The 144,179-nt window shown below is 45.0% G+C and overlaps 1 protein-coding gene and 1 long non-coding RNA gene across 2 annotated transcripts; both read right to left on the bottom strand.

The window, feature by feature from the left end:
- Nucleotides 1-18,444: 18,444 nt before the first annotated feature.
- Nucleotides 18,445-24,377, bottom strand: LOC130361813 (uncharacterized). The gene is made up of 3 exons (XR_008891163.1): nt 23,946-24,377; nt 23,718-23,800; nt 18,445-18,484 (listed from the first exon to the last, which is right to left on the bottom strand). It is a non-coding gene; the product is annotated as an uncharacterized LOC130361813 (long non-coding RNA).
- A 39,774-nt stretch (nt 24,378-64,151) lies between these two features.
- Nucleotides 64,152-133,427, bottom strand: LOC130361812 (anosmin-1-like). Its single transcript, XM_056565321.1, has 14 exons — nt 133,378-133,427; nt 132,041-132,088; nt 117,632-117,694; nt 107,252-107,459; nt 100,764-100,948; nt 99,313-99,442; nt 96,202-96,407; nt 95,975-96,110; nt 95,732-95,878; nt 71,710-71,801; nt 69,660-69,828; nt 68,743-68,945; nt 67,830-67,951; nt 64,152-64,460 (listed from the first exon to the last, which is right to left on the bottom strand). Exons 3-14 carry the CDS (start codon nt 117,689-117,691, stop codon nt 64,397-64,399), a joined length of 1,722 nt encoding a protein of 573 aa, XP_056421296.1. The 5' UTR covers nt 117,692-117,694; nt 132,041-132,088; nt 133,378-133,427; the 3' UTR covers nt 64,152-64,396.
- Between the last annotated feature and the right edge of the window lie 10,752 nt (nt 133,428-144,179).

Genomic DNA, 144,179 nt, shown 5'->3' with positions numbered 1-144,179 from the left:
TAATGTGGGGAACTATACTGCACCTAATGTGGGGAGCTATACTGCACCTAATGTGGGGGACTATACTGCACCTAATGTGGGGAGCTATACTGCACCTAATGTGGGGAGCTATACTGCACCTAATGTGGGGGACTATACTTCACCTAATGTGGGGAGCTATACTGCGCCTAATGTGGGGGAACAATACTGCACCTAATGTGGGGGAACTATACTGCACCTAATATGGGGGACTATACTGCACCTAATGTGCGGGAACTAAACTGCACCTAATGTGGGGAAACTAAACTGCACCTAATGTGGGGAACTATACTGCACCTAATGTGGGGAACTATACTGCACCTAATGTGGGGAACTATACTGCACCTAATGTGGAGAATTATACTGCACCTAATGTGGGGAACTATACTGCACCTAATGTGGAGAACTGTACTGCACCTAATGTGGGGGACTATACTGCACCTAATGTGGGAAACTATACTGCACCTAATGTGGGGAGCTATACTGCACCTAATGTGGGGGAACTATACTGCACCTGATGTGGAGAACTGTACTGCACCTAATGTGGGGGACTATACTGCACCTAATGTGGGGAGCTATACTGCACCTAATGTGGGGAGCTATACTGCACCTAATGTGGGGGGAACTATACTGCACCTAATGTGGGGAGCTACTATATAAGGATAGGTGTTATAACGTACCACCATCAGTGTCTGGATCACTATATAAGCATAGGAATGATACATTTCATAAAAAGGCCCAGAAAAATTCTCAGCACCAGGCCCATGATGCTCTTAATCCGGCCCTGCCAAGGACGGGTCCACAGAGGACCCCACGCGTTCTGTCGCTACCCGGTCAACTGCAAGTATTCATTTGTGCCGTTGAGTGACATGGAATTGTGGTTTTGTATGGGGAATAATATTTTGCATATGTCAGAATCATTTTAGGGATATGTGCAATTATTTATTTAGCACCTTTTGATTGTTTCCCAACTTCTACCTTATTTTTACACCTTACCCCCCAGTAAGACGTTATTGTATCATTGGCTGGAGTGCATTTTTTGTTTACATTCTAAAGTCTTTGGATAGGGGATAAGATGTCTAGGGGCAAAGTACCCCTTTAACAAGACACATAAGTTGAAACTTTAAGACTGGGACAAGAAATATCTAAAAACTGAAGAATTTATAAACTGATGAAATGAGAGGGAATCTTAACAGTCCAGATGGATTGGCCCATGGCTGGATCAGTACGAGGCACGGAGCTCCACGTTGACTCAAATGCAAGCAAGGTGGAGGTCGGGTTGCAATATGGGCTGGTATATTTACTATGGTGCTGCAAAATGAAACAAAATAAACTTTAAAGGGGTATTCCAGGATAAAAAAAAATTGCTTTTTTTCTTTCAAACACAGCGCCCTCCTTGTCTCCACTTTGGGTGTGGTAATACAACTTGGCTCCATTCACTTAAATGGAACTGAGCTGCAGAACCACACCCAAACTGGAGGCAATTAGGGGAGGTCTTTGAAAGAAAAAAGGCCTGTTTTTGATTCCTGAAATACCCCTTTAACTCACCTGCCTATGTTCCCCGTTGCTCCGATATCTGTGTCCCATTCTCTGGTCCCTGTCTTCTTCCACTTCCTGCAGGTTAATGAGTCATGCTGCTCTCAGCGTATCACCGGCGACAGCAATGTCGCGCTGAGGCCGGTGATACGCTGAGAGCAGCGTGACTCACCGACCCGCAGGAAGCGGAAGAAGAGAGACACCGATATCGGAGCAACTGGGGAACGTAGGCAGGTGAGTTAAAGTTTGTTTTGTTTCATTTTGCAGCCTGGGCACGGAGAATTAATAATAAAAAGCGCCATAGCTAGTTTGACCTTTTTGGGTTGAAAATAGACTCAAAATCAACTTCCAAACCTATTGCCAGTTTTTAGAAGACATTTTCTTCAAGCAGTGGTACAGGAAAACTCTGGAAGAAGGCCATGATTTTTATGCAGGACAATGCTCCATTGCATGCATTGAAGTACTCCACTGCTTAGTAAAGGCCTTCAAAATTAGAAAATAATGACACAGCTCCATTTCTCACCTTACTTACATCCTTTTGAGAACTTGTGGGCCCTTCTTAAGGCTAGGTTTCTGACATTTTTTTTGGAAAACTGTCACTCCAGTTTTTGAGACAAAGTTATCAGTGGATCCATATGGAAGGGGAAGTATAAGTTAAATTTCCTATTCCTTTTGACTACACTTCTGGCTTTGGCTCATAAACTGCAGTAACAGTTTTCCAAAAAATGCTGGAAAAAAACCTGTGTGGAAACCTAGCCTTAACAGGAGATTTACAATGAGGGAAAACGGTACACCACTCTGAACAGTGTCGGGGAGGCTGTCGTTGCTTCTCCACAAAAAGTTGATCATCAGCAGATATAGAAACTGACTCTGTGAAAGCAAGTACTATGTCTTTGTAATAAAAAAAAGGTGGCTCTATTCCTCACTGATTTTTTTATGTATTATTATTATTTTTTTTTATGTCACATTTGTTATTTGTCACTGTTACCTTGCAGTGCTGAGGTCCTAGGTCCTAATCCCACCAAGGACAACATCTGCAAAGAGTTTGTATGTTCTCTCCACGTTTGGGTGGGTTTTCTCTTGTTACTTTGGTTCCTCCCACAGTCCAAAAACATTAGATTGTGAGCCCAAATGTGGATAGGAACCAATTTGAGTATACAGTGCTGCAGAATCTGTGTGCACTATATAAATGAAAGAATTTGTATTATTTGTAAATTTAAAGTAGCTTGTTTATTGTTCTTACTTTAACAGATTTCAATAAGAGAGATGGGAAAAATGTTGTTTTATTTTGTGGCATGATAATTATGCACACTAATAGTTGCCTAAACAAAACTTCAATGTGGTATATTAAACACAAAAACAGCTCTCTATGAGATGCAGTATGATGAGTTGCCAGTGACAGTTGTTTATCTACGCCCCCCAGAACAGGTAACAGATTCAGGCATAGGTGGACTGACAACTCTGCGCTCACCCATGTTTAAACCCCACCTGTATAGATGCCCCGCCCACATACAATATAATTTGTGGTCAAGTTAACATGTGGGAATACCAACATGACACAGATAACCACCTAACCTGAAACCGACCTGAGGTGTGCATGGCTGGCCGACCGGGGTAGCCTATGAAAGAAGGGGGCTACCCTTGAGTAATAAATATAAGGGGAGTTAGAGATAAGAGGGCTGGAGTGGTGGGAACAAGCGCAGCCGTCACGATCGCAGAGACCCATTAGCCCCAGGTCTCTGCCTGATATAGTGCGGCCAGACTCCTCCCACAAATTCAATTAGCTGATAATACAGCTAACTTACACTTGTGGTCAAGTTAACATGTGGGAATGCCAACATGACACAGATAACCACCTAACCTGAAACCGGCCTGAGGTGTGCCTGGCTGGCCGACCGGGGTAGCTTATGAAAGAAGGGGGCAAGACACCAACATCTAGGGAAATTATTTATTTTATATACACACACAAATTAAACATTGGCCAGCTGATTAAAAGCACTGGCCATTTCCGACTGAAGATCAGGTATATATCTCTGGAAGCAGGGTGAGTTCCAACGGCCTAATCGTTTGATGATGTGGGAAGGTACAGCATGTCTGGATGCGGAGGAGGCTCCCCCCATCCGGAAGGAGTGACCTGATATTGTACTGGGGTCCATACCTGTTTTGTGTGCAAGTATACAAACATGTGGAATAAAATCTTTGGATGACACTGGTTGTACAGGAAATGGAAGTAATGGTGAATCCCCCGTTTTACCGTGCACTTAATCGAGTAATTACTGGAGGACTACCACTGGACACTAAGGGTTATTAGTCGGATAGTAGTTGATGATAGCTTGCCTAAGCTGTTGTGTTTTGGAGTGTTCTAGCACTAGCTTGAAACCTGAACCGGCCGGCAACAGGTGTTTAAGAAGAAGTGACTGTGAGTTATAAGAGGTCTTTGTAAACTCACCCGGCCTGAGGAACCCATAGTAACCTAAGTATATGGCAGCTTTTATCACCAGACTGGCCGAGACCCCGAAAGGTTCTCCGTCCAACAGACGGCTGAACTGCTGGAACTGAGCTGCAGACAAAGGTATCCTGGAAGGAGGCTTGGACCTTTCAGCCTTCTGGATTCCTTTCAGGGCAGCCTTGACCGGGTGAGCGCACAGTACGGAGGGGAGACTAGGACAACTTAAAGAGCGGGAATGTTGAACTCCAGCCAGATATAAACGTATGGTATTGTGATATAGTTTTAAAGATGTGGCAAAATACTACAAAAGTCATAATGTACTGTATATCAAAAGGAGACTGAGTAGGGTGACTGTCTTGAAATTTTTGAAAAGTGTTCCAGGCTAAATTGTAAGACCTAGCGGTATTAGCTGCCAATGAGTGATAAATCATATCTATGGCCCCAGAGTAAAGCTTATTTAATCCATCATTAGAGAACTGACAGGTGGTACTGGCGTAGCCACTGCATCTCCTTCTGGCATTGCTTCGTAAAATACCTGAAATTTGAAACGGGATAAGGCGTCAGCCGCAAGATTCCTAGCACCTTCAATGTGAACACATGCAACATGAAATTCCCTCAGCAACGCAGTATGTGTCAATCTACAGAGAAAGGACATGATGCTAAGAGATTTAGACCTCCCCTTGCAGATTATGTCCCAAGTAGCTGTATTGTCTGTGTAGAAGACCACTGTCTGCCCCTTCCAGAAATGTCCCCACGTAATGGCAGCGGCCACAATGGGAATGATTTCGAACAGGGCAGACGTGGTAGTGAACACGGGTAACTCTGAGATTTCTGAAGGCCAGGGAGAAGAAAACCAGTGGGGAGCAAAGATCGCAGTTGAGGCTGCTGCGTCGGTGACCACCACCGGAGAGTCCTGATTTACTCTGGGGATAAACATAGAAATCCCATTCCATGCTGCCAAGAAATGATCCCACATGGCTAGGTCTGCTCTGGCTGCCTGATCCATGGTCACTGAGGAATCGGCATCAGGCGCTGAAGGTAGAAGAGTTTATAGCCTGGAGACGAACGCCCGGCCCTGTGGGATGATCCTTATGGCATAGTTGAGCATACCCAGCAGGCTCTGCAATTGCTGTGTCATGATTCGGCTTACAGGTTGTGGATCCACTGTGTCAGCGAGGGATTGGCGTGGACCGTGCCGGTGGACCGGTTCTAAGTGGCTACTGGTGTTCACCAGAGCCCGCCGCAAAGCGGGATGGTCTTGCTGCGGCGGTAGCAACCAGGTCGTATCCACTAGCAACGGCTCAACCTCGCTGACTGCTGAGAAGGCGTGGGACAGAAGGACTAGGCAGAGGCAAGGTCAGACGTAGCAGAAGGTCAGGGCAGGCGGCAAGGTTCGTAGTCAATATGGATAGCAGGAGATCAGGTAACACAGGCTTGGACAACACTAAACGCTTTCACTGGCACAAGGCAACAAGATCCGGCAAGGGAGTGCAGGGGAAGTGAGGTGATATAGCCAGGGAGCAGGTGGAAGCTAATCAGGCTAATTTGGCCAGCCACCAATCATTGGTGCACTGGCCCTTTAAGTCTGAGAGAGCTGGCGCCAGCACATGACAGCCGGGGACCGGGACGGGTAAGTCACTTGGGATGCGATTCGCGAGCGGGCACGTCCCACTATGCGAATCGCATCCCCGCGGGCAATGTCAGTGCAGTGCTCCCGGTCAGCGGGTCTGACCGGGGCGGTGCAGGGAGAGAGACGCCGTGAGCGCTCCGGGGAGGAGCAGGGACCCGGAGCGCTCGGCGTAACAGTACCCCCCCCCCTTAGGTCTCCCCCTTTTTTTGTCCGGCAACTGCTTTACCTGGGACGAGGACACCGGGAGTGAATGTAGGGTTCCCTCAAAGGCAGGCAGTACAGCAGGAGTGGGAATGGGGAGGGAGGGCAGAGGGTGAAGCTTGGCACGGGGCAGGGTGTCACCAGGACGGGGGCCATGAGGAGGCAAGGCACAGTCCAGATAAGCCTTGGGGGGACCAGGTGTAGGAGGAGGCACTGAGGCTTGCCTGATGGGACTGGGAGGGGGGGGAGAGGCATTTCTTGTGGCAAGCAGAGTCCCAGTTCTTGATCTCCCCGGTGGTCCAGTCAAGGGTGGGAGAATGAAGCTGGAGCCATGGCAGACCGAGGAGGACCTCAGAGGTGCAGTTGGGAAGGACGAAAAATTCAATCATTTCGTAATGGGGTCCAATGCACATTAAGAGGGGTTTTGTGCGGTAAGGCACGGTGCAATCCAATCTAACTCCATTGACCGCGGAAATGTAGAGCGGCTTGACGAGACGGGTCACCGGGATGCAGAATTTATTCACCAAAGAATCCAGAATAAAATTCCCAGAGGCACCAGAGTCCAAGCAGGCCACGGCTGAGAGGGAGGAGTTGGCAAAAGGAGAAATCCGCACGGGCACCGTGAGACGTGGAGAAGCAGACTTCGAACCAAGAGACGCCACACCCACGTGAGCTGGGTGCGTGCGTTTCCTAGACGTGGAGGACGAATAGGGCAATCCATCAAGAAATGTTCGGTACTGGCACAGTACAGACAAAGATTTTCTTCCCTACGGCGATTCCTCTCTTCCTGGGTCAGACGAGACCGATCCACTTGCATGGCCTCCTCGGCGGGAGGCCCAGGCGTAGATTGCAAAGGATACTGTGGGAGAGGTGCCCAGAGATCTAAGTCTTTTTCCTGGCGGAGCTCCTGATGTCTCTCAGAAAAACGCATGTCAATGCGGGTGGCCAAATGGATAAGTTCTTGCAGGTTGGCAGGAATCTCTCGTGCGGCCAGCACATCCTTGATGTTACTGGATAGGCCTTTTTTAAAGGTCGCGCAGAGAGCCTCGTTATTCCAAGATAATTCGGAAGCGAGAGTACGAAATTGGATGGCGTACTCGCCTACTGAAGAATTACCCTGGACCAGGTTCAGCAGGGCAGTCTCGGCAGAAGAAGCTCGGGCTGGTTCCTCGAAGACACTACGGACTTCAGCGAAGAAGGACTGGACTGTGGCTGTGGCAGGATCATTGCGGTCCCAGAGCGGTGTGGCCCAAGACAAGGCCTTTCCTGAAAGAAGGCTCACTACGAACGCCACCTTAGACCGTTCTGTAGGAAACAAGTCCGACAACATCTCCATATGCAGGGAACATTGAGACAAAAATCCACGGCAGAGTCTAGAGTCCCCATCAAATTTGTCCGGCAGGGACAAGCGGAGGTTAGGAGCGGCCACTCGCTGCGGAGGAGGTGCAGGAGCTGGCAGAGGAGATGGTTGCTGCTGTAGCAGAGGCAGAAGTTGCTGTAACGTGGCGGTCAACTGCGACAGCTGCTGTCCTTGTTGGGCAATCTGCTGCGATTGCTGAGCGACCACCGTGGTAAGGTCAGTGAGACTTGGCAGCGGCACCTCAGCGGGATCCATGGCCGGATCTACTGTCACGATTCGGCTTACAGGTTGTGGATCCACTGTGTCAGCGAGGGATTGGCGTGGACCGTGCCGGTGGACCGGTTCTAAGTGGCTACTGGTGTTCACCAGAGTCCGCCGCAAAGCGGGATGGTCTTGCTGCGGCGGTAGCAACCAGGTCGTATCCACTAGCAACGGCTCAACCTCGCTGACTGCTGAGAAGGCGTGGGACAGAAGGACTAGGCAGAGGCAAGGTCAGACGTAGCAGAAGGTCGGGGCAGGCGGCAAGGTTCGTAGTCAATATGGATAGCAGGAAATCAGGTAACACAGGCTTGGACAACACTAAACGCTTTCACTGGCACAAGGCAACAAGATCCGGCAAGGGAGTGCAGGGGAAGTGAGGTGATATAGCCAGGGAGCAGGTGGAAGCTAATCAGGCTAATTGGGCCAGCCACCAATCATTGGTGCACTGGCCCTTTAAGTCTGAGAGAGCTGGCGCGCGCACGCCCTAGAGAGCGGAGCCGCGCGCGCCAGCACATGACAGCCGGGGACCGGGACGGGTAAGTGACTTGGGATGCGATTCGCGAGCGGGCACGTCCCACTATGCGAATCGCATCCCCGCCGGCAATGTCAGTGCAGCGCTCCCGGTCAGCGGGTCTGACCGGGGCGCTGCAGGGAGAGAGACGCCGTGAGCGCTCCGGGGAGGAGCAGGGACCCGGAGCGCTCGGCGTAACAGTACCCCCCCCCCCTTAGGTCTCCCCCTTTTTTTGTCCGGCAACTGCTTTACCTGGGACGAGGACACCGGGAGTGAATGTAGGGTTCCCTCAAAGGCAGGCAGTACAGCAGGAGTGGGAATGGGGAGGGAGGGCAGAGGGTGAAGCTTGGCACGGGGCAGGGTGTCACCAGGACGGGGGCCATGAGGAGGCAAGGCACAGTCCAGATAAGCCTTGGGGGGACCAGGTGTAGGAGGAGGCACTGAGGCTTGCCTGACGGGACTGGGAGGGGGGGAGAGGCATTTCTTGTGGCAAGCAGAGTCCCAGTTCTTGATCTCCCCGGTGGTCCAGTCAAGGGTGGGAGAATGAAGCTGGAGCCATGGCAGACCGAGGAGGACCTCAGAGGTGCAGTTGGGAGCAGGTGGAAGCTAATCAGGCTAATTGGGCCAGGCACCAATCATTGGTGCACTGGCCCTTTAAGCGACAGAGAGCTGGCGCGCGCGCGCCCTAGAGAGCGGAGCCGCGCGCGCCAGCACATGACAGCCGGGGACCGGGACGGGTAAGTGACTTGGGATGCGATTCGCGAGCGGGCGCGTCCCGCTATGCGAATCGCATCCCCGCCGGCAATGTCAGTGCAGCGCTCCCGGTCAGCGGGTCTGACCGGGGCGCTGCAGGGAGAGAGACGCCGTGAGCGCTCCGGGGAGGAGCAGGGACCCAGAGCGCTCGGCGCAACATGCTGTCTATTAGAGACTGGGGAACAGGACATGCCATGGATCACGGACCTGATGCGATCCAACTTCTCTTGGGGTAAACAGGCTTCCATCCTGACTGAATCCAAGATGATGCCTAGGAAACATATGGACATGACCGGACCCTCGACTTTCCTATCTGCGACTAGGGCATTCAGATTACTAAAAACTGACAGGAGTGTCTCCAAATCCTTAGGTAGGCAGCCAGGATTTTCGAGAAGCAGGAAGTCGTCCAGATAGTGTAACACACTTCTGCAGGACCAATGATTGACTAAAGACCATTCAAGCACAGCGACAAAAGTGAACAAATGAACTAGATTATCAACCTAAACTGGATTACGAGGCGCGAGGATTGACGAGGGCAACCCACCTCTACCAGCGAGCCCCCCTAATAACATCCCCTGATTGGACAGATTGAGGAGTCGAGGATTATCCAATAATCCACCTTTAAGTCGTAAAACAGAATCAATGAAAAGACGAATACAAGTGCCCCCCCCCCGTGAAAGGAACCCACGGAAATGAACAGCTGTTTGTTTGTTTCTTTGTGAACTAAAGAACAGAATAAGATGTGACTCTTGTGTAATCAGATACGTGCTTAACCCCTTAAGGACCAATACAAATAAACCTGTACGCCCCTGAAAGACCAGGCCTGTTTTTTCAAATCGGGGATGTCTGTCTTTATTAGAGAATAACTCTGGTAATGTTTTGCCAATCACGATAATTCTGACATTGTTTTTTTGTCACAAGTTGTCCTTCATGTACATAGTAAAAGTAAGCCGATATCATTTGTAGTTTTTTTTTACAATGTAAAAAATCATGAAATTTTTACAAAAAATTAAGATTTTTTGCTATTTTAACACTAATAGGTTGCATATATTTATACATACTGACCAAATAGTTAATGAAACTTATACTTTCAGATGTCTACTTTATTTTGACGTCATTTTTTTGTTTTTCATTAACATTTTAAATTAGTTAGAAGCCTAACAATTTAACTTGAAAATTTGAAAAGTACATCTTTTTTTGTGTGCTATGCAAGGTTTGCAGAAATTAAAAGGTAGTAGAACATAGGAACACCCCCCCCCACATGACCCCATTTTAAAAACTAGAACCCTCAAGGTATTCACTAGGGGGTACAGTGAGTATTTCAACAGCATAGTTTTTTGGCAGGAATTATTGCAAAGTCAGTGTTAAAATTTTGAAATTTTCAATTTTTCACAAATGCATCATTTGGGGGGCATATTTTTTGTACATCACTTCTGATATTGAAAGAAATGCACCCTATATTTTATTTAGCTGCTTGTCCCATGTTCGGAAATACCCCCGCTTAGGCCATATATGGTTCCTTGGCCGCGTGGTAGGACTCAGAAGGAGAGGAGCGCCATTTGATTTTCAGGGCAGAACAGTACCCCCACCCCCACAAGTGACCCCATTTATATACCGCACCCCTACAAGTTATTGGCTGGACCAGGGACCTCTCTGATTGGTCCTTGGTCGTCTGGCAGTATAACGCGTCTGTCTGTGACAGTTAAGGCTCCTGATGGATATATCCGCCATGTTGTGGGAATAAGCACCCGCTCATGGCGAATATATCCATCACTGCTGCGGCTGGTTAGCTCAGTGTGTCCGCTCATGACTCCTGGCAGGAAATCCGCCGCTATGAGTGGACACACAAAGCTACCCAGCCGCAGCAGGGAGCTCATTACCGTGACTGCTGCATAATGTGTAGGATCACATGGTGGACATCCGCAGCATATTACATGCGGATTACTGCGGATGTCCGCCAATGCGATCCTACACATTATGCATTTTTTTTATTATATTCATTTAACCCCTTAAGGACACAGGACGTAAATGTACGTCCTGGTGCGGTGGTACTTAACGCACCAGGACCTACATTTACGTCCTGTGCATAACCGCGGGCATCGGAGCGATACCCGTGTCATGCGCGGCTGATCCCGGCTGCTGATCGCAGCCAGGGACCCGCCGGCAATGGCCGACGCCCGCAATCTCGCGGGCGTCCGCCATTAACCCCTCAGGTGCCGGGATCAATACAGATCCCGGCATCTGCGGCAGTGCACGATTTAAATGAACGATCGGATCGCCCGCAGCGCTGCTGCGGGGATCCGATCATTCAGAACGCCGCACGGAGGTCCCCTCACCTTCCTGCTTCCGGCTCCCGGCGTCTTCTGCTCTGGTCTGTGATCGAGCAGACCAGAACAGAAGATGACCGATAACACTGATCTGTTCTATGTCCTATACATAGAACAGATCAGTATTAGCAATCGTGGTATTGCTATGAATAGTCCCCTATGGGGACTATTCAAGTGTAAAAAAAAATGTTAAAAAACGTAAAAGTAATGAAAAATCCCCTCCCACAATAAAAAAGTCAAACGTTCGCTTTTTCCTATTTTACCCCCAAAAAGCGTAAAAAATAAATTTTATAGACATATGTGGTATTGCCGCGTGCGTAAATGTCCGAACTATTAAAATAAAATGTTCATGATCCCGTACGGTGAACGTCGTGAACGTAAAAAAAAAAAAAAATTATAAAAAATGTATTAAAAGTTTTTTATATGCAAATGTGGTATCAAAAAAAAATACAGATCATGGCGCAAAAAATGAGCCCTCACACCGCCGCTTATACGGAAAAATAAAAAAGTTATAGGTCATCAAAATAAAGGGATTATAAACGTACTAATTTGGTTAAAAAGTTTGTGATTTTTTTTAAGCACAACAATAATATAAAAGTATGTAATAATGGGTATCATTTTAATCGTATTGACCCTCAGAATAAAGAACACACATCATTTTTACCGTAAATTGTACGACGTGAAAACGAAACCTTCCAAAATTAGCAAAATTGCGTTTTTCTTTTTAATTTCCCCACAAAAATAGTGTTTTTTGGTTGCGCCATACATTTTATGATATAATGAGTTATGTCATTACAAAGGACAACTGGTCGCGCAAAAAACAAGCCCTCATACTAGTCTGTGGATGAAAATATAAAAGAGTTATGATTTTTAGAAGGCGAGGAGGAAAAAATGGAAACGTAAAAATTAAATTGTCTGAGTCCTTAAGGCCAAAATGGGCTGAGTCCTTAAAGGGTTAATAAATGTATTTTTAATATATATATATATATATTTTTTTTTTTATTTAATTTTTTTTAGTTTTTTTTTACACTTTTATTAAATTTTTATTTATTTTTACACTTTTATTTATTTATTTATTTATTTACACTTTTTAATGCTTTGGAATACTTAGTATTCCAAAGCATTGCAGTTATATGCTGCCTGCCAGTTTTCACTAGCAGGCAGCATATTAGGACATGCCTCTGGCAAGTCCTTTCAGGCAATACCCAAGGCAGACCTGGGGGTCTTTGTAGGACCTCCGGCTGCCCAGGTATGCAGCAGCACCCCGCGATGCTCCAGGGTGCTGCAGGAGAGACAGAGGGAGCCCCCTCCCTCTGTCAGAACTCCTTACAGCGCGGTCACTTCTGCCCGCAGCTGTAAGGGTTAAACTGTCGGGGGTGAAGAGAACTTCACTCCCAGCAGTGCGGCAGGTCCCGGCCAGCCGCGGCCACACACAGCACCCCGCGATCGCGAAGCGGGGTGCTGCAGAGGAGACAGAGGGAGCCCCCTCCCTCTGTCATAACACTTACAGCCCGCAGTCACTTCCGACCGCGGCTGTAAGGGTTAAAACTGCCGGGACCGAAGTTTACTTCAGTCCTGGCAGTGCAGCAGGGTCCCGGCTGTGTGATACAGCCGAGTCCCTGCCGCGATCTCGTGGGTGCTGTTAGGATTCGGCAGGCTGGATGTGGATCCTCTGTGTCAGTGAGGGATTGGCGTGGACCGTGTCGGTGGACCGGTTCTAGGTTGCTACTGGTATTCACCAGAGCCCGCCACAAAGCGGGATGGTCTTGCTGCGGCGGTAGCAACCAAGTCGTATCCACCGGCAACGGCTCAACCTCGCTGACTGCTGAGAAAGCGTGGGACAGTAGGACTAGACAGAGGCAAGGTCAGACGTAGCAGAAGGTCGGGGCAGGCGGCAAGGTTCGTAGTCAATGGATATAGCAAGAGGTCAGGAACACAGTTATGGCAAACACAATAAACGCTTTCTCCAGGCACAATGGCAACAAGATCCGGCAAGGAAGTGAAGGGGAAGTGAGGTAAAATAGACAGGGAGCAGGTGGAGGCTAATTAGACTGATTGGGCCAGGCACCAATCATTGGTGCACTGGCCCTTTAAATCTTAAAAAGCTGGCGCGCGCGCGCCATAAGGAGCGGAGCCGCGCGCGCCAGGACGTGACAGCTGGGGGCCGGGACAGGTAAGTGACTTGGGATGCGATTCGCGAGCGGGTGCGTCCAATTTTACTCCGTTGACCGAGGAAATGTAGAGCGGCTTGACGAGACGGGTCACAGGGATGTTGAACTTATTAACAAAGGAGGCCAAAACAAAATTTCCCGCAGAACCAGAGTCCAAGAAGGCCACAGCTGAGAAGGAGGAGTTGGCAGAAGGAGAAATCCGTACGGGCACAGTGAGACGTGTGTTATGGCAAACACAATAAACGCTTTCTCCAGGCACAATGGCAACAAGATCCGGCAAGGAAGTGAAGGGGAAGTGAGGTAAAATGGACAGGGAGCAGGTGGAGGCTAATTAGACTGATTGAGCCAGGCACCAATCATTGGTGCACTGGCCCTTTAAATCTTAAAGAGCTGGCGCGCGCGCGCCCTAAGGAGTGGAACCGCGCGCACCAGGACGTGACAGCCAGGGACCGGGACAGGTAAGTGACTTGGGATGCGATTCGCGAGCGGGCGCGTCTCGCTATGCGAATCGCATCCCCGCCGGCAGTGTCAGTGCAGCGCTCCCGGTCAGCAGGTCTGACCGGGGCGCTGCAGAGAGAGGAACGCCGCGAGCGCTCCGGGGAGGAGCAGGGACCCGGAGCGCTCGGCGTAACAGGTGCACTGGACAGCACCCACGAGAATAATGGACGAGTATAGACGTCCAGGTGCGGGAACGGCCTCCAACCTGGACGTCTATACTCGTCCGTGGTCGTTATCAGGTTAACCCGGAATAATGACTTATGGAAGAAGAAGCTACCTTAGAATACACAAGAAATAGTTGGTGAAGAAAGGGAAACAGCTGAGGAATCACCTATGAAAAAGACACAAACTAAAATATGTAAGGTGCCTTGCCAGATACCAAAGCAATATTCCTGAATCTGCAGAATAATGAGTATATGCCAATAAATAAATTCCTACCACAACTTTACGCGGTAAAAAATGCGGAATGCAAGGAGAGGCGTGAGGATACGTCACATGAACCTATAACCAAATGAACGTATTAAAATAGGGCATGGCATGCTGAAGTATAACAAACCTGTATAACCACCGTACTAAGATGTGCCAATGACTGAGATAAGACATAAAACTAGTGTCGCCACCCAAATGACAAAAACGTGATATAAGAAAAATAACTAACCACAGCTCTGTCAATAAACAATGACAATCCCACTTTTTTTTTTCAGAGGACAGAGGCCAGCTTTACTCCAATCACAGTGTACCCCTACGATCATACATCTGATGCACTTGCAGCCACTTGAACCTGAAACAACAAGCAATCCTTATAAAGATGTGTGACTCTGTGTGACTCGAGTATGAGACAGTGCACCCTCCCCCCCCCCCCTTTTTTTTTACATGAAAATATGCTGCCAAGGCGGCGTGGCTGTATACGCACTTGAGATCCTGGAGACAGAGCCATCCCTGATCCCAACCGAGTGTACGACACCTGGTGGTTGCTAATGACGCCGGCCCCATGCACACGTGGCCCCGCCTATTCAGTGCGTCGGCTCCGTGGCAACGCCAACAACGAGAGCCACGTGCACACTCCATGCCGGAACCGCGATTCCCGCAGGAAAGAAGGCACCCGGAGGCCAGGCGCCGGAGCCGCCCCCCGCCCGCAGACATAACACTGAGGGGAGCGGGAACATGCGCGCACACCGCCCAGGACTGCGGCACAGGCCAGCACCTGGACCCGGGAGTGCGGAGATCGATGAGGCCCGTGAAAGATGGGAAATGCCCGGCAGACTAGCTGCCCCCTTACCTGACGGGAGTCAGCCGAAAACGAAACCGGAAGTGACAAAGAAGCGCAGCCGTCACGAACGCAGAGCAACAAGCGCAGCCGTCAAGATCGCAGAGACCCATTAGCCCCGTGTCTCTGCCTGATATAGTGCGGCCAGACTCCTCCCACAAATTCAATTAGCTGATAATACAGCTAACTTACACTTATTTAGCTATTTTTTTTATACTTTTTTTAAAATAAATTATGAATTTGCATTGTTATCTGACTCCACATATGACATTTTACTATATACTGACCCCACATAAGAATTTATACTATATACTGGCCCACACATATGAATTTATACTATATACTGGCCCACACATTAATTTATACTATGTACTGGCCCACACATATTAATATATACTGGCCCCACCATACTATATACTAACCCTATATATATATATATATATATATATATATATATATATTTATACTAGGTACTGGCCCACACATAGGAATTTTTACAATATATTGACCCTACATATGAATTTGTACCATCTACTGACCACACATATGAATTGCTACTATATCCTGGCCCCACATATTAATTTATGCTATATACTGAACCTCACATATAAATGTATACTATACTGCAGACAAGTAAGGGTGGAGCAGCCCCAAAGATTTTTAGTGGCGGGCCCCCTAGAGAGAGAGCCTGAACTGACAGTCTATTCCTGGTCAAGTGGTAAAAATCTAACACGTCTGACCCTTTTTCAACCAACAGTATCTGTTAGTGACGAGTTGGGAGGCCAACATACACCCAGTGTCCGAAGTCACCAGATTTGGCCTACTTTAGTGTAAAATGTATGACCACCTATGGATATCATATCAACAATCTTGGCCGTATCAGGCAGTATGGGTGCTATGTAGTGCCTTTTAAAAATGTATGTGAAAACTAAGCATTAAACTAGCATTTGATACGGTGCCACACAAAAGGTTGGCAGATAAAATTAGAGGGATTGGGCTGGGGGAGAATGTGTGCAAGTGGGTAAGTAAATGGCTCTGATAAGAAACAGTGGGGGGTTATTAATGGTACTTATTCTGATTGGGTGACTGTTACTAGTGGGGTACCACAGGGGTCTGTCTTTGGTCCTATAATATTTAATATATTTATTAATGACCTTGTAGAGGGGTTGAATAGTAAAGTAGCAATCTTTGCAGATGATACTAAACTCTGTAAAGCAGTAAACACTATAGAGGACAGGGCACTGTTACAAATGGATGGGGATAGGTTGGAGGTTTGAGCTGTGAAGTGGCAGATGAGGTTCAACACTGATAAATGTAAGGTAATGCACATGGGGAAGAAAAATCCGGGCTGGGATTATGTTATAAATGTGAGAACACTTGGGATTACTGATGTGGAAAAGGACTTAGGAGTCTTAGATAACAGTAAATTTAGCTGTAGTGACCAGTGTCGGGCAGCTGCTGCCAAGGCAAATAAAATCATGGGTCCATCAATAGGGGCATAGATGCCCATGATAAGGAAATAATTCTACCACTGTACAAATCACTAGTCAGACCACACATCCACACATAGAATATTGTGTACAGTACTGGGTACCAGTGTACAAGAAAGATATAGTGGAGCTGGAGAGGGTTAAAAGACGGGCAACCAGAGTAATTCGGGGAATGGGAGAACTACATTACCCAGAAAGATTATCAGAATTAGGATTCTTTAGTTTAGAAAAATCAGGGCTCTGTGCACTGAGGACAAGCAGTGCTCTGTGCACTGAGGACAAGCAACGCTCTGTACACAGGACAAGAAGGGCTCTGTACACTAAGGACAAGCAGAACTCTGTGCACTGAAGACAAGCAGGGCTCTGTACACTGAGGACAAGCAAGGCTCTGTACACTAAGGACAAGCAGGGCTCTGTACACTGGGGACAAGCAAGACTCTGTACACTGAGGACAAGCAGGGCTCTGTACACTAAGGACAAGCAGGGCTCTATACACTGAGGACAAGCAGGGCTCTGTGCACTGAGGACAAGCAAGGCTATGTACACTAAGGACAAGCAGGGCTCTGTACACTGAGGACAAGCAAGGCTCTGTGCACTGAGGACAAGCAGGGCTCTGTACACTGAGGACAAGCAAGGCTCTGTACACTGAGGACAAGCAAGGCTCTGTACACTTAGGACAAGCAGGTCTCTGTGCACTGAGGACAACAGGGCTCTGTACACTGAGGACAAGCAGGGCTCTGTGCACTTAGGACAATCAGGGCTATGTACACTGAGGACAAGCACTTCTCTGTGCACTGAGGACAACAGGGCTCTGTACACTGAGGACAAGCAGGGCTCTGTGCACTTAGGACAATCAGGGCTCTGTGCACTGAGGACAAGCAGGGCTCTGTGCACTGAGGACAAGCAGGGCTCTGTACACTGAGGCTCTGTGACATGTCTCGCGCTTACACAGAAGGATGATTGACAAGCCAGGAGCTTGCACAGAGAACATGCTTGTCCAGCTCTCACTTCCTATATTTTGTCTCCTCATAGAGACACACAGACAAAAGCTGCAGGGATAGCATTTTTTCCACCCAAAAATATACAACTTTATAAATCAATGTATAATACAAATAATTGAATTATCTATGTTATATCAAAAGTTTTTGTTAATGACAGGTACACCTTAATAGATATGCTTTCCATTTCTGAATAATTTATCAATTGAAACAAATTATCGTGTAAAAATGGTTCATTTTACCGTGCCGCAACTAATGTGTGAGTAATTGGCCATTCAGTTTTTGCAGGTGACACACATTAAAGAAGTATTCTGCCCCTAGACATCTTATCCTCTATCCAAGCATAGGGGATAAGATGTCTGATCGTGGGGGTCCCACTGCTGGGGACCCCCGCGATCTCTTGTCCAGCCCCTAGTCATCTGCAGCACGAAGCCGAAGTTTGCCACCACGCCCCCTTCCACATACTTGCATTAAGGGGGTGGAGCGTGAAATCTCTAGGGAACGGGGCCATGATGTCACAAACCGCCGACCCAGCATCGTGAGTCACCAGGCACGGAGCAAACCTCGGCTCCATGCTGCAGATGACTAGGTGCTGCACAAGAGATCGCAGGGATCCCCAGCAGCGGGACCCCTGCGATCAGACATCTTATCCTCTATCCTTGGATAGGGGATAAGATGTCTAGGGGCAGAGTACCTCTTTAATGTGTGTCACCAGCAAAAACTGTGCAATGACCGCATCACAAAACCAGGGAAAAGGTTTGTACATGCATGTAATTTTTCACTTAATTTACCAAAAATTACTCTTCACCCTCCGAAAAAACCTTAAGTTTTGGTCACTAGGTGTCTCACATCTCTGCAATCCACTATCCACTGTTTGGCAATTCCACCTCTAGCAACAGGAAGTGGAGCCTGGGCTTAGTTAATGCTGTATGCAAAAAAGGAAAAGAAAGATCTTGTATTGTGTACCTACAATCTATGAGTCTGTCTGCCTTCTCCAGAGGGTCCACACTGTCCCTGAAAGGATAAATTAAAGAATACCTGTCATATCGCAGAAAAAAAATAATGCTTATATATATATTTTTTTTCCAGGTCATGCAGATTCTTTACATGACTTTTTTATGTGTCTAGTTCCGTATTTGGCTCACAAATCCCTCCGTACTGCTGCTCACTCTTTCTGACATCTATTTCTCAGGAAGGGACGTGTTCAAGGCACGCACTGAGCCCACCTTCACTCAACATGCATTCACTTCCTCTATGAGTCTGCTGTGCTGGGTGTCTTCATCCAGTCACTGCAGGCTGCTCTGTAACCCCCTCCTCTTTGTTTTCATGCTGAATTCTGATAGGACAGGAGTGAGCAGAGAGTACATTTTAGTCCTGCCTTCACTTACTGAACTTTGTCCCACCAGCCTGTGATTCACTGGGACATAGATAATGTTTCAGCCGGACAACATTATGTTCTGGATGGAATGGGGACCCCTACTGTTCATTTTTTTTATAAGCCATGATTTCTATAAAAAAGTGATAAACATTTTTTATGAAGTATATCAGAATGTTTAATATTTTGCCAAGACATACAACATATAAAAAGTTTTTGAATCTGACCCATTTAAGGATTCCTTACCATCTCAGCAGTTCAGTTCTTAGTTTCCTACATTCCTTGCTGTCCTTTCTCCTCCTATACAGCACCTTACAAACCCAGGACAGCAGTAACCCCTTCTTTCTCCACATGCCATCTATAGTAGTGTAAAATCATACCCAGCCCAGTCTTATCCTGTTCAGTCTAGTGCCCTTCCACCAGCAATAAGGCATGGCATAGCAGTAGCTACTCTGCTTGGACTAAAATTATATTGCCATCACTCTGATGGGTTCATCTAAACCATCCTGATTTCTAAAAACAATTTTAAACAACAGGTACGCATCAAGGACATACATGAAATGGATATATCCAGGGCCGGCGTTAGGGCAGGGCAACCCAAGCAGTTGCCCAGGGCCCCCATGTCAAAAGGGGGTCCCTGAAAAGGCATTGCTAACAATACTGTACTATGCGCAAAATCACTGTAAAATCGCGATTTTACGCAAGATGCAGTATTGGTAGTGTTAGTGTAACCCTAAAGCTGTTCGGGCTGCAGACAGCCCATAGATAGCACTTATAGACTTGCTATGGACCTTCTAGGACCTGCAATAAATCCTATAGGCTAGGACTCCTGATGATGTCATCGCAAGTCTTTGAAGATCCATAGTAAGCCTGTGCTGTGAGTGTATGGGGTCTGTGCAATGAATGTAAAAGAAGGTAATAGGGGAAGGTATAGGGGGGAGGGGGTATTAAATATTCAGTTACAACACATATATTGCTGTAACCAGTGTGGGACCACTGACAGATATTGTGGGGGCTGAATTAATTTTAACCCCTATTTTCAGATTTTTGACATAACTCTTATATTTTTTCATCCACAGACCCATATGGTTCTCTTTATTCTGTAGATCCATACGCTGTAAATGATCCCCATATTATATGCTTTTCTATTATTGTACTGCGTTTAACCCCTTAAGGACGCAGAGCGTACCTGTGTGGCCTGGTCCCGTTTACCGGGTTTAAACCATTCTCACCAGCAGAGAATGGGTTAAACCCGGTGGGTCCTGGTTGCTACGGGCAGTCAGGACCCACGGCTAATGCCGGGAACCGCCGATCGGGCCAATGCCTGGCATTAACCATTTAGCCGCCATGATCAAAGTTGATTGCGGCGTCTAAAACGAAAGTAAATGAATCCCGGCAGTTCAGCAGAACTGATCGGCACAAAATCGCGATGTCCCAATCAGCTGAGAGGACGACGGGAGGGTCCTCAACTGCCTCTCTGTTGTCTGATCGGCAATCTACTGCTCCATGCCTGCTCAGCAGGATAGAGCAGCAGAGCACCAAGAACACTAATCAATGTGTTACATTTTTTTTTTTTTATAAAAGTTCATTATCCCTTCTATATTAAAAGTTTAAATCACCCACTTGTGTAATGTAATAAAGAATAAAAATAATGTGGTATCACCGCGTGCCTAAATGTCTGAACTATTAATATATAAGGTTAGCTAAACCGCGCAGTCGATGGCGTACATGTAAAAAAAATACCAAAGTCCAAAAGTGTGCATTTTTGGTCACTTCATATATCATAAAAATATTAATAAAAAGTTAACAAAAAGTCCCATCAAAACAAAAATGATACCGATAAAAACTACAGATGACGGCGCAAAAAAATTAGCCCTCATATAGCTCTGTATGTAAAAAAGTTATAGGGGTCAGAAGATGCCAATTTTAAATATACTAATTTTGGTGCAACTTATATGGGCCTGTAGGTGCAAAATTGAAAGCATTATGATTTTTAGAAGGAAAGGAGGAAAAAAGAAAATGCAAAAGCGAAAATTTGCTGAATCCTTTAGGTGAAAATGGTCCTTAAGGGGGTTCAAAAACTCAGACCGTTTAACAAACTAAGTTTGTTTAAAATCGCCCTATTCTGACCCCTATAACTTTATAATTTTTCCATATACAGGGCTGCATGAGGGTCATTAAGGAGCACGAAGGTGGGCATTATTACACAGTAAAGGGCACAAAAGGGGCATTTGTACAGTGTGGGGCATTAAGAGGGAAACTATTGCTGTGTAAAGAATAAAATGAGCGCTATTACTGACAGCTATTACTGGCAGCACAGAGAAGATCACTGTTATAGTATATCTGTGTGCTATTAATCACAGGCTGAATGAACTGAGAAGATCACTGTTAGGGTAGGCTCACATGTAACGGATCCGCAACGTATTTCATGCTGCGGATACGGTGGTGACCCGAACCATTTTGTGCCTCCAGCTGTTGCCATCCTCAGACATCGCGGCTGCTCTGCAACTCGCAGGCCCCCGTGTGGCTGCTCGTAGCTGCAGATTGCTGCTTCGAGCAGGCCAGGGGCGGGAGAAGGAGGGTGGCAAAAGCTGGAGGCACAAAATGGGTCGGGTCACAAAATGGCGGGGTCCAAAGGTGCCGGCACCTCTCCGGTCAACTCCAAGATAGCAGCTGTCGCGATGGGGCAGATGAGAAGGGCTGCCTGTCTTCTTTATCGCTCCGTGCTGGTACGCTTACCCACGCCTACCACTATGTCTTATTTTCAGGGTGAGGCTTATATTACGCCACTGCTTAGAAATTCTGCTATGGCTTATTTTATCTTTTATTTTTGGGGAAACAGGGTAGTAGCAGTATGGCTGATACATATAGCACTAGAATAGCTTTATGGAGATGATAATAATAGTGTATTATGCTATACTATACTAGTGCTATGTGTGTCAGTCATACTATTCCTACTATAAGCCACATAATACACTGCTCAAAAAAATAAAGGGAACACTAAGATATCCTAGATACATCCTAGATCTGAATGAATGAACTAATTGTATGAAATACTTTCGTCTTTACATAATTGAATGTGTTGACTACAAAATAACACAAAAATGTATCAAAGGAAATTAAATGTATCAACCCATGGAGGTCTGGATATAGAGTCACACTCAAAATCAAAGTGAAAAACCACACTACAGGCTGATCCAACTTTCATGTAATGTCCTTAAAACAAGTCAAAATGAGGCTCAGTAGTGTGTGTGGCCTCCACGAGCCAACTCCTGGACAGTCTGTGGTGCAACGTGGCGTTGGTGGATGGAGAGAGACATGATGTCACAGATGTGCTCCATTGGATTCAGGTCTGGGGAACGGGCAGGTTAGTCCATAGCATCAATGCCTTCCTCTTGCAGGAACTGCTGACACACTCCAGCCACATGAGGTCTAGCATTGTCTTGCATTAGGAGTAACCCAGGGCCAACTGCACCAGCATATGGTCTTACAAGGGGTCTGAGGATTTCATCTCGGTACCTAATGGCAGTCAGGCTACTTCTGGCAAGCACATGAAGGGCTGTGTGGCCCCCCAAAGAAATGCTAGCCCACACCATTACTTACCAACCGCGAAACCGGTCATGCTAGAGAATGTTGCAGGCAGCAGAACGTTCTCCACGACGTCTCCAGACTCTGCCACATGTACTCAGTGTGAACCTGCTTTCATCTGTGAAGAGCACAGGGCACCAGTTGCGAATTTGCCAATCTTGGAGTCTCTGGCAAATGCCAAAAGTCCTGCACAGTGTTGGGCTGTAAGCACAGCCCCCACCTGTGGACATCGGACTGTCATATCACCCTCATGGAGTCTGTTTCTGACCATTTGAGTGAACACACATTTGTGGCCTGCTGGAGGTCATTTTGCAGGGCTCTGGCAGTGCTCCTCCTGCTCCTCCTTGCACAAAGGCGGAGGTACCGGTCCTGCTGCTGGGTTGTTGCCCTCCTAAGGCCTCCTCCACGTCTCCTGGTAGCGTCTCCATGCTCTGGATACTACACTGACAGACGCAGCAAACCTTCTTGCTACAGCTCGCATTGATTTGCCATCCTGGATGAGCTGCACTACCTGAGCCACTTGTGTGGGTTGTAGACTCCGTCTCATGCTACCACTAGAGTGAAAGCACCGCCAGCATTCAAAAGTGACCAAAACATCAGCCAGGAAGCATAGGAACTGAGCAGTGGTCTGTGGTCACCACCTGCAGAACACTCCTTCATTGGGGGTGCCTTGCTAATTGCCTATAATTTCCACCTGTTGTCTGTTCCATTTGCATGTGAAGTTGATTGTCAGTCAGTGTTGCTTCCTGAGTGGACAGTGTGATTTCACAGAAATGTAATAAGTGTTCCCTTTTGGAGCAGTGTACTATACTAGTGAACTGCTTCTACTTAAAGCAACTTATTCTTGCAACTGGCGTTAAGCAGGTACGACAGCTGCTGGAGTAATATTCTTAATGACATTAATGTCCCAACAGCCACCATAACTGATGACCACCAGTTGCAAGAAGAAGCAAAATGATCTGATAAGATGTCATATAAAATTGCATAATGTTTCGCTATGGTGAGATGCGTCGATCAAAATTAATCCTGGCTCCTTATTATTTTTGCAGGCTCCTAGTTAAAAACACATTAGTCAATATATATATATATATATATATATATATATATATATATATGTATGTATTACACAGTATATGGTCTGTGGTAGTAATGATGCTGGTGTCATACACTGTGCTCCGGCCGCAAGTACCGGCCGTGAGCACATGGTCCCTGAATCCCCTGCCGGCGGGGCTGGGATTCGCATCATGGGACGCGCCCGCATGCAAGTCCCAGCCCGTCACTCACCATGCTCCGCTGCCGCTTCCTCCTCTGTGTCTCAGCTTCGGCACGCATGGCCCTGTTTCCTAGGGAGCGCGCGTGCCAGAGTTCTGAAATTTAAAGGTCCAGTACGCCCATAATTAGTTGTTGCACCTGACACCACATTATAGGTTCCTGCACCTCCCACACTCCCGTGCCGGATGTTCAGTACCCCTAGCCTGAGATTAAGCGACCCTTATAGCCTGTTAGCCTTACCCATGTATCCAGACCTTCCGCTACGTTATTTGACTTCGCACCTTTGCCGGCTGCCTTGACCATCTGCTATGTTTGACTACACTACTGCCTTATCCTTCTGTACCTCGCCTAGCCCAGCTACCTGTGTGGTCGAGCTGTGTTGGGGGTAGCGACCTTTGTGTCGCCTGCCGCAGCAAGGCCATCCTGCCTTGCAGTGGGCTCTGGTGAAGACCAGCGCAACCTTAGATTTCGCTCCCCGATACGGTCCCAGTCATCAGCCACACAGGTTAGAGGATCCACATCCTGCTTCGTTACTGCAAGATCCGGCCATGGATCCCGCTGGGGTTCCTCTGCCTAATAGTCCAGATCTCGCTTCCATCGTGGCGCTCCAGTCACAGCAGTTGGCCCAGCAGGCACATCAGTTGAGTCAGTTATCCGCCATAATGCAGCAGTTGCTAACTACTCAGCAACAACTGCCACAACCACAGCCTCCTCCTGCTCTGATGGCACCTCCCGCTCCTGCAGTCGTCTCTGGATGAAAACTCTGCCTGTCTCTTCCCGAGAAATATGAGGGGGATCCCAAGTCCTGTTGTGGTTTCGTGACTCAGTGCTCCATGCACAACAAACTCATGGCTGATCAGTTCCCTATGGAACGAGCAAAGGTGGCCTTCATCCTCAGTCTTTTAACTGGAAGGGCTTTGGCCTGGGCAACTCCGCTTTGGGATCGCAGTGATGCTCTCACTACCAATCTCCAGGCGTTTTTGACAGAATTTCTGTGTTTCTTCAAAGAACCTTCTCGAGCTTCCTCCGCTGAGACGGCATTGCTGAATCTTTCTCAGGGAAACTCCTCTGTGGGCGAGTATGCCATTCGGTTTTGTTCCCTGGCATCGGAGGTAGCATGGAATGATGAAGCTCTTTGTGCCACCTTCAAGAGAGGATTATCAAGTCAAATCAAGGATGTCATTGCTTCCCGGTAACTGCTATCTAATTTGAATGAGCTTATACAGTTGGCACCCGGATTGATATTCATTCCTCTGAGCGACGTGAGGAACTATGTCTAGAAAGGGAGTCTGCACGACCTCGGCACTTTCCTCATCTGGCACCTGTCTTCCAGCAACTGATCGGTCTTGCCTGACCCCACAGGAAAGGACTTGCTGAGGAACTGAGAACCTATGCCTATACTGCGCCAGTGCGGATCACTTCCTAAGAGATTGTCCTCTGCGTTCCCAGTCACAGGGAAATGCCCACGCCTAGGGTTTGTGGGAGAGGCCTCCCTAGGTGTGAATATTACCTCTCCACGCTTAAATATGACGGTCCAGCTCCTCCTACGCTCCAAAGAGATCATCTCTGTTCTTGTCTTTTTGGATTCTGGCTCCCCGGGAGATTTTATTGATGCTTCCCTAGTACATAGGCATCACCTGCCGGTGTCCCGTCTGTTAAAGCCTCTGTACATCTCTACGGTCAATGGTGAAAGACTGGACTGTACCATGCTATATCACACAGAACCGTTGACTATGCAGGTCGGAGTCTCGCATAAGGAGAACTTGTCCTTCTATGTTCTCCCTCATTGTACTTCTCCTCTCTTGCTTGGCCTACCTTGGTTGCAACTCCATGCTCCGTAACTGGATTGGAAAACTGGAGAAGTTCTTCGCTGGGGTCCGCATTGCAACAATCACTGTATTCACATACGGATCTCAAAATTGGAACCATCTTCTCGTCCACTGCCCGGTCTGCCTTCTTTTCTTCAGGACTATGCTGATGTCTTCAGTGAAAAGCAAGCCGAAGTGTTACCATACTGTCCATACGATTGTCCCATTGACTTGCTACCCGGCATTACACCTCCCAGGGGCAGAGTTTACCCTTTGTCTGTTCCAGAAACTCTGGCCATGTCTAATTACATCCAGTAAAATCAAAAACGAATGACCAGGGAGTCAGGAGTTTGTCTGGCGCAGAGAGGAACCATCAAGCAGCCAAGTAAAATCAATGGATTTATTAATAATCCATTGATTTTACTTGGCTGCTTGATGGTTCCTCTCTGCGCCAGACAAACTCCTGACTCCCTGGTCATTCGTTTTTGATTTTACTCTTACCCAGGAGGGCTGCAGTGGACCTTCTTCCATATCTCTTCTGCTCTTAACCTTGTTGTGTGTGGGCGCACAACCAACTTTGGTAAGCGGCTTGGGAATCACCGTCCCCTACCCCCACCTGCAAGACCTACTGATCCCGCAGATGAGGCGCCTTCCTTCCTTTCTCTTAATTACATCCAGTAGAACCTTCAGAAGGGATTTATCAGGAAGTCCTCTTCCCCTGCAGGAGCTGGTTTCTTCTTCGTGGAAAAAAAGACGGGCCTTTGCGACCTTGCATCGACTACCGAGGTCTGAATAAAATGACAGTAAAGAACCGCTACCCACTTCCTTTAATCTCTGAGTTGTTTAATTTTCTGCGATGTGCCAAAATCTTCTCTAAATTGGATCTTCATGGGACCTATAATTTGATTTGTATACGAGAAAGGGATGAATGGAAGACCGCTCCAGCAGTCTTCCAGGGGTTTGTCAATGACATTTTTCGTGACCTCCTGTACTCCTATGTTGTTGTTTATTTGGATGACATACTCATCTACTCGCCCAATATCCAGTCTCATCGCTCTGACCTCCGCCAAGTTTTACAGCGTCTCCGTGAAAATCATCTCTATGCTAAACTAAAGGAAATGTACTTTTGAAAAAAACAACCTTCCATTTCTGGGGTATATTTTTACCAGTCAAGGTCTTCAAATGGATCCCAACAAGCTGTCCGCAGTACTGGACTGGCCTCAACCTTCGGACTTGCAATTCAGCGCTTCCTCGGCTTTGCCAATTACTATCGGCAATTTATTCCTCACTACTCCGCTCTGGTAGCCCTCATCATCTCCCTTACCATGAAGACTGCTAATTCAAGAGTTTGGACTCCTGAGGCTTTTCCAACAGTTAAAGTCTGCCTTTGCTTCCACTCCTGTTCTATCTAGACCCGATCCTAACAAGCCATTCATCTTTTAAGTGGATGCTTCCTCAGTTGGAGCAGGTGCAGTGTTAACGCAAAAGTCTTCTAAGTGGAGAACTTTAACCTGCAGATTTTTCTCCAAAACCTTCTCCCCTGCGGAGAGAAATTATACCATCTGAGATCGCGAGCTCTTAGCCATTAAGTTGGCATTAGAAGAATGGCGTCACCTCTTGGAAGTCTCTGTACACCCCCTTATTATCTATTCCGACCACAAAAACTTGCTCTATCTCCAGTCTGCCCATTGTCTCAACCCCAGACATTGTCTCTGTTTTTCTCCAGATTTAATTTCTTAATCCACTTCCGTCCTGCAGAGAAGAATCTTCGTGCTGATGCTCTGTCCAGATCTTCCGATGTTCCAGGCCTGGAATCCCATTCTCAACATATTATTTCCCGATTTTCTAATCTCAGCAGTGCCAACGTGTCTTCAGTACTTGCCACCAGGGAAGACTTATGTACCTCCCCGTTTAAGACTCCGAGTCCTGAAATGGGGTCATTCCTCTCTATTGCCGGACATGCTGGAATTCATAAGTCCATACAGCTCATCGTCCTACAGTATGGGTGGCCCACTCTAAAACGGAATGTCGTTGATTTTGTCTGATCTTGTTCAGTTTGTGCCCGGGACAAGACCCCCCCATTCCAAGCCTGCTGGTCTACTACATCCTTTGCCAGTTCCAGAGCAACCCTGAACCGATATTGCTATGGACTTTATTACTGACATTCCCTCTTCTGGCAAAAATATGGTCATTTGGGTTGTTGTGGATTGATTCTCTAAAATGGCTCATTTTGTGCCACTACCGGGATTACCCTCTGCATCACAGCTTGCCAAGTTGTTCCTCTGCCATATTTTCCGCCTGCATGGATTGCCCTCCTATATTGTCTCCGACCGAGGAGTCCAGTTTGTCTCTAAGTTTTGGAGGGCCCTCTGTTCACGCCTTCAAGTTAAATTAGATTTTTCTTCGTGTCACCACCCTCAATCCAATGGACAGGTTGAAAGGGTGAACCAGGTCTTGGAAGACTATCTCCGCCTTTTTGTTTCCTCTCGCCAAGACGACTGAGCCGATCTGCTACCCTGGGCCAAATTTTCGTACAACCATAAGGATTCTGAATCCTCTGGGTCTTCTCCTTTCTTTGTGGTCTATGGACTTCATCCTCGTCCTCCTTTACCCTTGTCCACTTCCTTCGGAGTTCCCATGGAGGATGATCAAGTGCAGAACTTCGTCTCCATCTGGCAAAAGACTCGTGACTCTCTTCAGCATGCCGCCACTCGTATGAAATCGCAAACGGACAAAAAAAGACGTCCTCCTCCCATTTTAAGGTTAATGTTATAAACTGGGCCCTCGCTGTTTGGGTCCTTCCAAGATCAAAAATGTTTTAAACCCTGTGGCTTATTCTCTCCATCTGCCTTCTTCTCTCCGGATCCAGAATTATTTTCATGTATCTCTTAAAACCTGTTATCCATAACCGCGCCCTAAAAAAGTCATCACTCGTACTCCCATCTCTGGTATCTCCGATGTCTATATCGTGTAAAGAAATTCTGGATTCCAAGTTTGTCAGATTGAAATGTTTTTTCCTTGTGGATTGGGAAGTATTTGACCCAGAGGAAAGGTCTTGGGAGCCGCAGGACAACATTCTAGACCGTGACCTTATCCTCTCCATGCTCCGCTGCCGCCTCCTCCTCTGTGTCTCAGCTTCGGCGTGCGCGTCCCCGTCATCTAGGGCACACGCGTGCCAGAGCTCTGAAATTTAAAGGGCCAGTATGCCCATAATTAGTTGTTGCACCTGACACCACATTATAAGTCTTTGCATCTCCCACACTTCCCTGACGGATCTTCAGTGCCCCTAGCCTGAGATTAAGTGACCCTTATAGCCTGTTAGCCTTACACGTGTATCCAGACCTTCCGCTACGTTATTTGACTTCACACCTTTGCCGCCTGCCTTGACCATCTGTTACGTTTGACTACTCTACTGCCTTTTCCTTCTGTACCTCACCTAGCCAAGTTACCTGTGTGGTCGAGCTGTGTCAGGGGTAGCGACCTGGGTATCGCCTGCCACAGCAAGCCCATCCTACCTTGTGGCAGGATCTGGTGAAGACCAGCGGCACCTTAGACTCTGCTCCCCGATATGGTCCGAGTCATCAGCCACACAGGTTAGAGCAATGATGGCAAACTTTTTGGAGCCCGAGTGCCCAAACTGTAATGCACGCCAACTTTTTTTTCCCTCAAAGTGCCAGCACAGCAATTAAATCAGAATACTGAGGTTTAAGTTTAGAAAAAACAACTCATACAGTTGCCATAACTAATTAACATCTTTTGTTTTAAAAGAAGAAAACAACAACAGAGTTCAATGATCCAAACTTGTTTTCTTTTTTTTTTATTTATTTATTTATTTTTTGAAAAAACATCATTTCTAGTAAAGAAAACACACTGGTGGTTGGTGGTTTGCAAGCATCCTACATGCTGCTTTGGCACAGTTTACATCAGAATTACATCCGGTTTTGGTGCAGCTTTGCATGTATGTCAATAGACCTGCATTTTTCTTCAGGTTTCTGATCGTCCAGCTGCACCAAAGCTACATGTAAACTGTGCCAAAGATGCATACAAGGGGATACTCAAATTGTGATATGATTACATACCAAACTGAAATTGTATGAGGTGCTGTGTGTGGGGGTGCTGTGTGTGTGTTTGAGGGGTGCTGTTTGTGTGTGAGGTGCTGTGTGTTTGAGGGGTGCTCTGTGTGTGGGTGATAGAAATCATCCCAAGTCTGTGATGTCCTCCCCCCTTATCCCCAGCCTGTGCAGTATGTCCCCCTTCACACATAGAGATCATACCCAGTCTGTGATGCCCCCCCCCTTATCCCCAGCCTGTGCAGTATGTCCCCCTTCACACATAGAAATCATCCCCAGTCTGTGATGTTGACCCCCACCCCCCCTTATCCCCACCCCATGCAGTATGTCCCCCTTCACACATAGAAATCATCCCTAGTCTGTGATGTCGACCCCCCCCCCCTCATCCCCAGCCCGTGAAGAATGTCGCCTTCACACATGGAAATCATCCCCTTATATCAGCCCGTGCAGTATGTCCCTCTTCACATATAGAAATCATCTCCAGTCTGTGATGTCCCCCCTTATTCCCAGCCCGTGCAGTGTGTCCCCTTCACAAATAGAAATCATCCCCAGTCTGTGATGTCCCCCCCACCCCTTACCCCCAGCCCATGCAGTATGTCCCCCTTCACACATAAAAATCATCCCCAGTCTGTGATTTCCCCCCCACCCCTTATCCCCAGCTCGTGCAGTATGTCCCCTTCACACATAGAAATCATCCCCAGTCTATGATGTCCCCCTGCCCTTACCCCCAGCTCATGCAGTGTGTCCCCTTTCACACATAGAAATCATTGTCTGTGATGTTTCCCCCCACCCCTTATCTCCAGCTCGTGCAGTACGTCCCCCTTCACACATAGAAATCAGTAAGGAGGGGAGATGAGGATGAGAAAAAAAAAATTGTGGATAAATAAGATTGTTTATGATGCTCCTTTAAACTCACCTGGGGCAAGTAACAGGTGAGGGCAATATAAAAATTACACCTGAAAGTACATGAAAAGGAGAGAAGTTAACTTAGTCGTTGCATTGTGTGTCACAAGCATGGACAACAGAAAGAGGGGAAGAGAACTGTCCGAAGACTTGAGAACCAAAATTGTGGAAAAATATCAACAATCTCATGTTTACAAGTCCATCTCCAGAGATCCAGATTTGCCTTTGTCCACAGTGGGCAACATTATCAAGAAGTTTGCAACCCATGGCACTGTAGCTAATCTCCCTGGGTGTGGACAGAAGAGAAAATGTATGAAAGGTGTCAACGCAGGATAGTCCTGATGGTGGATAAGCAGCCCCAAAGGGTTCCAAGCTGTCCTGCAGGCTCAGGGAGCATCAGTGTCAACGCAAACTATCCATCGACATTTAAATTAAATAAAACGCTATGGCAGGAGACGCAGGAGGACAACACAGAGACATAAAAAAGCAATACTACATTTTGCCAAAATGAACTTGAGTAAGCCAAATTCTTTCTGGGAAAATGTCTTGTGGACAGATGAGACCAAGATAGAGCTTTTTGGTAAAGCACATCATTCTACTGTTTACTGAAAATGGAATGAGGCCTACAAAGAAAAGAACACAGTACCTACAGTGAAATGTGGTGGAGGTTCAATAATGTTTTGGGGTTCTTTTGCTGCCTCTGGCACTGGGTGCCTTGAATGTGTGCAAGACATCATTAAATCTGAGGATTACCAACGGATTTTGGGTCGCACTGTACAGCTCAGTGTCAGAAAGCTGGGTTTGCGTCTGAGATCTTGGGTCTTCCAGCAGGACAATGACCCCAAACATACATCAAAAAGCACCCAGAAATGGATGGCAACAAAGCGCTAGAGAGTTCTGAAATGGCCAGCAATGAGTCCATAGCTACATCCCATTGAAAACCTGTGGAGAGATCTTAAAATTGCTGTTGGGAAAAGGCACCCTTCCAATAAGAGAGACATGGAGCAGTTTGCAAAGGAATAGTGGTCTAACATTCCGGCTGAGAGGTGTAAGAAGCTTATTGATGGTTATAGGAAGCAACTGATTTCAGTAATTTTTTTCCAAAGGGTGTGCAACCAAATATTAAGTTAAGGGTGCCAATAATTTTGTCCAGACCATTTTAGGAGTTTGGTGTGACATTATGTCCAATTTGCTTTCCTCCCTTTTTTTTGTCTAGTTTCAATACACACAAAGGGAAAGCAAACAAGTGTATAGCAAAACATGTGTTACTGCAATCCTTTTCTGTGAGAGATACTTCATTTTCTTGAAAAATTTCAGGGATGGAAACATTTATGGCCATGACTGTATAGTAACCAGGGCAGTGTGTACAGCACAGTCGACATATATATATATATATATATATATATATATATATATATCGCCCCGCAGTATTATGTCCCTGTTCTCACTGGCCTATACATGGGGACTTAAAAAGTAAATAAATAAAAAAAAGTAATACATGTGATTTAACCCCTTCCCTAATAAAAGTTTGAATCACCCAACCCCACCCCCACTTTAAAGCATACTCATTTTTGTACAACAAGAATGTTACATTTTTTAAAAGTAGTTAAATAGAAATAACCTATATAAATAGGGTTTAATTTTAATCATATGGTTCTACAGAATAAAGATCGAGTCTTTTTACCGAACAGTGCACTACGTAGAAACAGACGCCCCCCAAAAGTTGCAAAATGGTGTTTTTTTTTTCAATTTTGCCTTGTACACTGGTATTATTGGTGATTGTGGTCTCGATGTACTAAACAGAATTTGCCATGGGATCCACAGGACATTAGTTACCCTCCTGATCTAATATCTGCCCTGCCGCCACTTAAGATTGGTGCTGCGACGACAGCGCAACTATCTCACAGCCGATCGGATTACTATGTGAAGTCTGCAGAAAATGATGCAGGGGCCTCATGTTCGAGTTTCGCCTAAGGCTTCACAAATTCTAGAGCCGCCTCTGCTTAGAGGTATTCCCAAAATTTACAGTGATCCCCTATAGACAGGATAGTGGATAACCAGGTGATTGGTGGGGTCTGACTGCTGGGACACCCACCGATCACCAGAATGGAAGAGTAATGTCCCCAGAAATGAAGAGAGTAGACCAGTGCTTCATGCATGCTGTACAAGAGGCACTGCTCTTTAAACCATGAATAGAGTTGTGGTTGCCCAGTACGGGAGTTGTTGCCCCGTACCCTTGCTGCCATGTCAGGCAGCCTCCCTGCAGTGTTCCCTGGGCCCCCCTGCATCTGTTCTACTGTAATTGTATATTATCCCCTATGCTATGTATATAAGAATGTTGTATCTTTAACCCCTTGGGGACTAAGCCCATTTTGACCTTAAGGACCAGGGCATTTTTTTGCACATCTGACCACTGTCACTTTAAGCGTTAATAACTCTGGGATGCTTGTACTTATGAATTTGATTCCGAGATTGTTTTTTAGTGACATATTTCTACTTTATGTTAGTGGTAAATGTTCGTCGATACTTGCATCATTTCTTGGTGAAAAATTCCAACATTTCTTAAAAAAATTTGAAAATGTTGCATTTTTCTAACTTAGAAACTCTCTGCTTGTAAGGAAAATAGACATTCCAAATAAATTATATATTGATTCACAAATGCAATATGTCTACTTTATGTTGACAACACTAACATGTTCTTGTAGACCCATATTTTTTATTTTCAAAAGCAGGATAAAAGGAGAAAAAGACCCCAAAATTTGTAACCCAATTTCTCTCATATGTGGATGTAAAGTGCTTTGTAGGTGCAGTAGAGGGCTCAGAAGGGAAGGAGAGACTCAAGGAAAGTAACAAGGGGTTAAGGGAGTCTTAACACCCCACAGGTGTTTGACGGATTTTCAATAAAGTTGGACTTGAAAATGAAAATTTTTATTTTTTTTCACTAAAATGCTTATGTTACCCCAAATTTTTCTTTTTCACAAGGGGTAATAGGTGAAAATGTCCCCCCAAATTTGAAACCCCATTTCTCTCGAGTAAGGAAATACCTCATATGAGGATGTAAAGTGCTCTGCAGGTGCACTTGAGGGCTCAGAAGGGAAGGAGCGACATTGGGCTTTTGGAAAGCGAATTTTGATGAAATGGTTTTTACGGGGCATGTCTCATTTAGGAAGCTCCCATGGTGCCAGAACAGCTGAAAAAATCCCACATGGCATACTATTTGGGAAACTACACCCCTCACAGAATGTAATAAGGGTGCAGTGAGTATTTACACCCCACTTGCGTTTGACAGATCTTCATAACAGTGGGCTATGCAAATGGGGGTCTTTTTTTCCTTTTACCTCTTATGAAAATGAAAAGTATGGGGCAAGACCAGCATGATAGTGTAAACAATAAAAAAATTTTACACTAACATGCTGGCGAAGGCCCCAACTTTACCTTTTAATAAGGGGTAAAAGGAGAAAAAGCCACCAAAAATTTGTAGCGCAATTTCTCCCGAGTTACACTTGCCTCTGCCATCACAAATACTGTACGTCTGTTTTGTCTGTTTTCCCCAAACAGGGTGCCTCCAGCTATTGCAAAACTCCTAACATGCCTGGACAGTCAACGGCTGTCTGGCAATGCTGGGAGTTGTTATTTTGTAACAGCTGTAGGCTCCGTTTTGGAAAAACTCGTACAAGACATTTTTATTTGGGGGGCGGTGGCGACAGTGTAAGGGTGTAGTGTATATGTAGTGTTTTACTCTTTATTTAGGGTTAGTGTAGTGTAGTGTTTTTAGGGTACATTCACACAGGCGGGGGTTTACAGTGAGTTTCCCGCTGCAGCGGAAAATTTGCCGCACCTCAAACTTGAAACAGTAAACTTGCTGTAAACCCCCGCCCATGTGAATGTACCCTGTACATTCACATATGTGGGGGGGGGGGGGGGCAAAACTACAACTCCCAGCATGCACTGACAGACCGTTCATGCTGGGAGTTGTAGTTATGCAACAGCTAGAGGCACACTGGTTAGGATTGGGAAACACTGAGTTAGGTAACAGACTACCACAGTGTTTCCGCACCACTGTCTGTTTCCTAACCCAGTGTTTCCCAACCCATATGCCTCCAGCTGTTTCAAAACTACAAATCCCAGCATGCATGGTCTGTCAGTACATGCTGGGAGTTATAGTTTTGCAACAGCAGGAGGCACACGGGTTGGGAAACACTGAGTTAGGAAACAATGTTTCCCAACCAGTGTGCCTCCACACTACAACTCCCAGCATGCCCAGACAGCCGAAGGGCATGTTGAGAGTTGTAGCTATGCAACAACTGGAGGAGAAAAGTTTGGAGACCACTGTGTAGTGGTCTCCAAACTGTAGACCTCCAGATGTTGCAAAACTTCAACTCCAAGCATGCCCAGACTGCCCAGGCATGCTGGGAGTGGTAGTTGGACAACATCTAAAGGGCCAGATGTTGCCGAACTACAACTCCCAGCATGCCTGGACAGTCTCGGAATGCTTTGAATTGACATCTGGAGCGCTACAGTTTGGAGACCACTGTGCAGTGGTCTCCAAACTGTGTCCTTCCAGATGTTGCAAAACTAAAACTCTCAGCATGCCCAGACAGTCCAGGCATGCTGGGAGTTGGAGTTCTGCAACATCTGAAGGGCCAGATGTTACAGAACTACAACTCCCAGCATGCCTGGACTGTCTGGGCATGCTGAGAGTTTTAGTTTAGCAACATCTGGAAGGACACAGTTTGGAGACCACTGCACAGTGGTCTCCAAACTGTGGCCCTCCATATTTAGCAAAACTACAACTCCCAGCATGTTCAGACAGCCAAAGGCTGTCTGGGCATGCTGGGAGTTGTAGTTTTGAAACTCTTAGAAGCAGCATTGAAGATCACTTTACAGCGTTCTTCACTGCTGCATCTGACACCGCTGCACTTGCTTGCCGCCGGTCCCTGGTCCCCAGGCCGTGATTGCAGGTAACTGCCGCCGGTCCCCGCCACATCCACGGCCCCCACACCATCACTGCATTCTTCCCCCACTCTGCCCCCAGGGGCGGGCAGAGGGGGGGAAATGAACTTTCAACCCCCAGCCCCTGCCCTGCGATTTGCCAGTCAGTCCTGACCCGCCAATCGCAGGGGATAGGAGGAGGTGGCTACCCTGCCACCTCACTCCTATCATTTAGAATGGTCGGAGCTGTGTCTGACAGCTCTGATCATCCCTATTTTCCGGGCTATCAGGTCATCAGAGACCTGATCAGCCCGGAATCGCTGCAAATCGCCGATCTGAATTGATCAGCGATTTGCAGTGATCGCAGACATGGGGGGTCTCAGGACCCCCCCAGGCATTTGCACGGGGTGCCTGCTGAATCATTTCAGCAGGAATCGCGGTCCGGTCCCCACCACGCGTACAGGTACGCCCTTGGTTCTTAAGCACTCGGGAGCAAGGGTGTACCTATACGCCCTTCATCCCCAAGAGGTTAAGAAAGGTTAACATGTGATATCCAGTTGTCATGTTAGTTTTCATGACGGACACTACTCTAAATGGAAACAGAATATACCCTATGGCCAATTCCGCCGAGTTCGGAAAAATTGTACCAACACCAGTACCTACATTGATCAATCCAAAATTCTGAAGAACAGATTTTCTGTGAAAGGATACCCTAAAACTCTGGTAGAGAATGCTTTTTTAAAAGCGCTTGCACTCACCCAGGAATCATGTCTACCCTCCTCACCGCTGCCATCAGCCACTATAGCTTCAGGGTCATCACCCTCAGTCCAAGAGGCCTCGTGTGATCAAGAGGAGACAAACCAAAAAGAAAAATTCAAAAGACACACGAAACAACAACACAACTGGGGTAAAAAGAACAGCAGTTTTGTGACAACGTACTCCACGGGCCATTACAACATAAGGAAAATCCTACAAAAACATTGGAGTCTCCTCAAGAATGATCCCTACCTAAAAGAAATTTTACCTACCCAACCCCTACTAACATTTAGAAGAGCTCCTTCCCTCAGGAATATGCTGGCTCCAAGCCGTTTGAAAAGACAGAGGCCAGCTAAACGCATCACCGCTGAGACCACTCTCAAAAAAGGTGTGTTCAAATGCGGCAAGAAGAGATGTCTCTGCTGCAACATCATAGCGGACCGGAACACTGATTTTAGAAGCCATCATACAGGGGAAACCTTTGAGCTACCATTCCATCTGACATGCCAATCCCAGTTCGTCATCTACCTTATCAACTGTTGCTGTGGGAAACAGTACGTGGGTCGAACCACTCAGAAATTACACCAAAGACTCAACCAGCACAGATGCAATATAAAAAAGGGATTTATGTTTCAAGGTTTGTCACGACACGTCACGACCAAACACAATGGGGCCACAGGAATTTCATCCATCCTGCCCATTGACTACATCCCAGCACATGTTACCAATCGCCTGGAAGCTCTGGGAAAGAAAGAGATGTATTGGATTTACAGACTGGAATCGCTCCAACCCCATGGGCTGAATGAGGCTACAGAGCTCATTCACTGAATGTGTCATCCTGCCCTCTTACCAATAAAGATGACCCCCACCAGCCCAGCAATCAACCAAAGAAGAATACATGGGAGGATGCATGTGTATATATATATATATATATATATATATATATAAATGTATGTATCAATGACATCAATATACACTACGGCACTACTGCATAGAATATGCTCTATTGCAATGCCGATGCCTGTGTTTGTTAAATCGGTCCAGCGCAGGATATGCGCTTCTACTATGAACTTTTTTGTAATTTGGGACATTTCCTCCCAAGCACCTGGATGAGGGGTCTCCCATACAGGGGAAGACCAGGGTCCAGTTGTGCCTCTATCTTTGAGATGACGCCACAACATGGAGAGCGGCACTTTGATTTTTCTACTTGCTCAGCTCCCCGAACGGAAGGCCAGGCTAATAGCAGTAATACCTTATTTGATCTGCCATCCAAGCACCATTCATGTTAATTGTAATATGTGTTAAATTTTAATTTAAATTTATGTTTTGCTTTGGATTTGAGACATCTTCAACACTGTGGAAATTGTATTGCACAGATGCATATTTGTATTTTAATCTGTACCCGGTAATTGCTGTTAAATTTCGCGGGCTTTTTTTGCATAAATTAGTGGCCTCCCACATCTGCCACATCATTGATCTGACGAAGAGGGGGTCCCACCCCTCGAAACGCGTTATCTGTGATCTATACAAATAAAATCCGGTTATTATATCTTTAACCGTGTCCGGCTACTTCTTACTGCCACGATCCCAGCCAAGCTATTCTACAGGAGTGAGCGCTCAAACACACCTTTTTTACACGTGAACCGGAGCCCCGGGGATCTTCACCTCTTGCATGTTAGTTTTCATGTGATTGTTACTCAGGAGGTATCAGTGACCAGGTGACTTAAGGGTGACCAATGGGACCCCACCATAGTAACCCCCATAAAAGCCCTGGGAGGAGTCTCTTCTCTCTCTTAGTTCCTTAGTCTTTGCTGAGGTGCAGTCGAGGCTAAGAGTGTGACTGGAGTCATAGGAGGCCTCAAATCAAGTCTGCAGCCACAAGTTACAAGTCTACAAGTAAGCTAAAGTCACAGCTTAGTCTGTCTCCAGTCAAGTCAGTCAGTCACTGCCATCTATTGTCAAGTCAACACTAAATTGTCCAAAACCACTGCAAGTCCCAGCAAGCCCTTCAGGTCTCTAATGTCACTGGTCACCTCCGTGGGCCTGGCTACCCTGTATAGACTGTACCATTTGTCACTCAGTAAAGCTACCGTTGTCCGTAACTTGGCGTCGGAGTCATTATTTCCCCGTGCCTTGCCCAGGATCCAGCGGTATACCTTCGGGTGGTATTGAGGATAAACCACGCACTAGCGTCAAAAATACAAGGGGTTAATGCCATCTGCCCCTAGGGTAATTCCATGTGCCCTGCATCACACCCCATACTACAGAGTGTTTGTCGCATATCCGTACAGTAGTGGAAGAATATTAAAGAAGGAGGCTTGATGTGGTTAGGGGTGTGTTAAAGGGTGTGGCTTAGGGTGTGGTTAGGGGCGTGGCTGTGCTGTGGGCTCTAGCCCAAGGTCTTTTGGAGACCTAGCAACACCCCTGCCATTAACCCCTTAAGGACTCAGCCCATTTTCACCTTAAGGACTTTAAAACAATCTACGTTTTTGCAATTTCGTTTTTTCCTCCTCATCTTCTAAAAATCATAATGCGTTCAATTTTGCACTTACAGACGAATAAAGAACTTGTTTTTTGCGTCAGCAATTTTTATGACATATTACCTATTTTATAACATAATCTGCAAGGAAACAAAAAATTAATTATTTGTGGCGTGAAATGAAAAAAAAAACACCATTTTGCACATTTTTAGGGCTTCTGTTTCTACGCAGTTCCCTTTTTGGTAAAAATGACACATTATCTTTATTCTTTAGGTCCATACAGTTACAGAGATGCCCAATTTATGTAGGTTTTATTTATTTTACTGTAGTTAAAAAAAAATTATAACATCATGCACCAAAATTTGTATGTTTAAAATTGTCATCTTCTGACCCTTATAACTTTTTTATTTTTCCACGTATGGGGCTATATGAGGGCTTATTTTTTGAGCTGTGATCTGTATTTTTTATCGGTACCTCTTTTATTTTGATGGGACTTTTTGATCGCTTTTTATTAATATTTTTATGGTATTTGAAGTGACCAAAAACTCACAGTTTTGGACTTTGGTATTTTTTTACGTGTACGCCATTGACCGTTTGGTTTAGCTAACACTATTTCAACAGTTCGGACGTTAACGCACGCGGCGGTACCACACATGGAGCAGTAGATCGCTGATCGGACGATGAGGAGGCAGGTGAGGACCCTCTGTTGTCCATTAAGCTGATCAGGACATCGCGATTCTGTCACGATAGTACTGATCAGCTCTGCTGAGCTGCCGGGATAGTTTTACTTTCAGTTTAGAAGCCGCAATCAACTTTGATTGCGGCGTCTAAAGGGTTAATGCCGGGCATCGGCCCAATCGGCGGTGCCCAGCATTAGCCGTGGGTCCTGGCTGCCTGTAACAACGGGTTTAATCCGTTTTCTGCTCGTGAGGACAGTTTAAACCCCGTTAGTGGGACTCAGGATTTACAGGTACTCCCTGAGTCTTTAAGGACTAGGAACGGGGGCATACCTGTACGCCCAGTGTCCTTAAGTGGTTGAAACAGCATCATAAATTTTTTTCTTTAAACATATTTTTATTACATTTTCAAATTTTCCAACAACACTCGGACAGTGTCCGAGGCAATCAAACAATAATATTAGAGCACACATTATACGTTCTTTGCAAGCCTCATAAAATAACCCCAACCCTCCCCCCTAAACAACAGAATTCCCTCCAGCAATAGGAAATGTAAACAAGATGAAGTTCGAAGTATGCAGGCATCAACCATTCCCCCCAGTACGAAGCATGGTCCATCCAGGCATCCCACCTCCATTTCAGTGCAACAAACAGTGGCCCCACCCTGTCTCACTCCCTACATTAGTGGACCTTGAGTCTCCCCAAGGTGCCTGCTATCTCCCTGTTGAGGTACCAAGTTGTGTGCCGGAACACCACCATGATCCGTCTTATCTCATCGTCAGTGAGGAAGATTGTCATAAACGTCCTCCACTTTTTAAAGAAACCCTTGGCCGATTTGTCCTTAGTCCTCCCCAACTCTGTGACATCAAAAAATAAGTACTTTTTTATCTGTAAGAAAACCTCTGAGATTGTGGGCACGTCCTGCGTCAACCAGTGTGACAGTAAACATCTCTTCGCCACCAACAACAGCATATGAATAAGCAGCGGAATGGTCATGTCGTCAGGAGCTATATGTAATACTATGAGTTTAGTGTCTAACGTGAGGGATAAGTTCAGTTTCCTATTTAACAACGAGACCAAGTCCCCCCAGAAGTCTTGTGAGCGTGGGCAAGTAAGTAGACCATGAAGAAGGTCCGTCTTATATTCTCCGCATTTGGGACAATGATCGATCCTGTCAGGGTGGTCCGGCGTGCGCGGAAAAGAGAATCCATATGTGGCATGATGCATGATTCGGTATTGCGTTTCTCTCCAGGTCTCGCACACCACTGCCTTGCACACCCCGGACCACCCCTCCAGGATCGGTAGTGTGAGAGAGCGTTCACCCAATTTAGTTTCCCAGTATCGAAACAAAGAATCATGTAGCGCTTCGGCACCCTTTCTGTTAAGGTATCTGTATAAGGCAGACAGCGAGTGGTGCGCCCTATCAGAGGAGATAAAGTCGTCAAAAGAGGTGTGGGAGTGTTCTCGTGTGAAGTCTCGTAGTCTAGAAAAAAGGAAATTCTTGATCTGACAATAGGGAAGGAAGTGACTACCAGGCAGCCCATAAGCAGTCATTAGTTCCTCAAAAGTGAGCAGTCGTGGTTCTGAGGCATGGAACAAATGTCCAGCATTGAGAATACCAACCTCCCTCCATCTATGGTACATACTATTGTCCATCCCTTGCAAAAATTCTGGGTGTCCCCATAGCGACATATGTTTGCTTAAAGAAAAGGGAAGATTCATTGCAGCCCGGCCTATTTTCCAGGTGGCAATGGTGTCCCGTAAAATGACGCTATGTTTAATGGGACGAGGCAGCGCCCCAAATTTGGTATGTAATAGGGCACTGAGATTCCAGGGTCCCAATAGAGCGGCCTCGATGGTCGTGTTAGAAAACTGGGTCCCCTGTCGGAGCCAGTCAATGCTATGTCTGAATAAGAAGGACACATTGTAATGCCTGATATCCGGCAGGTTGAGGGCCCCTTTGTGTTTAGGTAGCATCAGTTTTCTAGCCGCTATACGGGGTCGTTTACCGGCCCACAGGAATCTAGTGAAGGCCGAGTTGAGCAAGGTGACATCGTGATGAGGTAGTAAGACAGGAATCGTCTGTAGGGGATACAATAATTTCGAAAAACTCAAAATTTTGAGTAAATGGCTTCGGGCTAATAAAGGAAGAGGCAGCGATTCCCACCATCTCAACTCAGCAACCACTTTTTGAATCAATGGGGGAAAATTTAAGGAGTACAGAGAGGAGGCCGTCCTGCCCACTTTCAGACCCAAATATTTAATAGAATCCGTGGACAATGATATGGGTAAAGGGAGATCAGCCTCCCTGAGAGCGCACTGATTAGGAGCCAGATCAAGCAGTACACTTTTGGAGATATTGACCTTGTAACCGGATGCGGTCCCGAAGTCAGATAATAGATCAAAGATGAGCGTTAGGGATTCTTTAGGGGCGTCTAGGAAAAGAAGCAAGTCGTCAGCAAAAAGGGCATGGGTGAGCTCCTGTCCTCCTATTTTAACACCCCCAATACCTTCCACTGAAGAAAGCACTCTGGAGAGAGGTTCAATGACCAGGTTAAAAAGTAACGGGGAAAGGGGGCACCCCTGTCTGGTACCTTTATGTGGGGAGAAGGGCGAGGATAAAAACCCTGGAGTGGCAATCCTAGCGATCGGGGAGGAATATAGCGAGCGTAAGTATGCCAGAAAAGGACCTTCAAATCCCATCCTCGCCAAGACCGACCACATCCACTCCCAGCGTACATGGTCAAAGGCCTTTTCCGCGTCAATAGATAGCAGAGCTGGAGAGGGGTGGGCAGCCGGGCGAAGATGTATTTCGTCAAGGACAGAGATAACCTTGCGAATATTGCTCACTGCCGATCTACCTTTAACAATTCCTACCTGGAGTGGCGAGATGATCCTGGTTAGGATCAGTGCCAATCTGTCAGCCAGAATTTTTGAAGCAAGCTTCAAATCAATATTGATTAGGGATATCGGGCGATAGCCATCTGGGGATGACCAGTCCTTTCGGGCTTTGGCAACACTTTAATGTACGCCGTGTTCATTGTCTGCGGGATGGGGGCGCCCTGTAGGTATGAATTAAATAGGGACAACAGAGGAGCAGTTATCTCCCCTTTTAGAATCTTATAGAAGTCGCCGGTGAACCCATCAGGTCCCGGCGCTTTCCCAGCCACCAGCCCTTTGATTGCTGAGTGCAAGTCATCAGTTGTGATAGGAGCATTTAAGTGAGAGAGTTCATCAGCAGAAAGAGTGGGCAGGCTTGCCATCCCTAACCAATCTCTAGACGTTGGAGCAGGTGAGGGCTCCCGCGTGTAGAGATCATTATAGTACGAGCGCAGGATATCCGAAATTATTTTAGGATCCCTGTGCAACGTGCCACGATGATCCTTCAATACTGGAATCTGAGATCGAGGCATCGCACCCTTCCCAAACCTGGCCAACAGTCGGCCAGGTTTGTTACCGTGTCGGAATAGTGACGCCTCAAACTGGTTACTATGAAGGTTGTCTCTCTTTTCGAGCCACGTGCCATAGGCCAGTTTAGCCGCTTGCCAGACTTCTTTAGTGACTGGAGATGGAGATGCAACAAAGGCAGTATAGGCTGATCTAAGGGCAGTCCCAAGAGCAGCAATCTGAGCATGTACTTTGCGTTTGAACGTAGCCGTAAAGGCCAAAACCCTACCCCTCAAGACAGCCTTCGCCGCATCCCAGTACAATTGGGGGGAAGAAGCGTGTGCCGCATTGTCAGCAGCATACTCAAGCCACCATCCCTTAAGGGATTGGAACTGCTCATCCCTAGCTAATCCAGAAGGGAACCTCCATATAAAATCAGTGCCCCGGGGAGTGAAGTCAGTCAAGTGCAATGAGATAGGGGAATGATCAGATATCACCATGTCCTCCATGGTCAAGCACTGTACCTTTGGGAGCAACGAGCCAGACAGAAAGCAGTAATCAATCCTGGACCACGAGTCCTGTGCGTGGGAGTAATGACTAAACTCCCTCGCCTCGGGGTGCAGCACTCGCCATGCGTCCATGAGAGCAGTCCGGGTCGCCCACCCAGTCAAAAGAGAGTCACCTGATCGTCGTATAGGAGGGTGTGGTCGGTTGCTACGTCGGTCCTCCAGGTCATGCATCACCGCATTAAAGTCACCAGCCACCACCTTCAATGACACAGCGCTTGTGTCCAGTCGTCGTTCTAAACTGTCTAGAAAAGAGGAAGTATCATGGTTAGGACCATAAACATTAACAACGTCAATATCTGCCGAAGCTGTCCTGATAGTAGCAGAGCAAATGCGTCCCTCTTCGTCATTGGAAACCCGTAACACCTCCCCTTGAAAGGCCTTGTGAAATAATATCAAAACCCCCGCTTTGTGGTTCACCGCTGGTGAGCCTTCCACTCTCCCTACCCACCATTTGCACATACGAAAATAGTCAGATTTGTCAAGATGTGTCTCCTGGAGAAGGGCAATATCGACAGACATTCTTTTAAGGTGCCGTAGGACCATGCTTCGCTTCTGAGGGGATCTAAGACCCTTTACATTCCAAGTAACAATGCGCATTTCTAGTATACTTAGAGAGCTGTAGGAAAAGAAATAAAAACCCAAATAAGAAACTAAACTACTAAAACAAGCCTGACCCTCCTCCTCCCCCCCTCCCCCCAACTACCCCGCAATAAGGGGATCAAACTTTCGCAGACACCAGGAATTAACCACTCCTTCCTGGATTCTCCCTGCCTATTAGACTTCCTCTATTCCCATACAAAAGAGACCCACCGGAGAGCCTCGCCCCCTCCCCCCTGTGGAAAGGTATACAAGTAGGAAATGGATATCCACCCATCTGAACCACGGCAGTAAAATGACGGCTGTCATCCCCAAACGTCACAATCCCTCTTGAGTTATACCCCGAGGAGACCACCCTTACCGTTACAATAAACATCCCGTGAAGGAGCATGCAATGTGTCAAACGGAAGGGTGTAGGGCCCCCCATACCTCCCAGTGGCCCCTTCCTTCCCGTCTGAACCAGTACATGTACACTAATCGCCCCCAGTCTGGAAGTCCTGTTCCCAGCTCATTAAGCAAGGTATAAGGTAAAAGCCCTCAACCAACCCAATATAGTAACCGCAGAGTGCAGAATAAGCAAGAGGGTAAATGTGTCATCATTTTTATTTTTTATTTTTTTTTATTTCCCCCCCTTCCCCCTCCCCTTCCCCCTCCCCCAACCTCTCCCCCCCCTCGACTCCCACTCCCCTAAACATAACCGTAAAACAACCAGGTAAGGAAATAAAGCATGAGATCATACAAAAAAGGCCGCAGGTCAGGGCCAAGACGGTGGGCTCTCTCCACCTTGCAGGGCCGCGGCAAGCCCAGAGCCTTCGGTAAAGCAATTTTGCAGATATAGCCCAGGTCTCTGGATGGGACCGTCTCAGGAAGCCCTACGATCCGCAGGTTGCTCCGTCTGGACCTGTTTTCCAGATCCTCGACCTTGTCACTAAGTCTTTTACATTCAGTCTCTAGAGTGAGAATTCGGCTCACCGCGTTAGAGGTGGTGTCTTCAAAAGAGCCCACCCGGTCTTCAATCTGCGCCATGCGGGTCTCATGCTGTGCTGCTTGCTGTTGCAATTGGGCCAGCATCGTCTGGATAGTGGCAATGATGGCTTCCTGCACTTTAGGGGCAATCGATTTAGCCACTTCAGTCACCAATCTGGCATAGTCCAGCTGTGGGAGGTCAAAGTCTTCGCCCCCATCCATAGACCCCGTTTCAGAAGGGGACGGGGAAGTAGCGCGGCTGGAGGCGGGGGACGCCGCCATGGTGCGCGTGCTGCCGCGGGAGCCCCCGGGTTTCTGCCTCCGTTTCTTGGAATCTGTGCGCCCCATAGGCAGCAGGAACTTGCCCATAGAGCTAGCCACCCGTAGTCTTGGCCAGAGAGGTTGCAGCCTCGGTGTTTGTGGGTAAATAGAGCCATGGAACGGTGTGCGGGTCGGGAGCTAGCTCTCCGTGCGTCTTCACTGCATGGCAAGTCTTCACTGCATGGAAGTCATCAGCATCATAAAATTTATGGCTTTCTGTGGCTCTGTGGTTTCCTGTGACCATACCTTTTATGATGCTTTTTTGTGCTGGATTTCTCTACGTGTGTCCTAACAAGTTGCTGTTGTTCCACAGCTGTCTGTGCTCTTTGTTCTTGCAAAGGGGGGAGCTGAGCTGATCTGCACAAAATGGGGTCACATTGCGACCCCCAAATTACTGCAGCCACAAATTCATCCTGGATGGAATTATTACATTTGTCATGTTGTAGTCACAGCCATTTGTAGTTTGCAGCGCAATCTCATTAGCCGACATGCAGCACAATTCTGGGGGCCCCATTTTTCATTTTTGCCTAGGGCCACACTTAGTCTAAAACCGGCCCTGGATATATGAATACTACATTCTGTTACTTAAACATATTCATTTTAATAGACTGGGCATATGCTGTTTGTGATTGCTACTAGTAGACCACACTTTTAAGCCCAGCAAAAATAGTACACACTAGGTAAACAGTGCCGTTGGGCTCTGTCCCATTGACTTGAGTTTAGGAGACAAAAAAGATCAGATATGCAATATTTTTTCTTCAGTCAACTCGCCTTTTTTATATCTATTGAACGATGGAGCTCCTTTTAACAGAGCTCAGCATCAGTGGGAACTAGCTTTACTAGCAGATAATGTTCTGTCTATTAAGGAGATGTGTCACTCAGCACTTGCAAGGCAAAGAGCAGCCACCAGGACCCACCCCCATTTACCTGTTGGTTTGTTTTTTTCTCCCTCTGTATTGTTAGTTTGCATTTACCTTTTGTATTCCTGACAAATTGCCTGACCTGTGATTGAGATTTTTTGTAGTTTGTTATTTTGACTTTGAAGTCCCAACATGTAGATAGGCAGGGACCGTCTTCGTGGTTGTGGATCCGTCATTTAGGGCGGATACGCAATAGGAAGGGACAAGGGTTGTGGGTGAGTGCCCATACATTACAGCGAGGAGGAAAAAAAAAAGAAAATACAAAAATAAAATTGGCTTAATCTTTAAAATCCTTAAAGTGGTATTTCTGGATTTTTTTTTCTATTTGACTAGGCTAAAGGGGCTGTAAAAGTAGTGTAGTTCATAATAAAGTGTCTGTACCTGTGTCTGGTGGTGGTCTCGCAATTCTTATTTGATCTTTGCTCCGATGCTTAGTTTTAACAGCATACAAAATGAATGTCGTCTCAGGTTTTCCCAGCTTGCAGTGTGGGAGGGGGAAAAGTGACCTCTAACACTTACAAACAAGGAATCCTGGGACTTGTAGTTTGAGGGAACTCCAACAGGAAATAGCCATTTTACAAAAAGAAAGCATTATAGTAGACTCACAATATGGCCATTTAGCTCCAAGACAAGCACAGATCCCTCCTAAGCATGTCCATTACTGTCTGGCAGGTAAGTAAATCACCTTATGTGTATAACCCCTTTAAGGTTGAAATGGGCTGTTAACCCCTCAACAACAATTGACGTAAATGTACATCATGACGCGGTGGTACTTAACGCACCATCACGTACATTTAAGCTCCGTCATGACTGCGAGCACCGGACTGGTGCTCACGTCATGTACGGCAGGTCCTGGCTGCTATCAGCAGCCAGGGACATGGCGGACATGAGCGATCGTGCTGATGTCCACCATTAACCCCTCAGATGCCGTGATCAATACAGATCACAACATCTGCGGCAGTGGGGTACTTTAAATGGATGATTGGAGCTCTGCTGCGGGGATCCGATCATCCAGCATGGAGGCAGGAGGTCCCCTCACCTACCTCCAGCAGTCTCCAGGAGTCTTCTGCTCTAATCTGAGATCAAGCAGACCAGAGCAGAAGATCCTTGATAATACTGATCAGTGCTATGCCCTGTGCATGGCACTGAACAGTATTAGCAATCAAATGATTGCTATAGATAGCCCCTATGGAGACATAAAAAATGTAAAAAAAATAAAAAAAAGTGAAAAATCCCCTCCCCCCCAATAACAATTTAAGTTGTCCCTTTTCCCCCATTTTATCTCCAAAAAACGTAAAAAATTTTTATAAACATATTTGGTATTGCCGCGTGCACAAATGTCCGAACTATCAAAATATGATGTTAATGATCCCGTACGGTGAATGTCGTAAATGTAAAAAAAATAAAAATTAAAACATTTTTTTAAATTGCTGCTTTTTTGGCACATTATATGAAAAAAATTAAAGGGGTATTCTGGGATTTTTTTTTATTTGACTATGCTACTTGGGCTTTACAGTTAGTGTAGTTCATAATATAGTGTCTGTACCTATGTGTGATTGTTTTCTCACAATTCTTCTGTGATTTTCACTCCAATATTTATTTTTACCAGCATACAAAATGACTGTTGTCTCAGATTTTTCCCAAGTTGCAATGCGGCCGAGACCTGACTCACTAGTCAGCTGATGACAGGGAGCCTGTCTGCTTCAATGGGTGGAGGGATCGCTTGGTGGGAGAGAGATCAATCTGCAATTAATGCAACAGCTGTAGGCACCCTTATTGAAATCCACAGGTATTTTGAATGGATGCAGCTCATTTATGTTTCAATGGGTGGGGTTACTGATGTGTGGGAGGGAGGAAGATGGAATTGTGAGATTTGTAGTCAAAAAAAGAAAAGTCAAACAGGAAATACCAGTTCACAAAAAGCTAGCCACAGTGTTATGGTATTCTCACAACATAGCCATTTAGCCCAAAGACAAGCGCAGATCCTTCCTAAGCATATCCATAACTGTCTGCTAAGTACGTACTAAAATCATCTTATGGTGGATAACCCCTTTAATAAAAAGTGATTTAAAAGATTCATATACTCAAATGTGGTATTGATAAAAAGTACAGATCACCACGCAAAAAATGAGCCCTCATACCGCCCCGTATACGGAAAAGTGAAAAAGTTATATGTGGTCAAAATACAGATTTTGTACAAAAACTTTAATATTTTTTAAAAGCAGTACAATAATAGAAAAGTACGTAAAGATTGTATTGACCCACAGAATAAAGAAAACATGTAATTTTTACTGTAACGTGTACAGTGTGAAAACGAAACCCTCCAATATTTGCTGAATTGCGGTTTTCATAAAAGGCTCCTCACTAAAAATATATTTTTTGGGTTCATGGTACATTTTATGGTAAAATGAGAGGTATCATTACAAAGCACAATTAGTGACGCAAAAGTCTGGGGATGGAAATATAAATGAGTTATGGATTTTAGAAGGCGAGGAGGAAAAAACTAAAATGCCAAAATAAAATTGACCTGGTTCTTAACCCCTTAAGGACCAGGCCATTTTACACCTCAGGACCAGAGCGTTTTTTGCACATCTGACCACTGTCACTTTAAACATTAATAACTCTGGGATGCTTTTAGTTATCATTCTGATTCTGAGATTGTTTTTTCGTGACATATTGTACTTTAACATAGCAGTAAAATTTTATGGTAACTTGCATCCTTTCTTGGTGAAAAATCCCAAAATTTGATGAAAAATTTGCATTTTTCTAACTTTGAAGCTCTCTGCTTGTAAGGAAAATGGATATTCCAAATAAAAAATTTTTTGATTCACATATAAAATATGTCTACTTTATGTTTGCATCATAAAATTGACATGTTTTTACTTTTGGAAGACACCAGAGGGCTTCAAAGTTCAGCAGCAATTTTCCAATTTTTCACAAAATTTTCAAACTCACTATTTTTCAGGGACCAGTTCAGGTTTGAAGTGGATTTGAAGGGTCTTCATATTAGAAATACCCCACAAATGACCCCATTATAAAAACTGCACCCCCAAAAGTATTCAAAATGACATTCAGTCAGCGTTTTAACCCTTTAGGTGTTTCACAGGAATAGCAACAAAGTGAAGGAGAAAATTCACAATCTTCATTTTTTACACTCGCATGTTCTTGTAGACCCAATTTTTTTATTTTTACAAGGGGTAAAAGGAGAAAATGTATACTTGTATTTGTAGCCCAATTTCTCTCGAGTAAGGACATACCTCATATGTCTATGTAAATTGTTCGGCGGGCGCAGTAGAGGGCTCAGAAGCGAAGGAGCGACAAGGGGATTTTGGAGAGTATGTTTTTCTGAAATGGTTTTTGGGGGGCATGTTGCATTTAGGAAGCCCCTATGGTGCCAAAACAGCAAAAACAAAAAACACATGCCATACCATTTTGGAAACTAGACCCCTTGAGGAACGTAACAAGGAATTAAGTGAGCCTTAATACCCCACAGGTGTTTCACGACTTTTGCATATGTAAAAAAATAAAAATTTTCACTAAAATGTGTGTTTCCCCCCAAATTTCACATTTTTGCAAGGGTTAATAGCAGAAAAGACCCCCCAAAATTTGTAACCCCATCTCTTCTGAGTATGGAAATACCCCATGTGTGGAAGTCAAGTGCTCTGCTGGCGCACTACAATGCTCAGAAGAGAAGGAGCGCCATTGAGCTTTTGGGAAAAAAATTTTTGGAATGGAAGTCAGGGGCCATGTGCGTTTACAAAGCCCCCCGTGGTGCCAGAACAGTGGAACCCCCCACATGTGACCCTATTTTGGAAACTACACCCCTCACAGAATTTAATAAGGGGTGCAGTGAGTATTTACACCCCACTGGCGTTTGACAGATCTTTGGAACAGTGGGCTGTGCAAATGAAAAATAAAATTTTTCATTTTCACGGACCACTGTTCCAAAAATCTGTCAGACACCTGTGGGGCGTAAATGCTCACTGTACCCCTTATTACATTCCGTGAGGGGTGTAGTTTCCAGCCACCCCTGTGCAAATCACCAATTTAGACCTCAAATGTACATGGTGCGCTCTCACTCCTGAGCCTTGTTGTGCGCCCACAGAGCATTTTACGCCCACATATGGGGTATTTCTATACTCCGTTACAAATAATGCGTTACAAATTTTGGGGGTCTTTTTTTCCTTTTAACGCTTGTGAAAATAAAAAGTAAAGGGCAACACCGGCATGTTAGTGTAATTTTTTTTATTTTTTTACACTAACAAGCTGGTGTAGCCCCAACTTTTCCTTTTCCTAAGGGGTAAAAGGAGAAAAAGCCCCCCAAAATTAGTAGTGCAATTTCTCCCGAGTACGGAGATACCCCATATGTGGCCCTAAACTGTTGCCTTGAAATACGACAGGGCTCCAAAGTGAGAGAGCACAATGCGCATTTGAGGACTAAATTAGGGATTGCACAGGGGTGGACATAGGGGTATTCTATGCCAGTGATTCCCAAACAGGGTGCCTCCAGCTGTTGCTAAATTCCCAGCATGCCTGGACAGTCAGTGGCTGTCCGGAAATGCTGGGAGTTGTTGTTTTGCAACAGCTGGATGCTCCGTTTTGGAAACACTGCCATACAATACGTTTTTCATTTTTATTGGGGGGACAGTGTAAGGGGGTGTATATGTAGTGTTTTACTCTTTATTAAGTGTTAGTGTAGTGTAGTGTTTTTAGGGTACATTCGCACTGGCGGGGTACGGTGAGTTTCTCGCTAGAAGTTTGAGCTACGGCGAAAAATTTGCCGCAGCCCAAACTTGAAGCAGGAAACTTACTGTAAGCCTGCCCGTGTGAATGTACCCTGTACGTTCACATGGGGGGCAAACCTCCAGCTGTTTCAAAACTACAACTCCCAGCATGTACTGACAGACCGTGCATGCTGGGAGTTGTAGTTTTGCAACAGCTGGAGGCACACTGGTTGGAAAACCTTCAGTTAGGTTCTGTTACCTAACTCAGTATTTTCTAACCAGTGTGCCTCCAGCTGTTGCAAAACTACAACTCCCAGCATGTACTGATCGCCGAAGGGCATGCTGGGAGATGTAGTTATGCAATAGCTGGAGGTACGCAATTACAACTCCCAGCATGCCGAGACAGCTGATTGCTGTTTGGACATGCTGGGATTTGCAGTTTTGCGTCTGGAGGGCTACAGTTTTAGAGACCACTGCAAAGTGATCTCCAAACTGTGGTCCTCCAGCTGTTGCAAAACTACAATTCCCAGCATGCCCTGACAGCAAACAGTTGTTTGAGCATGCTAGTAGTTGTAGTTTTGCAAGATCTGGAGGGCTACAGTTTAGGGACCACTATATAGTGGTCTCAAACTGTAGCCCTCCAGCTGTTGCAAAACTACATATTCCAGCATGCCCAAACAGCTGTCTGGGCATGCTGGGAGTTTTAGTTTTGCAACATCTGGAGGGCTACAGTTAGAGACCACTGCATAATGGTCTCAAACTGTACCCTCCAGATGTTGCTAGGCAACTCACCGGCTTCCGTCGGATCCAGCCGCACGTCATCGCCGCCCGCCGATCTCTGTCGCCTGCAGCCTCCGAAGCCCGCCCGGATCGGTAAGTGGATCTTCGGCGCCGGTCCCCGTCGTTTCCCCGTCCTGCCCTGCCTATTGTGGGAGGGCAGGACGGGGAAAACGAAAGTAAACCCCCCCGCCCCCGATCTGCTATTGGTGGTCGCGTCTAGACCACCAATAGCAGGGATAGGAGGGGTGGCACCCGTGCCACCTCACTCCTATCGCTTCAGGGGGATCGTGGGTGTCTTAGACACCCGCGATCCCCCTTACATTCCGGGTCACCGGGTCACTATAGACCCGTAATGACCCGGAATCGCGCAAATCGCAAGTGTGAATTCACTTGCGATTTGCCGCGATCGCCGACATGGGGGGGTCTGATGACCCCCCCTGGGCATTTGCACGGGATGCCTGCTGAATGATTTCAGCAGGCATCCCGCTCCGATCCCCGCCCGGCGCACGGCGGGGACTAAAACTGACCATGACGTAAATGTACGTCCCTGGTCCTTAAGACCCAGGGTGTCAGGACGTACCGTTACGTCATGGGTCCTGTAGGGGTTAAAGGGGTGTTCAGGGCCAGAACTTTTTTTTATACATCAACTGGCTCCGGAAAGTTAAACAGATTTGTAAATTACTTCTATTAAAAAATCTTAATCCTTCCAATAGTTATTAGCTTCTGAAGTTGAGTTGTTTTTTCACGTCCCGGGAGCTGTGCAGTTCCTATGGGGATATTCTCCCATCATGCACAGCTCCCGGGACGTGACATCATCATTGAGCAGTTAGACAGAAAACTTCAGAAGCTAATAACTATTGGAAGGATTAAGATTTTTTTAATAGAAGTAATTTACAAATCTGTTTAACTTTCCAGAGCCAGTTGATATATATAAAAAAAGGTTTTGCCTGGAATACCCCTTTAAGGTCAAAATGGGCTTGGTCCTTAACCCCTTAAGGACTCAGGGTTTTTCAGTTTTTGCACTTTCGTTTTTTCCTCCTTACCTTTTAAAAATCATAACCCTTTAAATTTTCCGCCTAAAAATCCATGTTATGGCTTATTTTTTGTGTCACCAATTCTACTTTGCAGTGACATTAGTCATTTTACCCAAAAATTCACGGCGAAACAGGAAAAAAAAATCATTGTGCGACAAAATCGAAGAAAAAACGCAATTTAGTACATTTTTGGGGCTTCCGTTTCTACGCAGTGCATATTTTGGTAAAAATGACACCTTATCATTATTCTGTAGGTCCATACGGTTAAATTTATACCCTACTTATATAGGTTTGATTTTGTTGTACTTCTGGAAAAAATCATAACTACATGCAGGAAAATTTATACGTTTAAAAATGTCATCTTCTGACCCCTATAACTTTTTTATTTTTCCACGTACATGGCGGTATGAGGACTCATTTTTTGCGCCGTGATCTGAAGTTTTTATCGGTATGATTTCTGTTTTGATCGGACTTTTTGATCACTTTTTATTAATTTTTTAATGGTATAAAAAGTGATCAAAAAGACGCTTTTTTTTTTACTTTGGAATTTTTTTGCGCGTACGCCATTGACCGTGCGGTTTAATTAATTATATATTTTTATAGTTCGGACATTTATGCACGCGGCGATACCACATATGTTTATTTTTTTTTATTTACACTGTTTTATTTTTTTTATGCGAAAAGGGGGGTGATTCAAACTTTTAGTAGGGAAGGGGTTAAATGACCTTTTAAAACACTTTTATTTTACTTTTTTTTTGCAGTGTCATAGCTCCCATAGGGACCTATAACACTACACACATTGATCTCTCATGCTGATCACTGGCGTGTATTAACACGCCTGTGATCAGTGTTATCGGCGCTTGACTGCTCCTGCCTGAATCTCAGGCACGGAGCAGTAATTCGTCGATCGGACACCGAAAAGGCAGGTAAGGTTCCTCCCGGTGTCCTGTAAGCTGTTCGGGATGCCGCGGCGGTTTCGCTTCACCGCGGCGGTCCCGAACAGCCCGACTGAGCAGCCGGGATACTTTCACTTCAGGCGCAGCGGTCAGCTTTGATCACCGCGTCTGAAGGGTTAATACAGGGTATCACCGTGATCGGTGATGTCCTGTATTAGTCGCGGGTCCTGGCCGTTGATAGCCGCCAGGACCGACCCGATATGACGCGGGGACACCGTGTGACCCCACGGCATATCGCGGGTGCCGGCACAGGACGTAAATATACGTCCTGCGTCGTTAAAGCGGTTATCCAGGAAAAAAAAATGTTTATATATCAACTGGCTCCAGAAAGTTAAACAGATTTGTAAATAACTTCTATTAAAAAATCTTAATCCTTTCAGTACTTATGAGCTTCTGAAGTTAAGGTTGTTCTTTTCTGTCTAAGTGCTCTCTGATGACATGTGTCTCAGGAACCGCCCAGTTTAGAAGAGGTTTACTACGGGGATTTGCTTCTAAACTGGAAAAGAGCAACCTTAACTTCAGAAGCTCATAAGTACTGAAAGGATTAAGATTTTTTAATAGAAGTAATTTACAAATCTGCTTAACTTTCTGGAGCCAGTTGATACATAAAAAAGTTTTTACCTGGATAACCCCTTTAAGGATATAAACTGGAAAACCAAAATAGCAAGTTCTGCCAGGAGTACAGATATTCTAAATTCCCTATTGGGATTATCTGTACAACAAGTGGCTGAGGAGCCAACGCGGAAGGAGGCCATTTTGGATTTGGTATTCACAAATGGGGATTTGGTATATGATGTTATTGTTGGCGAAAGCTTGGGATCTAGTGATCACCAATCAGTGTGGTTTAATATAAGAACAGTGAAGGAGTCACACCACACAAAAACAAAAGTTTTAGATTTTAGAAAAACAGACTTTTAAAAAATGAAATTAGTCATAAATGAGTCCCTATCAGACTGGAACAAATTACATGGAGTTCAGGAGAAACGGGACTACTTAAAAGACGCTTTATTGAAGGCAACTGAAAATTGCACTAGACTTGTCAGTAAAAGCAGAAAAAGGAAGAGACCACTGTGGTACTCAGCAGAAGTGGCCAAAATCATAAAAAACTAAAAACTAGCATTTAGTAATTATAAAACAACCCAGAGCAATGAAGATAGGGAACTCTACAAGACTAGGCAGAAAGAGGCCAAGCAAGTTATAAGAACTTCTAAAGCACAGGCAGAAGAAAAACTAGCTCAGTCTGTGAAAAAAGGGGATAAGACATTCTTCAGATATATAAATGAAAAAGGGAAATCAAAACAAGGAATAACTAAATTAAAAACAAAGGAAGGAAGGTATGTAGAAGAGAATAAGGGGCTAGCCTACTGCCTTAATGAATACTTCTGTTCAGTTTTTACAGAAGAAAAAGAAGGAAAAGGACCTCCATTAGACTGAATGAATTGTTTGATGCATGTGTCTTTACAGAGGAAGAGGTTCTACGTTTGCTTTCTAAAGTGAAGACAAATAAATCACAGGGGCCTGATGGGATACACCCAAAATTATTAAAAGAGTTTAGTGGTGAGCTAGCAAAACCGTTAGCAGATTTATTTAACCAATCAATGGTAACAACAACAGAGGGTTGTAGTCAATGGAGAATATTCAGAGCAAGGTCTTGTCACCAGTGGGATACCTCAGGGATCTGTACTGGGACCAATATTGTTTAATATCTTCATTAGTGATATTACAGAAGGTCTCGATGGTAAGGTATGTCTTTTTGCTGATGACACAAAGATATGTAACAGGGTTGATGTTCCTGGGAGGAATATGCCAAATGGAAAAGGATTTCGGCAAACTAAAAGAATGGTCAGAACTCTGGCAACTGAAATTTAATGTGGATAAGTGCAAGATAATGCACCTGGGGCGTAAAAACCCTCAGGCAGAATATAGATTATTTGACACAGCCCTGACCTCAGTATCTGAGGAGAGGGATTTAGGAGTAATTATTTCAGAAGATTTAAAGGTAGGAAGACAATGTAATAGAGCAGCAGGAAACACTAGCAGAATGCTTGGATGTATAGGGAGAGGTATAAGCAGTAGAAAGAGAGAAGTGCTCATGCCGCTGTACAGAACACTGGTGAGACCTCAATTGGAGTATTGTGCGCAGTACTGGAGGCCGTATCTCCAGAAGGATATAGATACTCTAGAGAGAGTTCAAAGAAGAGCTACTAAACTAGTACATGGATTGCAGGATAAAACATACCAGGAAAGGTTAAAGGACCTTAACATGTATAGCTTGGAAGAAAGAAGAGACAGAGGGGATATGATAGAGACTTTTAAATACATAAAAGGAATCAACATGGTAAAGGAGGAGAGCATATTTAAAAGAAGAAAAACTACCACAAGAGGACATAGTTTTAAATTAGAGGGGCAAAGGTTTATAAGTAACATCAGGAAGTATTACTTTACTGAGAGAGTAGTGGATGCATGGAATAGCCTTCCTGCAGAAGTGGTTGCTGCAAATACAGTGAAGGAGTTTAAACATGCATGGGATAAGCATAAGGCTATCCTCCATATAAGATAGGGCCAGGGACTATTCATAGTATTGAGATCATTGGGCAGACTAGATGGGCCAAATGGTTCTTATCTGCCGACACATTCTATGTTTCTATGTTTCTAAGGAGCTTGAAGTTATCCTGTATTTTTTTCTATGAATACTTCATGATCCGAAGGTGACCTCATATGCTGCACACCTAGAGGAATATTGCTGTAGTTTATTTTGTGGTTGTGCTAGACTATTTTTTTCCCCCATTTTAATGGGCACTGTCACAAAGACATGTTAAAAGCTTTGACTGCTCATGGTTTCAGTGCTGAGGCCACCATGATAAGAAGAACAGGCAGGGATTAACACATGGCAGCATGCATTACTCCCCAGCTTTTAGCGATCTTTGTCTCACTGCCCCATAGTTTTATAATGGAGCAGTGACATGTCAAAAGTCTTAAAGGGGTTATCCAGGGAAAAACTTTTTTTTATATATCAACTGGCACCAGAAAGTTAAACAGATTTGTAAATTACTTCTATTAAAAAATCTTAATCCTTTCAGTACTTATGAGCTTCTGAAGTTAAAGGGAACCAATCATCAGATTTTACCCTATATAATGCTTGGCAAAGCATTATATAGGGTAAAATTGTTGTCCTCACCATCCCCGGGGGACACTCCTGCCCCCAGGGATGGTGAAGATATGAAGTTATAAACTAGTCACCGCCGCCGCCGCCCGTTCTTCGGCCGGCAGCGACGCCCCCTCCGCTTGATTGATGGGCCGCGTCATTGTTCCGCTCACTGAACAGACGGAGCAGAGCGATGACGCTGCCCATCAATCAAGTGGAGGGGGCGTCGCTCCCGGCCGAAGAACGGGAGTAGGTGAGAAGAGCTCCCCGCCCAGGTGACTACTAACGGCGGCGGCGGTGACTAGTTTATAACTTCATATCTTCACCATCCCTGGAGGCAGGAGCATCCCCCGGGAATGGTGAAAATAAAGATTTTACCCTATATAACGCTTTGCCAAGCGTTATATAGGGTAAAATCGGATGATTGGTTCCCTTTAAGGTTGTTCTTTTCTGTCTTAGAGCTCTCTGATGACACGTGTCTCGGGAACTGCCCAGTTTAGAAGCAAATCCCCATAGCAAACCTCTTCTAAACTGGGCGGTTCCCGAGACACATGTCATCAGAGAGCACTTAGATAGAAAAGAACAGCCTTAACTTCAGAAGCTCATAAGCACTGAAAGGATTAAGATTTTTTAATAGAAGTAATTTACAAATCTGTTTAACTTTCTGGAGCCAGTTTTTTTTTCCTTTACTTTTTATTATTTACTAAATATAATTGTACAAAAAAAGATACATAACAAGTTCCCATATAGATTCCCCATCCCTCCCCATCCAATCCACCCAATTCCTCCCCAGGCATCACAAACCTTTTCCCTTAGGCAATGGGAAGCGGGAGTATCTAACCACAATTCCTATCCATTCCTCTAACGATATATAAAAAGTGGTGTAACCCCTCTACTCTCTACACAAGCCGCAAAAGCGGCACACACTACAGGTAATCCCAAACCCCACCTAAATTTGAAGTGGTCCTTCCCCCAGTTTCCCAAAGCCTATTACAAGAAAACTACAACCCCCAGCATACCCGGACAGCACACGGCAATGTCAAAAAAAAAAAAAGGGTATCTCCTCCTTCCCCCTCCCCCCCAACTTCTCCCATCCCTCTCCCCAGTAATTCCTAGTTTACCTCTCTCCTGATATATGACTCAAATTTACACATGTTCCTGTACCACTCTACACTACTAGGAGCTTTTGGTGATTTCCAATTCCTTACAATCATTAATCTGGCGTAAAACAACATTCTCAAACATATTTTCTTTTTCTCCCCATATATTCCCGTGGGGGCCCCTAGTATAGCTATCTTGGATGTAAATTCGATTGGGGCCCCTACTTCTCTGCTAATCAGCTCGTAAACTTCCCTCCAAAATTTGAGTAGCTCCGGACAACTCCATAACATATGAAGCTGTCCAGCCCCACCCTGTTTACATCGGCTACAATTAATGTGATTTCTTAATCCTATTTTTTCTAGGAATAAAGGGGTGTAGTAAAGTCTATGCACTATATTAAATTGCACCATCCTATGATTTAGGTTGGTTATACCCTGATTAATATTTTTTTAGCATTGTTTCCCACTCTGTCTCATTAATATAGCCTATATCATCCTGCCATTGCTCTGTGGACCTTGAGTCCCTTGTTAACACTCATTAATAGTTTATAAATTTTAGATATATGATTTTTCTTTATATTATTAGTTAAAATCATTTCAAGTAAAATAGGGTGAGAGGACTAAATCTTTCCACCTTTCCTTTTATAATCCCTAAATGTTTCTTTGAGACTCTCGTAATTCAACCAACCTCCTTATTTTATTTTTAATCTTTCTTTAAATACATCCCAGTTTATCACCTTATCATTCTCCCAAATTTCTTTAATTATGATATTATTTCTTCAGCCAATTATGCCCGATTTATCTAATAAATTAATTTTATCTAGTTTATTGTTATCAAGCAGTGGGGCGATGCCCAATAAACCTTATGTACCCAATTCTCTTTTAAATGTTTTCCATGTTTTTACCATAGTGTTTTTTTTTTCATAATCCCTCTTCCAATTTCCCTGATTCCAAGAGTTGGAATAGGTCCTCAAACGCCCCCCACTGCATGATATCAAGTATCCGAAAAAAGGAAATTTCCTCCACTCTGATATAAAATAAATCTGACTGGACAAAAAATATCTAAATATATCCGGCATTTCAATGCCGCCTTTTTCCTTAGGTTGACAAAGGTAATCCAGTTTTATCCTAACTCTCTTCCTGCCCCAGATCAGGGAGTTAAAAATGGCAATTATTTTTTTGAATAACTTCAGTTCACACCAAATGGAGACAGAGCTGAATATCTACATGAATTTTGGAATAAGTACTGATTTAATCAGCACTATCTTATCTGCTCTCGATAGATTCATCTCATTCCATATTTTTACCTTCTTTTCTGTAACTTTGAGAATTTTTAAAGAGTTTATTTGATGAAATCTGTTTATATCCCATTGAACTATAACTCCCAGGTATTTAAATCCCTCTTCTTGTTTAATTATCCTTAGACCATATGATGATTCTATTATTTCCGTGCCTAATGGCATAAGCACAGATTTCTTCCAATTAATTGCCAGACCCGAAAATTTGCCGTTTTTTTCTATTATATCCATTATTATGGGAAGGGAGTTCAAGGGGTCCTCTAAGAACAACAACATGTCATCCGCATATAATGTGATTTTGTCCCCTCTCCCCCCACACCAAATCCCGCAATGGCCTCATCATTTCTTATACACATAGCTAGTGGCTCTATTGCCAATGCGAATAGCAGGGGGAGAGGGGACAACCTTGTCTTGTACCTCTTGAGAGGAGAAAGCTGCCCGAACTACAGCCATCTATACTAACTTTTGCTGTGGCATCTAAATACATTAACTTAATCAGTTGTATCATGTCTACTCCCACTCCAAATTTTTAAAACCTCCCAGAGGTATTCCCACTCCACCCTGTCAAACGCCTTGACAGCGTCCAGAGACAGGATGGAGTGGGACCCCCTCTCCTCGATCGTCTGAATATTAGACATGACTCTATGTATGTTTTGTCTAGTAGATCTATCAGGGATAAACCCACATTGATCTATGTGTATAATTTCAGATATAATATTTTTTAGCCTATTAGCTAAAGTCTTAGCTATTATTTTTATGTCAGTTGTTAATAGTGATATAGGCCCATATGATTCTAGTTCTAGTTTATCTTTCTCTGGTTTTAATATTAGTATTATTTTAGCTTCCTTCATCAAGCTTGGCAAACTGGAGCCAGTTGAGATATATATATATATATATATATATATATATATATATATATATATATATATATATAAAGTTTTTTCTTGGATAACCCCTTTAAATGAAACTTAGTACTTTAACGCATCTAGGACACAGGGCGTACAGGAATTCCCAGGCGTCCTGGGACTTAAAGAAGTGCTCCAGTGGGAAAGCAGGATAGGTTTTCTATCAAGATTTGTTTGTATTATGGACAGTTGCTGACATGAACAGAGGTGTCAGCAGAGAGCACTGTGGTCAGACAGAAAGGAAATTCAAAAAGAAAAGAACTTCCTCTAATGCATACAGCAGCTGATAAGGAAGGATTAAGATTATTAAATAGAAGTGATTTACAAATCTGTTTAACTTTTTGGCACCAGATGAAAAGTTTTACACCCTTTTAAGGTCCTGTTAACAGGATTTAAACCGTTCTCACAAGCATAGTACAGTTTAAACCCGATGGGTCCCGGTTGCTATGGGCAGCCAGGACCCACGGCTAATGCCGGGCACTGCTGATCGGGACGAGGCCCGCAATTAACCCTTTAGATGCTGCGATCAAGGCGAAGATGCCGGTAGCTCAGTGGAGCTGATTGGGACATCCGCGGTGACATCGCGGGTCCCGATCAGCTGAGTGGACAGCGGGAGGTCCCTTGCAGACTAGAGCAGCAGAGCACCGATAACACTGATCAATACTATGCTATAGCATAGCATTGATCAGTATATGCAATCAGAAGATTGCATGGTATAGCCCCCTATGGGGGCTGAAAAAAAAAAAGTGTAAAAAAAAGTGAATAAAAGTGAATTAACCCATTCCCTATTAAAAGTTTGAATAACCCCTCCATTTTTTAAATAAAATAAATAAATAAAAAAAAGTAATACAAAATAAAAATAATCATATGTGGTACCACCACATGCGCAAATGTCTGAACTATTAAAATATAAGGTTAGCTAAGCAGCGCAGTTGATGATGTACACGTAAAAAAATACCAAAGTCAAAAATTGTGCATTTTTGATCATTACATATACAAGGGTGTGGAAATAAAAAAAAAAACTACTTGTCCAAGGGACTAAAACGGAGCACAATCTACTTGTCCCTCATGACGATCCACTTGTCCTGGTACATAAATTTATTTTAACCAAAATAGTACGTAAATAAGATCTTTATTAGGGGGGGTTCACACTACGTTTGTAGTGTATGGGTGCCGCATCTGGTTGGGAGGAGTGAAAACCGGCCGCTCCCATACCCCAGCCGGATCCGTCAGGAACCCCATTCATTTCAATGAGCCGACCAGAGTCAAAAGCTAACTCTGGTCGGCTCATTTTTGCCCCATATACGGTTTTCCCACCGGACTTAAAACCATGGTATACCACGGTTTTAGGTCCGGTTAGAGAACCGTATATAGGGAAAGGGAGGGGTACAGGAGCGGCCGGTTTTTGCTCCTCCCAACCAGATACTGCACTTGTACGCTACAAACATAGTGTGAACCGGCCCTTAACCCTTTGAAGACGGAGGGTTTTTCCATTTTTGCACTTTCGTTTTTTCCTCCTCACCTTTAAAAATCATAAACCTTTCAATTTTGCACCTAAAAATCCATATGATGGCTTTTTTTTTGAGCCACCAATTCTACTTTGTAATGACATCAGTCATTTTACCCAAAAATCTACTGCGAAACGGAAAAAAAAATTGAAGAAAAAACGGCATTTTGTAACTTTTGGAGGCTTCCGTTTCTACGCAGTACATTTTTCACTAAAAAGACACATTCTCTTTATTCTGTAGGTCCATATGATTAAAATGATACCCTACTTTTTTTTGCGCCATGATCTGAAGTTTTTACTGGTACCATTTTTGTTTTGATGGGACTTTATATAAATTTTTTTATGGTATAAAAAGTGATCATAAATACGGTATTTTGGACTTTCAATTTTTTTTTGGCACATACGCCATTGACCATGCAGTTTAATTAATGATATATTTTTTTATAGTACAGACATTTACGCATGCAGCGATACCACATATGTTTATTTTTATTTACACAGTTTTTTTTTAAATGGGAAAAGGGGGGGGGGGGGGGTGATTTTAACTTTTATTAGGGAAGGTGTTAAATGATCTTTTTTTTGCAATGTTATAGCCCCCATAGGAGGCTGTAACATTGCACACACTGATTTCCTAAACTGATCAATGCTTTGTTACAATAGCATTGATCAGTGTTAAAGTCGCTTGACTGCTCCTGCCTGGATCTCAGGCACGGAGCAGTCATTCGGCAACGGACGCGCAGGAGGCAGGTAAGTTATAGATCGCGAGGGGGTCCGACCGCTGGGACGCCTACTTCCCCCCCCCCGATGTTTCCTATAGAGATACATGGATGGTGGCATTTCAGCCACTGCATCATGCTGGGGACACACCCTTCATGCAACTGCTGGTGCCCAGTACATGAGATCGCAGGGGGTCCCCAGCGGTCACACCCCCCGCAATCTATAAGTTATTTTTAACTACAGCACTACAGTATTCGTTTATGTAGGTAGTCCTCCCTTCAGGTAGGTATGTCCCTCTATCAGGTAGGGCCACCTGTGTCATTATATTCTCTCCCCCCCCCCCCCTCTACAATGCTCCCTGTGCCATTATATTCCCCCCCTCCAATGCTCCCTGTGCCATTATATTCCCCCCTCTCCAATGCTCCCTGTGCCATTATATTCCCCCCCTCTCCAATGCTCCCTGTGTCATTATATTTTCACCCCCCTCTCCAATGCTCCCTGTGCCATTATATTTTCTTCCCCCCATGCTCCCTGTGCCATTATAGCCCCTCCCCCTCTGATGCCTCCTGTGCCTTTATACCCCTTCCCCCGATGCCCCCTGTGCCATTATACCCCCTCCCCCCGATGCCCCCTGTGTCATTATATTTCAGCCCCCCCCTCTCCTGTACCACATTATTCACTTATTTACCAAATCCCCTTCCCCTTTCTGATCCCCTGCTACCTGTCCTCCGTCCCCATGTGCGCTCCATTATGCTCAGGGGCTCGGCAGTTATGTTGCTCTACCACATCCTCGGTCCGGACAGAGGTGCGCGCGATGAGTGACGTTATCGCACTCGCCTACGTCGGGACGCCGACGTTCTGCGTGGCTCGCTGTAGGCTGCAGGATACAGCTGCAGTCTATAGGAGTTTAGTGATGGGGCAAGATTGATTGCCCCGTTATATGTGAAGTCCTCTGGCATTTAGCCCTGCTTGCCCGAAGCAGGGCCAAATCCCCAAAGAATTCACCTGCCCCGCGCCCAGAACGGCATGTATCGGGTGATATAATTTCCACATCCCTGCATATACCATAACAAATGTATAAAAAGGGATCAAAAAGTCCGATCAAAACAAAAATGGTACCAACAAAAACTACAGACCACGGCACAAAAAAATTTGCCATCATATAGCCCCAAATGCGTAAAAATAAAAAAGTTATAGGGGTCAGGAGATGACAATTTGAAGCATACTAATTTTGGTGCATGTAGTTATAAATTTTTCAAGTAGTAAAATAAAATAAAGTTACATAAATCGGGTATCCTTGTGACCATATGGACCTACAGCAGTGTTTCCCAACCAGGGTGCCTCACGATGTTGCAAAACTACAACTCCTAGCACGCCTGGACAGCCTTTGGCTGTCCAGGCATGCTGGGAGTTGTAGTTTTGCAACACCTGGAGGCACCCTGGTTGGGAAACACTGACCTACAGAATAAAGATCAGGTGTCAATTTTACTGAAAAGTGCACTGCATAGAAACGGAGGCCCCCAAAAGTTACAAAATGGCTTTTTTTTTCAATTTCACCCCACAAATATATTTTTGGGTTTTGCAGTAGATTTTGTTATTAAATGATTGATGTCATTACAAAGTACAATTGATGGCGCAAAAAATAAGCCCTTATATTGGTCTGTAGGTGCAAAATTGTAAGAGTTACGATTTTTAGAAGGAAAGGAGGAAAAAACTAAAGTACAAAAAATGAAAATTTGTCTGGTCCTTAAGATCAAAATGGGCTTTGTCCTTAAAGGGTTAAATATTCCTCAACTGATAATTTTCAGGAATATTTTTTCCTCATACATTTTATGGAATTATCATTTGGAGTGTAGCCATGAATAAAACATGCATGGTCATATATTGATCTTGTTTGCTAGAAATGTTTTAATAAACAAAATATAAATTAAAATACAAAAATGTAGCAATGATTATGTACAAAACAATATTCCAAGATAATTTAAAACACATCTGTACACATAAAATATTTCACTTGTATATGCATATCAGATCAATGCTGGAGGTGACTCTTTAGATGCATTATAATACATCAATGTCTTTATTAAAAGGTGACTGCTTGTTTTCTTGGCTGCATTCTATATAATGTGTATGTTATTATTACTCCTTTCTAGCATGTGAAGTAGTTGATTTTTTTAAAGATATTTTTTTCTGGGCCATCAACCTAAAAAATGAAGAAAAAAAGTAATTTAAAATAGGTTTAAATATGCTACATTTTACAGTTTTACTGTTTTTCTAGTCTGCATTATACTCTTTATACAAAGAAAAATGGCATTTCAGTATGTTCGTGTGGCAATATCGTGAACTTATAGCTTTTTACTCTGGGCAACAACGGTTATAATATTAGGTTGGATTATAGACAGGACAATGTTACAGTCCATGATGCCAAATCTTACTAAATAAACATGAACTGGTGCGGGGTATGTATGCCAGTTAACCTGGGTAGATAGCGATGTAATTGAGTAACAACTCTTTCAGAAGTTGTAACGGCAGCCATATTGGCCGATCCGATTTTTTAGAAATGCTAAAAAAAGGTGAGTATATTTAAGCAAAACCAAGATATGTTTAGGCAAAAATTACACTGCATTTGGAAACTATGTTTTGTATATGACTAACATGCCTATAGGCTTTATAAGCCAATAGTATACTAAAGGACTGCAGTGGCTTATGTCAGCACATATGTTACGCATTTAGATGTTTTTTTATTATATGGACAAAAGGTTGTCACGATGCCGGCTGGCAGGTAGTGGATCCTCTGTGCCAGAGAGGGATTGGCGTGGACCGTGCTAGAGGATCGGTTCTAAGTCACTACTGGTTTTCACCAGAGCCCGCCGCAAAGCGGGATGGTCTTGCTGCGGCGGTAGTGACCAGGTCGTATCCCCTAGCAACGGCTCAACCTCTCTGGCTGCTGAAGATAGGCGCGGTACAAGGGAGTAGACAGAAGCAAGGTCGGACGTAGCAGAAGGTCGGGGCAGGCAGCAAGGATCGTAGTCAGGGGCAACGGCAGAAGGTCTGGAATCACAGGCAAGGAACACACAAGGAACGCTTTCACTGGCACTAGGGCAACAAGATCCGGCGAGGGAGTGAAGGGGAAGTGAGGTGATATAGGGAAGTGCACAGGTGTAAACACTAATTGGAACCACTGCACCAATCAGCGGTGCAGTGGCCCTTTAAGTCGCAAAGACCCGGCGCGCGCGCGCCCTAGGGAGCGGGGCCGCGCGCGCCGGGACAGAACTGACGGGGAGCGAGTAAGGTACGGGAGCCGGGGTGCGCATCGCGAGCGGGCGCTACCCGCATCGCGAATCGCATCCCGGCCGGAGGTGGTAACGCAGCGCCCCGGGTCCGTGGAACCGACCGGGGCGCTGCAGTGAGGGAAGTGTAGCGAGCGCTCCGGGGAGGAGCGGGGACCCGGAGCGCTCGGCGTAACAAAGGTCATAAATTTGAATGATCAGTGTTATCTGGGTGTGGGAATGGTGCCTGGAAATCTCCAGGTTTTTATCATGTTGTTTCATGTATCCAACTTGCTTGATGTGCTATAACATATTTAAACTAACCCGACTCCTCTCACCTCCCACCAAGCAGAGCAGTCTCCCTGAGAAGAGTGACCCCACTGCTCTCTTCCTGACGAAACCTTATCATGATCCCACCATACAAAACCCCCGGTAGACTTAAAATTCCTCAAATCCTTCAGAGTAAGGTTCATACTAAGTTTTAAGCAATACGGGACCATATACGGCTTGGGGAAGCGAAAACCGGGTGCTCACGTATCCCAGCTACATCCGGCCCGTATGTACAGTGACCCCCCCGACCTACGATGGCCCCAAGATATGATCAAATCGACATACGATGGCCTCTCAGAGGCCATCGCATGTCGATGTCAGCATCGACATACGATGCTTTTTTATGTCGGGGCCATCGCATTAAGTGCTATCCGGCAGCGCAAAATGCTTAAGCTGCTGCCGGATAGCAGCTTAATGTTCCCCGTGTGGTGCGGTAAGTATTACTTACCCCTCCATGATGCTCCGGGGTGCCCTCCGGGTCCAGCGCTAGTCTTCCGGTGTCTTCTCGGCCCTCTCCGATTACGTCAATACGCTGCTGCGCACGTCATCCAATAGGAATGGCGTACACAGTGGCGTAATGACGTCGCTACGCAGGCCCAGTAAGGCCTTGCGGAAGACAGCAGAGGACCGGAGAAGATAGCAGAGGACCGGGGTCACCATCGAAAGTGGCGGGGACACCATTGTGAGCGTCGGGGACAGGTGAGTACAGCTTCCTATACTTTACATTGCACGAATCCCTCAACATACGATGGATTCGACAAACGATGGCTCGTTTGGAATGAATTACCATCGTATGTTGAGGGACCACTGTAATGCATTTCAATGATCTGACCGGAGTCAAACGCTGACTCCGGTCGGCTCAATTTTGCCCCATATGCGGTTTTCCCACCAGACCTAAAACTGTGGTCTACCACGGTTTATGGTCCGGTTACAGAACCGCATACGAGGCAGCGTTTGACTCCGGTCAGGTCATTGAAATGCATTACATATGGGCCGGATGCTTAAAATGTTGTATGAACCTTACTCTGAAGGATTTGAGGAATTTTATGTCTACCGGGAGTTTTGTATGGCGGGATCATGATAAAGTTCCTTCAGCAAGAGAGAAGTGGGGTCACTCTTCTCAGGGAGACTGCTCTGCTTGGTGGGAGGTGAGAGGAGTCGGGTTAGTTTAAATACGTTATAGCACCTCAAGCAAGTTGGATACATGGAACAACATGATACAAACCTGGAGATTTCCAGGCACCATTCCCACACCCAGGTAACACTGATCATTCAAATTCCAGTATTGCTTAAAAAGTAGTGTGAACCCAACCTTATCCATCCTGAAAGAATTAAACTCATAACCTTCTATTCGTAAAATGAAAACACCTGACACTAGTTACACACTTATTAATATTTATACTGTGATCTTGGTCATTTTCTCATAGTTATCTTGCATGATGTGCTGTTATGATTTTTTCATGTACAGTTCAATCTCTCCAAAAGACCACCCATTTGAGACCCCTTTAAGACCAACCACGTTTTTTTCTAACCAATTTTTTTCTAACCAATTTTCTGTTCCTCCATATCTTATATGCAATTTAGGATGATTTCACTGTATCTTGGTTTTTAGAGATTAGAATTAAAAGTTATTTTCAAAGTCCAAGAATGAACAGATCGAGATACTTACAATTTACCTTCAATCTTTTTACTTTTTGTAAAATCTTTACAAACATTGAGGGAGATGAAATAAAAGCTAAATGGCAAGTGCCTTGATCTGTTCATTCTTGGACTTTCTTTGGATGCTCAGCACTAGTTAAACTTTTATGTAATTTCTACAATCCATCATTGAGTAGTGCCAGACATACTCTCTTACCATTTTGAACATAATTAAAAGTAATGTCTTACAAAGTGGAACTCCATCTGTGAATATCCTTTCCATAAACAAATGTATAATTAAATCAGCAAACAACAATGCAAAATTGTCACCTTACAGTCCAAGTGCAGGAGTGAGGAAGATTTTTTCTGTCGATGAAACATTGAGGGCAGCAATTTGGACTTTAACATGGTAGAACGTTGAGGGTTTGAGGTCATCAATGATCACAAAAGGATGAATCTACAACACAAATGGTATGATGATTGTATCACAAAAATTGTAAGCACTCACAATAAATAAGATATACACTTATCAGCCTTAACGGTAACCAATCATGAGATTTTACGATATATATAACACGTAGAAATTTTTGATTACAGTCGAGAAGACAGGGCTAGGTAAGTCTAGCTCCCCGCCCAAGGGACTACTTACAGGGCCAAAGGGTTGAAAACTTATGCAAGGCACTATATATGTCTCCAGTTTCCTGTGGAGGCATACAAAGGTGTTTCTCTCAGATTCCATTGCTTCTAAAGGCAGAGTATCTCTCTATATGGGACATGACCTCTGTCTTAAAGGAAAACTCTGGTATTTAACTTCTTATCCCCTATCCACAGAATAGAGGATAAGCGTCTGATCGCTGGGGATCCCCCTTGAAGCAGTCTTTACAATGAATGTTGCAGAGTTGATTTAACGGTTGAACCCCCTTACAATGGGATCTATCAGGTTCCATTGTGGGGGTTCATCTTTAGACCGGAGAAATTGCCCTGCATTGACTGCTATTCTTCTTGCCAAATCTGCCAGGATTTGCCTGCTTTGTTGTAAATTGACAGGTTCTCACACTTGTATATTTTGCATTAGTATTTATGAGCTAAAACCAGGAGCTGGTCAAAAACAAGAAAGATGTACAAATATTTCTATGTATTTTGTTTAGGTTTAACTTCTGGATTTGTCTGACAAATACTGATAAAAATGTGTGTGAGCGGGAACTTATTTTAGCTATTTCATCAGTTCTGTAATGACTTTATACTTACGGCTGGAAGTGTGATTGTGTTGTAAAATGCACCAGTTTGTGCCATCTCTGCCCAACTAAATAGCCAGCTTTTGGTGGAGAAGAATGGACCAGTTTGTAAAATGTGCCAGTGAAATTCTCCTTTAATTTTTCCATTCACACTCTGGAAGACTGCCCTTAGCTTTTCTGATCTGTGCATCCCTTTTCTGGACAGATGGTGGCACCCTAGAGTTTAAGATAAATGTTTAGTGTTTAAGTGTAAAAATACTCTACTGCTAATACCTCCTTATCTCCTGATAAGCATTGTTTCTGAACCCAGTACACAGACATCATTCTGCTTCTAAAGATTTGTATTTTTGGCACACAGCTATATTTTCAATTATATTTTGCTGTTCTCATGTTTACAATGCAATTTTTCCTTGACATTCATGGTCAGTTGATAACTACGTTTATTCTACTGCCTGATCTTTACCTATTATTTAGGGGTAATCACATTCTTTACAGTTATTTACTATAAATTGCATAAGCTAAAATGTGCAGAAGGACAACAGCTGCTAAGTCTTATTCTTTGGGGTTGTATTCTGAGCTACTCATATATATTAGGTAAATATCAGTAGAACCAACCAACAACTTAATATAGTCCAACCCTTTGTTATCCTGGGTGAAAAGCTCTACCTGACCATTGCCAGCAGTTTATCACACTTTCCTTTTTGTAACAAACGTAGATTTTCTGCGCAGGCATACATTTATCAAGGAGTTGACTGGATAGTTTTCTTCTGTGCACTTAACTGTTTTATATGTATGACCAACAAATGCATTATACGTGAATGCTACAAACCACAGTGATCCTAGATTATATCAGTGTTTCAATTATTCTAGTATTGTTTTAGTCTGTGTACTATAACAAAACTGTCAAATTGCACTTTGTAGGTCACTCACCTTGTTTTGGACAGTGTACATCTTTCAGAGTTTTAACTTTCATGTTGTTGCACTTGGGTGTTTTTACAAATGTCACCTCTTCAACCGATGGTCCCTGAAGGGTGAATGGCCGTACTGTTACTTTATATGTACATGCAAACTGGAGGTCAGTTATAATGTAGCTTGATCCCTGCAAGTGAAAATTCAGAAGTCCTTATTATCATGTCAATACAGGCATTAAAGTTAGGTGTTCTGTTAAAAGTTCAGTTGCCAATTGTATCCATCATGTAAGGCACCCGACTGTGCCTTTATTTTTGTATATCTGTTATTGATGATAAACAGAAAGCTGCTTTAAAATTGCCAAAAACATGCAATATTTATCTATGGATCATTACCAGGCCCAGCTTATAAGACATCCAGGGCCGGCGTTAGGCCGGGGCAATCCGGGCAATGGCCCAGGGCCCCCATTCCCCAGGGGGCCACCTGCAGGCTGCAGGGGGCCCTGTCACATTAGGGACATCCCTGTGTCCCGAAAGATCTTTTCGGGACACAAGGATGTCCCGCTTACCTTTCTGCGGCCCAGCGTTAACTTTAAAAACGCAGGGGCCGCCGGGAGGTAGTGCACGCAGGAATGTCATTGTAAGTTACCTGCACATCATCTTCAGTGCTCCGACCACTGCTCCTCCGACCACCTACTGTTATGGCCTATAGGCAATAGCAGTAGATTGTGACCCCTGACCGGAGGAGCGGTGGGCGGAGCACTTGGACGGAGTACATGTATATGGCTGAAGGCTGTATGTCTGTGGGGGAGCTATACTGCACCTAATGTGGGGAACTATACTGCACCTAATGTGGGGAACTATACTGCACTTAATGTGGGGGAACTATACTGCACCTAATGTGGGGTAACTATACTGCATCTAATGTGGGGGAACTATACTGCACCTAATGTGGGGAACTATACTGCCAACCTAATGTGGGGAACTATACTGCCAACCTAATGTGGGAGGAACTATACTGCCAACCTAATGTGGGGGAACTGCACAAAAATATAAAATTGTACTATTCTGATCCCTATGATCAGAGGGTCATTTTTTGCACTGTGATATGTAGTTTTTATCGGTACCATTTTTGTTTTGATGGGACTTTTCAATTGCTTTTTAGATATTTTGTTATGGTATTTGAAGTGACCAAAAATTTGCAAATCTGGTTAGTGCACTATTACGACTTTTGGGGCCCCACTTTAGATTTTTTGGCCCAGGGCCACGCTAAGAATAAAACCGGCCCTGAAGACATCACATAATCTTATGTGTATTTTCATCACAGCCATCAGATTGTCATCAGATTTCTCCAAATATACTGACAATGCAAAGGTTATACAGATACATTTTTCATGTTTATGGCCAGCTTTTCTGGGGAATTTTCAGCTGGGCATTTTTTGTTCTTTTAAGCATTCTGATATATATATGCATTCAAGTTCCCAATAAAGTAAACTGTTATGTAATATGCTACTGAGGGGACCACTGGAGATGCCAATCAGTAGTAGATACCACATTTTTCCAGTTTTACTTACCAATATATAAATCAGGCCACCTGGTCCGTTCCTAAAAAGTATACAGCTATTTTGAATTTCTTCCCAATTCAGTATATTACAGTGATCTTCCTGATTTGTACAGGACTTTGCATATTGTTAGGAAATATATCATAGAGTTCAAATGTGAAACGGATTGCAGCTCACCCTTTGTAGCCTCACAATGTCCTGGACTGGAATTGACCAATTCCGCCAACATAGAAAGAATAAGATGGTCCAGCGTTGTATAGTCGGTTGAATTTAGAGGGATTTATTCACAACAAAACATGTCGGTACAGGTAAGTGATGCGTTTTGGCTGTCAGTACACAGTCTTAGTCATACTGACAGCCGAAATGCGTCCCTTACCTGTACCTACATGTTTTGTTATAAATAAATTCCTCAAAATTCAACCGACTATACAACGCTGGACCATCTTATTCTTTCGAAATATATCATAGTTCATATATGAGTTACAAATAAAATGTACCGATATTGCTCACCTTTACAATTTTTTCTTCTGAAAAAGTGTCATTATTGCCACACATGACTGGTCTCCATTTTATTAAGTAAGTATAGGGTTCCACATAATTGTCTGTCAACAAAAAATGATATGAGTTATTTAGTGTCCCGCTACCCGTGTCCTAGCTACAATATATGTGAAGTTGTTGTGTGGCTGAAAAAAAACATTTTCAATCTGTCTAAATCTGTGTATGTGGTATTGTGAGTTTACCTGCATCACTGTTTTTGTGTATTTCATTGTCATAACAGCATACACATTTTCTTAGGGTGCAATGATTAAATATTTGCATAAGCTGTATCAAGTGAGTGATTAACTAGTCACATGCCTTGCTCCCCAGCTAATCTTCTATGTAGAGGTTTCCAGAAAGGCTGAGTGAGGATTCCCTAGGCCAACCCCTCTTCCCAGAGGGCTGGACTAAACTTAACAGTGCAGTGTAGCTTTTACAAGAGTAATGTGAAAAAGTATCCCAGCTCTGCTCCTTCTGGGTAGACCAGACAGTTAGTTGAGTCAGTCAGTAAAAAGTGTCTTTGCCTAGTTTGAATGTATCTCCAAGGTTCAATAAGTAAAGCCTGTTCCTCATTTTAGTGTATCTCCTAGGTTCAGTCAGTAAAGTTCAGGCCTGAAGAGAAGAAAGAACCCCTTGTTTGAGCATACCTCCTGGACAAGTTTAAACCTCATCAGTGTCCTGTTAGGCCTACTTCAAGCAAGTAGCAAGATGCTTTCCAGTTACAAAAATCCTCTCACATGAGATTAATCTGAGTCAGATGGGCAGTGATCATGGCACTGTACGGATTTTGAAGGATTTAACAAAAAAAAAAAAGTAATCTCTAGACTATGCTGTTAGGACATTGTGCTTTTTATATGTTGTACATCTTGGCAAAACAATAGTTTTTAAAATATACTTCTTAAAAAATGTTTATACTTCTTTCACATTTTATTAAAGAAAGCTGCCTTTGAAAATCCCACCATTAGGGGTCCCCATACCTCCTGGGACACTGATGAGTCCCAGAGCAGCATAAGGGTGTCCAAGGGTCATGGACACGAGATGGCTAATGGACAAGGCTGCAGGAGGAACACAGCCTGCAGCAACACTGCTGTAAAACAGAGTTTTACCAATCATGTGTCTTCAGCTGTTGCACAAATACAACTCCAAGCATGCCTGGACAGTCAAAGGGTGCCTGGCCATGCTGGGAGTTGTAGTTTTGTAAAAGCTGTAGGCGCACAGCTGAAGGCAACATTGCTGCAAATAAGAGTTATCCAAACAGTGTACCTCCAACTATTTAAAAACTACAAGTTCCAACATTACATGACTGCCTAAGGATGACACAAATTAATGACATAGGAAGATCTAAGCTATACACTCACCATATTGTCTTTGGTTGTTGTTACGCCAAGCGCTCCGGGTCCCTGCTCCTCCCCGGAGCGCTCGCGGCGTTCTTCAGCGTGCAGTGCCCCGGTCAGATCCGCTGACCGGGAGCGCTGCTCTGTTATCACCTGCGGGGATGCGATCCACGTAGCGGGACGCACCCGCCCGCTGGTCGCATCCCAATCTTCTCCCTAGGGTGTGCGCGCGCCGACTCTCTGAAATTTAAAGGGCCAGTGCACCATTAATTGGTGCCTGGCCTAATCAGTACCAATCACTTCCCACATTATAAAAACCCACTTCCCCTTCCTGTCCTTGCCGGATCTTGTTGCCCTGTGCCAGTGAAAGCTATCCCGTGTGTCCATTGCCTGTGTACCCAGACCTTTGCTGTTGCCCTTTACTACGAACCGTTGCCGCCTGCCCTGACCTTCTGCTACGTCTGACCTTGCCTTTTGCCTAGTCCTTGTGTACCGCGCCTGACTCAGCTATTGGGTGGAACGACCTAGGGGTTACCTGCCGCAGCAAGTCCATCCCGCCTTGCGGCAGGCTATGGTGAAAACCAGTAACCCCTTAGATTCCTTTCCCCTGGTACGGCCCACGCCATCACCTCACTGACATAGAGGATTCACTACCTGCGTCATCCCTGCATACCACTCCGGACCCTGACAGTAGATCCGGCCATGGATCCCGCTGAGGTCCCGCTGCCCAGTGTCGCTGACCTAACCTCCGTGGTCGCCCAGCAATCTCAGCAGATCATGCTACAAGGACAACAGCTGACTCAGTTGACTGCAATGCTACAACAGCTTCTGCCTCAACAACAGCAACCATCTCCTCTGCCAGCTCCTGCATCACCTCCGCAGCGAGCGGCCGCTCCCAGACTCCGTCTGTCCCTACCTGACAAGTTTGATGGGGACTCTAAACTGTGCCGTGGGTTCCTGTCCCAGTGTTCCCTACACCTAGAGAGGATGTAAGACCAATTTCCTACAGAACAGTCTAAGGTGGCGTTCGTGGTCAGCCTGCTGTCTGGAAAGGCCTTGTCCTGGGCCACACCGCTTTGGGACCGCAACGATCCTGCCACTGCTACTATCCAGTCCTTCTTCTCAGAAGTACGCAGTGTCTTTGAGGAGCCAGCCCGGGCTTCCTCAGCCGAGACAGCCCTATTGAATCTTATCCAAGGGAGTTCTTCAGTGGGCGAATACGCCATTCAGTTCCGCACCCTCGCCTCCGAGCTATCCTGGAATAATGAGGCCCTGTCTGAACTCATCCATTTGGCCACCCGCATCGACATGGGTTTCAGTGAAAGACGCCAGGAGCTTTGTCAGGAACAGGATCTTGTTCGCACCAGGCGGTTTTCTCCCCTGGCACCTCTCTTCCAGTGTCCTTAGCAATCTGTTCCTGTGCCTTCCGCTGAGGAGGCTATGCAAGTGGATCGGTCTTGCCTGACCCAACAAGAGAGGACTCGCCGTAGGAACGAAAACCTGTGCCTGTACTGTGCTAGTACCGAACATTTCCTAAAGGACTGTCCTATTCGTCCTCCGCGTCAGGGAAATGCTCGCACCTAGTTAACGTAGGAGAGGCGTTGCTAGGTGTGAATTCTTCCTCTCCACGACTGACTATACCTGTGCGGATTGCTATACCCGCTAATACTAATACTTCCTTCTCCGCTGTGGCCTTCTTGGATTCTGGTTCAGCCTCCCTAATCAACAGATTCAATATTCCTGTTACCCGTCTTGTCAAACCTCTTTTCATTTCATCCGTCAAAGGAGAGAGGCTGGTCTGCACCGTGCGTTACCGCACTCAACCGCTGCTCATGAGTGTTGGAGTTCACCATCATGAACATATTGAATTTTTTGTGCTGCCCAACTGTACTTCAGAAATTATTCTGGGCTTGCCCTGGCTCCAACGTCACTCGCCTAGCCTCGACTGGGCCACTGGGGACATTAAGAGTTGGGGATCTTCTTGCCACAAGCGATGTCTCCACCCAGTTCCTTCCTGCCAAGTCTGCATTGTTACTCCATTGCTGTCACGATTCGGCTTACAGGTTGTGGATCCTCTGTGTCAGCGAGGGATTGGCGTGGACCGTGCTGGTGGACCGGTTCTAAGAGGCTACTGGTGTTCACCAGAGCCCGCCGCAAAGCGGGATGGTCTTGCTGCGGCAGTAGCAACCAGGTCGTATCCACTAGCAACGGCTCAACCTCGCTGACTGCTGAGAAGGCGTGGGACAGAAGGACTAGGCAGAGGCAAGGTCAGACGTAGCAGAAGGTCGGGGCAGGCGGCAAGGTTCGTAGTCAAGATGGATAGCAGGAGTTCAGGCAACACAGGCTTTGGACAACACTAAACGCTTTCACTGGCACAAGGCAACAAGATCCGGCAAGGGAGTGCAGGGGAAGTGATGTGATATAGCCAGGGAGCAGGTGGAAGCCAATGAAGCTAATTGGGCCAGGCACCAATCATTGGTGCACTGGCCCTTTAAGTCTCACAGAGCCGGCGCGCGCGCGCCCTAGAGAGCGGAGCCGCGCGCGCCAGCACATGACAGCAGGGGACCGGGATGGGTAAGTGACTTGGGATGCGATTCGCGAGCAGGAGCGTCCCGCTGTGCGAATCGCATCCCCGACGGCCATGTCAGTGCAGCGCTCCCGGTCAGCGGGACTGACCGGGGCGCTGCAGGGAGAGAGACGCTGTGAGCGCTCCGGGGAGGAGCAGGGACCCGGAGCGCTCGGCGTAACAGTACCCCCCCTTAGGTCTCCCCCTTTTTTTGTCCGACAACTGCTTTACCTGGGACGAGGACACGGGAGTGAATGGAGGGTTTCCTCAAAGGCAGGCAGTACAGCAGGAGTGGGAATGGGGAGGGAGGGCAGAGGGTGAAGCTTGGCACGGGGCAGTGTGTCACCAGGACGGGGGCCATGAGGAGGCACTGAGGCTTGCCTGACGGGACTGGGAGGGGGGGAGAGGCATTTCTTATGGCAAGCAGAGTCCCAGTTGTTGATCTCCCCGGTGGTCCAGTCAAGGGTGGGAGAATGAAGCCGGAGCCATGGCAGACCGAGGAGGACCTCAGAGGTACAGTTGGGAAGGACGAAGAATTCAATCATTTCGTGATGGGGTCCAACACACATTAAGAGGGGTTTTGTGCGGTAACGCACGGTGCAATCCAATCTGACTCCGTTGACCGCGGAAATGTAGAGCGGCTTGACGAGACGGGTCACCGGGATGCAGAATTTATTCACCAACGACTCCAAAATAAAATTCCCAGAGGCACCAGAGTCCAAGCAGGCCACGGCTGAGAGGGAGGAGTTGGCAGAAGGAGAGATCCGCACGGGCACCGTGAGTCGTGGAGAAGCAGATTTTGAACCAAGAGACGCCACACCCACGTGAGCTGGGTGCGTGCGTGCGTTTCCTAGACGTGGAAGACGAATAGGGCAATCCACCAAGAAATGCTCGGTACTGGCACAGTACAGACAAAGATTTTCTTCCCTACGGCGATTCCTCTCTTCCTGGGTCAGGCGAGACCGATCCACTTGCATGGCCTCCTCGGCGGGAGGCCCAGGCGTAGATTGCAAAGGATACTGTGGGAGAGGTGCCCACAGATCTAAGTCTTTTTCCTGGCTGAGCTCCTGATGTCTCTCAGAAAAACGCATGTCAATGCGTGTGGCCAAATGGATAAGTTCTTGCAGGTTGGCAGTAATCTCTCGTGCGGCCAGCACATCCTTGATGCTACTGGATAGGCCTTTTTTAAAGGTCGCGCAGAGAGCCTCGTTATTCCATGATAATTCGGAAGCAAGAGTACGAAATTGGATGGTGTACTCGCCCACTGAAGAATTACCCTGGACCAGGTTCAGCAGGGCAGTCTCGGCAGAAGAAGCTCGGGCTGGTTCCTCGAAGACACTACGGACTTCAGCGAAGAAGGACTGGACTGTGGCTGTGGCAGGATCATTGCGGTCCCAGAGCGGTGTGGCCCAAGACAAGGCCTTTCCTGAAAGAAGGCTCACTACGAACGCCACCTTAGACCGTTCTGTAGGAAACAAGTCCGACAACATCTCCATATGCAGGGAACATTGAGACAAAAATCCACGGCAGAGTCTAGAGTCCCCATCAAATTTGTCCGGCAGGGACAAGCGGAGGCTAGGAGCGGCCACTCGCTGCGGAGGAGGTGCAGGAGCTGGTGGAGGAGATGGTTGCTGCTGTAGCAGAGGCAGAAGTTGCTGTAACATGGCGGTCAACTGCGACAGCTGCTGTCCTTGTTGGGCAATCTGCTGCGATTGCTGAGCGACCACCGTGGGAAGGTCAGCGAGACTTGGCAGCGGCACCTCAGCGGGATCCATGGCCGGATCTACTGTCACGATTCGGCTTACAGGTTGTGGATCCTCTGTGTCAGCGAGGGATTGGCGTGGACTGTGCTGGTGGACCGGTTCTAAGAGGCTACTGGTGTTCACCAGAGCCCGCCGCAAAGCGGGATGGTCTTGCTGCGGCAGTAGCAACCAGGTCGTATCCACTAGCAACGGCTCAACCTCGCTGACTGCTGAGAAGGCGTGGGACAGAAGGACTAGGCAGAGGCAAGGTCAGACGTAGCAGAAGGTCGGGGCAGGCGGCAAGGTTCGTAGTCAAGATGGATAGCAGGAGTTCAGGTAACACAGGCTTTGGACAACACTAAACGCTTTCACTGGCACAAGGCAACAAGATCCGGCAAGGGAGTGCAGGGGAAGTGATGTGATATAGCCAGGGAGCAGGTGGAAGCCAATTAACCCCTTAAGGACCAAGGACGTACCGGTACGTCCTTGGTCCTGCTCTTCTGATATAACGCGGGGTTACACAGTAACCCCGCGTCATTTCATGGCGGGCCCGGCGTCATAGTGAAGCCGGGACCCGCCTCTAATAGCGCGCAGCGCCGATCGCGGTGCCGCGCGCTATTAACCCTTTAGCCGCGCGCTCAGAGCTGAGCCGTGCGGCTAAAAGTGAAAGTGAAAGTTCCCGGCTAGCTCAGTCGGGCTGTTCGTGATAGCCGCGGCTAATCGCGGCATCCCGAACAGCTGACAGGACAGCGGAAGGGCCCCTTCCTGCCTCCTCGCTGTCCGATCGCCGAATGACTGCTCAGTGCCTGAGATCCAGGCATGAGCAGTCATGCGGCAGAATCGTTGATCACTGGTTTCTTATGAGAAACCAGTGATCAACATAGAAGATCAGTGTGTGCAGTGTTATAGGTCCCTATGGGACCTATAACACTGCAAAAAAAGTGAAAAAAAAAAGTGAATAAATATCATTTAACTCCTCCCCTATTAAAAGTTTGAATCACCCCCCTTTTCCAATAAAAAAAAAACACAGTGTAAATAAAAATAAAAATAAACATATGTGGTATCACCGCGTGCGGAAATGTCCGAATTATAAAAATATATCATTAATTAAACCGCTCGGTCAATGGCGTGCGCGCAAAAAAATTCAAAAGTCCAAAATAGTGCATTTTTGGTCACTTTTTAGATAATTTAAAAATGAATAAAAAGTGATCAATAAGTCCTATCAATGCAAAAATGGTACAGTTAAAAACTTCAGATCACGGCGCAAAAAATTAGCCCTCATACCGCCCCATACACGGAAAAATAAAAAAGTTATAGGGGTCAGAATGACAATTTTAAACGTATTAATTTTCCTGCATGTAGTTATGATTTTTTCCAGAAGTCCGACAAAATCAAACCTATATAAGTAGGGTATCATTTTAATCGTATGGACCTACAGAATACATATCAGGTGTCATTTTTACCGAAAAATGTACTACCTAGAAACGGAAGCCCCCAAAAGTTACAAAACAGCGTTTTTTTTTCAATTTTGTCGCACAATGATTTTTTTTCCCGCTTCACCATAGATTTTTGGGCAAAATGACTGATGTTATTACAAAGTAGAATTGGTGGCGCAAAAAATAAGCCATCATATGAATTTTTAGGTGTAAATTTGAAAGAGTTATGATTTTTTAAAGGCAAGGAGCAAAAAACGAAAATCCAAAAACGGAAAAACCTCCGGTCCTTAAGGGGCTAAGCTAATTGGGCCAGGCACCAATCATTGGTGCACTGGCCCTTTAAGTCTAAGAGAGCCGGCGCGCGCGCGCCCTAGAGAGCGGAGCCGCGCGCGCCAGCACATGACAGCAGGGGACCGGGACGGGTAAGTGACTTGGGATGCGATTCGCGAGCGGGCGCGTCCCGCTGTGTGAATCGCATCCCCGACGGCCATGTCAGTGCAGCGCTCCCGGTCAGCGGGACTGACCGGGGCGCTGCAGGGAGAGAGACGCCGTGAGCGCTCCGGGGAGGAGCAGGGACGCGGAGCGCTCGGCGTAACAATTGCCAGGTCTTCCTAAGGCCTATCAGGACTATTCAGACATCTTTTGTAAAAAGCAAGCAGAGGTCTTACCTCCACATAGACCCTACGACTTGGTACCACACCACCCCGTGGTAGGATTTACCCACTTTCTGTCCCGGAAACACAAGCCATGACAGAGTACGTTCAGGAAAACCTCAAAAGAGGTTTTATCCGGAAATCTTCTTCTCCAGCCGGAGCTGGATTTTTCTTCGTTGCCAAAAAAGATGGTTCTCTACGCCCCTGTATTGACTACCGCGGTCTTAATAAAATGACAGTAAAAAATCGCTATCCTCTGCCTCTCATCTCCGAACTCTTTGACCGACTGCGTGGAGCTAAGATTTTCACCAAACTTGATCTAAGGGGCGCATATAACCTCATCCGTATTCTAGCAGGTGATGAATGGAAAACCGCCTTCAATACTAGAGATGGTCACTTTGAATACCTAGTCATGCCCTTTGGACTTTGCAACGCCCCAGCAGTCTTTCAGGACTTTGTTAATGATATTTTTCGGGACATGCTGTATTCCTGCGTGGTAGTCTATCTTGATGACATCCTCATTTTTTCCTCCAACCTAGAGGAACATCGCCTTCATGTCCGTCAAGTGCTTCAGCGACTATGCCAAAATCATCTTTACGCCAAAATTGAGAAATGTTTATTTGAATGCAGCAGTCTTCCCTTCCTGGGATACATTGTGTCCGGTCAAGGTCTTCAAATGGACCCTGATAAGCTATCTGCGGTAGTAGATTGGCCTCGTCCCACTGGCCTACGAGCTATCCAAAGATTTTTCGGATTTGCAAATTATTATCGTCAATTTATTCCTCACTTCTCCACCATCGTTACTCCTATCGTAGCACTGACTAAGAAAAATGCTAATCCGAAATCATGGCGGAGGAAGCCTTTAACCACCTCAAAGCCGCCTTCTCCTCTGCTCCAGTCTTGTCCAGACCAGATCCTCTGAAGCCTTTCTTCCTCGAGGTTGACGCCTCCTCAGTTGGAGCCTGAGCTGTTCTCCTACAAAAATCCGCTAAGGGAAAAAATATCACCTGCGGATTTTTCTCCAACACCTTTTCTCCTCTTGAAAAAAAACTATTCCATAGGAGACCGTGAACTATTGGCTATTAAGTTGGCACTTGAGGAGGGGAGACATCTTCTGGAAGGATCCCTTCATCCCATCACCATCTGAACAGATCACAAAAATTTGTCTTATCTTCAATCCGCCCAGCGGCTAAATCCTCAGCAGGCAAGATGGTCGTTGTTCTTTGCCCGTTTCAACTTTCAAATCCATTTTCGTCCCGCAGACAAGAATTCAGGGCTGATGCTCTATCATGTACCACCGATGCCTCAGAAGCCGAGACCCTTCCTCAGCACATCATCCCTCCTCAGTGCCTGATCTCTTCTGCTCCTGCTTCTCTGGTGCCTATTCCTCCAGGAAAAACTTATGTTCCTCCACGTCTTCGCCTCCGGATCCTCAAATGGGGCCATTCCTCCCTTCTGGCTGGTCACGCTGGAATCAAAAAATCTATACAGTTGATTGCCAGACACTATTGGTGGTCCTCCCTGGAAAAGGATGTGACCGATTTCGTACGAGCCTGTACAGTGTGTGCACGTGACAAGAGCCCACGCCAGAAGCCTGCAGGTCTTCTCCTTCCTCTGCCGGTGCCTGAACAACCTTAGTCCCACATAGGCATGGACTTCATCACTGACCTTCCTTTATCCCATGGCAACACTGTCATCTGGGTGGTCGATGATCGTTTTTCCAAAATGGCTCATTTTATTCCGCTTCCTGGCCTTCCTTCTGCGCCACAGTTGGCGAAGCAATTTTTTCTGCAGATTTTTTGTCTTCACAGGCTTCCCACGCATATCGTCTCGGATAGAGGCGTTCAATTTGTGTCAAAATTTTGGAGAGCTCTCTGTAATCAATTAAAGATCAAATTAAATTTCTCTTCCTCCAATCCAATGGACAAGTGGAAAGAGTGAACCAGATTCTTGGTGACTACTTGCGATATTTTGTCTCCTCCCACCAAGATGATTGGGTCGACCTTCTGCCCTGGGCTGAATTCTCGTACAATTTAAAAAATTCTGAATCTTCCTCTATCTGGAAGGAAACTCAAAAGTCGCTCTTACTGGCCTCTTCTCGTGTGAAGAGACACGTGGATAAAAAGAGAAGAACTCCTCCTGTCTTTGTCCCTGGTGATAAAGTGTGGCTCTCTGCCAAATACATACGGTTTCGTGTCCCTAGCTACAAGTTGGGTCCTCGGTACCTCGGGCCATTTAAAATCAAAAAACAAATCAATTCTGTCTCCTACAAGCTCCACCTTCCTTCTTCTCTTCGTATCCTTAACTCTTTCCATTTATCTCTTCTCAAACCTCTTATACTTAACCGTTATTCTCCCAAGGTCACTGTTCCTGCTCCTGTTTCTGGCTCCTCTGATGTCTTCTCTGTCAAAGAGATCCTGCGCCTCCAAGATCATCCGAGGTAAAATAATTTTTTTAATTGATTGGGAGAATTGTGGTCCAGAAGAGAGGTCCTGGGAACCTGGACAAAGAGCTTGTCCGCAGATTCCTGGGTTCCAAAGAGAGGGGGAGACCAAAGGGGGGGGGGGTACTGTTACGCCGAGCGCTCTGGGTCCCTGCTCCTCCCCGGAGCACTCGCAGTGTTCTTCAGCGTGCAGCGCCCCGATCAGACCCGCTGACCGGGAGCGCTGCTCTGTTATCACCAGCGGGGATACGATCCGCGTAGCGGGACGCACTCGCCTGCTGGTCGCATCCCAATCTTCTCACCTGCCCCGTCCTCCTGCTGTCCTGTCCAGGCGCATACGGCCCCGTTCTCTAGGTCGTGCGCGCGCCGGCTCTCTGAAATTTAAAGGGCCAGTGCACCATTAATTGGTGCCTGGCCCAATCAGTACCAATCCCTTCCCACACTATAAAAACTCACTTCCCCTTCCTGTCCTTGCCGGATCTTGTTGCATTGTGCCAGTGAAAGCGTTCCCGTGTGTCCATTGCCTGTGTATCCAGACCTTTGCCGTTGCTCTTGACTACAAACCGTTGCCGCCTGCCCTGACCTTCTGCTACGTCTGACCTTGCCTTTTGCCTAGTCCTTGTGTACCGCGCCTGACTCAGCAGTCAGTGAGGTTGAATCGCTATTGGGTGGAACGACCTGGGGGTTACCTGCCGCAGCAAGTCCATTCCGCCTTGCGGCGGGCTCTGGTGAAAACTAGTAACCCCCTAGATTCCGTTCCCCTGGTATGGCCCATGCCATCACCTCACTGACATAGAGGATCCACTACCTGTGTCCTCCCTGCATACCACTCCGGACCCTGACAGTTGTAGAGTACAGGCAATCTCCAATAATCATTGTAGGTGTCTGTGTGTGTGTGTGTGTGTGTACAGCATAAATCCAGAGAGGAAATGGGTTACAGAGCAGGGTTGCCAGGCTCCAGAGAGCAGTGTGTCAGCAGAGTGAGGGTGGGGGAGGAGTCATCACATTGCAAAGAGGGACACGCCCCCTCCCTTTGACAAGATGGAATAGACAGTGAGCACTGTTAATATGCAATTTTTTAGTGAAATATGGGTGAACAATGCATGATTAGGATGAGGTACTGAGTAACATACAGTATAACATTTTTTTATTTTTTTTATGGGATCTTATAGGTACGCTTTAAGTTCCAGCTCCATGAAGGAGTATCTGCTAGCTAGAAGTGAAAAATCTAAACAAGAGCCCCTCTATGTAATCTAATCTCTTAGATTAGAGTTCTTTCTGCATGGCTAACATGTCACAGAAATTTCTTCAACGTACACCCTGTGTATAGGCAACCTTCGGCACTGCAGATGTTTTTCACTACATCTACCATGATGCTTTGGCAGTATTTTGACTGAAAGAGCATCATGGGAGATGTAGTCCAAAACATCTGCAGTGCCAAAGGTTGCCTATACCTGACATAGAGTATGATGCCTCAAAGTTGATGTACTAATTGGACTGTATTCTGTTTGCAACTACATTGCCTGTAGAAATTCCACTAAAATATAGCTAGAGTTCACTGGATACCTCCCAGTCAGTATATCTACTATTGAGGTGTTTCTTAAAGGGACAGTGACCAACTATTCACTTACCGTGGGGATCAAAAGTTACAAATAAAAATTTGTATTAATGTGCATAAAGAAGCCAAGGAAAGATGGAGAAATCTCCAAAAGGCATCACATTACAGATTAGACATTCTTATAATATGTCAACAAAAGTTAGATTTTATTTCCACCATTTACACTTTCAAAATAACAGAAAACAAAAAAATGGTGTCTGCAAAAGTTTGGGCACCCTCAGAGTTAATATCTTGTACTGCCCCCTTTGGCAAGTATCACAGCTTGTAAACAGTTTTTGTAGCCAGCCAAAAGTCTTTCAATTCTTGTTTGAGGTATCTTCCTTACAAAAGTCTTCCAGTTCTTTGAGATTTCTGGGCTGTCTGTCACGCACTGCTCTTTTAAGGTCTATCCATAGATTTTCAATTATGTTGAGGTCAGGAGATTGTGAAGGCCATGAAAAAAACCTTCAGTTGACGCCTCTTGATGTAATCCCCTGTGGATTTCGAGGTGTGTTTAGGATCATTATCCATTTGTAGAAGCCATTCTCTCTTTAACTTTAACTTTTTCACAGATGGCATCAAGTTAGCATCCAAAATTTGCTGAAATTTTATTGAATCAATTTTTCCTTCTACTCGTGAGATGTTCCCTGTGCCACTGGCTGCAATACAACCCCAAAGAATGTGTTATGCCAAGCGCTCCGGGTCCCTGCTCCTCCCCGGAGCGCTCGCGGCATTCTCCTCTCTGCAGCGCCCCGGTCAGACCCGCTGACCGGGAGCGCTGCGCTGACGGCAGGGATGCGATCCGCATAGCGGGACGCGCCCGCTTGTGGGTCACATCCCATCTACTCACCTGTCCCGTTCCCCAGCTGTCACGTCTTGGCGCGCGCGCGCCGGCTCTCTAAGATTTAAAGGGCCAGTGCACCACTAATTGGTGCCTGGCCCAATCAGTGTAATTAGCTTCCCTGCTCCATGTCTATAAAAACCCACTTCCCCTTCCCAGCATTGCCGGATCTTGTTGCCTTGTGCCAGTGAAAGCGTTTTGTGTACGTCCCAAGCCTGTGTTCCAGACCTTCTGCTGTTGCCCCTGACTACGACCCTTGCTGCCTGCCCTTACCTTCTGCTACGTCCGACCTTGCTCTTGCCTTGTCCTTCTGTACCGCGCCACTCTCAGCAGTCAGTGAGGTTGAGCCGCTACCGGTGGACACGACCTGGTTGCTACCGCCGCAGCAAGACCATCCTGCTTTGCGGCGGGCTCTGGTGAATACCAGTAGAAACTTAGAACCGGTCCACCGGTACGGTCCACACCAATCCCTCACTGACACAGAGGATCCACCACCAGCCTGCCGAATCCTGACAGTAGATCCGGCCATGGATCCCGCTGATGTGCCACTGCCAAGTCTCGCTGACCTCGCCACCGTGGTCGCCCAACAAGGACAACAGCTGTCGCAGTTGTCCGCCATGCTACAGCAGCTTCTGCCTCTACAGCAGCAACCATCTCCTCCGCCTGCTCCTGCTTCTCCTCCGCAGCAAGTTGCCACTTCCAGACTCCGCTTGTCCCCACCTGACAAGTTCGATGGGAACTCTAAATTGTGCCGTGGGTTCCTGTCCCAGTGATCTTTGCACTTGGAAATGATGTCGGACCAATTCCCCACAGAACGGCCTAAGGTGGCTTTCGTGGTCAGTCTCCTGTCCGGAAAGGCCTTGGCATGGGCCACACCGCTCTGGGACCGCAACGATCCTGCCACTGCTACAATCCAGTCCTTCTTTGCTGAAGTTCGTAGTGTCTTCGAGGAGCCAGCCCGGGCTTCCTCTGCCGAGACTGCTTTGCTGAAACTAGTCCAAGGAAGTTCTTCCGTAGGCGAATACGCCATCCAGTTTCGTACCCTCGCCTCTGAATTATCCTGGAACAATGCGGCCCTCTGCGTGACCTTCAAGAAAGGCTTATCCAGCAACATCAAAGATGTGCTGGCCACACGAAAAATTCCTGCTACCCTATCTGAACTTATCCAGTTGGCCACCCGCATTGATATGCGTTTTTCTGAAAGACGCCAGGAGTTCCGCCAGGAAAAGGACCTTGATCTCTGGGTACCTCTCTCCCAGAATCCTCTGCAATCTACCCCTGTGCCTCCCGCCGAGGAGGCTATGCAAGTGGATCGGTCTCGCCTGACCCAAGAAGAGAGGTCTCGTCGCAGAGATGAAAATTTGTGCCTGTACTGCGCTAGTACCGAACATTTCCTAGTGGACTGCCCTATTCATCCTCCGCGTCTGGGAAACGCACGCACGCACCCTGTTCACGTGGAAGTGGCGTCTCTTGGCATAAATTCTGCCCCTCCACGTCTGACTGTACCTGTGCGGATTTCTCCTTCCGCCAACTCCTCCTTCTCTGCTGTGGCCTTCTTGGACTCCGGTTCTGCAGGAAATGTTATTTTGGCCTCTTTTGTTAATTGGTTCAGTATCCCAGTAACCCGCCTCGTCAAGCCGCTCTACATTTCTTCTGTCAACGGAGAAAAATTGGACTGCACTGTGCGTTACCGCACAGAACCCCTGCTTATGAGCATTGGACTGCATCACGAAAAAATTGAATTTTTTGTTCTGCCCAACTGCACCTCTGAAGTCCTCCTCGGTCTGCCATGGCTCCAACGTCATTCTCCTACCCTTGACTGGACCACCGGGGAGATCAAAAATTGGGGTCCTACTTGTCACAAACGATGCCTCACATCTGCTCCCACTTGTCTAACTCCTGAGGTTCCACCCAAGGCTTACCAGGACTTTTCTGATATTTTCGGCAAAAAGCAAGCAGAGATCTTGCCTCCTCATAGCCCCCTTCCTGGTAACACTCTGCCCCATGGCAAGCTTCACCCTTTGCCCCCCCTCCCCATTCCCACTTCTTCTGGAGTTCCTGCCCTAGAAGAGGTAACCCAGGACTTCTCCGTTATCTGGAAGGAGACTCAAGAGTCGCTCCCAATGGCCTCGTCTCGTATGAAGGGACAAGGAGATAAAAAGAGGGGGAGACCTAAGGCGGTGGGGTACTGTTACGCCGAATGCTCCGGGTCCCTGCTCTTCCCGGAGCGCTTGCGGCGTTCTCCTCTCTGCATCACCCCGGTCAGACCCGCTGACCGGGAGCGCTGCACTGACACTGCCAGCGGGGATGCGATCCGCATAGCGGGACACGCCGCTCGCGTGTCGCATCCCAGTCTACTCACCTGTCCCGTTCCCCGGCTGTCACGTCCTGGCGCGCGCGGCTCCGCTCTCTAGGGCGCACGCGCGCCGGCTCTCTAAGATTTAAATGGCCAGTGCACCACTAATTGGTGCCTGGCCCAATCAGTGTAATTAGCTTCCCTGCTCCATGCCTATAAAAACCCACTTCCCCTTCTCAGCATTGCCGGATCTTGTTGCCTTGTGCCAGTGAAAGCGTTTTGTGTATGTCCCAAGCCTGTGTTCCAGACCTTCTGCTGTTGCCCCTGACTACGACCCTTGCTGCCTGCCCTGACCTTCTGCTACGTCCGACCTTGCTCTTGCCTTGTCCTTCTGTACCGCGCCACTCTCAGCAGTCAGTGAGGCTGAGCCGCTACCGGTGGACACGACCTGGTTGCTACCGCCGCAGCAAGACCATCCCGCTTTGCGGCGGGCTCTGGTGAATACCAGTAGCAACTTAGAACCGGTCCACCGGTATGGTCCACGCCAATCCCTCACTGACACAGAGGATCCACCACCAGCCTGCCAAATCCTGACAGTATGATTGATCCACCCCCATGCTTAACAGTTGGACAGAGGTTCTTTTCATTAAATTCTGTTCCCCTTCTTCTCCAAACTTACCTTTGCTCATTCCGGCCAAAAAGTTCAATTTTAACCTCATCAGTCCACAGAACTTGTTTCCAAAATGCATCAGGCTTGTCTATATGTTCATTTGCAAAGTTCAAACACTGATTTTTGTGGTGAGGACGTAGAAGAGGTATTTGTACAAGTATCTCTTTATAGTGGAATAGTGTACCACAACTCCAGTGTTTGACAGATCTTTCTGGAGGGATTGTGCAGTCAAACGTGGGTTTTGAATTGTTTTTCTCACAATCCTGCGAGCTGTTCTGTCTGATATTTTTCTTGGTCTTCCAGATCTTGCTTTAACTTCCACTGTTCCTGATGACTGCCATTTCTTAATTACATTCTGAACAGAGGATATTGACATCTGAAAACGTTTTGCTATCTTCTTATAGCCTTCTCCAGCTTTGTGAGCGTCAACTATTTTTTGTTTCAGATTTCTAGACAACAGCTTAGAAGAACCCATGGTGCTGATTGTTGGGGCAAGGTCAGATGAGTCTGGGCATTTAAAACCTTTGAGATTGACATCACCTGGTCTTCCCAGATGATGATTGAGAACAATCCATGACACTGGCAGGTCTCAGCTTTGCAAAGGGGGCAGTGCATGCTATAAATTCTGCAGGGTGCCCAAACATTTGCAGACGCCATTTTTTTGTTTTCTGTTATTTTGAAAGTGTAAATCATGGAAATAAAATCTAACTTTTGTTGACATATTATAAGAATGTCTAATCTGTATTTTGATGCCTTTTGGAAATTTTTCCATCTTTCCTTTGCTTCTTTATGCACATTAATACAAATTTTTACCTGGGGTGCCCAAACTTTTGATCCCCACTGTATCTGTTTTAAATATGTAGCATTCTACTCTGAGCTAAAGAGACTGTGTTTTGGTTGGATTTGCACACAATGTTCAGTAACATTTTAAGTTGTTTCTATGTTAAACAAGTGTCTGGATTTCTCACTCCCACCATCCACACCACGGGAACAACTTATTTGGTAACAGCATTGTTGGGCTCATTGGGGACCCTCAGGTTACCTATACCACCCTTGCCACGTGACATCACCACCTATGTTTCTGAAGGTCTATTACACCCAGCTAGCCTGCCCTACAACACCCGTTATCCCCTTGAGTACCACTTTTAGAAGTATAAACCACAATGCTATTACTGTATAGGAGTTCAGCTATACAGTAATGTGCTCATAATAATATATTACTAGCTGAGTACCCGGCGTTGCCCGGTTTTTCCTTTCTAATCCTTGTTGGGGAGGAAAATAAACAAAGGAGGAAGCTTTTGACTTCATATGTAGTTCTCATATATTGTTGTCATATCCCAACCCCATATCCCTACCTCCTATCCCGTCCTCCTATCTCGACCACCTGTCCCGACCTCCTATCCCGTCCTCCTATCCCGTCCTCCTATCTCGACCTCCTATCCCGTCCTCCTATGTCGACCTCCTGTCTCGACCTCCCATCCCGACCTCCCATCCCGACCTCCTATCCTGACCTCCTATCCCGACCTCCTATCCCGACCTCCTATCCCGACCTCCTATCCCGTCCTCCTATCCCGTCCTCCTATCCCGACCTCCTATCCTCCTATCTCGACCTCCTATCCCGACCTCCTATCCCGTCCTCCTATCTTGACCTCCTATCCCGTCCTCCTATCTTGACCTCCTATCCCGTCCTATCTCAACCTCCTATGTCGACTTCCTATCTCGACCTCCTATCCCGACCTCCTATCCAGACCTCCTATCCCGACCTCCTATCCCGTCCTCCTATCCCGTCCTCCTATCCCGTCCTCCTATCTCAACATCCTAGCCCATCCTCCTATCCCATCCTCCTATCCCGTCCTCCTTTCCCGTCCTCATATCCCGACCTCCTATCTTGACCTCCTATCCAGACCTCCTATCCAGACCTCCTATCCCGTCCTCCTATCCCGTCCTCCTATCCCGTCCTCCTATCCCGAACTCCTATTCCGAACTCCTATTCCGAACTCCTATCCCGAACTCCTATCTCGACCTCCTATCCCGACTTGCCATCCTGTCCTCATATCCCGACCCGTAATATTTTTCTTGGTCTTCCAGATCTTGCTTTAACTTCCACTGTTCCTGATGACTGCCATTTCTTAATTACATTCTGAACAGAGGATATTGACATCTGAAAACGTTTTGCTATCTTCTTATAGCCTTCTCCAGCTTTGTGAGCGTCAACTATTTTTTGTTTTAGATTTCTAGACAACAGCTTAGAAGAACCCATGGTGCTGATTGTTGGGGCAAGGTCAGATGAGTCTGCGCATTTAAAACCTTTGAGATTGACATCACCTGGTCTTCCCAGATGATGATTGAGAACAATCCATGACACTGGCAGGTCTCAGCTTTGCAAAGGGGGCAGTGCATGCTATAAATTCTGCAGGGTGCCCAAACATTTGCAGACGCCATTTTTTTGTTTTCTGTTATTTTGAAAGTGTAAATCATGGAAATAAAATCTAACTTTTGTTGACATATTATAAGAATGTCTAATCTGTATTTTGATGCCTTTTGGAAATTTTTCCATCTTTCCTTTGCTTCTTTATGCACATTAATACAAATTTTTACCTGGGGTGCCCAAACTTTTGATCCCCACTGTATCTGTTTTAAATATGTAGCATTCTACTCTGAGCTAAAGAGACTGTGTTTTGGTTGGATTTGCACACAATGTTCAGTAACATTTTAAGTTGTTTCTATGTTAAACAAGTGTCTGGATTTCTCACTCCCACCATCCACACCACGGGAACAACTTATTTGGTAACAGCATTGTTGGGCTCATTGGGGACCCTCAGGTTACCTATACCACCCTTGCCACGTGACATCACCACCTATGTTTCTGAAGGTCTATTACACCCAGCTAGCCTGCCCTACAACACCCGTTATCCCCTTGAGTACCACTTTTAGAAGTATAAACCACAATGCTATTACTGTATAGGAGTTCAGCTATACAGTAATGTGCTCATAATAATATATTACTAGCTGAGTACCCGGCGTTGCCCGGTTTTTCCTTTCTAATCCTTGTTGGGGAGGAAAATAAACAAAGGAGGAAGCTTTTGACTTCATATGTAGTTCTCATATATTGTTGTCATATCCCAACCCCATATCCCTACCTCCTATCCCGTCCTCCTATCTCGACCACCTGTCCCGACCTCCTATCCCGTCCTCCTATCCCGTCCTCCTATCTCGACCTCCTATCCCGTCCTCCTATGTCGACCTCCTGTCTCGACCTCCCATCCCGACCTCCCATCCCGACCTCCTATCCTGACCTCCTATCCCGACCTCCTATCCCGACCTCCTATCCCGACCTCCTATCCCGTCCTCCTATCCCGTCCTCCTATCCCGACCTCCTATCCTCCTATCTCGACCTCCTATCCCGACCTCCTATCCCGTCCTCCTATCTTGACCTCCTATCCCGTCCTCCTATCTTGACCTCCTATCCCGTCCTATCTCAACCTCCTATGTCGACTTCCTATCTCGACCTCCTATCCCGACCTCCTATCCAGACCTCCTATCCCGACCTCCTATCCCGTCCTCCTATCCCGTCCTCCTATCCCGTCCTCCTATCTCAACATCCTAGCCCGTCCTCCTATCCCATCCTCCTATCCCGTCCTCCTTTCCCGTCCTCATATCCCGACCTCCTATCTTGACCTCCTATCCAGACCTCCTATCCAGACCTCCTATCCCGTCCTCCTATCCCGTCCTCCTATCCCGTCCTCCTATCCCGAACTCCTATTCCGAACTCCTATTCCGAACTCCTATCCCGAACTCCTATCTCGACCTCCTATCCCGACTTGCCATCCTGTCCTCATATCCCGACCCGTAATATGTGTACCAGGTATTTAAATAGCTCCAGCCATACGGAAATTATATGGGAACATACATTTCCCATTGATTTGCATGGGACTTTAAACAAAAACCCTGACCCTCACAAATGGGGGTAGTTAAGGGTTAAATTAACTATCCTATATTTTAAGTGGACATATAAGTAACATGTGACCAAGTATTATCGAAATATCTCCAGCCGTTTGGAAGTTATGCAGTAACATATATTTCCCATTGACTTGCATGGGACTTTAAACATAAGCCCCACCCCTGGCAAATCTCGTCCTATCTCAACCTCCTATGTCGACTTCCTATCTCGACCTCCTATCCCGACCTCCTATCCAGACCTCCTATCCCGACCTCCTATCCCGTCCTCCTATCCCGTCCTCCTATCTCAACATCCTAGCCCGTCCTCCTATCCCATCCTCCTATCCCGTCCTCCTTTCCCGTCCTCATATCCCGACCTCCTATCTTGACCTCCTATCCAGACCTCCTATCCAGACCTCCTATCCCGTCCTCCTATCCCGTCCTCCTATCCCGTCCTCCTATCCCGAACTCCTATTCCGAACTCCTATTCCGAACTCCTATCCCGAACTCCTATCTCGACCTCCTATCCCGACTTGCCATCCTGTCCTCATATCCCGACCCGTAATATGTGTACCAGGTATTTAAATAGCTCCAGCCATACGGAAATTATATGGGAACATACATTTCCCATTGATTTGCATGGGACTTTAAACAAAAACCCTGACCCTCACAAATGGGGGTAGTTAAGGGTTAAATTAACTATCCTATATTTTAAGTGGACATATAAGTAACATGTGACCAAGTATTATCGAAATATCTCCAGCCGTTTGGAAGTTATGCAGTAACATATATTTCCCATTGACTTGCATGGGACTTTAAACATAAGCCCCACCTCTGGCAAATGGGGGTGAGTAAGGGTTAAATCACCTATCCTATGTTTGTTGTTGACATATAAGTAACGTGTGCCAAGTTTCATGTTAATGTCTTTAGCCGTTTGAAAGTTTTTGTGGAACATACACACATACATACACACGTTGAATTTTATATATATAGACTAGCAGAGTACTTGGCATTGTCCAGTCTTCCTACTTTAACCTTGTGGGAGAGAAGAAGCAATGACGATCATGTCATCACATTCCACCCTCATATCCCAACCTCATATACAGTCCTCATATACTGGGGACCCTCAGGTTAGTTATACCACCCTGCCACGTGACATCACCACCTATGTTTGTAAGGGTCTACTACTTCCAACTAGCCTGCACTTTGTCAACAGATTTTACTATATATAATGCGTGGCATAGCGATATATGGTAAAATCTTCTTCCTCACTATCCCCAGGAGAAGTTCCTTCTGGCAGGGATGGTGAGGATATACAGTTTGAAAGTGTCCCCTGCCAGCCCGGTAAGTAGTCCCCTGGGCAGGGAGCGATACTCACCTACTGCCAACGGCTCTGGCTGTAATCACGCCCCCTAAGCATCATTGACAGCCCTCGTCTACACTTCCTAAGCAGCAATAACATGGTTCATGCCGGGGTGTGATTTTAGTTGCAGCAGATAGGACTAGTGTTAGGGCTCTGCCTTCTGCTCCAGGCAGTGCCGCGGTTTGCATGCGAACTCTGGACTGCCTCACACCTTCCGTCCCGTCCTCTTTTGTCCTGGCTGGACCTTTTCCTCGCATTGCGGGGCGCACTCGCTTGCGAGCTCTTATCTGTTCTTCTCCTCCTGCCCATCTCTGCCGGCGTGCGTCCCGGGCTCTAAATTTAAAGGGCCAGCGCACCAATAATTGGTGCTTGTCTTAAAACAAACCCCATCTAGTTCCGGCATTTCCTTTCTACTGTTCCCTGCCGGATCTTTGTGCCCTTGTTGTCTAAGAGAAAGTGTATGCTTGTGTCTTGCCTTGCATCTGACTCCTTGCTACGTATCCTGACCTTGCTCCTGTGCAGCCTGCCTTCTGACCTCCTGCTACGTGACCTGACCTTGCTTCATTGCCGCCAGCCCTGACCTCCTGCCTGTTCTGACTACTACTGACTGTGCCTCATCCTTCCTGTGCTTGGTTATATCTCAGCTGCCTGTGGGGACGAGTCATGTCAGGGGTAGCGACCTGGGTGCCGCCTGCCGCAGCAAGTCCATCCCGCTTTGCGGTGGGCTCTGGTGAAAACAGGCGGCACCTTAGACTCCGCGCCCACGCCATCTTCCTCACAGGTTAGTGGATCCACCTACCACAGCCGTTACAACTAGGTTAGTATACTTCCCCCAGAGGACTACTTACGGAGCTGTCTCCTGGGGATGGTGAAAAAGAAGATTTTACCTTACATGAAGCATTGCCACGTGTTACATATGGTAAAATCTGATGACAGGTTCCCTTTAAATACCACATTTTGATAGAAGTAGAAACCACCACACATTATATATGGTAAAATATGATGACAGACAGGTTCCCTTTAAGTACCATATTTAGATAGAAGTAGAAACTACCATGCTATTACTTTATAAGATTTCAGCTGTACAGTGATGTGCTCATATGATATATTATAATAACTCTACTGAAATCTACCAATGAGGCCACAGAAAAACGCATTAAGCTAAAAATGTATAATTTTATTATTAAAGATAATAAGAAAAACAATGCCTCACGATACAGTGCTCAGAAAGGTGTCAGATATAGCACTGAATAATGAACACAAAACCAAGGGAGGGGGTTTGGGGTACAGGTGAAAAACCTGACCTGACCAACCCTACCTAGTCTAACCCCTTGCCCTCACTACAATAAGTGTGGACAGGGAGTAGGGATAATATAAGTCACATAAACATTAAGAATAAACAATGCAATGACTTAATATGTATATATTCTTACTCCTAATGACCTACGCGTTTCACCCTTACTTATAGTTAGGGGTTCATCAGGGCTCAGGGGAGCAGTCAACATAACATAATACAAGGGACGTATTCTTCATCTACTCATAGTACAATTAAGGATCCACATTTCTTCCATTGTGGCCAGTTTGGAATGATTTATCTACTTCTCATACATCTATTTATCATTACTCAGTATCAATGTGTGGCTATTATGCTTTTGTATCACGTGTGCTTCACTTGTTTATTTATCACTTTTTATTTATAGTGTTTTTTTGATTATTATCTGTTGTGATATGTTGACTGCTCCCCTGAGCCCTGATGAACCCCTAACTATAAGTAAGGGTGAAACGCGTAGGTCATTAGGAGTAAGAATATATACATATTAAGTCATTGCATTGTTTATTCTTAATGTTTATGTGACTTATATTATCCCTACTCCCTGTCCACACTTATTGTAGTGAGGGCAAGGGGTTAGACTAGGTAGGGTTGGTCAGGTCAGGTTTTCACCTGTACCCCAAACCCCCTCCCTTGGTTTTGTGTTCATTATTCAGTGCTATATCTGACACCTTTCTGAGCACTGTATCGTGAGGCATTGTTTTTCTTATTATCTTTAATAATAAAATTATACATTTTTAGCTTAATGCGTTTTTCTGTGGCCTCATTGGTAGATTTCAGTAGAGTTATTATTTTGGAAAATTGTCTCCAAGGGCATGTATATTATTGGCTGAAGGACCATATATCTCCTTTTTCTGGTCTTCGCATATGATATATTAGCAGAGTACCCAGGAGAGGAAAAGCAACAATGATGCTCTTGACCTCATATCCGATCCTCATGTTACAACCTCATATCTCATCTTCATATCTCAAATCTATATCCCACCCATGGCAATCTTTACAACCACTGTTTATATGGACTTTGTATAGGGGGGTCCTGACCTGGTGTGTCCATGCATTCCATAGATGACCATTCATATGCATGGCCAGCATATAATGCTATATGTTCTCTGCAATGGCCAGCTGCAAGGAAAAAACATGACTAGAAGCAGTTTCTCCAGTAATCAAAGTTTATTGTTGAGGGTTGAGTTGTCCTTCTGAAGACAACCCATTTAAGCTAGCAGTACAACGATCTTTACAATGCTTTATCAGAACTGAACCATCAGCTTTCCTACAACCAGAAAAAAGTAGCAAAAAGGTACTTGTACAGCTTTAGCTGTTGGCTAAATTCCTATTCCACCTTAAACTATTCTTTTTGGCTACCTCTTACGCATCCTCGGCCAAGTGTTCATGTGTTTCCCATATGGAGTGAGAAAAAAGCGGTTAGCCTCAATGGCAATCTCCTGTCGGAATGAAGGATCATTGTGCTGAAATCCAGAAATCTTTCTTTCTTCTGACATCTGCCATTGGGGGACAAATAGGATACCCAAGTACTCATAAGATAGTCAGCAAATCCTAATAAAATTGGTGAGTTCAGTCAATGTAAATCCAGGATTACAAAAATCTTGTCTTCAGTTTGTGTGTGGTATTGCAGTTCAGTTCCATTATTGGGGCTGAGTTGTAATACCACATACAACCTGAGGACAGGTGAGGTGCTGTTGTTTGAAGGAAGCAACAATGTTTTTCTATTTATGGTTAACCCCTTGAACACATGACACTAAAATCAGACAGGGCAGTTTATCTTACCTGACATTTGCTTCCAGAATAAATGGATTTTCAGCTGATTATTGTGGTAAAAAGAAAGTGCTTGTAAAGTATTTTTACTACTTTTGTATGATTTGCTGCGGCCATTGCATGGATTTTCAGCAGGATTTATGCTTTTTGGCGTTAAATCTGTACAAGATAAAAAATAGGAAGCAATAGTTCAAGTACAGTTACTAGAGTTATTCCTTATAGTAGACACAAGTGTGAGATCATTCATATTATCACCTTGTTGTGCAGTACTGAAGATAAACTGTGCCTTTGGACTCTTCATTCTTTTTTGTCCCCAGTAGGATACAGCCTGCATTTTTACAAGATACTCAGTGGCAGGCAGCAAGTCTTGTAGTGTAAATTCTGTATTTGCCTAAATAAAAAGATAATACAAGTGTGTTTAATACTACAAGAGTACAAGTTGACTAAATGTAAGTAGGTACCTGAAAATGAGCATTACACACCCCATCTGTTAAAACGCAGCTCTGTTCCTTTCTCTCTGAATACACCTTTCCAGAATTCTTTATCTTCCAGCATATTCTGTAATGATGAATGTTTAGGTCCTGTTCTGGTGGCACAGCCCACGTGATGTTTATGCTGATAGTGCCATCATGGGCAACTATTGGGTTATACTTTCTCAGAGCAGTAGGAGCTGTGGGTGGCAATGGATCTAGAGGAAATCAAAAATACACAAAAATTTATGATGTAAAACAATCTATATGTACATAGAAAAAGACAAGACCAACTTTTATCTTTACATACTAATCTCATACAAATTCCATAAACAAAAAATGTGGATGAAGGATTAGGGCTAGGATCATACATAGTATCTTGGTCAGTATTGTTAGTCAAAACCTGGAGTGAGTCCAAAACCTAGAAAAGGGTGCAAATTTTTCGATTATAATTTGTCTCTGCCTGTTTCACTCCTGCTTTTGGCAAAAAAAATACTAACAAAAAGCTGACCAATATACTGACCAACATCTAAATTTCCAACTATATCCAGCTTTGCAGCAAGAGAGGGTTTATTTATTATGCATATTTTTTGTATAAATTGGGAGGGCTTATAAAGAAAACCGGGAGCTGGATAACTATTTTGGATATGAAAATATAGTGAACCTCTATTGATCATACTTGAGGTTTATAATACGTCCATATAGGTGGATAGATATTCTTTGTTGCTGTATTATATATTAAAGAAAAAGTTTAACAAACGCCAATTATCTGCTCTTTTGAAGACTCATGATGGCTGTTCCCTAAACGCACCCTTTCTGGCTTACAAAGAGACATTACACAGCCTACACTTCTAGGCTGCACATCACACAACATCTCTGTATCTAAATTTTTTTGCCATTGTGTATGATTGAAGGGAATCTGTCAGGACATGTTCTGCCCTTACAGTAAAGGGTGAAAGGTTTATAAACCTTAAAAAGTCCCTATACATAAGTTTAAAGGGGTACTCCTCCCCTAGACATCTTATCCCCTACCCAAAGGATAAGGAATAAGATACCTGATCTCTGGCCCGGCACACGGGCAGCTGTGGTCATGACATCATGGCCCCTCCATTCATGTTCCCTACCATAGACATTAATGGAGAGGGTGTGACATCACAACCAGCTGTTTTGCGTGAAATATATGGAAATGTGAAGGGTGTGATGACATGTCTAGGCCTGATGAAAAAGATGTGGTAAATCAACAGGGTCCAACAAAATACAAAGGCCCACATTTATCATTGTCTTTAGAAAGTTTTTTGTGTCTAAAAAAGGGGCAAAAAAGGAGCAAGCAGGGTTTTTTTCACCTTTTTTTGCCCCTTTTAGTTTACACATTTCTGCTGATTTTGAGTAGACATGATATGGAAGGGTTTTATCAACTGCGCCTTTTTGTGAAAAGGAGCAAAAAAGCCGCAAAGCCACTGAAAAGTCTCTAAAACTACACCAGCCCAGACTTAGCTTAGCTTTGGTGTATGTGAAGAGAGAAATTTCAGAAAATGTGACCTGCACAAAATTTATCAAATGCTCTGTGACCATTTAATAAATTTGGTGCTCCTACACATTACTGCACACAAAAAAATGGTGTAAAAAAATGCTTCACTTACACTACAATGATAAATGTGCGCCAAAGAGCTTTGGAACCCATATTAAAATTTTAAATGTATCTGGTATACAATAAAAATTGTAAAATTTCATAGGAAAAAGTCTACAAGAGAAGATTTCTATAAGGTTTACAACGTCATACCCAAATGTAGATATTGTGACTCAAATAAATCCACACTTATCAAACAGATATAAACAGGACAATTCCCAGATAATGTGATCAAGAGAGTTATGCAATGTATTTCTTTGCATCTTTCTCCTTTGAGGACATAAATTCATGAATAGACCTTCCCCTTATTGACACTAGCCATCCATAAATAATAGAGCCATCTAAATTTTCTAACAAAGAGATTGAAGTTTTTGATCCAACTGAATATGTCAAATTTTGTGATAGGGACAAAAGACAGACCCTTCTAAGTCATTGTCAATACTCTAGACTAAATGTTTATTATCTGTAATTCTTTATCCCTGCTTACTGTCTCCGTAGGCCTTGATAATGGGGTACTGTCTATCTTTCAGATAGTTAGAGGGACACATCATGTTTTCTTCAAAAGATGCTGTAATGGGTTGATCTGATAAAGGGAGATAGACATAACCCTGGTGCACATTGCCTAACAGACCGCAGGGCGACTAGGTCACCTACAGACGCCCTCATGGTATGGTGGCCCCAACCCCTACATAGTGGTTGACAGGGCCTTGTATGTTGAAATGGTATGTAGAGAAAGTATGATATAACTGGTAATGAATAAGTACTAATGTCTTATGTTTCTATGTGTTTGGCCCCCCACTGTACCCTAATGAACGCCATCTTTATGGGGAAAAACATGTCTGGGGACACTTTGCTGTTAGTAGGTTACTGTGAAGGTTATACAGTTTGCATTGGGGGAGACATGTTGTAAATATACTCCTATTCCCATAGTGCCCTTGGCGTACATTGTCATACGTTGTATAACAAATACTCTTTATTATAGTGTCTGGGAATTGTCTTGGTTATATCCGTTTGGGGATATTGGTGTACATATTCCACAGATCTATTTGTTTCATTCATTCATTATTAATCATTGTTCATTGTTCATTCATTACTAACACTAGTGAACGGGCATCATGGATGGAAATATGCAGAACTTGCATATGAAAATAATGTGCACAAAGCCAAAAACAACTTGCTTTTGGTTTGTATAAATTTAGCAAGTATATGATTTCACAACCCATTATTCTTTTCCTAAAGCAAACATAGACATAAGTGTATAATTTAACTAAGCAAACATATTGTTATGGATCTTTTTTCCCATCATTTCCAAGGGTACAAACATGGATGTTTTTAATTCTAGCAAAACAAACTTGAAATAATGTCACAAAATCTAAAGGTTTGTTTGTGGAGCAAGTTATAGATTTACTTATACTGACACTGGCTTATGTATTGAGCAAGGAAAATAAAGATGCATTAGGTACATTTACGATTTGACATAGATATGTAATTCTTACCTCTAGTACAATGGACATGTTTACTTGGTATGGTATAACCTTGTGTTCCATGCATATTAACTGCAGCTACCCGAAACTGGTACCATCTTCCTGGCCTTATATCTGTCATACTAAAATGGTGAGCTGCTGTCTAATAAACACAGAAGGGAAGGCATATATTTATATGTGGGTTAAAGAGGATTGTTTGCAAATACTGTATATATCCAGTGTAATGGTTATTTTAAGTTTTTATTGTACTATAATAACTTTAAAGTACAAGCAATTGTCAGCTCACCCCACGCTGCCAGACCCAATGCGCGGACCAACACCATGGAAACTGGGCAATAAAGAAAGGAATGTCCAGCGAGGTCGGCTCAGATGAATGCTTAAAGGGGTTATCCACCATAAGGTGATTTTAGTACGTACCTGGCAGACAGTTATGTACATGCTTAGGAAGGATCTGCGCTTTTCTTGGGGCTAAATGGCTATGTTGTGAGATCACCATAAAACTGTGGCTAGCTTTTTGTGAACTGGTATTTCCTGCTTGACTTATGTTTTTTTGACTACAAATCCCACAATTCCATTTTCCTCCCTCCCACACACCATTGAAACGAAAGACCTGTGGTTTTCAATCAGGGTGCCTACAGCTGGTGCTTTAGTTGCAGATTAATCTCTCTCCCACCAAGCGATCCCTCCACCCATTGAAGCAGACAGGCTCCCTGTCATCATCTGACAAATGAGTCAGGTCTCGGCCGCATTGCAAGCTGGGAAAAATCTGAGACAACAGTCATTTTGTATGCTGTTAAAAATAAATATTGGGATTAAAATCACAGAAGAATTGTGAGAAAACCGTCACACAAAGGTACAGACACTATATTATGAACTACACTAACTTTATAGCCCCTGTAGCATAGTTAAATAAAATAAAAATTCCTGGAATACCCCTTTAACTTCTTTATTTCGGCTCACAGACACAAGACATCAGATAGTCGTGACACATTTCGGTTGGACATGCCAACCTTAGACATACACATAAGGTTGTACGACTAAGGTTGGCATGTCCCTTCGTCACTTCTATCTGATGTCCTGTGTCTGTGAGCCGAAATAAAGTAGTTAAGCGTTAATCCGAGCCGACCCCGCTGGACATTCCTTTCTTTATAATAACTTTAATGTTGACAATACAACAGCTACAGCATATCTGTTCTATATCACTTGGCATAGCAGAAGGAAAATACCAGGGGAGAGTTCATGTACCCTCACTCACTTCTCTAAAGCCATACAGGGGTCTAAAAACATCTGAGTTTACTAAACTGAATTGGAGGAAAAACGCATCTCCACCCATAACCACTTTGACCCCAACATATCATCAGTTCAGAAGACACAAGAACATCAGGTTGTCAAACATCATAGATTCTATTTGGAGTAAGAGTTTATCAAAACAGTTTCTGAGATCTTATGCATTAAATACTGACCACAGTTATAGTCTGCCAGTGTGTGGACTGATCTTCACTAGGCTGAATGCCATAATTCCATCGTCTTTGCAGGATATATAAAATTGGCTCAGCAGATATGTTGAACCTAGATTTCCAAGTTATTTTTATGGTCCTGTTTAAGTATTCATTAATTATAAAGTCACTATGAGGTTTTAGTGGGGCACCTGTAAGATGGAGAACATGCATGAAAGTAACTTTCCGTATAGTAAAAAAAAGAAACATATAGTAAAAAAAAGCAAAAATCTATGTTATACTCAACACCAAAGTTCATGAAAAAATGTGTGTTTTTATTCCATAAAAGGTGTCAATACAACAGCGACGTTTCAGTCAGCTCAACCTGACCTTTCTCAAGCAGGTCAGGTTGAGCTGACTGAAACGTCGCTGTTGTATTGACACCTTTTATGGAATAAAAACACACATTTTTTCATGAACTTTGGTGTAGTGTTGCTCGTGAATATTCGCAATTCGAATATTATTCGCGAATATCGCATATTCACGAATTCGCGAATTTCGCGAATATAGCGCTATATATTCGTAATTACGAATATTTGTATTTTTTTTTTTCTTCACAGTACACATCACAGTGATCACCCCTCTCTGCTTCCAGCTTGTGTGGTGTAAAGAAGGCTGTAATACTACTGTGTGAGACTGGCGTGCGAAAATTCGCATATACGAAAATTAGCATATGCTACTTTTCGCATATTCGAATTTTCGCATATACTATTGTTCGCATATGCGAATTTCCACATATGTTAATTTTCGTATACTTGAATTTTCGTATATGCGAACATAAAATGAGAATATAACGAATATGCGAATATTCGCGAATATATGACGAATATTCGTCCATATATTCGCGAATATTTGCGAATTCGAATATGGCCTATGCCGCTCAACACTACTTTGGTGCTGTGGACAAGATTTTTTCTTCTGTTTGAAAGATGATCCCCTAACCAAGGATCCAGGAGCTGCGTGCATCCCCCTACGATATTTTTTTTTTTTCTTCCATTGGCTGTGCTGTTCTTCTTCTACTACTATGTTATACTCAAGTTATGCTGAATCTTTCCCAGAAATTATACATTAATTTGCTCAGCGTCTCCTGCTGTATACCATGATGCCTTCAGACTAGAATGTATTTTAAATGCAACATGCTTCCATTAAAGTATTACTCTCATTTAAATAGAATTTTGCCATACTGTACTGTTAAGATCGGTCGTGGTCACAGTGCTGAGATCCCCTCCGATCATTAGTTACAGTCAAGGCCGTAAATGTGTGCACCCCTGAAATTTTTCAAGAAAATTAAGTATTTCTCACAGAAAAGGATTGCAATAACACATGTTTTGCTATGCACAGGTTAATTCCCTTTGTGTGTATTGGAACTAAACCAAAAAAGGGAGGAAAAAACAGCAAATTGGACATAATGTCACACCAAACTACAAAAATGGTCTGGACAAAATTATTGGCACCCTTAAATTAATATTCGGTTGCACACCCTTTGGAAAAAATAACTGAAATCAGTTCCTATAACCATCAATAAGCTTCTTACACCTCTCAGCCGGAAGGTTGGACCACTCTTTCTTTGCAAACTTCTCCAGGTCTCTCTTATTGGGAGGGCGCCTTTTCCCAACAGCAATTTTAAGATCTCTCAACAGGTGTTCAATAAGATTTAGATCTGGACTCATTGCTGGTCACTTCAGAACTCTCCAGAGCTTTGTTGCCATCCATTTCTGGGTGCTTTTTGACGTCTGTTTGGGGTCATTGTCCTGCTGGAAGACCCAAGATCTCGGACGCAAACCCAGCTTTCTGACACTGGGCAATACAGTGTGACCCAAAATCCTTTGGAAATCCTCAGATTTCATGATGCCTTGCACACATTCAAGGCACCCAGTGCCAGAGGCCGCAAAACAACCCCAAAACATCATTAAACCTCCACCATATATCACTGTAGGTACTGTGTTCTTTTCTTTGTAAGCCTCATTCCATTTTCGGTAAACAGTAGAATGATGTGCTTTACCAAAAAGCTCTATCTTGGTCTCATCTGTCCACAAGACATTTTCTCAGAAGGATTTTGGCTTACTCAAGTTCATTTTTGCGAAATGTAGTCTTGCTTTTTTATGTCTCTGTGTCAGCAGTGGGGTCCTCCTGGGTCTCGAAATGTCGATGGATAGTTTGTGCTGACACTGATGCTTCCTGAGCATACAGGACAGCTTGAATATCTTTGGCACTTGTTTGGGGCTGCTTATCCACCATCTGGACTATCCTGTGTTGATATCTTTCATCAATTTTTCTCTTCCGTCCATGCCCAGGAAGATTAGCTACACTGCCGTGGGTTGTAAACTTCTTGATAATGTTGCGCACTGTGAACAAAGGCAAATCTAGATCTCTGGGGATGGACTTTTATTCTTGAGATTGATGATATTTTTCCACAATTTTGGTATTCAAGCCCTAAGACAGTTCTCTTCTCCTATTTCTGTTGTCCATGCTTAGTGTGGCACACAGACACACAATGCAAAGACTATGTGAACTTCTCTCCTTTTTATCTGCTTTCAGGTGTGATTTTTATATTGTCCACTCCTGTTACTTGCCCCAGGTGAGTTTAAAGAAGCATCACATGCTTGAAATTGTCTTATTTTTCCTCAGTTTTGAAAGGGTGCCAATAATTTTATCCAGCCCATTTTTGGAGTTTGGTGTGACATTATGTTCAATTTGCTTTTTTTTCCTCCCTTTTTTGGTTTAGTTCCAATACACACAAAGGGAATAAACGTGTGTATAGCAAAACATGTGTTACTGCAAACCTTTTCTATAAGAAATACATAATTTTCTTGAAAATTTCAGGGGTGCCAACATTTACGTCCATGACTGTATATCCAGATGAAGCACGGAGTGGAGAGCTTCACTTCCCAGTAGTGCTCAATGCAGTTGATGGGCTCCATGGACTATAAAGGAGCCCGTCTTCTGTAATGAGGTAGACTACATGCTGAGCTGGATATAACTAGTGATCAAAGGGGGTCTCACCACTATGTCTGTGGAACATGTAAAAAATATTTTTTAAATCACAGCAAATAGGTGCCTCCTCAAAGTATTAATCTGTAGGTTTGTTTGTGTATTGTACATTCATGGAGATGTAATGTGTGTTTGTATATTTTTTTTCCGGTGATTTAAACTGCAACTGCATTTGTGTCAGGCATGGCTGTAAGCAGAACGGGAAACATTCATGCACAAAAGCATTTAGTTAAGAACCTTCCAGAGGAATGAAGTTGGCTAGCTTGTAGCTGGCCATTCTACTCATAGGAAGTACGTTTGAGCAGTCTAGAGCTAGCCTCTCTAGTGAAAAGATGTGTTGAGGAAGCCTCTCTGCTAAGAGTCCTGCATATTAGTCTCTCTATAAGACGAGGAATAATCTTGAACAGATTACAGAGGACAGTTTGGGACAACACAACTTCTGCTAAGTGGTCCTGAAACCAGCTTGGAGTCTGTAGACTGCCCCTGCCAAGAATTCCTGTCCAAGACCTGATTTTCAATAGTCCTAGTTTGCTAGTAGACTTGATGCTTTTGCTTCACATCACATCATGGTAGAAACATTAGTGTGAGGAGTGGGGCAACACAAGTGGATAATGAACAATTGATTCAGTTACTGCATATGTAAGGGAGAAAGGCAAAGGGACTAAGGAAACCAGATGGACTACAGTACAGGAAACCAGATGCAGATAACCTAGTGCATGCCAGCTTTTTGGTTTACTTTGTTCCAGCCACAATCTGCCTGTTTATTGTTTAAGAGACAGTCACCTGATTTATTAAACTGTGTGAGAGAAAAAAAGAGTGATTTTCCCACAGCAACCAATCACAGCTCAGCTTTCACTCTACTGTAAGCTGTGATTGGTTGTTGTGGGAAAATCACTCTATTCTGTCACACAGTTTGATAACTTTGGGCCACTAGGGTCTGTCTTTTTTTTTTTTTTTTTTTGAAGAACTAGTTGTTCCCAGTCAAAACTGTGAGTTGTTTAATCTACCATGCTGCCTGGCTTCCTTAGTGTACCTAAACACCAAGGGCACCACAAATTCCACCAGCCCAGAAATTATACACAGTGTGCACTGGGGAACTAACATTATACACAGTGTGCACTGGGGAACCACAAGTACCATCACATACCATGTAGCTCCTTTGTCACTTTGCCAGTCCACAAAGAGCGGTAAGTCCCTGTGAAAGCTTTCAAGCTATTGTGGTAAATATGAGAGTAAAAATTTACCAGGTTTTCAGCGCAATCCACCAAGGATGGGTCAGAGTTTCTTCAAAAGAATTTTTATTTGCCAAAGAAACAACGCGTTTCAGAGCTTTGGAGCTCCTTCGTCAGGTAAACATGGCAGTATGTATCCCATACTGCCATGTTTACCTGACGAAGGAGCTCCAAATCTCTGAAACGCATTGTTTCTTTGGCAAATAAAAATTCTTTTGAAGAAACTCTGACCCATCCTTGGTGGATTGCTCTGAAAACCTGGTAAATTTTTACTCTCATATTTACCACTGTACCTACCGGCCAGGAGCACTCCTAGATCCGGGACCAGGAGGCTGCACCACCTGCATGATCACCCAAGCGCATTTGTAGTTGTGTCTTTATACACAACTAAGCAAGGTGAGTGGTTCACTAACACCCACTGCACACCACTTGCTTGATAACACACTGTGTATCAAACGATACTTGTCCCATGAGGAGCTCTGCCATTTTTTCCTCTCCAGACTTACGCCATTCAAGCTATTGTGAGCAGTGAGGCACAGGCCTCCTTTCCTACTCAACCATTTGTGCTTCCTCTAGGTTGCTGAATGTACAGTGTGCGTACATTGTGCATATATGTGAGAATATATGTGTACTTTATGTTTATTGCCAATATATGCATGTGTAGGGTGTATGTTTGTGCAATGTGGATATACAGATGTGTCCACCCTTAGGGTGCATTCACTCCACATTTGGCAAAACCAGATATGGTCTAAAAATAAGCTGACCAGAGTCACTATCTGACTCAGTTCGGCTCATTCAAATGAATGGGGTGTGACACAAGTCAGGCAACTGTATTGCACAAACGTAGTGTGAATGCACCCTTACCTTTCTTTTAGTTTAGTTAAAAGGGTAGTCCAGTGGTGAAAAACTTATCCCCTATCCTAAGGATAGGGGATAAGTTTGAGATCGCGGGGGGTCCGACCGCTGGGGCCCCCTGCGATCTCTCTGTACGGGGCCCCGGCTCTCCGCCGAGATAGCGGGTGTCGACCCCCGCACGAGGCGGCGGCCGACACGCCCCCTCAATACATCTCTATGGCAGAGCCGGAGATTGCCGAAGGCAGCGCTTCGGCTCTGCCATAGAGTTGTATTGAGGGGGCGTGTCGGCCGCCGCCTCGTGCGGAGGTCGACACGCCCCCTTCCCGCGGGCTGCCGGGGCTCCGTACAGGAGATCGCGGGGGGCCCCAGGGGTCGGACCCCCCGCGATCTGCAACTTATCCCCTATCCTTAGGATAGGGGATAAGTTGCTCACCACTGAATCACCACTGGACTACTCCTTTAAGGAATGCAATTTCTGATCAAAGCTATTCCACACTATAACACAACACAGCATCAAAACACTCAAAAGGCTTTATTTCTATAATAACCACTGGATCGTCACACACAGAGAAGCACAGGGTTTGACAAAAGGTCAGGAACTCAAGTTGTTCTGAAAAGCTGGTAAATTCACATTCTGTATCAAACATATTGAAGGAATTTACTAAAACCGGCATATCACCTGTCTTAAGTAAAATTCTGCTAATGAATTCATTAAGAGGGGTTCGCTACATGTAGGAATATATGCTAGCTCAGAACAAGCATAGATTTTGAACTAGCACAGCAGCACACTATGAGGAGATTTATCAAAACCTGTCCAGAGGAAAAGTTGCTGAGTTGCACATAGCAACCAATCAGATCACTTCTTTCATTTTTGAAAAGGCCTCTTAAAATTGAAAGAAGCAATCTGATTGGTTGCTATGGGCAACTCAGCAACCTTTCCTCCGGACAGGTTTTGATAAATCTCCCCCTATATGCTTTGCCCCTGTGAATGGGATTGCATTTGAATACATTTTTACCGTGATCTTGCACTACCACTTCTACCATATATAAGGACATTTTTAGGGGAGAAAATGATAGCATTTTACTACAAAGAATATTTGACTGAGTGGATAATAGCCTAGATATGAGTGAATAATAGTCTAGATATAGCTCTGATGCATTGCAACAAGCCTGGATTAAATGTAATGTTGGACATCATTAAAGCTATGAGGACATTTACACTGTACCTAAATGGCAATATACCGTATACCCTAGAAGGGGAACTATACCCTAGAATGTGTAGCCAAATTCAAAACCCTGTAGTTAAGTGCCTACATATCTCATGCCATGTACAATCTCCCAATAAAGTTGTTAAGTTGTTAAATAATAATACTATACCTTTAAACATACTGACTGGCACCTGGCAGGTGAGCCCACATCCATTGGCACAACACTTCTTTGAGCCAGGACAGTCTGTGTCTGCACTACAGCTCAGTACGCAGGCTGCTGCAAACCCAGATGCCCTGTGCGGTGGGGGGCAGTGGCCCTGCTTCATCACTTGCAGAGATGTCAGATACTCACAGCTGGCTATGCACTCATGTCGCTTCTGTGGAAGGTAGGAAAGCACAGTAATGGTCAACAATCCATATGTATCAGAATAACTAGATACAGCTCTGCTGGGATATGTTCCTAAGAAAGTGTGACATATTCTAGTTTCCATTTTTATGTATTATGCATACCAATATTCCATGTAGTAAAGATGTGTCACATTTTAGATTTTGTGTTTCAGGAAACTTTATTATACTGTATACAGCAGTGTTTTTCAACTGGTATGCCACAAGCCAACAGCACTTACTCACACTGTCTGTTGCTGTAGCTCCGCTCCGCTTCCCCATTCTCCAATGTGCTAGCTGGTTTCCCTGTACATATCATGTAGGGGGGCAAACTGCTTACATAGGTGAAAACTACATGCTGGGGGTCCTAACTACAGGGGACAGTGGCAAACTACCTAAGGTGTTCTTATCTACGTGGGAAGGGGGGGGGGGCAAACTACCAACAGGGGTCCTAACTACAAGGGACAGTGGCAAACTACCTAAGGTGTTCCTATCTACGTGGGAAAGGGAGGAGGGGCAAACTACCAACAGGGGTCCTAACTACAGGGGGCAAACTACCAACAGGGCTACCACTGGGGGGGTTCTACTTACAGGGAGGAAAACTACCTGCAGGGGGTCCTACCTACAGTGGGGACAAGCTACCTACAGGGAGAAGCTAACTCCAGGGGGGAAACTACCTACAGAAGGCAAGCTTCCCACAGGCAGGTCCTACCTACACAAGGCAAGCAACATACAGGGGCAAACTGCATACAGGGAGGGGGGGGGGGTAAGTAAGTGTGCCCCACAGTAAGAAAAAAAAGTAGGTACAGTGGTACAGTGTTCTATTCTATGTATGCCTAATTTTTGTGTCTGAGAACATAGAGCTGATGTGAATTGCCAAAAAGCTCTAATTTTCTATTTAGACATTACCTTAGAACAGTGTTTCCCAACCTTTTTCGGGTCGGGGCACACCTCGGAAAATTTTTTTTCCTCGGGGCACCGCTACCGAGGTTGACAAGCAAGAAAAGAAAAAAAAAAGGAAAAAAACGATAAAAAACGCAATGCACTATATCTATTTATGTAGTTTAAAGTGCTGCTTTATACAGCAACTCACCAATGACGTCTTCTCTAATTTGCATTGTTGCCTTCTCTTCTCCATCTGGTCTGGGCCATCATCACGATTTCTTCCACACACAATTCTTCACCTTTAAATCTGCAAAACAAATCTATTAGGCGCCAAACTTTTTTTTCTTTTTTTTTACATGGGTGACAGAGGGGTGTAGAAGAGTGGACATGGGTGACAGAGGGGTGTAAGGGAGTGTACATGGGTGACAGAGGGGTGTAGAGGAGTGGACATGGGTGACAGAGGGGTGGACATGGGTGACAGAGGGGTTTAGAGGGGTGTAGAGGAGCGTACATGGGTGACGGAGGGGTGTAGAGGAGCGTACATGGGTGACAGGGGTATAGAGGAGTGTACATGGGTGACAGGGGTGTAGAGGAGCATACATGGGTGACAGATGGGTGTAGAGGAGTGTACATGGGTGACAGATGGGTGTACATGGGTGACAGAGGGGTGTAGAGGAGTGTACATGGGTGACGGGGGTATAGAGGAGTATACATGAGTGACAGGGGTGTAGAGGAGTGTCCATGGGTGACAGATGGATGTACATGGGTGACAGAGGGGTGTAGAGGAGTGTACATGGATGACAGATGGGTGTGCATGGGTGACAGAGGGGTGTAGAGGAGTGTACATGGGTGACAGATGGGTGTACATGAGTGACAGAGGGGTAAAGAGGACTGTACATGAGTGACAGAGGGGTATAGAGGAGTGTACATGGGTGACAGATGGGTATACATGGGTGACAGAGGGGTGTAGAGGAGTGTACATGGGTGACAGATGGGTGTACATGGGTGACAGAGGGGTGTAAAGGAGTGTACATGGGTGACAGAGGGGTATAGAGGAGTGTACATGGGTGACAGAGGGGTGTAGAGGAGTGTACATGGGTGACAAAGGGGTATAGAGGAGTGTACATGGGTGACAGGGGGGTGCAGAAGAGTGTACATGGGTGACAGGGGTGTAGAGGAGCATACATGGGTGAAAGGGGTGTAGAGGAGCGTACATGGGTGACAGGGGTGTAGAGGAGTGTACAGAGTGGTGTTGAGGAGTGTACAAAGGGGTGTAGAGTAGTGTACATGTGTGACAAATGGGTGTAGATGAGTGTACATGGGTGACAGAGGGGTGTAGAGGAGTGTACATGGGTGACAGAGGGGTATAGAGGAGTGTACATGGGTGACGGGTATAGAGGAGTGTACATGGGTGACAGAGGGTGTAGAGGAGCATACATGGGTGAAAGGGGTGTAGAGGAATGTACAAAGGGGTGTATAGGAACGTACATGGGTGACAGGGGTGTAGAGGAGTGGACAGATGGGTATAGAGGAGTGTACATGAGTGACAGAGGGGTGTAGAGGAGTGTACATGTGTGACAGATGGGTGTAGAGGAGTGTGCATGGGTGACAGATGGGTATAGAGGAGTGTACATGAGTGACAGAGGGGTGTAGAGGAGTGTACATGGGTGACAGAGGGGTATAGAGGAGTGTACATGTGTGACAGATGGGTGTAGAGGAGTGTACATGGTTGACACAGGGGTGCAGAGGAGTGTACATGGGTGACAGAGGGGTGTAGAGGAGTGTACATGGGTGACAGAGGGGTGTAGAGGAGTGTACATGGGTGACAGAGGGGTGTAGAGGAGTGTACATGGGTGACAGAGGGGTATAGAGGAGTGTACATGGGTGACAGATGGGTGTACATGGGTGTAGAGGAGTGTACATGGGTGACAAAGGGGTATAGAGGAGTGTACATGGGTGACAGAGGGGTATAGAGGAGTGTACATAGGTGACAGGGGTGCAGAAGAGTGTACATGGGTGACATGGGGGTGCAGAAGAGTGTACATGGGTGACAGGTGTAGAGGAGCATACATGGGTGAAAGGGGTGTAGTGGAGCGTACATGGGTGACAGGGGTGTAGAGGAGTGTACAAAGTGGTGTTGAGGAGTGTACAAAGGGGTGTAGAGGAGTGTAGAGTAGTGTACATGTGTGACAAATGGGTGTAGAGGAGTGTACATGGGTGACAGAGGGGTATAGAGGAGTGTACATGGGTGACGGGTATAGAGTGTACATGAGTGACAGAGGGGTATAGAGGAGTGTACATGGGTGACAGAGGGGTGTAGAGGAGTGTACATGGGTGAAAAGGGGGTATAGAGGAGTGTACATGGGTGACAGAGGGGTATAGAGGAGTGTACATGGGTGACAGAGGGGTACAGAAGAGTGTACATGGGTGACAGGGGTGTAGAGGAGTGGACAGATGGTTGTAGAGGAGTGTACATGGGTGACAGATGGGTGTACATGGGTGACAGAGGGGTGTAGAGGAGTGTACATGGGTGACAAAGGGGTGTAGTTGAGTGTACATGGGTGACAGATGGGTGTACATGGGTGACAGAGGGGTGTAGAGGAGTGTACATGGGTGACAGAGGGGTGTAGAGAAGTGTACATGGGTGACAGAGGGGTGTAGAGAAGTGTACATGGATGACAGAGGGGTGTAGAGAAGTGTACATGGGTGACAGAGGGGTGTAGAGGAGTGTACAGAGGGGTGTAGGGAGGTGTACAAGGGTGATAGATGGGTGTAGAAGAGTGAACATGGGTGACGGGGGCATAGGGGTGACAGAGGGGTGGACAGGGGGTGGACATGGGTGACAGGAGGGTGGACAGGGGGTCAGAGGGGTGGACAAGGGGGTAAAAGAGGGACAGGAGTGAAAGAGGGGTGGACTGGGGTAACAAAGGGACAGATGGGTGAACAGGAGGGTGGACATGGGTGACAGAGTAGACAACGGGGGTAGACAGGGGGGTAAATATTAGTGACAGGGATGGACAGGGGAGTGGACAAGGCAGACGTGGATGACAGGAGGGTGGACATGGGTGAGAGGGGGGGTGGACATGGGTGACGGGGATGATAGGTGGGGGGACATGTGTTAGTGCGGGTGGACATGAGTGATGGGGGGTGGACATGGGTGACAGAAAGGTGAACATGGGTGGACATGGGTGACAGGGAAGGGTGGACATGGGTGACAGGGAAGGGTGGACATGGGTGACAGGGAAGGGTGGACATGGGTGACAGGGGGGGTGGACATGGGTGACAGGGGGGGGTGGACATGGGTGACAGGGGGGGGTGGACATGGGTGACAGGGGGGGTGGACATGGGTGACAGGGGGTCAGAGGGGTGGACATGGGGGTAAAAGAGGGACAGGAGTGACAGAGAGGGGTGGACTGGGGTGACAAAGGGACAGATGGGTGAACAGGAGGGTGGACATGGGTGACAGGGTAGACTACGGGGGTAGACGGGGGTAAACATGAGTGACAGGGATGGACAGGGGGGTGGACAAGGCAGACATGGATGACAGGAGGGTGGACATGGGTGAGAGGGGAGGTGGACATGGGTGACTGGGATGATAGGTGGGGGGGACATGTGTGAGAGGGGGTGGACATGGGTGACATGAAGGTGAACATGGGTGACAGGGAGGGTGGACATGGGTGACAGGGTAGACTGGGGAGTGGACAAGGCAGACATGGATGACAGGAGGGTGGAAATGGGTGACGGGGATGATAGGTGGGGGGACATGGGTGACAGGGGGAGGGTGGACATGGGTGACAGGGGGAGGGTGGACATGGGTGACAGGGGGAGGGTGGACATGGGTGACAGGGGGAGGGTGGACATGGGTGACAGGGGGAGGGTGGACATGAGTGACAGGGGGAGGGTGGACATGGGTGACAGGGGGAGGGTGGACATGGGTGACAGGGGGAGGGTGGACATGGGTGACAGGGGGAGGGTGGACATGGGTGACAGGGGGAGGGTGGACATGGGTGACAGGGGGAGGGTGGACATGGGTGACAGGGGGAGGGTGGACATGGGTGACAGGGGGAGGGTGGACATGGGTGACAGGGGGGGTGGACATGGGTGACAGGGGGGGGTGGACATGGGTGACAGGGGGGGGGGTGGACATGGGTGACAGGGGGGAGGGTGGACATGGGTGACAGGGGGGAGGGTGGACATGGGTGACAGGGGGAGGGTGGACATGGGTGACAGGGGGAGGGTGGACATGGGTGACAGGGGGAGGGTGGACATGGGTGACAGGGGGAGGGTGGACATGGGTGACAGGGGGAGGGTGGACATGGGTGACAGGGGGAGGGTGGACATGGGTGACAGGGGGGGTGGACATGGGTGACAGGGGGGGGGTGGACATGGGTGACAGGGGGGGGTGGACATGGGTGACAGGGGGGGTGGACATGGGTGACAGGGGGGGGTGGACATGGGTGACAGGGGGGGTGGACATGGGTGACAGGGGGGGTGGACATTGGTGACAGGGGTGGTGGACATGGGTGACAGGGGGGGGGTGGACATGGGTGACAGGGGGGAGGGTGGACATGGGTGACAGGGGGGAGGGTGGACATGGGTGACAGGGGGGAGGGTGGACATGGGTGACAGGGGGAGGGTGGACATGGGTGACAGGGGGAGGGTGGACATGGGTGACAGGGGGAGGGTGGACATGGGTGACAGGGGGGGGTGGACATGGGTGACAGGGGGAGGGTGGACATGGCTGACAGGGGGAGGGTGGACATGGGTGACAGGGCGGGTGGACATGGGTGACAGGGGAGGTGGACATGGGTGACAGGGGGAGGTGGACATGGGTGACAGGGGGAGGTGGACATGGGTGACAGGGTGGGATTACATGGGTGACAGGGTGGAATTACATGGGTGACAGGGTGGGATTACATGGGTGACAGGGTGGGATTACATGGGTGACAGGGTTGGATTACATGGGTGACAGGGTTGGATTACATGGGTGACAGGGTGGGATTACATGGGTGACAGGGGGGGGGGAAGGGTGATAGAGATGGACAGGGAGGTGGACAAGGCGGACATGGCTGACGGGGGGGGGGGGGGTGACAGGGGGAGGCAGACATGGCTGACAGGGGGGGGGACAGGGGGTGGACCTGCGTGACCGTGGGGGGTTTAGACAGGGTTGAGAAGGTGAACAGAGGGGTGGAAAGGGTACGGTACCTTAAGCAAGCCGGCCCACGCAGCTTGCAGTTCCACAGCAGGCACGGGAGTCCGGCGCAGGTTCAGCTCGTTCCGCCCCAGGCAGGGACCCATTTTCGGCTCCCTGCGCCGTAAGGGAGAGGGGGACGGAGGGAGACGGAGGGTGAAGGAGGGGGACGCGGGGGACACAGGGAACAGAGGAGGAAGGAGGGGGTACACGGGGGACGCGGGAGACGGAGGGGAACACAGGAGACGGGAGGAGATGCAGGGGGACGCTGTGCGCGCAGTGCGCACGCAGACTTCCCTTCCCCCCTGCGCCGTCAGGCCGGGGCGGGACATTTAAAAAAATAATAATAACAAAAAATAAAAAAAATCACGGCAAAATCCCGCGGCACCACGGGCAGTGCTGAACGGCACACACGTGTGCCGCGGCACCGCGGTTGGGAATCACTGCCTTAGAAGCTTTGTGGCTTGTCCTTTGGACATGATGGAGGAGGCTCGGTTATGTTTTGAGGCAGAGGCACAGTTATGTTTTGGGGCTTTGCTGCATCTGACACAGGGTGTTTTGAATCTGTATGTGGTGGCCCAGTACAGGAGTTATACCCCTGTACCCTTGCTGCCCTGTCAGGCAGCCTCTCTGCAGTGTCCCCTGGGCCCCCCGACTCCTGTCCCCTTATGTATATATATTTTCTGCCATGTGTTATACTGTAAAATGTATATAAGAGTGCTATTGCTTTAAGAAATCTTAACATGTGATCACCAGTTGTCATGTGAGTGTAACCCTGTTAGGTATCAGTGACCATGTGACCTAAGGGTGACCTATGGGACCCCTCCTAGTCTCCCCCATATAAGCCATGGGTGGCTCGCTCTCATATGCTCTTGAATTCCAGTTAAGTCTTTGCTGAGGTTCAGTGCAGTCAAGTCCTAGAGTGTGTCTGGAGAACATAGGAGGCCTCAAGTCCATCTTGCAGCCACAAGCCTTCAAGTCTAGAAGTAAGATACAGTCACAGCTTAGTAAGTCTCAAGTCAACTCAGTCCCAGTCATCTATTGTCAAGTCCGAGTGGCCTACACTAAAATTGTCCAAATCTACTGCAAATCCCAGCAAGCTCTTAAGGTCTCTGAAGTCTCTGTGCCCAGCCCAGGATCCACCTTCGGGTGGTATTAAGGATAAACCTCGCCCTGGCATCACGAATACAAGGGGTTAATGCCATCTGCCCCTAGGGTAATTCCATCTGCCCTGCATCACACCCTCTACCACATGTACATGGTACAATAAAATCTCAAGACTATTAAGACATTCTGGAGCAAAATGTGCTGCCCAGTGTCAGGAAGCTTAGTCTCAGTCACAGTTCATGGGTCCTCCAACAGGATAATGACCCAAAACATACTGCTAAAATCGACCAAAAGAGCAAAACATTGGACTACTCTGATGTGGCTTCTATGCGCCCTGATCTGAATCCTATTGAACATCTTTGGAAGGAGCTGATACTAACAGTCTGGAGAAGACACCTTCACACCTAGCACAACTAGAGTAGTATCTTATGAGCAGTGGGCCAAGATACCTGTAGACAAGCGCAAAAGTCTCATTAAAAAATACAGAAATCTTTTGCTAGCAGTGACTGCCTCAAAATGTTGTGCAACAAAATATTAAATGGGCACTGTCAGATACAATAACTTCTAATATGTTACAATGTTATAAAGCATGCAAAAACAATGGGCCTCATTTACTAAGAGTGGAGTATAGTTTTCTTTGTGGGTTTTTGTTTCCGACAGGTTTTTTTCTATGGTATTTACTATTGTATATGACCATTTCCCCTACGTTTTGTTCTTTTTACACATGCTCTGAGCTGTCGAGTTTTCCAGAGCTCAAATTCACCACATTTTATGTGGAAACATTAGTAAATTTGTAGGTTTCTTTCCAAAATTGAGTTTTTTTCAGGGAGACATCCTCCTTTTTCCTAATAGCCACACCCCTTTGTAGGGTTTTCTAAGTGAATAGGAAAGTTAGTACGTTTTTTTGGATTTTTTTGCCAGAAATGCTGGCGCACGACACATGGGGCACAAAAAACCCTACAAAATCTACTCGGAAAATAGTAAATGAGGCCCAATATGTTTTGCAATTGCTTTGATCAGAAAATTTTCAGTATTTCATACTGAAAAAGCCAGTCAAAAAAGTGGCCACTAGGGGTCCCCCTGCATCCTGGGACACATACCAGTCCTGCAGTGTCCAGTGGTCATCGACATGTCATGGACACCATGAGTGATTGACAGGGCTGCAGGCAGGTTCAGGGCTGCTGTGCTTGCTCCCGGCCCTCTGTGAGTCAGAGCAGAGTGAGGGAGGGGGAGGAAGGGGAGGAGTCATCACAGTGAGGAAAAGAGAGGGACACGCCCCATGCCTCTGCATGGACAGAAACCTCACTGAGCAGTTCGCAGAAACATAAAAATTAGATGTACATGATCAGGATGAGGTACTGAGCAACATATAACATTTGCTTTAAAGGGGTACTCCGGTGAAAACCTTTTTTCTTTTAAATCAACTGGTGCCAGAAAGTTAAACATATTTGTAAATTACTTCTATTAAAAAATCTTAATCTTTCCAGTACTTATTAGCTGCTGAATGCTACAGAGGAAATTCCTTTCTTTTTGGAACAATGATGACATCACAAGCACAGTGCTCTCTGCTGACATCTCCATTTTAGCAACCGTGCATAGCAGTTGTATGCTAAGGGCAGCATGGTGGCTCAGTGGTTAGCACTGCTGACTTCCACAATAAATAAACAATAACAATAAATAAAGAGTTATTATTATTATTATAATGACGTCAGCAAAGAGCACTGTGTTCGTGATATCATCAGAGAGAATGCCAAAAAGAAAATAATTTCCTCTGTAGTATTCAGCAGCTAATAAGTACAGGAAGGATTAAGATTTTTTAATAGAAGTAATTTACAAATCTGTTTAACTTTCTGGCACCAGTTGATTTAAAAGAAAAAAGGATTTCACCGGAGACCCCTTTAAGTTGAGGGGACAATCTTTTTTGTTCAGGCCGGTTTCATTATTTTGGTCTTCAAAATGATTTTGTTGAAGCATAATTTAAAAGCAATGTTTGATTTTCATCAGTTACTTTCAGTGAATTTTTATTCTGTCTTTAGTGAAAGGGTATCAAGAATTTTGGCCCCATTTTGTAAATGTTATCTGGATGGGAGATAACATTGCTAATAAGTCCCATAAAAAATGAATAGAGCGGCAGTTGGGCATGCAAGCTACCAATCCATTCACATAAGGGAAAGGGGGCATATGTTCTCTTGATCATAAGAGGTCCCAATGGTCAGATTTCCACCAACCAGCTAGTTATCTCCTATCTGGTGGATAGGGATTAATATTAAGGAAAATACATAAAGCAATAGCAGCACACCTAGCACGTCTATTGCCAGAGGCTCCTCACATATGCAAATGCTTAGGTCCTAGAACCAATATGGATCATCAAATAGCCAAAGAATATAAGAGTGTCTATTCATAAGTGGTTCTCAAGCATAAAGTAAAAAAAAAGCTTTATTCCTCCACATGATTTTCTTTTCCTTTTTTTTTTTTCTTTTTCTTTTTGCTTGAAAAGCTCTGATAAATTCTTGTTCTTATGCACTTTCGTTAGAGGAAAATTTATTGGAATAACCCCTATAAAACTATTTTAACATATCCACTTAGTTCCACTTAGATCAATGTTCTGTTATAGTAGCTACATTTATAGTTCCACTTTTTAGTAGAACTATACTTTATACTTTGTTTTCATGTGTTAGCAGTATGAAGACGATTTAGCAGTCATCAACACTACTGATGAATTAAAGTGTCTCAAAAATGTATTAAAATTGTTTAAATTCATCAACTGGGTCACCACATCAGCAACGCCTGCTACGTCCTTGATTTGCATAACCTAATGGCTTGACCCTCATGGTACTGCAATTTCAATGTTGGGAAGTATATATATATATATATATATATGTATCAATAAAACAGTGAATTTTTAACGCATCACCATTGTTAACAACTACTTTTGTTTAGCTACAGTTGGTATAGGTTAGACAGAAAGTAAGTAATCTTTACCTCACATTTCCTATGGCATTGTTTAGTCATGACGTCCCACTCACCCATGCATGGTTGCATACACTGGAAAAAGAATATTGCAATAGTCAGAAGATGATAAATGGAGTATAAAAAAATACTTGTGAACATAGCCTGAAAAAGGCAGAAAAATAAAATCTGCTACTTATATCTATCTATAATTCATAATATAGGAATGCATCTGAACAATCACTGAGAATAGTTAATAAAATCTTCCCATGATATTTACCTAAAGTCATCTGATAAGCTCCTGCTGGGAACCTAAAATAGAATTTCTTGAATTCTCCCATGGTTTTAAGCTCCTCACTTCACAAACATCATGATATATCTCCTTGGTTTGGTTTGTTGTGATAACCCTTTTAACTGCCCCCGGGTGTCTGAGAAAAGCTGTAGTCATTGTGTTTCAGACCACCAAAGATAAAAGAGAAGGACCTCAGGTAAGATAAGTCCCTTATATCTGATAAGCTTCTGTTATCACAGAATACATGGAAAGGACAATTACACACATACCAAAACATCATCTGGGAATTAAATGCAGATTTGGTCATTTTACTGTATATAATTAAGTACATCTGGTTAGAGACTCGTGCTGTCTGCATCAGGAGCAGAATTTATAGAAGATTTATCAAGCTCCATAGTAGATTTTTTTTTGCGTAAAAAAGTTGCATGTACTTGCACACGTGTGACTTTTCTATAAATGCTGCGACTATTTGATTTTTGCTTATTCCAAAGCACATTTCTGAAATCTGCTCACGTAGTAATATATATTTTTTTACTCTGCAGTGGTCATGTATATATCTAATGCGAAAGTCGCTATTTATGAAGAAAAAAAGTCACACGCCCCCTGACGAAGCACAGGCGAAACGTACGTTGGGGTAGGAGCTGGCAGGTGTGTGTCTGCATGGCAGGAGGACCTTTTGTGTGGTTTGTCTAACATTTTTAGCTTTTCCATGTCTTTTCACAGGTTATATAATTACTTTTGTGGTATATTGGTTTCACTTCTTGAAATGTAAAGATTATTTATTCTTTGACTGTTCTTGTCAACCAGTCCCACATGTTTTGTACCATTAAGATACCGTGCTTATTCCCCCTGTATATTATGCACTCCATGTATTGACTTCCATCCTGCCGTCTCCCATCTTCTGCGGTTGTGACTCTAGTGCCGTTTTTTATTCTTTCTCATTTTAAATGTATGTCATCTTTTGCATATATGTTAATAAATTGTATTCATATATTAAACACAGTCTGGTTCTGTTTTGTTGGTGGATATATGTAATGTGGACCAGCTGTGGCTGTTAGCCATTTTGGTTTCTTTTGGTTTAACAGAAAAGAACAACCTTAACTTCAGAAGCTCATAAGTACTGAAAGGATTAAGATTTTTTAATAGAAGTAATTTACAAATCTGTTTAACTTTCTGGAGCCAGTTGATATATATATATATATATATATATATATATATATATATATAAAGTTTTTTCCTGGATAACCCCTATAATAACTTTGGGATTCTTTTACTTATGAATTTGATTCCGAGACTGTTTTTTCGTGACATATTCTACTTTATGTTAGTGGTAAATTTTTGTCAATACTTGCATCATTTCTTGGTGAAAAATTGCTAAATTTTATGAAAAATTTTAAAATTTAGCATTTTTCGAACTTTGAAGCGCTCTGCTTGAGAGAAAAATAGACATACCAAATACATTATATATTGATTCACATATACAATATGTCTACTTTATGTTTGCATCATAAAGTTGACAGGTTTTTACTTTTGGAAGACATCAGAGTGCTTCAAAGTATAGCAGCAATTTTCCTATTTTTCACAAAATTTTCTAAATCACAATTTTTCAGGGAACATTTCTTTTTTGAAGTTTATTTGAGGGGTCTTCATATTAGAAATACCCCATAAATGACCCCATTATAAAAACTGCACCCCTCAAAGTGTACAAAATGACATTCAGAATGTTTGTTAACTCTTTAGATATTTCACAGGAATAGCAGCAAAGTGAAGGAGAAAATTCTAAATCTCTATTTTTTACACTAACATGTTCCTGTAGACCCAGTTTTTGAATTTTTACAAGGGGTAAAAAGAAAAAATGCCCCCCAAAATTTGTAACCCCATCTCTTCTGAGTATGGTAATACCCCATGTGTGGACGTCAAGTGCACTGCGGGCACACTACAATGCTCAGAAGAGAAGGAGTCATATTTGGCTTTTGGAAAGCAAATTTTGCTGAAATGGTTTTTTGGGGGGGCATGTCCCATTTAGGAAGCCCCTATGGTGCCAGGACAGCAAAAAAAAAACGAAAAAAAAAAAAAACACATGGCATACTATTTTGGAAACTACACCCCTCAAGGAATGTAACAAGGGGTATTGTGAGCCTGAACACCCCACAGGTGTTTGACAACTTTTCCTTAAAGGTCGGATGTGTAAATGAAAAAAATATTTTTTTCACAAAAATGCTTTCCCCCCCCCAAATTTACTATTTTTACAAAAGGTTATTGGAGAAAATGCCCCCCAAAATGTTTAACCCCATTTCTTCTGAGTATGGAAATACCCCATATGTGGACGTAAAGTGCTCTGTGGGCGAACTACAATGCTCAGAAGAAAAGGAGCTTTTGGAGAGAGAATTTGTTTGGAATGGAAGTCGGGTGCCATGTGCGTTTACAAAGCTCCCCGTGGTGCCAGAACAGTGGACCCCCCCACATGTGACCCCATTTCGGAAACTAAACCCCTAACAGAATGTAATAAGGGGTGCAGTGAGCATTTACACCCCACTGGTGTTTGACAAACCTTTGAAACAGTGGGCTGTGCAAATGAAAAATAAAATTTTTCATTTTCATGGACCACTGTTCACAAAATACGTCAAACGCCAGTGGGGTGTAAATGTTCACTGAACCCCTCATTACATTACATGAGGGGTGTAGTTTCCAAAATGGGGTCACATGTCCACTGTTCTGGCACCACGGGGGCTTTGTAAACGCACAAGGCCTTCAATTCCAGCCAAATTCTTTCTACAAAATCCCAATGGCGCGCCGCAGAGCACTTTACGTCCACATATGGGGTATTTATATACTCAGAAGAAATTGTGTTACAAATTTTGGGGGGCTTTTTTCCTATTACACCTTGAGAAAATGAAAAATTTGGGATAACACCAGCATTTTAGTGAAAAAAAATAAAAAAATTTCATTTTCAACGAAAATTCTTCAAACAACTGTGGGGTGTTAAGGCTCCCTATACCCTTTGTTACGTTCCATGAGGGGTTTAGTTTCCAAAATGGGGTCACATGTAGGTGTTTTTTTTTGTGTTTATGTCAGAACCGCTGTAACGATCAGCCACCCCTGTGCAAATCACCTCAAATGTACATGGTGCTCTCACTTCTGAGCCATGTTGTGTGCTTGCAGAGCATTTTACTCCCACATATTGGGTATTTCCGTACTCTTTATTTTGGGGGTCTTTTTTTCCTTTTACCTTTTGTGAAAATAAAAAGTATGGGGCAACACCAGCATGTTAGTGTAAAAAATGTAATTTTTTTACAATAACATGCTGGAGTAGACCCCAACTTTACCTTTTCATAGGGGGTAAAAGGAGAAAAAGCCCCCCAAAAATAGTTAGGCACAACCCCTTTGGCTGTCCGTGCATGCTGGGGGTTATAGTTATGCAACAGCTGGAGGCACACTGGTTGCAAAGCACTGAGTTTGTTACTTAACTTAGTGTTTCCCATCCCGTGCGCCTCCAGCTGTTGCAAAACTACAACTCCCAGCATGTACGGTTTTCAGTGCATGCTGGAAGTTATAGTTTTGCAACAGCAGGAGGCAGGTTGGGAAACACAGAGTTAGGAAACAGACAATGTTTCCCAACCAGTGTGCCTCCAGTTGTTGCAAAACTACAACTCCCAGCATGCCCAGACAGCCACAGGGCATGCAGGGAGTTGTAGTTTTGAAACTACCAGAAGCAGCAGTGAAGAGCTTCACTGCTGCCTCTGATGCAAATGCCTCTGCCGCCTCCTCCACTTACCCGCCGCCGCAGCCGCCAACCCATGTGCCTCCAGCTGTTGAGAGCCTGCCGCCGGTCCCCACTGCCGCGCTGGTACTTGTTCAGTGCCGCGGTTCCCGCTGCAGCTCTCGGCGTCATCTACTCCTGCTCTTCCCGGACTTCTAGCGGCAGGCAGAGCAGGGGAAATGAATTTACCCCCCCCCCAGTCAGCTCATTCACTGTGATTGGTCCACAGGGACCAATCACAGTGATCGCTGACCAGGACCATCGACAGAAGGTCCTGGGGGGTGTTGTAATATATAAGCCATTCTGCGGGAAGGGGTTAAAATAGAATAAGGCACAAAATAATTGTGTTAGAATTTTAACAGACTACGTAAATAACCTATATGTGGCACAAACATTTTTGGCAGTGAGTCTGTCCTGTGGATTGATGGTGGTGGTGCAAACTTGCATGAGCAGCAAATATTCCAGCAAATGTAGATATGTAGAGGTTTAAACAAGTGCACTCACTATGTTAGCAGCTTCAAACACGTCAGCTTTACTGAAGACATCCAGGTACAGACAGTATAGGTGCAGGGAGATGTTCTCGGGCAACACCTCCCTTTCCTGTCATCTCCCTGCACCTATACTGTCTGTACCTGGATGTCTTCAGTAAAGCTGACGTGTTTGAAGCTGCTAACGTAGTGAGTGCACTTGTTTCAACCTCTACATATCTACTATTGTTTATGTGCCTGTTAGTGCTGCGCTGTCTTCCTTCTTGATGTAAACTCCGGCCTCAGCGCAGGGACGCAAAACTTCGCCCACCAACATCACAAAATGTGGGCTCAAAATTAAACAAAAAAAGCCTCCAGAGTACCGATATTCATGGTGTGGCATAGTATGTTTTTAATATTTTTTTTATTTCTGAGGAGGGTGGATGGGTTGTTGCGGGATAGTCTGAGTGCAGCTATTTAGTGCCAGGCAGGCCAGTCAGGGTGTCACCCTATGCGGTACGCCCTCCCTCCCCATCACTCTCTAGCAACGCTACTGGTAATAAATGGTAGATAAAGAACTTTGGCTATTAACATAAGGGAAAACTTTTCTGCTTTAAAAAATGCTTTTGTAAGCGGGTTTCCCGGGTTTTGCTTACGTGTGATTTATTTATCAAGGTCGTGTGACTATTTGATAAATAGGTCGCATGTAAGCAAAAGTAAGTAAAAAAGATTGTCATATAAAAGCCATATGTTTGAAAAGAATGATAAATCTAGTCTTTCCCTAGGATTGGCCATCAATATAAAATTGATGGCTGTCCAATTCATGGCACTCCCACTGGTTAGGTTCCTAAAGGGGCCCCTGCTATTATCTAATGGCAGCCATCCTGGCACAACCTCCCCCTTTTTGGGCGATCGCCATGACTGGCCAGTCAATTCTGACCGTCGAATCACGGCTTTTCCGGGCCAATCGTGTCTCCTGTGAAAGTGGTCTCCTATGAGAGTGGTTGGTGCTGTCTGCGTCAGCACCAATCACTCTTGAGTTCCTGTAGTGAGGGAACACTAATGCCACCTCCCGATCGCTGTGATTGGTCGGTCGGAACCGACAACCAATCACGGTGACGGTGGGTGTTTTAAAATCATGGCATCCACTCTGCCTGCCCCATCCCGGTCCGGACAGGGAGCAGAGCGGGACCCATGTCTCTTCTGAAGGTCTGAATCGGTGATTAGTAGGTAGGGACAGAGGATAATAGACAGGAAGAGGTTAGTTTGAGAGGGAAAAATTTTTTTAAAAAAATGTGCATTTAGTTGTTGCACAACTACAACTCCCAGCATGCAAAGACAGCCCTTTTTGGGTGATATTTTATCCACCCTTTTAGTTGCTAATCAGTGATTTATGGCCATTCTTGCCTCTGAAGAAGAAGAGTTGTGAGGGAGAAGAGGAAGACCTCACTTTTCTTTTTCCTCCTCCCCCTCATCGTCATGCAGTAATGAGCCCCCTAGAAGGCGACACTGCAGTAGAGGTCCCCCAAACTAGCGAACCTGTCTCCCCATTCTAGTGACCTTGTCCCCCCTACAGGTTTTCCTGTCCCCATACTAGCAGCTGTTACGCCGAGCGATCCGGGTCCCTGCTCCTCCCCGGAGCGCTCGCGTCGTTTCTCTCTCTGCAGCGCCCCGGTCAGACCCGCTGACCGGGAGCGCTGCACTGACACTGCCGGCGGGGATGCGATTCGCATAGCGGGACGCGCCCGCTCGCGAATCGCATCCCAAGTCACTCACCTGTCCCGGCCCCCGGCTGTCATGTCCTGGCGCGCGCGGCTCCGCTCCTTAGGGCGCGCGCGCGCGCCAGCTCTTTAAGATTTAAAGGGCCAGTGCACCAATGATTGGTGCCTGGCCCAATCAGTCTGATTAGCTTCCACCTGTGCACCTGTCTTTATTACCTCACTTCCCTGCCGGATCTTGTTGCCTTGTGCCAGTGAAAGCGTTTAGTGTTGTCCAAAGCCTGTGTTCCAGACCTTCTGTTATTCCATTTGACTACGAACCTTGCAGCCTGCCCCGACCTTCTGCTACGTCTGACCTTGCCTCTGCCTAGTCCTTCTTTCCCACGCCTTCTCAGCAGTCAGCGAAGTTGAGCCGTTGCCGGTGGATACGACCTGGTTGCTACCGCCGCAGCAAGACCATCCCGCTTTAAGGCGGGCTCTGGTGAATACCAGTAGCATCTTAGAACCGATTCACCGACACGGTCCACGCCAATCCCTCGCTGACACAGAGGATCCACATCCAGCTAGCCGAATCGTGACAGTAGATCCGGCCATGGATCCCGCTGAGGTGCCGCTTCCGAGTCTCGCTGACCTATCCACGGTGGTCGCTCAGCAATCGCAGCAAATTGCCCAACAAGGACAGCAGCTGTCGCAGTTGACCGCCACATTACAGCAACTTCTGCCACTACTACAGCAGCAACCATCTCCTCCGCCAGCTCCCTCACCTCCTCCGCAGCGACTGGCTGCTCCTAGCCTCCGCTTGTCCCTGCCGGACAAATTTGATGGGGACTCTAGACTCTGCCGTGGCTTTCTATCTCAATGTTCCCTACATATGGAGATGTTGTCGGACCAATTTCCCACAGAACGGTCTAAGGTGGCGTTTGTAGTGAGTCTTCTTTCTGGAAAGGCCTTGTCTTGGGCCACACCGCTCTGGGACCGCAATGATCCTGCCACAGCCACAGTCCAGTCCTTCTTCGCTGAAGTCTGTAGTGTCTTCGAGGAACCAGCCCGAGCTTCTTCTGCCGAGACTGCCCTGCTGAACCTGGTCCAGGGTAATTCTTCAGTTGGCGAGTACGCCATCCAATTTCGTACTCTCGCTTCCGAATTATCTTGGAATAACGAGGCTCTCTGCGCGACCTTTAAAAAAGGCCTATCCAGTAACATTAAGGATGCGCTGGCCGCATGAGAGATTCCTGCCAACCTGCAAGAACTTATTCATTTGGCCACCCGCATTGACATGCGTTTTTCTGAGAGACACCAGGAGCTCCGCCAGGAAAAAGACCTTGATCCCTGGGCACCTCTCCCACAGTATCCTTTGCAATCTACGCCTGTGCCTCCCGCCGAGGAGGCTATGCAAGTGGATCGGTCTCGCCTGACCCAGGAAGAGAGGACTCGCCGTAGGGAAAAAAATCTTTGTCTGTACTGCGCCAGTACCGAACATTTCTTGGTGGATTGCCCTATCCTCCACGTCTGGGAAACGCACGCACGCACCCAGCTCACGTGGGGGTGGCGTCTCTTGGTACGAAGTCTGCTTCTCCACGTCTCACGGTGCCCGTGCGGATTACTCCTTCTGCCAACTCCTCCCTCTCAGCCGTGGCCTGCTTGGACTCTGGTGCCTCTGGAAATTTTATTCTGGACTCTTTGGTGAATAAGTTCTGCATCCCGGAGACCCGTCTCGTCAAGCCGCTCTACATTTCCTCGGTCAACGGAGTTAAATTGGACTGCACCGTGAGTTACCGCACAGAACCCCTCTGAATGTGCATTGGACCCAATCACGAAAAGATTGAATTGTTCGTCCTTCCCAACTGTACCTCTGAAGTCCTCCTCGGTCTGCCATGGCTCCAGCATCATTCTCCCACCCTTGACTGGACCACCGGGGAGATCAAGAATTGGGGCCCTGCTTGCCACAAGAAATGCCTCACGTCTCCTCCCAGTCCCGTCAGGCAAGCCTCGGTGCCTCCTCCTACACCTGGTCTCCCCAAAGCCTATCAAGAGTATGCTTTGCCTCCTCATAGCCCCTGTCCTGGTAACACTCTGTCCCATGCCAAGCTTCACCCTCTGCCCTCCCTCCCCATTCCCACTCCTGCTGAACTGCCTGCATTTGGTGAGGAAACCCTACAATCGCTCCCAGTGTCCTCGTCCCACGTGAAGCAATTGCCGGACAAAAAAAGGGGGAGACCTAAGGGGGGGGGTACTGTTACGTCGAGCGCTCCGGGTCCCTGCTCCTCCCCGGAGCGCTCGCGGCGTTTCTCTCTCTGCAGCGCCCCGGTCAGACCCGCTGACCGGGAGCGCTGCACTGACACTGCCGGCGGGGATGCGATTCGCATAGCGGGACGCGCCCGCTCGCGAATCGCATCCCAAGTCACTCACATGTCCCGGCCCCCGGCTGTCATGTCCTGGCGCGCGGCTCCGCTCCTTAGGGCGCGCGCGCGCGCCAGCTCTTTAAGATTTAAAGGGCCAGTGCACCAATGATTGGTGCCTGGCCCAATCAGTCTGATTAGCTTCCACCTGTGCACCTGTCTTTATTACCTCACTTCCCCTGCACTTCCCTGCCGGATCTTGTTGCCTTGTGCCAGTGAAAGCGTTTAGTGTTGTCCAAAGCCTGTGTTCCAGACCTTCTGCTATTCCATTTGACTACGAACCTTGCCGCCTGCCCCGACCTTCTGCTACATCTGACTTTGCCTCTGCCTCGTCCTTCTGACCCACGCCTTCTCAGCAGTCAGCGAGGTTGAGCCGTTGCCGATGCATACGACCTGGTTGCTACCGCCGCAGCAAGACCATCCCGCTTTGCGGCGGGCTCTGGTGAATACCAGTAGCATCTTAGAACCGGTCCACCGACACGGTCCACGCCAATCCCTCGCTGACACAGAGGATCCACATCCAGCTAGCCGAATCGTGACAGCAGCCTTGTCATCCAATACATATTCCTGTCCCCCATATTAGTGACCTTGTCCCAAGTACAATTTTTCCTGTCCCCCATATAGGTTATCTGTCTGGACCCCAATTCTGGATGATTATGAGCCACTGATTCCTGGGTTTGTTCGCCTGCCAGGAATCCAAATTGACCCCACAAGCCTCACTGAAATTGCTTTTTTTTCCCAATGACTGTGTATATGACTGTGTGCATGTATGGGTAAATGACTGTATATGACTGTGTGCATATATGGGTGAATGACTGTGTATATGACTGTGTGTTTGTATTGGGTAAATGACTGTGTATATATAAAGTACCCCTTTAAACGTATGGCACTTGGCTTAAACAATGAAGGGGATGTGGTACAAACCCCTTCAATCAACTGATCAGTGCTGGGAGTCAGAACTCCAACAATCTGATACCGTTAGCCTATCCTAATGATAATACCCAAAATAATAATGGAGACAAAAATATATAATATAATACAGAGCACCAAATTGAGGATAAAAGAGGATACCAGTAAGTAAGAAAATCAGGGAACATGTGCATAGGTTACCCTTTGCCGTCCAGATAATATGCACTCCGAGCATCCATAAGGAGTGCATGATCTATCTCCAGGGACAGTAATAAGATTTTCTTGCTTAGGCTGCATTCAGACCACGTTTTTGCTTACAGTTCCTGTATCAGGTTTTCAATGAAAAACGGATTCCTCAAAACCAGATTAAACTGTATCAAAGCGTGTACAAATTTTAACCCATATACGGTTAAAAACCGTATACAGTTTGAAAAATGATGTCCGGTTGCATCCGTTTTTTAAGAAAAAAACGTATACGTTTTTAACTTTTCACTCCATTATGAATAAAGTTTCACTTGTTTGATTGAAATTCCCCCCAAAAAACCTGCAAAGTCATAAACCGTATGGTGCAAACCGGATGGAACCGTACGCACATATGGTTCTGTACGGTTCCCATTGTCTCCCATGTTTTAAAAAAACGTATATGGTTTAATACAGTTTTTCACCCGGACCAAAAACCGCGGTAGGCTACGGTTTTGAGTACTGGGAAAAAATGGACAAAACCGTTCAAGACGCAAAACGGACACAACCTGATGCATTGTTTAGCATACGGTTTTTAAAGGAGAGTCAATGCATACGGTTTTCAATACAGATCCATACGGTTTTAAAATGTATACACATTAAAAACGTATGCGGGAACTGTATTGCAAAAATGTGGTGTGAATGCATCCTTACTGGTATCCTCTTTTCTCCTCAATTTGGATCTGTGTATTATATTATATATTTTTGTCTCCATTATTATTTTTGGGTATTTAGCATTGTATTTAGTTGGTGATTTTAAAGGGGTTATCCACCATAAGGTGATTTTAGTATGTACCTGGCAGACAGTAATGCACATGCTTAGGAAGGATCTGCACTTGTCTTGGGGCTAAATGGCTATATTGTGAGATTACCATAATACTGTGGCTAGCTTTTTGTGAACTGGTATTTCCTGTTTGACTTTTCATTTTTTGAATACAAATCCCATAATTCCATTTTCCTCCCTCCCACACATCTGCCACCCCACCCATTGAAACATAAATGAGCTGCATCCATTCAAAGACCTGTGGTTTTCAATCAAGGTGCCTACAGCTGTTGCATTAGTTGCAGATTGATCTATCTTCCGCCAAGTGATCCCTCCACCCATTGAAGAAGACAGGCTCCCTGTCATCAGCTGACTAGTGAGTCAGGTCTCGGCCGCATTGCAACCTGGGAAAAATCTGAGACAACAGTCATTTTGTATGCTGTTAAAAATAAATATTGGAGTGAAAATCACAGAAGAATTGTGAGAAAACCATCACACACAGGTAAAGACAATATATTATGAACTACACTAACTTTACAGCCCCTGTAGCACAGTCAAATAAAATAAAAAATCCTGGAATACCCCTTTAATATGCTATAATAAACTTTACCTTTTAATGACACCTCTTAGTTTACAATTTGGTTACATATAAATAGTCTGTGGGGCCAAAATCTGGTGTTTGTGTAGCCTATACAAATTATGGTGTTTGTGTAGCCTACACAAATTATTCTATCCTAATGATAAGCCTTCAATTCTGTAGTCTAGGAGTAAACCTTCTAAAAGTGAATATGCACATGTTCTGGAGGGTCCTAGAGTCAATTGGTGGGCCCAAGGATCTCTACTGTGACACTGATACAGTTGTATACGCCATTAAAAATCGGAAAGAAAATTGGGTGTAAATCCCAATGCCTACAGAAATTTTAACCAAAAACAGTCGGAACCCAACATCTGTTATCCATATAGGAGGACATTTATCAAAGCATTTAGTAGTTTTTTTTTGCTTCAAATTGTCGCAAAAAAGTTGCACTTGTGACTACTTTCTTTTTTCTGATTGTGCAGTGTCCTAAGCAAAAAATTAAAGTATTGCTTACCAAAGCAAAAAGTGATTTTTGACTTGCAGAGGTCAGAGATTTATCAAGTGCGAAAGCCGTAAAAAAGTCGCATCACATAAAAAAACTTACTAAATTTACTCCAGCTCAGATATGGAGCATAAAAAGCCACTACCAAAGCAAAAAAAAATTGTAATAAACTTGCTTACGTGAAAGAAATTTATCAACAGGCTGAAACCAGTTGATAAATAAGTTGCATGTAAGCAAAAAAAAATTTAAGAAAAAAAGAACTAAAAAAGGGAATACATAAGCAAACATTGATAAATGTCCCATAGTCATTATTCAGCCCATGTGATAAAAAGATACTGGGGGTTATTTATCAATAATGGTCTTGGCTAGATCATTTTTGTTGTTTGTCTAGATGCGGGTTTTTTTGGCGGTGCTGCTCCAAAGTCCCAGTGACCATGATAAATTTCACGCAGATCTGCTTCCAGATCATTTTCTACCGCCGCTTTCAGATCATGTCTACCCTGCTTCTGAGGAGCTTGTTTGTCTGTGTGTTTGGCTTTATCTGTTTTAGTTTTAATTTTAGGGCAAATTAATGTCTAAAAGAACGTCTGCAATGAGAGTCCCCCTCACATTTGAGTAGTGGTTTACCTTGTCGCAGGACAGGAAAAAAAAAAAAAACTTTGGTGTTCGAGAGACGGAGGTTTTAGTTGAACAGGTATTTTTTTTTTTTTTATGTTATCATCACTTAGTTTTTTTTAAGCTTGGGCACATGAAATTGTGACAGACTTTAAAAAATATATCTGATTGTTTCATATGGACAACTGCTTTACTTTTCCTTTGCATGTTTTTTAAGTTTTTAACTTTTTAAACATTCTTTAAACATTCTTATTCTCTACCTTATGCTCTCTCTCTCTCTCTTTTTTTTGCGTCAGTTGCAGCAAAATTTGCCCAAAAATTAAAAACATGCAGATAATAAATTTGTGACCACGGCATCCGTCACTTCAAAAAATGGTCTAGCAACATCAAAAGGTCAAAATGACGGATTTTAGAACTTTGAAAGAAAAAAAAGGCAAAAAAACCCCCGCAATTAGCGCAAAAATAAAAGAAATACGCAAATGTAGAGCACAAAAAGCAATAGAACACAATGATAAATAACCCCGACAGTTCCATGTATCTCACATGTGCATTCAGAATATCTTCAAAGAAGTAGTGATGGAAATATAAAGCTTCCCATGAGATACTCTTTGCTTAAAAAGTAAAAAGTTATAATTTTTTTTCCAGATAATACATCAACATTCAGGCAATATATACTAGTCATCATCTATACAAGATGTCTACTGGCAAGTGTTGACAGACATACAAGCAAATATAATTTTTGAGTAAAGGACCTTTTGGAGTAAAGGACCAATAAAGCTAAAGTTACTGTAAATTTCTTGAGTTAAAGGGTACTCCCCCCCCTAGACATCTTGTCCCTTACCCAGCGGCAGAACCCCGTGATCTCCCTGCTGCACCCGGCATTTGTACAGAGCGTCGGGTGCACTGCCGGAGCGCCGGACGCTTGTGACATCTCGGCCATGCGGCACTCGTGACATCACGGCCACGCCCCCTCAATGCAAGTCTATGGAAGGGGGCGTGACCGTGACGTCACGAGCCTCCACCCCGCATCGCCAGTCATCCGGCACACAGCAAAGTTCACTCCGTGCACAGGATGTCTGCATAGACTTGCACTGAGGAGGCATGGCCGTGACGTCATGAACGGGATGTGCCTGTGATGTTATGAGCCTACGCCTCGCATCACCAGTCATCCGGCACGGAGCGAAGTTCACTCTGTGCACCGGATGTCTGGGCTGCTCCTTTGAATAGGGGATAAGATGTCTATGGGCAGAATACCCCTTTAAGAGAGGGAGGTCCTTTGTGAGTGGTTGCAAAGAGCATCTCTCACTCCAGAGACCTCTGTCCTGCATCACAAAGAAACCTGCATTACAGACAGCTCATGGCTTTGAATGTTAACTGTGTATTCCTTAATTTTCCCTGTGGCACTGCAGAAATGCTGAACACTTACTGCCAGGTTTACCCACAGATTACAGCTGATCGTTGGGGACACTATGTAATAAAGAAGCACAAATATAGAGTACACCTGGCACTGCTTAAGAGTATCTAGTGAGGTGCGGAGGGCTGTCAGTAATTCAGGCGCTTGTTCGCATCAGCCAATGCGCTGGTGGTGCTCACGCTGAAAGGTGCAGCAAGGCAATCATCCAAAATGACAATAAGAAGAACGAAGCAGATCACTCATCACAACTTCAGATGCTGAGTACTTTATTCAGTCAATGTTGACAGTGGCTGTACAGACGTAACGGCAGGGCAGTTGGTCTTAGGGAGCCCCGTCCGCTACGGACGGGGCTCCCTAAGACCAACTGCCCTGCCGTTACATCTGTACAGCCACTGTCAACATTGATTGAATAAAGTACTCATCATCTGAAATCGTGGTGAGTGATCTGCTTCGTTCTTCTTATTGTCACAATGTAATAAGCTTGCTGTCAAGGGACCCAGCTGAAAAGTTAGGATTGTCCAAAGTGGCAACCTGGAAGTACGAGCATGGCTTATTATTATGTAACCTATTGTCAAGTGACTCTTCTAAGAAATAGGAATTGTCCAAAGGGGGCAATATCTTTAACCCTTTCCAAACATCTGACTGACATAGAACCTGCTCCATATGCAGCCGATGCTCAATAACTACAGCTTTCAGATTGTGCGATCACTGGCCCTGGCAAGCAGTAAACTTGTATTGAGGGCTACTTATCTAAAAATACTAACACTGTACATCATATGCACTCACTTGTGAACACCGCCGTTTATTCGCACACCATGTCAAAATGTCATCATTCTAGATAAAAGAAAAGGAAAATTAATGTGTTAGGTTTATTTTATGCGAGAAGAATTTAAACACTAATCACCAAAAATTTACAGGAACCAGTCTGACTTCCATAGCTTGCACCCACTGAAAGGTGTCAAGCGCAGGTGGCCTGAGGAGTGGAATAGTATGCCAGGAGCACGGAATTCTACTTGTAATTTTGCAAGAAAATCTTGCATGAATTTATAGCCAATTCATTTCAATGAAATTCCTGCAGCAGAAATTTTGCTGTGTGAATGGAACAGTGGAATCCCATTGCAGAGTATAGGCTATAAATTCATGCAGAATTTTCATGCAGAATTCCATGCAGAAATTCTGACATGTGAACATAGCCTTAGGGTCTTTTCAGATGGCAGAATTTCTGCCTCAAATTAAAGCCCATAGACTTCTATGGGATTACACACTCCCATTCACACTTCTGAATTTACGCTTGTGGAATTGGTGCGGAATCTGTGCAGAAATTCCACAAGTGGAATTTCAGAAGGTTGAATAGGAGTTCGGAATCCCATAGAAGTCTATGGGCTTTAATTTGAGGTGGAATTCCGCAAGCAGAAATTCTGCCGTGTGAATTGACCCTTAGGCTATGTTGGACTGGCTAGGAGACAAGGCATTGTCCTGGGTAAAGTTATACAAGAGGGTTACTGTTGCTGTGAAGGGGGAAGGTGTTAGGCTGCTTTGGCTAGCATTTAAGTGACCAATACAAAGGGCAAACATGCCATGGTGGAAGAAGATTCGGCTCCTATGGGACCCTTGTAGAGAGAAGCCCAAACCTGATTGGCCTCATTCTTTTTTTTATTAGTAAGAAACGCATTGTCAACAAATTAATGGACGGGGTATTGACCAATGGGACATGGAAATAAACGCCATGGGGGAGATTTATCAAAACCTGTGAAGAGGAAGAGTGATGCAGTTGCCCATAGCAACCAATTTCATCTTTTAAAAAAGGCCTTTGAAAAATAAAAAAGCAATCTGATTGGTTGCTATGGGCAACTTCACCACTCTTCCTCTACACAGGATTTGATAAATCTCCACCCAGATCTTTCTGTCTAAGGGTACATTCACACATACAGGATCTGCTGCATATTTTGTGCAGCTGATTTTGCAATCTATTAACTTGAATGGGTAGCAAAATTAGCTGCAGAAAATATGCAGCAAAAATATGCAGCAGATCCTGTACGTGGAGGATGCCATCAGACGCCATCATAGGAGGCCCATTTCAATATTTGCTGTGAGACTCTCTTTCTTCTGTGTGCCCCACTCACCACTACTGTTTTGAGGTTAGGACAATCTGGGTGTGGAAGATGGTGGCTTATGGTGTTCTGTGTGGGCCATCACTGAAACAGTATAGGCTGAATTGTGTACCCTCAACCTAGTTTGCAGAGAAGGTGCAAGTAGGTAGGTGCAGGGCACAGCTGGCTGGGTTTTCTTATGGCACCTGTTTAGTTTTGAAGCTCTGTTCACACTACTGTTGTGTCATAAATGAAAGCCACATTGCTCTGCAGAATCTATCATCATTTGATGGACACTGGTGATAACGAGCCTGATTGACTTATAATACTGTCCATTGCCTTCTTTCCATTGTTTGGTTTGGGAAATAAAGTGATGCATGTGGTGCAGTCCTTCCCATCAAATACCGTATATATTCGAGTATAAGCCGAGTCTTCAGCACGATTTTTCATGCTGAAAACGCCCCCCTCGGCTTATACTCGAGTGAACAAAAAAAAGTTTCCTGCTTTAGCTGTGAGGGGATGGTCCCGGCCGTCCATCTCCGCCTGTCAATCCCTTCTCAGTGGTCTTCAAGCTGCGGACCACCAGATGTTGCACAACTACATCTCCCAGCATGCCCGGACAGCCATCGGCTGTCCAGGCATGCTGGGAGTTGTAGTTTTGAAACATCTGGAGGTCCGCAGGTTGAAGACCACTGCGGCCTTCGTCATCATCCAGACCCCCCTTTTTTTTTCTACTCACCTCCCCTCGGTGGGAAGGAAGGGTGAGCTGGTCCGGGCCATCCATATTTGACTTCCTATGCTGCAGGGACTGTCCGGTGGGGAGGGTTAGTCGATCCAGGCTGTCCATCTTCACCAGGACGCCCTCTTCTCCGCTCCGGGCCGGCCCCGGACTAGTGACGTTGCCTTGACGACGATGCACGGGGACGTCAGTGTGTGACGTCCCGGCACGGTGGCGTCAAGGCAGCGTCACTAGTCCGGGGCCGGCCTGGAGCGGAGAAGAGGGCCTCCCGGTGAAGATGGACAGCCCAGAACGACTAACCCTCCCCACCGGACGGTCCCTGCGGCATAGATGGTCAAAGATGGATGGCCCGGACCAGCTGTCCGGGCATGCTGAGAGTTGTAGTTTTGCAACATCTGGAGGTCCGCAGGTTGAAGACCACTGAGAAGGGATTGACAGGCGGTGATGATGAAGGGGGGGGGGGGATGACAAGGGGGCATGATGACGGGGGGATGATGACGAGGGTGATAATGACGAGCATCTGGATGATGACAGGGGGGATGATGTATTTCCCACCCTAGGCTTATAGTCGAGTCAATAATTTTTCCTGGCTTTTTCGGGTGAAATTAGGGGCCTCGGCTTATATTCGGGATGGCTTATACTCGAGTATATACGGTATGAAAGAATTTCCTACAGAAGTTTAAAACAGCTTAATGTTGTTGAGAATTGTTGTACACCATTCTGTCATGTCTGGCCTCAGTTCTCCCTTGGGTCATGAAGGGTCATCTTTTATGGATCAAAACTAAAAAATATATAGTTTTGAAGTTTGTTGGTGAAGATTTATCAAAACCTGTGTAGAGGAAGAGCGGTGCAGTTGTCCATAGCAACCAGTGTGCTTCTTTCATTTTTCAGAGGCCTTTTTTTTTTTATAAATGAAAGAAGCGATCTGATTGCTTTCTATGGGCAACTGCAGCACTTTTCCTCTGCATAGGTTTGGATAAATCTCCTCCTGTTGTTTCTAAGGAGCAACTGACACAATTGGGAATTGGAATGTGGCAAAGATGCAAAGAAAACGTTTGTCAAAAGTGCATTGTAGCTTAGATAATGCAACGTTAAAATGTCGCCATCAAAAATGAACAAAAAAATTAGTATTATATATTTTTACAAACTGTTTCATAACATTTAAGTCTATAAAGACATATTAAACACTCTCCGAGCAATGAGGGGTATGTATGAAGGCTTTTACACTGTTTTTGTGACTGTGTTTTGTCGCTATTTTCTTTATATGTAACTTTTTACAACAAACAGTTGCGCCAAATGGTTTATAACATTATCACTGATTTGACGATATTTCAGTTGAAATCATGCATTGGTTTGGAATTCATTAATTTTGACTTTCCCGATTTGGCGCAAATTTTGGCGCAAATACCTTCATTAAGGCTCAAATCCACACCAAAAATAAAATGACAGAGAAAATAGCTACAACAATAGAATGTAGAACATTTAAACAGTATCCAATAAGAAAGTGGAAAAAGGACCCTGAACAATAAAAGAAGCAACCTGATTGGTTGCTAGAGGAAAATGCAACACGTATCCCAGACAGAGGTCTGGATGAATATCCCCCCTAATGTACAAATTAAAAACAGCAACAAAAAAAAAGCCCTGGCTGTGCAAGCATTACCTCTGTAAAAGTCAAAGTCCCAAGGTCAAATTTAACTGTAAAAGTCAGAAAGTTCTGCCTGGAATTCTGCCTTTTGTAGGGCTGCATTTGTGCCAAAATTACAAACTTGCGTGGACAATTGATAATTTTGGCACAACTACGCTCCATTTGACACAAAAAAACATACGGTACATAAAATCACACATTGCTACACCATTATTGATACATACCCCCCCCCCCCCCCCAATGGGGGGTATGTATCAATTTTGCCTGATGACAGTTTCAGACTTTTTACCCTTTTTTTTCCCTTTGGTTTTCGTGGACATGCACCAAATTTATCATTTGGTGCAAGTTGTTAGTAATTTTGGCTCAAATGTTGAAATCAGCTGTTCACAGCGCCTTTTACACAGAACTTACCACCACAGAGGACAACAGGGGAGATTTATCAAAACCAGTGCAGAGGAAAAGTTGCTCAGTTGCCCATAGCAACCAATCAGATCGCTTCTTTCATTTTTAACAATGTCTCTGCAAAATGAAAGCAGCGATCTGATTGGTTGCTATGGGCAACTGGGCAACTTTTGCTTTGCACAAGTTTTGATAAATCTCCCCCAACGTGTTTTACTCTGTAGAGCAGCCATTTCGGAGTCCCTCCTGCAGTATTTCAGCAAGCGACATGAGTTATTTTCTTTTGTGGGGTTTATAGCCACCATGTGAAATGGATTTTATTTTCAACTTGGGTAGTTTTTTTTTTTTTTTTGTTACTTTAGTGCAGTGGTCTTCAACCTGCGGACCTCCAGATGTTGCAAAACTACAATTCCCAGCATGCCCGGACAGCCGTTGGCTGTCCGGGCATGCTGGGAGTTGTAGTTTTGCAACATCTGGAGGTCCGCAGGTTGGAAACCACTGCTTTAGTGCTTACCTTTCCTGAACCTGTGTGGCCATGTCCAATGCTGGCTCAATGGAGGGTGAAGGTTCCTCAGAGACAACTATGTCGCAGGACAGTATTGAGCAGCCCTGCAGGCGTCGCTGCTTTCACAAAAAATTTTTTTTAATGTATTTTGACGCCTTTACATTTTCTGACATTACTAAGTGTGTTGTCCATGTGCAAAATTTCTTGGCGGGGATTTGCGCCAAAAAGGCGCCAAAGATCAATTGGCACAAATGATGAATTACTGACTAAAGTTGAAATCACACGCAGGACCATGTGATTTTGAGAAAGTTGTAAAAATGACAGTAGAGAAGATGCGCCAAACTTTGGCGCAAAAAGACACTGCGCCAAAGTATTGCGCCAAAGTAACATGAAAAAAACACATAAATCCTTTGATAAATACCCCCCAATGTGTTTTTCTTCATAGTGCTTTGGTGGAGTTATTTTTTTCTTTATTCTTCTCCTTTTTAGGGGAGAGCCATTGGATTTTTTTTTTTATATAAAGCACAGCATGTTCCGAGTAGAGATGAGCGAATTTACAGTAAATTCGATTCGTCACGAACTTCTCGGCTCGGGAGTTGATGACTTTTCCTGCATAAATTAGTTCAGCTTTCAGGTGCTCCGGTGGGCTGGAAAAAGTGGATACAGCGCTAGGAAAGAGTCTCCTAGGACTGTATCCACCTATTCCAGCCCACAGAGCACCTGAAAGCTGAACTAATTTATGCAGAAAAAGGCATCAACTGCCGAGCCGAGAAGTTTGTGACGAATCGAATTTACTGTAAATTCGCTCATCTCTAGTTCTGAGCAAGGCATTTTTATCAAAGCATAATTAAAGAACAAAAAAAAAGCCAGAAAAGACACGTCACAAAGGATAACAAACTATAAATGTAATAAAATCTTTGAAAACTGTTGAAATTCGTTTTTTTACCAAGCAAACAAAAAATGCTGAATAAACCATGCGTCAAGCGAACTTAGAATAATAGCGGTAACATTTGTGTTGAGAAATGACAGACAAAATATTCTGCTACTATTATGTTGCAGACACATTTGCATGTCTTTTTTGGCCAATTAATCTGTTGTGAATATAATACTACAGGTTGACAATGTGTTTATACTAATGAAAAATGCAATTACCTGTAGGCTCGTGAAGGCGGCAGACAGCTGTGTAATGTATAGGGTCAGGCAGCGTGAAGTACATCTGGCCAGTATTATTTTCTTATCAGTGTCTCCTCCATCCTTCTCCACTCTCTTGCCTGCAGCAACAACCAAAATGCTATAAAGCAGTAATAGTACAAAGGGACCTATGTATAAATCTTTGGCCATGATCACTGATGACTGTAGCTCCTTCCCAGTGATGTTCTGTTCTTGTGTGCCATTCTGCAAGCAATGTGTGTTGAGAGGGTGATCCTTTTTAGTTAGGTCACTCCCCCCATATATGTCTCCCCCAGCTTCAAACAGGACCCCCCACCATAAGCTCTACTACGGTACAGAATTTGACATGTATCCCCCGCTGATCTTACTTGCTACATGTGGGATCTGCATTGCATGATGTCAGACCAGTTGACAGAACATTTCTCCAGTTCTGTTTCTTTGCTTTAGAAAGATTGGTTTGACAGGTTTTATAAGCGGTCGACAAGTAATTTACAGGAGGCCTCACATATGATCAATTTGAATAAAAAAAAAAAGTGATATGAATTTTTCTTTTGTATCCTTAGTTTATTTACTTATTGATGTTATCTTGTATATCTAGGTGTTAGATTTAAAGGGGTACTACCATGGAAAACTTTATTTATTTTTAATCAACTGGTGCCAGAAAGTTAAACAGATTTGTAAATTACTTCTATTAAAAAATCTTAACCTTAGTACTAATTAGCTGCTGTATGCTACAGAGGAAATGGTTTTCTTTTTGGAACACAGAGCTCTCTGCTGACATCATGACCTCTTTGCTCTCTGCTGACATCTCTGTCCATTTTAGGAACTGTCCAGAGCTGAAGAAAATCCCCATAGCAAACATATGCTGCTCTGGACAGTTCCTAATATGGACAGAGATGTCAGCAGAGAGCACTGTGGTCGTGATGTCAGCAGAGAGCACTGTGTTCCAAAAAGAAAACCATTTCCTCTGTAGTATTCAGACCCTAAAAAGTACTGGAAAGATTAAGATTTTTTAATAGGAGTAATTTACAAATCTGTTTAACTTTCTGGCACCAATTGATTTAAAAAAAAAAGTTTTCCACGCGGGCGTACCCCTTTTAATGGGGCTCATTTATCATACAGCCATTAGAATGATGGATTAAGTGAGGCATATTAAATACGGAAACCCTAAATACCACATATTTTTTTGGCCTTGTGACCAGATTTGTGAAATAGTTATAACTTTTTTATGGAAATTAAGGTGGGTTTTTTTTTTTGCATTTTTTTTTTTATAATAAGAAAAAGATTAATTTGGGGATTTATATTTTAGGTTTAAACTTTTTTTTTTATCACAGAGAAATTCTTACATAAAATGTATGTTTGTGTCTATTGTCAAATATGATATATAATATGGCCTAGTGGCCTAGTTAGAGCAATTGTATTTGGCCCAGGGGTCTATTCATAGACTATTAAAATGTTTCAGATTTTGATCTTTTATCATTATTTATTTTATTGTTCTTCTTTTTTCACAACCCTCTCCTAGAAGGTCAGAAAATACCTTTGTGAAACATAATTTAAATAATATTTGTGTCACAGCCATGTGGTGTTCGCTATGGTGTGTGCCTACTTGATAATTTTAGAGCAAATTAAACAGATTATATTCTTTTTATTTATTTTTTTATTCTTGGGCCTCTTTTGAAAACTGTGCCCAAGTGTTTTGTCAGATTACCCTCTGCATAGTTATGTATATTGAACTGTATAAAATAAATGTTTTTAAGGGTGCGTTCCCACAGGGCGTATACGCAGCGTATTTGACGCTGCGCAAAATGTATGGCAGCAGCGGGAAATACGCTGCGTATCCCTTGCTCACTATACACACAGGGCTTTCCGGCGGCAGCCCTATGTGTGTAGTGAGTTTTGGAGGCGGGGCCGTGTGTCGGCGTATCTGTGACGCGCGGCCCCGCCTCCAAAACTCACTACACACATAGGGCTGTCGCCGGAAAGCCCTGTGTGTATAGTGAGCAAGGGATACGCAGCGTATTTCCCGCTGCTGCCATACATTTTGCGCAGCGTCAAATACGCTGCGTATACGCCCTGTGGGAACGCACCCTAAGGCTGCATTCACATCTCGTTTTTGCAATACGGTTGCCGTATCCAGTTTCATTGAAAAAACTGCATCGAACCGTATTGCAAACCGTATATATAGACATTTCATTGTAAACCGTATGCCAGCAGCAGGTTGTGTACGTTTTGCATCATTTATGGGTTTTTACGGGTTTGTACGGTACTTTTTAGGAGCTGTATACTACAGAGGAAATGCTTTAATTTTTGGATTTCTCTTCTGTCACAACCACAGTGCTCTCTGCTGACATCTGCTGTCCATTTTAGGAACTGTCCAGAGCAGCATATATTTGCTATGGGGATTTTCTCCTGCTCTGCTCAGTTCCTAAAATGGACAGCAGATGTCAGCAGAGAGCACTGTGGTGGTGACAGAAGAGAAATCCAAAAATTAAAGCATTTCCTCTGTAGTATACAGCCCCTACTGGAAAGATTAAGATTTTATAATAGAAGTAATTTACAAATCTGTTTAACTTTCTGGCACCAGTTGATTTAAAAAAAAAAATATATACTTCCACGGAAGTAACCCTTTAAAGTGAATGCATCAACATTTTTTTTTTTATAGTCTAACAATAGAATAAAAAGACAGCTTTCACAAACAGTAGACTAAATCTTCAGTTTATCGCAAAACTGCAGTGGGGAGTTATATACAGACCGGCTGGGAAGTAGCAATCAGAGACAGCTGTTTCTAGTGTCACTATGCTCTTTACGCTATAAACAGCTGTTTTCAGCAGCTCCTCCTCCTTCTCCTCCTTATTATCACAGACAAAACAGGTCGTTTCAACTTAGTTTTAGGTTTAGTGGTGACATAAAAAACTGCAAGATTTCCGAATTGTTTTTTAACTATAGAGAGTAAAATGAGAAAATTAGGAAATATCATGGTAAAAATTTGAAAAAAAAAGAAAATAAGTTAAAAATAAGTTTAACATATAAACTTGATTTAAACGATAGATATAAAGGAAATCGTCTGAAGGCAGCATAAAGCAGTGCTTTGAGGCAGAAGTCTCATGTACTCGGTCCACATGATTGACAGCTTCTCTCTAGTAATCTGCCCGATGTTTCGCCACTCAGGGAGGCTTCTTCCGGAAGAAGCTTCCCTGAGTGGCGAAACGTCGGGCAGTGGCGTCCTGCACTTGGTCTGCATTGTCTGGTAATGTTATCTCACATTATGTGATATACTGCTTACTAATTTGTCTGTGTTAACCCCTGGGTGGGTATCAAGTATACCGTACCTCTCATTATTGTTTTACCTTGGTGATCAAGGTTATATATACCTGGAGATTATACTGGGATTCTATCCCAAGTGCTGGACTCCATTTCTTCGGTTTTCACTGTCAGTTTTTCCTTGTTTTTAAACCCATTTCTTTGTCTGTGACTGTTTTTAATGATTTGTATTGAAATAAATTATTTTTGATTCATTATACGCTGGTTCTCCGTGTATTTATATAAGTTGTAAATACAGTAACGTAAGATCCTTATTCCTTGTATAACCTGTTTCTTCTTTTCTGATTGTCATATCAGGTTATTAGTTCCACAACAGATAGATCATACAGGACACAAAGCGGAAAAACAGATAATTTGTAAGAATTTTCATTGTGTATGAGCTGTCTTTTTTGATCAGTTCATGGAGATAGATGGAGATTTTCTGCCACACCCCAGAGCTGAGACAAAACAGCAGATATCTCCATAGTCCTACTCATGAACCGGTGACCTTTTTAACTGGTCCTCATCCCAAGCTTTATCATATGTGATTAATACCTCTTACTCCCAAGAAGGGGAGCTGTCCACTCCTGGAAAACATCAAGTAGCAGATTCACACCATCAAACACCACACTGACTAACAACAGTTTAATAGCAGTTAATGGACAAGGTGTCTTGATCCTTGACATCCTAAATGGCGCTAAGGTTATGAGTTCACTCTGGTAACACTTGTAATGGACATTAACTATTTGTTGGGGGATGTTCTGTGGTAATTGAGTGAAATCAGGCCAAATAAAACCACCAGGAACTCATCATAATTTAATGCACAGACATGACATTTTTACTCACCATTTAGACTAACATTTTGTGGGTGCCTGGTAAATGTCAGCAATTTCAATTTGATACATAACATTAGGGATTTTCTTATAATTGTACCAGGTATTTCCGCACAAAAAGTCAATCTGCTTAATGGGTATTAAATAGGTTATTTTTCTCAAACAAGAATGGTTACTTTAAATGAACATACTACTGTGAAAGATGGGTCCATATAGAAATTTCCAGTGTTACTCTGTTGTAGTAAAAGGACCATACAAATTGAACCTGGTACACTGCAAGGTCTCAAGGTCTCTTTTCCATGAACATAAGGTTTTATTTTTCACACTGTGTTAAGTTCCATTGGACATACATGTTGGGGGAGTGCCAGTCTTGTTTGTTTGAAGTATACTTATGAAGGCTTGTATGACATCCATCATACATTGGGTTCCATTGTAAAAAAAAGAAGTATACTGCATGGTATACATTTTTTTATGGGATCCAGCTAAATGGAAAAGCACGGAGGTCTGCACTGTTCCATCCAGCAGACCCCATTGCATATGTTGTGAACAGAGGCCAAAATTACACATATGGGTCCATATAATGCATGCATTTGCATGGACCTGACTAGACATTGTCTTATTCTGTGTGAAAACAGCCTACCTCAGGTGCTCAGATGTTTAGATCCAGCCCATTCAGGGCACCATTACTTTGTGGGGTGTACAAATAAGATTCTGGGCAACCCGCCTAACCGAATAGTATGGCTGTCACTTATAGGCTATAAGCCAGCACTGCATGCTATCATGTAAACAGCACCCTTTGTAGGCCTTCTCTATGTGCAAGTATAATACTAAGCAGCTACCCCCTTCATGAATAGTAGGTGTGAGTAGCTGTTCATCAGTATTTGCACATAGGCAACCTTCCCCATATAGCATTGTAGCTGATCTACATGGTGGTAGTAACTGTTTTTTGGTGGGAGTAACTGTTTTTTGTTTTCTTCTTTACCTGCCCTTGTACCAGTATCTACTGAGTGCGGCCTCTTGTCTGTGATTTTAAGCAATTTGATTTTCTATGAAATTTTTTTATGCATCCCATAATTTTACTTCCTCCAATATTAGTAAGTCCCCTTTAGTGTCATTTTACCTAGGGTTTTTATTATAAAATTTTAAATTGTTATGCAAAGTGTCTCTTTTCCAAAAGAAAAAGAGCTTGCTCTTTTCTTTAAGACCCTAAAAACATGACTGGGGATTTAAAGGGGTATTCCAGGCAAAAACTTTTTATATATATCAACTGGCTCCGGAAAGTTAAACAGATTTGTAAATTACTTCTATTAAAAAATCTTAATCCTTCCAATAGTTATTAGCTTCTGAAGTTGAGTTGCTGTTTTCTGTCTAATATCCTATGGGGATATTCTCCCATCATGCACAGCTCCCGGAACGTGACATCATCATTGAGCAGTTAGACAGAAAATTTCAGAAGCTAATAACTATTGGAAGGATTAAGATTTTTTAATAGAAGTAATTTACAAATCTGTTTAACTTTCTGGAGCCAGTTGATATATATATAAAAAAAAGTTTTTGTCTGGAATACCCCTTTAATAGTGAATAAAATAAACATTTTTCTTTTCTTGTTCTGAGGTAATCATTTTCCTAGAGTTGTTTTTCTTTTCCAAGATACATGCTCAATATCCCAAATGCATAAAATGTGCAGTGTGCCACAGTCTATTGTGATAAAAAAAGCACAAACGGATGCGCTCCGTAGTGTAACACCAAAGGTGAGTTGGTAACGCTAAGTGTGAATTGCACTTACCACATGAAGTTGTACTCCAACCAAGTACAACGATGGAACAGGGTGTATCATCAAAGGGTCTCTGCAGCTTCGTCCCGCTGAAATAGAATCACGATAAAAACAAGCAATCTCCAGGTAGCAGAGCGGGATCAATGGAAGCGCTGAGACCAGATAAGAAGTTAAAAGGATTTATTTCCCATAATGCAACGCGTTTCACGGTCACCCGCTTCCTCAGGCATCTGAGGATGCCTGAGGAAGCGGGTGACCGTGAAACGCGTTGCATTATGGGAAATAAATCCTTTTAACTTCTTATCTGGTCTCAGCGCTTCCATTGATCCCGCTCTGCTACCTGGAGATTGCTTGTTTTTATCGACCGTCTATTGTAAGCCCACTCTTAAAAAAAGATAACCCCCACAAACCATTTTCTACCTCTCCAGACCAGAAGGCCTCTGCAAGGGTCCATGATCAATATTCTTCCT

The sequence above is a fragment of the Hyla sarda genome, chromosome 3, assembly GCF_029499605.1.
Source record: "Hyla sarda isolate aHylSar1 chromosome 3, aHylSar1.hap1, whole genome shotgun sequence".
Lineage (NCBI taxonomy): Eukaryota > Metazoa > Chordata > Amphibia > Anura > Hylidae > Hyla > Hyla sarda.
This window is presented reverse-complemented; position numbering and strand designations above follow the sequence as displayed.

What these genes read in the sequence shown, in the direction of transcription:
- LOC130361812 (XM_056565321.1), bottom strand. Translation starts at nt 117,691, where the DNA reads ATGCAACCATGCATGGGTGAGTGGGACGTCATGACTAAACAATGCCAT. An exon ending in TGTACACTGTCCAAAACAAG is followed by an intron (nt 68,946 to 69,659) that starts GTGAGTGACCTA and finishes CTTAAACTCTAG; the next exon opens with GGTGCCACCATCTGTCCAGA. An exon ending in ACACAATCACACTTCCAGCC is followed by an intron (nt 67,952 to 68,742) that starts GTAAGTATAAAG and finishes TTTGTGTTGTAG; the next exon opens with ATTCATCCTTTTGTGATCAT.